We start from the raw sequence: 144179 nt of genomic DNA, 5'->3' as shown, positions 1-144179 counted from the left end.
CTGATAGTCTATACCGATAAACCAGATGACTCTGGGCTCTCGAATAACCAGTTCAGCTTCCGAAAGGGTCGATCGACGGCGGACGCTATTAGGGATGTAACCCAAACGGCCGAGATAACACTCCAAAAGTAGAAAACGGGAATCTGCTATTGCGCGGTCGTCACGCAGGACGTGAAAAATATTTCAACAGCGTCAGCTGGGCCGTCATTGAGTGCACCATACACCACCTAGGAGTTCCGGCTAGCCTATGTCGGATTTTGGAGAGATACTTCCACAATAGGGTGTTACTCTGTGACACCGAGGAAGGCGAGAGAAGCAGCAACATCATCGCGGGGTATTCCAGGGCTCCATCCTGGTCCCGGTACTATGGAACGTACCGTATGATGGCGTATTGAGGCTTAAACTTCTACCGGGCGTAAAGCTGGTCGGCGTCATGAATGATATTACCTTGTAAGTGACAGCACGCAATTAGCATAGTGAAGGACTGTATGAGGTCGAGGCAGTTGGCACTCACGCACCACAAAACGGAGGTGGTGGTGGTAAACATCCGCAAATCTGAACAACAGTCAGTGGAAGCATGATCAGTTCCAAGCGCTCACTGAAGCAATTGGAGATCATGATAGACGATAAGCTGAAATTCGAGAGCCACGTGCAAAGTAGCAAACATGGCGATAATGGAATTGTCAAAGAAAATATCAAATAGGTCGGCAATAGTCTCGAGTGAGCGTAAGCTGCTCGCGACAGTGGCGGTCTCTATACTACGGTATAGCGTCGTTGCATGGTCAAGTGCGCTAGTGGTGAACTGCAACGTGAAGCGGCTCGAGAGTACCCACAGGCTGATGTGACTGAGGGTAGTCAGCGCATACCGTACGGTCTCAAAGAACGCGGTAAAGTGTGCTGGCGGGTGTGATACCCATAGCACTAAATAGTAGTGGCAGAGAACGAAAATTATTATTATTATCTTTATTATCGAGACCAGAGAACGAAAAGTGCTTAGAGCGATGCGGCATAAAAGGAGCGAGACGGATCGCTAGAACTTCTTAAATGTGGCAGAGGGAATGGGATTCCTCCAGCAAGGAAAGATGGAGACAGCTGCATACCGAGCGTGTCTAAATGGACGAGCAAGCCCTATAGAGAGGTGTACTTTCACTTGATATAATTTCTGTCAGACCATGGGTGCTTTAGGTGATTTCTGCACAGATTCTAACACGTAGGCTCCTCCGCATGTCCGGAGTGTACAGACTGTGACGAGACCGCGGAGCATGTGCTCCTTGAATGCCCACGCTTTGTGGAGCAAAGGCAGAGTATGCAGCAGGTATGCGGTAGAGATATTACTTCTGACAACATTGTTGAAAGGATGTGTACGGGGGGCGGACAAGTGGGATTCCGTTAATTCCACGGTTTCTCGAACCGTTCTTGAACTACAGAGAAAATGACGGGCCGAGCAACAGCAAGTTGAGTTTGTGTAGTTATCAAAATATTCACCTCAAAAGTACTGTCCTACAAACAGGACGCTGTGCGATCGGGGTGTATGTCCTATAGATCTATAGGCAGAGATAGAAACACTCTTATCGTGAATCAACTCGCGAGTGTAAAAGCAACAAACGGTTTACTCACGGTGCCGAGAGTAAGCCGAGTGTGAGTTTATTCGCACCCGCTTGCTTCACGAGTATGAAGCAAAACAAAAACAAAAACACTCATGATTTTTTATTCGCGAAGAACAAGTGGAGATGCGGGAATTGCATTTTAGTGCGATTTTAATAGCAAAACAAGTAATTATCCATCAGATAGTAGTGTTTTGTGCTTTATTGTTCCTGAAAAGTTAATCTGTCGGCCGTGTAAATTCGTTTTTTCACAAAATTGAAAATTGTTCAGAGCTGCTTCGCGAATCAATCACGAGTGCGACCAGCTTCGTAAGCTCGCGAGTGAAGGAAGTGCGAATATATTCTGGTTTCTGTTGTTCACGAGTAGGATAGCTTTGCGTTTGTGTCTACTCAGCTGCATTCCTCATTGTTTTCCATCACTGTCTATAGGACGCTGGTTGGATGTGGGTTAATTGAACCTTCCCATTGGGCAATTGTTGCATTTGTACACCGTGGCACAGGCATAACGAAACTTTATGCCCGAGGATGTGATGTAAAACAAATCAATTACGGAGAGATCGTTGACGACAGGGACTCAAACATAAAATGTCAGCGCGATGTTGCTACACTAGAGCGTTTACCGCTTACGGGCGGCGCTTTGATCATCCTCAAGCGTCTCATGCTTTATATCAAAACTAACTTATGTTCTGGCAACACTGGTCGCTCGCGTATATTTCATCCTTCGAACCGGACAAACTCTTATTGTTTTCTTACTTTTTGCCACCGCACAACGTGTTTGTCCAAATATATTCGTCGTCGTCCACGAATAATGTGACGGGCCATCGAGAGAGCTGGAGGAGAGAAAAGCTTCAAATTTCGGACAGCGCAGCTGGTCGCTGTGGTGGATCTTTGGTTGTTCGCATCGTGATCGTGAACCGCGATGAAACGTATGGTGTGTGCACCGTGGGGCGGCGGGCGTGCGAAATGAGACAATCTCCGCGCCGCGTCAGGGTCTGATCACAGTAGTGGACTGGACTGATGAAAGACTTTGAGCTCCGCTCGAAGGTAATAGCATTTGATTCATCCGTTTTTCGGATGATGAGGCTGACGAAATCCTATTGCGGCATGTTAATGCATTCGACATTGGTGACATTTATCGGGTCTACCGTCAGAAGACTTTACCTTTAAGCTTAGTACTCAGATCGCAAGAAATGAGGTCAAGGAAAAAAGTGCATTTTTACCAAAGTAATTTTGACAGTCGATCTTGAGAGAGAAAAAAGAAAAAAAAAAATCGACGAAACTCTTTGTTTACCAATCTGACTGACTTGGAATGGAACCGGGACAATCGGCAAGAACAATCGAACTCCCCCTCCCAGGAGCAGGCATGAATCAACTGATCTGGACCACAGCAAACTGGAAGATTGACCAGCAATTCGAAGCGCTCCAGCACTATTTGACCGGTGATATTCTGAGCGGGCCAACTGGCTGTTTGCTGCAACCAGACACGATTTGTTTTAGAAAATATCCGGCTGCTGGAAAAATGTGATTTCGAATTCGAAAAGGAATTGCTTCGGGTATTCGGAAAATCCACCGGAGCCTCCTCCAGGGATTCCTCCAGGAATTCCGTAGAGGATTCTTCCCAGAAATTCCTTCGGTGATTCCTCCAGCAATTTGTGCAGATATAACTCCAGGAATTCCTCCGGGGATTCATCCTTAAAATCCTTCTAAACTTCCTCCAGGGCTTCTTCCGGGAATTCCTCCGAGGATTCTTTCAGAAATTCATCTGAAGACTCCTTCAGAAATTCCTCCAGGAATTTCATCGGTGATTCCTCCAGGAATTCCCCGGGGATTCATCCATGAAATCCTTCTAAGTCCTCCTGGGATTCTTCCGGGAATTCCTTCAGGAATTTCTCCAAGGATTCCTTCGGAGATTCCTCCAGGAATTCCTTCGGAGATTCATCTGTGAATTCCTTCGGAGATTCATCCGTGAATTCCTTCGGAGATTCATTCAGGAATTCCATCGAAGATTCCTCCGAGGTTTCTTCCAGAGATTCATCCATGGAAGCCTTCTAGGATTCCTCCAGGACTTTTTCCAGGGATTCCTTCAGAAATTGCTCCGGGGATGCCTTCAGAAATTCGTCCAGGGATCCCTTCAGAGATTCCTCCGAAAATTGCATCGAAGATTCTTCCGGGAATTCCATCGGAGATTCCTCCGCGGTTTCCTTTAGGAGTTCCTCCAGGAATTCCTCCGGGGATTTCTCTAGGAATTCCTCCGGGGATTCCTCCAGGAATTCCTCCGGGGATTCCTCCAGGAATTCCTCCGAGGATTCCTCCAGGAATTCTTCCGGGAATTCCTCCAGGAATTCCTCCGGGGATTCCTCCACGAATTCCTCCGGGGATTCCCCCAGGAATTCTTCCGGGGATTCCTCCAGGAATTCCTCCGGGGATTCCTCCGGGGATTCCTCCAGGAATTCCTCCGGGGATTCCTCCAGGGATTCCTCCAGGAATTCCTCCGGGGATTCCTCCAGGAATTCCTCCGGGGATTCCTCCAGGAATTCCTCCGGGGATTCCTCCAGGAATTCCTCCGGGGATTCCTCCAGGAATTCCTCCGGGGATTCCTCCAGGAATTCCTCCGGGGATTCCTCCAGGAATTCCTCCGGGGATTCCTCCAGGAATTCCTCCGGGGATTCCTCCAGGAATTCCTCCGGGGATTCCTCCAGGAATTCCTCCGGGGATTCCTCCAGGAATTCCTCCGGGGATTCCTCCAGGAATTCCTCCGGGGATTCCTCCAGGAATTCCTCCGGGGATTCCTCCAGGAATTCCTCCGGGGATTCCTCCAAGAATTCCTCCGGGGATTCCTCCAGGAATTCCTCCGGGGATTCCTCCAGGAATTCCTCCGGGGATTCCTCCAGGAATTCCTCCGGGGATTCCTCCAGGAATTCCTCCGGGGATTCCTCCAGGAATTCCTCCAGGAATTCCTTCGGGGTTTCCTCCAGGAATTCCTCCGGGGATTCCTCCAGGAATTCCTCCGGGGATTCCTCCAGGAATTCCTTCGGGGATTCCTCCAGGAATTCCTTCGGGGATTCCTCCAGGAATTCCTTCGGGGATTCCTCCAGGAATTCCTCCGGGGATTCCTCCAGGAATTCCTCCGGGGATTCCTCCAGGAATTCCTCCGGGGATTCCTCCAGGAATTCCTCCGGGGATTCCTCCAGGAATTCCTCCGGGGATTCGAATTCCTCCGGGGATTCCTCCAGGAATTCCTCCGGGGATTCCTCCAGGAATTCCTCCGGGGATTCCCCCAGGAATTCTTCCAGGAATTCTTCCAGGAATTCCTCCAGGAATTCTTCCAGGAATTCCTCCAGGAATTCTTCCGGGAATTCCTCCAGGAATTCCTCCGGGGATTCCTCCACGAATTCCTCCGGGGATTCCCCCAGGAATTCTTCCAGGAATTCTTCCAGGAATTCTTCCAGGAATTCTTTCAGGAATTCCTCCAGGAATTCTTCCAGGAATTCCTCCAGGAATTCTTCCAGGAATTCCTCCATGAGTTCTTCCAGGAATTCCTCCATGAGTTCTTCCAGGAATTCCTCCATGAGTTCTTCCAGGAATTCCTCCATGAGTTCTTCCAGGAATTCCTCCAGGAATTCTTCCAGGAATTCCTCCAGGAATTCTTCCAGGAATTCCTCCAGGAATTCTTCCAGGAATTCTTCCAGGAATTCTTCCAGGAATTCTTCCAGGAATTCTTCCAGGAATTCTTCCAGGAATTCTTCCAGGAATTCTTCCAGGAATTCCTCCAGGAATTCTTCCAGGAATTCCTCCAGGAATTCTTCCAGGAATTCCTCCAGGAATTCTTCCAGGAATTCCTCCAGGAATTCTTCCAGGAATTCCTCCAGGAATTCTTCCAGGAATTCCTCCAGGAATTCTTCCAGGAATTCCTCCAGGAATTCTTCCAGGAATTCCTCCTGGGATTCCTCCAGGGATTCTCCCAGGAATTTCTCGAGGGATTCCTCCAGGAATTCCTCCAGGGATTCCTCCAGGGATTCCTCCAGGAATTCCTCCAGGGATTCCTCCAGGAATTCCTCCAGGGATTCCTCCAGGAATTCCTTTAGGGATTCCTCCAAGGATTCCTTAGGTAGTTCCTCCATGAATTCCTTCAGGAATTTCACCACGATTTCTTCCGGTAATTTCTCCAGGAATTCCTTCGAGAATTCCTCCAGGGATCCGTCCATGAATTCCTACAGAGTTTCTCCCAAGAATTTATTCGGGGATTCCTCCAAGTAATTCCTCCATGAATTCATTCGGGAATTTCACCAGGAATTCTTTCGGGAATTTCTCCAGGAATTCCTCCAGAGATTCCTCCAGGAGTTCCTCCAGAAATTTCTCCAGGAATTCCTCCTGGGATTCTTCCGGGAATTTCTTCAGGAATTTCTCCAAGGATTCCTTCGGAGATTCCTCCAGGAATTCCTTCGGAGATTCATCTGTGAATTCCTTCGGAGATTCATCCGTGAATTCCTTCGGAGATTCATTCAGGAATTCCATCGAAGATTCCTCCGAGGTTTCTTCCAGAGATTCATCCATGGAAGCCTTCTAGGATTCCTCCAGGACTTTTTCCAGGGATTCCTTCAGAAATTGCTCCGGGGATGCCTTCAGAAATTCGTCCAGGGATCCCTTCAGAGATTCCTCCGAAAATTGCATCGAAGATTCTTCCGGGAATTCCATCGGAGATTCCTCCGCGGTTTCCTTTAGGAGTTCCTCCAGGAATTCCTCCGGGGATTTCTCTAGGAATTCCTCCGGGGATTCCTCCAGGAATTCCTCCGGGGATTCCTCCAGGAATTCCTCCGAGGATTCCTCCAGGAATTCTTCCGGGAATTCCTCCAGGAATTCCTCCGGGGATTCCTCCACGAATTCCTCCGGGGATTCCCCCAGGAATTCTTCCGGGGATTCCTCCAGGAATTCCTCCGGGGATTCCTCCGGGGATTCCTCCAGGAATTCCTCCGGGGATTCCTCCAGGAATTCCTCCGGGGATTCCTCCAGGAATTCCTCCGGGGATTCCTCCAGGAATTCCTCCAGGAATTCCTCCGGGGATTCCTCCAGGAATTCCTCCGGGGATTCCTCCAGGAATTCCTCCGGGGATTCCTCCAGGAATTCCTCCGGGGATTCCTCCAGGAATTCCTCCGGGGATTCCTCCAGGAATTCCTTCGGGGATTCCTCCAGGAATTCCTTCGGGGATTCCTCCAGGAATTCCTCCGGGGATTCCTCCAGGAATTCCTCCGGGGATTCCTCCAGGAATTCCTCCGGGGATTCCTCCAGGAATTCCTCCGGGGATTCCTCCAGGAATTCCTCCGGGGATTCCTCCAGGAATTCCTCCGGGGATTCCTCCAGGAATTCCTCCGGGGATTCCTCCAGGAATTCCTCCGGGGATTCCTCCAGGAATTCCTCCGGGGATTCCTCCAGGAATTCCTCCGGGGATTCCTCCAGGAATTCCTCCGGGGATTCCTCCGGGGATTCCTCCAGGAATTCCTCCGGGGATTCCTCCAGGAATTCCTCCGGGGATTCCTCCAGGAATTCCTCCGGGGATTCCTCCAGGAATTCCTCCGGGGATTCCTCCAGGAATTCCTCCGGGGATTCCTCCAGGAATTCCTCCGGGGATTCCTCCGGGGATTCCTCCAGGAATTCCTCCGGGGATTCCTCCAGGAATTCCTCCGGGGATTCCTCCAGGAATTCCTCCGGAGATTCCTCCAGGAATTCCTCCGGAGATTCCTCCAGGAATTCCTCCGGAGATTCCTCCAGGAATTCCTCCGGAGATTCCTCCAGGAATTCCTCCGGAGATTCCTCCAGGAATTCCTCCGGAGATTCCTCCAGGAATTCCTCCGGAGATTCCTCCAGGAATTCCTCCGGAGATTCCTCCAGGAATTCCTCCGGGGATTCCTCCAGGAATTCCTCCAGAGATTCCTCCAGGAATTCCTCCGGAGATTCCTCCAGGAATTCCTCCGGAGATTCCTCCAGGAATTCCTCCGGAGATTCCTCCAGGAATTCCTCCGGAGATTCCTCCAGGAATTCCTCCGGAGATTCCTCCAGGAATTCCTCCGGAGATTCCTCCAGGAATTCCTCCGGAGATTCCTCCAGGAATTCCTCCGGAGATTCCTCCAGGAATTCCTCCGGAGATTCCTCCAGGAATTCCTCCGGAGATTCCTCCAGGATTTCCTCCGGAGATTCCTCCAGGAATTCCTCTGGAGATTCCTCCGGAGATTCCCCCAGGAATTCCTCCAGGTATTCCTCCGGAGATTCCTCCAGGAATTCCTCCGGAAATTCCTCCGGGGATTCCTCCAGGAATTCCTCCGGGGATTCCTCCAGGAATTCCTCCGGGGATTCCTCCAGGAATTCCTCCGGGGATTCCTCCAGGAATTCCTCCGGGGATTCGTCCAGGAATTCCTCCGGGGATTCCTCCAGGAATTCCTCCGGGGATTCCTCCAGGTATTCCTCCGGAGATTCCTCCAGGAATTCCTCCGGAGATTCCTCCAGGATTTCCTCCGGAAATTCCTCCGGGGATTCCTCCAGGAATTCCTCCGGGGATTCCTCCAGGAATTCCTCCAGGAATTCCTCCGGGGATTCCTCCAGGAATTCCTCCGGGGATTCCTCCAGGAATTCCTCCGGGGATTCCTCCAGGAATTCCTCCGGGGATTCCTCCAGGAATTCCTCCGGGGATTCCTCCAGGAATTCCTCCGGGGATTCCTCCAGGAATTCCTCCGGGGATTCCTCCAGGAATTCCTCCGGGGATTCCTCCAGGAATTCCTCCGGGGATTCCTCCAGGAATTCCTCCGGGGATTCCTCCAGGAATTCCTCCGGGGATTCCTCCAGGAATTCCTCCGGGGATTCCTCCAGGAATTCCTCCGGGGATTCCTCCGGGAATTCCTCCGGGGATTCCTCCAGGAATTCCTCCGGGGATTCCTCCAGGAATTCCTCCGGGGATTCCTCCAGGAATTCCTCCGGGGATTCCTCCAGGAATTCCTCCGGGGATTCCTCCAGGAATTCCTCCGGGGATTCCTCCAGGAATTCCTCCGGGGATTCCTCCAGGAATTCCTCCGGGGATTCCTCCAGGAATTCCTCCGGGGATTCCTCCAGGAATTCCTCCGGGGATTCCTCCAGGAATTCCTCCGGGGATTCCTCCAGGAATTCCTCCGGGGATTCCTCCAGGAATTCCTCCGGGGATTCCTCCAGGAATTCCTCCGGGGATTCCTCCAGGAATTCCTCCAGGGATTCCTCCAGGAATTCCTCCGGGGATTCCTCCAGGAATTCCTCCGGGGATTCCTCCAGGAATTCCTCCGGGGATTCCTCCAGGAATTCCTCCGGGGATTCCTCCAGGAATTCCTCCGGGGATTCCTCCAGGAATTCCTCCGGGGATTCCTCCAGGAATTCCTCCGGGGATTCCTCCAGGAATTCCTCCGGGGATTCCTCCAGGAATTCCTCCGGGGATTCCTCCAGGAATTCCTCCGGGGATTCCTCCAGGAATTCCTCCGGGGATTCCTCCAGGAATTCCTCCGGGGATTCCTCCAGGAATTCCTCCGGGGATTCCTCCAGGAATTCCTCCGGGGATTCCTCCAGGAATTCCTCCGGGGATTCCTCCAGGAATTCCTCCGGGGATTCCTCCAGGAATTCCTCCGGGGATTCCTCCAGGAATTCCTCCGGGGATTCCTCCAGGAATTCCTCCGGGGATTCCTCCAGGAATTCCTCCGGGGATTCCTCCAGGAATTCCTCCGGGGATTCCTCCAGGAATTCCTCCGGGGATTCCTCCAGGAATTCCTCCAGGAATTCCTTCGGGGTTTCCTCCAGGAATTCCTCCGGGGATTCCTCCAGGAATTCCTCCGGGGATTCCTCCAGGAATTCCTTCGGGGATTCCTCCAGGAATTCCTTCGGGGATTCCTCCAGGAATTCCTTCGGGGATTCCTCCAGGAATTCCTCCGGGGATTCCTCCAGGAATTCCTCCGGGGATTCCTCCAGGAATTCCTCCGGGGATTCCTCCAGGAATTCCTCCGGGGATTCGAATTCCTCCGGGGATTCCTCCAGGAATTCCTCCGGGGATTCCTCCAGGAATTCCTCCGGGGATTCCTCCAGGAATTCCTCCGGGGATTCCTCCAGGAATTCCTCCGGGGATTCCTCCAGGAATTCCTCCGGGGATTCCTCCAGGAATTCCTCCGGGGATTCCTCCAGGAATTCCTCCGGGGATTCCTCCAGGAATTCCTCCGGGGATTCCTCCAGGAATTCCTCCGGGGATTCCTCCAGGAATTCCTCCGGGGATTCCTCCAGGAATTCCTCCGGGGATTCCTCCAGGAATTCCTCCGGGGATTCCTCCAGGAATTCCTCCGGGGATTCCTCCAGGAATTCCTCCAGGAATTCCTCCGGGGATTCCTCCAGGAATTCCTCCGGGGATTCCTCCAGGAATTCCTCCGGGGATTCCTCCAGGAATTCCTCCGGGGATTCCTCCAGGAATTCTTCCAGGAATTCCTCCAGGAATTCTTCCAGGAATTCCTCCAGGAATTCTTCCAGGAATTCCTCCAGGAATTCTTCCAGGAATTCCTCCAGGAATTCTTCCAGGAATTCCTCCAGGAATTCTTCCGGGAATTCCTCCAGGAATTCCTCCGGGGATTCCTCCACGAATTCCTCCGGGGATTCCCCCAGGAATTCTTCCAGGAATTCTTCCAGGAATTCTTCCAGGAATTCTTTCAGGAATTCCTCCAGGAATTCTTCCAGGAATTCCTCCAGGAATTCTTCCAGGAATTCCTCCATGAGTTCTTCCAGGAATTCCTCCATGAGTTCTTCCAGGAATTCCTCCAGGAATTCTTCCAGGAATTCCTCCAGGAATTCTTCCAGGAATTCCTCCAGGAATTCTTCCAGGAATTCTTCCAGGAATTCTTCCAGGAATTCTTCCAGGAATTCTTCCAGGAATTCTTCCAGGAATTCTTCCAGGAATTCTTCCAGGAATTCCTCCAGGAATTCTTCCAGGAATTCCTCCAGGAATTCTTCCAGGAATTCCTCCAGGAATTCTTCCAGGAATTCCTCCAGGAATTCTTCCAGGAATTCCTCCAGGAATTCTTCCAGGAATTCCTCCAGGAATTCTTCCAGGAATTCCTCCAGGAATTCTTCCAGGAATTCCTCCAGGAATTCTTCCAGGAATTCCTCCTGGGATTCCTCCAGGGATTCTCCCAGGAATTTCTCGAGGGATTCCTCCAGGAATTCCTCCAGGGATTCCTCCAGGGATTCCTCCAGGAATTCCTCCAGGGATTCCTCCAGGAATTCCTCCAGGGATTCCTCCAGGAATTCCTTTAGGGATTCCTCCAAGGATTCCTTAGGTAGTTCCTCCATGAATTCCTTCAGGAATTTCACCACGATTTCTACCGGTAATTTCTCCAGGAATTCCTTCGAGAATTCCTCCAGGGATCCGTCCATGAATTCCTACAGAGTTTCTCCCAAGAATTTATTCGGGGATTCCTCCAAGTAATTCCTCCATGCATTCATTCGGGAATTTCACCAGGAATTCTTTCGGGAATTTCTCCAGGAATTCCTCCAGAGATTCCTCCAGGAGTTCCTCCAGAAATTTCTCCAGGAATTCCTCCTGGGATTTCCCCCAGGATTCCTCCCGGAATTCCTCCAGAGATTCTTCCAAGAATTCCTCCAAGTATTCCTCCAGGGATTTTTCCAGGATTTCCTTTAGAGATTTCTCTAGGAATTCTTCTAGGGATTTCTCCAGGAATTTCTCTAGGGATTTCTCCAGGAATTCTTCTAGAGATTTCTCCAGGAATTCCTCTACAGATTTCTCCAGGAATTCCTCTAGAGATTTCTCCAGGAATTTCTTTTAGGATTTCTCCAGGAATTCCTCTAGGGATTTCTTCAGGAATTCCTCTAGAGATTTCTCCAGGAATTCCTGAAGAAATCCCTCATGGAATTCCTCGAGGAAGTCTTCCAGAAATTCCTTCCGGAATTTCTCCAGGGAATCCTCCCTTAATTCTTCCAGGGATTTGTCAAGGAATTCCTCTAGGGATTCTTCAAAAGATTCCTCCAGGTATTCCATAAGAAATCCCTCATGGGATTCTTTCAGGAAGTCCTCAAGGGATTCCTCCCGGAATTCCTCCAGGGATTCCTCCCTCAATTCCTCCAGGGATTCCTTAGGAATTTCTCCAGGGATTCTCAAGGGAATACCTCCAAGGATTTTTCCAGGATAATTCCTCCAGAGATTCCTTAAAGAATCCTTAATGGGATTCTCTCGGGAAGTTTTCCAGGGAATTCTCCAGAAATTCATCAAGGGAATCATCTATCAATTCCTTCAGGAATTTATTCTGGTATTTCTCTTGGGATTCCTCAGGGCTGGATCTAAGGGGGCCGGGCCCCACATCCGGGCCTTCACATCCGCTCTGGCCCCGGACCCCCACAATCCTTAATCCTGGCCTGAATTCTACCAAGACTTCTGCCTGATATTCCTCCATGATTTCTGCGTGGAATTTTTCCAGTATGTCATCCTGGCATTCCAAACTATTTGTAAAATTCACCGATGGAAATCCTTGAAGAAATTTTTGAAGAAATCCCGAAAGGAGTACCTAAAGAAATCCAGAAAGAAATTTCTTTAAAACGCCAGAAGCAATTTCTGGAGAAATCCCAGAAGCAATTTCTGCAGAAATCCCAAAAGGAATTCCAGAAAACATCCTGAAAGAGATTTCTGGAAGAATCCCCGAAGGAATTTCTGGAACAATCCCCGCAGGAATTCCTGGAGGATTCGCAGAAGGAATTTCTGGAGGATTCCCAGAAGAAATTACTTGAGATACTTCCGATGGAATTCCCTAAACAACTGAAGAATTATTTGAGGCGTCTCCAAAGAAATTCAGTGTGAAATCCCGAAAGGAATTCCTGGAGGAATACCCGAAGGAATTCCTGGACGAATCTCCGAAGAAATTGGATTTTGAGAAATTCGTTGAGAAATCCCTAAAGGAATTCCTGGGGGAATACTCGAAGAAATTCCTGGAGGAGTCTTTGGAGGAATTCCTGGAGGAAACAGGATCCTGGAAGAATTTCTGAAGGCATCCCCGGAAGAATTTCTGAAGGAATCCCCGGAAGAAGTCCTGGAGGAATCCTAGAAGGTTTCTATAGATAAATCTCTGGAAGAAACCCCGGAGGAATCTCCGATGGAATTCCTGGAGGAATCCCCGGAGAAATACCTGGAGGAATCCCCGGAGGAATTCCTGGAAGAATTCCTGGAGGAACTCCTGGAAGAATTCCTTGAGGAATTCCTGGAGGAATTGCTGGATAAATTCCTGGAGGATTTGCTGGAAGAATTCCTGGATGAATTCCTGAACGAATTCCCGGAGGAATCCCCGAAAGGAATTCCTGAAGGAAACCCCGAAGGAATTCCTGGAGGAATTTCTGGAGGAATCCCCTAAGGAATTCCTGGAGGAATTTCTGGAAGAATTCCTGGAAGAATTCCTGGAAAAATTCCTGGAGGAACTCCTGGAAGAATTCCTAGAAGAATTCCTTGAGGAATTCCTGGATGAATTCCTGGAGGAATTGCTGTATGAATTCCTGGAGGAATTGCTGGAAGAATTCCTGGATGAATTCCTGGAAGAACTCCTGGAGGAATTCTTGGAAGAATTCCTGGAAGAATTCCTGGAGGAACTCCGGGAAGAATTCCTGGAGGAACTCCTGGAAGAATTTCTGGAGAAACTCCTGGAAGAATTCCTGGAGGAACTCCTGAAAGAATTCCTGGAGGAACTCCTGGAAGAATTCCTGGAGGGATTCCTAGAGGAATTCCTGGATGAATTCCTGGAAGAATTGCTGGATGAATTCCTGGAGGAATTGCTGGAAGAATTCCTGGAGGAATTCCTAAACGAATTCCCGGAGGAATCCCCGAAGGAATTCCTGAAGGAACCCCCGAAGGAATTCCTGGAGGAATCCCCGAAGGAATTCCTGGAGGAATCCCCGAAGGAATTCCTGGAGGAATCCCCGAAGGAATTCCTGGAGGAATCCCCGAAGGAATTCCTGGAGGAATCCCCGAAGGAATTCCTGGAGGAATCCCCGAAGGAATTCCTGGAGGAATCCCCGAAGGAATTCCTGGAGGAATCCCCGAAGGAATTCCTGGAGGAATCCCCGAAGGAATTCCTGGAGGAATCCCCGAAGGAATTCCTGGAGGAATCCCCGAAGGAATTCCTGGAGGAATCCCCGAAGGAATTCCTGGAGGAATCCCCGAAGGAATTCCTGGAGGAATCCCCGAAGGAATTCCTGGAGGAATCCCCGAAGGAATTCCTGGAGGAATCCCCGAAGGAATTCCTGGAGGAATCCCCGAAGGAATTCCTAGAGGAACCCCCGAAGGAATTCCTGGAGGAATCCCCGAAGGAATTCCTGAAGGAACCCCCGAAGGAATTCCTGGAGGAACCCCCGAAGGAATTCCTGGAGGAATCTCCGAAGGAATTCCTGGAGGAATCTCCGAAGGAATTCCTGGAGGAATTCCTGGAAGAATTCGTGGAGAAATTCCTGGAAGAATTCCTGGATGAATTCCTGGAAGAACTCCAGGAGGAATTCTTGGAAGAATTCCTGGAAGAATTCCTGGAGGAACTCCGGGAAGAATTCCTGGAGGAACTCCTGGAAGAATTTCTGGAGAAACTCCAAGAGAAACTCCTGGAAGAATTCCTGGAGGAACTCCTGAAAGAATTCCTGGAGGAATTCCTGAAAGAATTCCTGGAGAAATTCCTGGAAGAATTCCTGGAGGAATTCCTGGAAGAATTCCTGGAAGAATTCCTGGAGGAATTCCTGTAAGAATTCCTGGAGGAATTCCTGTAAGAATTCCTGGAGGAATTCCTGGAAGAATTCCTGGAGGAATTCCTGGAAGAATTCCTGGAGGAATTCCTGGAAGAATTCCTGGAGGAATTCCTGGAAGAATTCCTGGAGGAATTCCTGGAAGAATTCCTGGAGGAATTCCTGGAAGAATTCCTGGAGGAATTCCTGGAAGAATTCCTGGAGGAATTCCTGGAAGAATTCCTGGAGGAGTTCCTGGAAGAATTCCTGGAGGAATTCCTGGAAGAATTCCTGGAGGAATTCCTGGAAGAATTCCTGGAGGAATTCCTGGAAGAATTCCTGGAGGAATTCCTGGAAGAATTCCTGGAGGAATTCCTGGAAGAATTCCTGGAGGAATTCCTGGAAGAATTCCTGGAGGAATTCCTGGAAGAATTCCTGGAGGAATTCCTGGAAGAATTCCTGGAGGAATTCCTGGAAGAATTCCTGGAGGAATTCCTGGAAGAATTCCTGGAGGAATTCCTGGAAGAATTCCTGGAGGAATTCCTGGAGGAATTCCTGGAAGAATTCCTGGAGGGATTCCTGGAAGAATTCCTGGAGGAATTCCTGGAAGAATTCCTGGAGGAATTCCTGGAAGGATTCCTGGAGGAATTCCTGGAAGAATTCCTGGAGGAATTCCTGGAAGAATTCCTGGAAGAATTCCTGGAGGAATTCCTGGAAGAATTCCTGGAGGAATTCCTGGAAGAATTCCTGGAGGAATTCCTGGAAGAATTCCTGGAGGAATTCCTGGAAGAATTCCTGGAGGAATTCCTGGAAGAATTCCTGGAAGAATTCCTGGAAGAATTCCTGGAGGAATTCCTGGATGAATTCCTGGAGGAATTCCTGGAAGAATTCCTGGAGGAATTCCTGGAAGAATTCCTGGAGGAATTCCTGGAAGAATTCCTGGAGGAATTCCTAGAAGAATTCCTGGAGGAATTCCTGGAAGAATTCCTGGAGGAATTTCTGGAAGAATTCCTGGAAGAATTCCTGGAGGAATTTCTGGAAGAATTCCTGGAGGAATTTCTGGAAGAATTCCTGGAGGAATTTCTGGAAGAATTCCTGGAGGAATTTCTGGAAGAATTCCTGGAGGAATTCCTGGAAGAATTCCTGGAGGAATTCCTGGAAGCATTCCTGGAGGAATTCCTGGAAGCATTCCTGGAGGAATTCCTGGAAGAATTCCTGGAGGAATTCCTGGAAGAATTCCTGGAGGAATTCCTGGAAGAATTCCTGGAGGAATTCCTGGAGGAATTCCTGGAAGAATTCCTGGAGGAATTCCTGGAGGAATTCCTGGAGGAATTCCTGGAAGAATTCCTGGAGGAATTCCTGGAAGAATTCCTGGAGGAATTCCTGGAAGAATTCCTGGAGGAATTCCTGGAAGAATTCCTGGAGGCATTCCTGGAAGAATTCCTGGAGGAATTCCTGGAAGAATTCCTGGAGGAATTCCTGGAAGAATTCCTGGAGGAATCCCCGAAGGAATTCCTGAAGGAACCCCCGAAGGAATTCCTGAAGGAACCCCCGAAGGAATTCCTGAAGGAACCATCGAAGGAATTCCTGGAGGAATTCCTGGAAGAATTCCTGGAGGAATTCCTGGAAGCATTCCTGGAGGAATATCTGGAAGAATTCCTGGAGGAATTCCTGGAAGAATTCCTGGAGGAATTCCTGGAAGAATTCCTGGAGGAATTCCTGGAGGAATTCCTGGAAGAATTCCTGGAGGAATTCCTGGAGGAATTCCTGGAGGAATTCCTGGAAGAATTCCTGGAGGAATTCCTGGAAGAATTCCTGGAGGAATTCCTGGAAGAATTCCTGGAGGAATTCCTGGAAGAATTCCTGGAGGAATCCCCGAAGGAATTCCTGAAGGAACCCCCGAAGGAATTCCTGAAGGAACCCCCGAAGGAATTCCTGAAGGAACCCCCGAAGGAATTCCTGAAGGAACCATCGAAGGAATTCCTGGAGGAATTCCTGGAAGAATTCCTGGAGGAATTCCTGGAAGAATTCCTGGAGGAATCCCCGAAGGAATTCCTGAAGGAACCCCCGAAGGAATTCCTGAAGGAACCCCCGAAGGAATTCCTGGAGGAATCTCCGAAGGAATTCCTGGAGGAATTCCTGGAAGAATTCCTGGAGAAATTCCTGGAAGAATTCCTGGATGAATTCCTGGAAGAACTCCTGGAGGAATTCTTGGAAGAATTCCTGGAGGAACTCCGGGAAGAATTCCTGGAGGAACTCCTGGAAGAATTTCTGGAGAAACTCCTGGAAGAATTCCTGGAGGAACTCCTGAAAGAATTCCTGGAGGAACTCCTGGAAGAATTCCTGGAGGGATTCCTAGAGGAATTCCTGGATGAATTCCTGGAAGAATTGCTGGATGAATTCCTGGAGGAATTGCTGGAGGAATTCCTGGAGGAATTCCTAAACGAATTCCCGGAGGAATCCCCGAAGGAACCTCCGAAGGAATTCCTGGAGGAATCTCCGAAGGAATTCCTGGAGGAATCCCCGAAGGAATTCCTGGAGGAATCCCCGAAGGAATTCCTGGAGGAATCCCCGAAGGAATTCCTGGAGGAATCCCCGAAGGAATTCCTGGAGGAATCCCCGAAGGAATTCCTGGAGGAATCCCCGAAGGAATTCCTGGAGGAATCCCCGAAGGAATTCCTGGAGGAATCCCCGAAGGAATTCCTGGAGGAATCCCCGAAGGAATTCCTGGAGGAATCCCCGAAGGAATTCCTGGAGGAATCCCCGAAGGAATTCCTGGAGGAATCCCCGAAGGAATTCCTGGAGGAATCCCCGAAGGAATTCCTGGAGGAATCCCCGAAGGAATTCCTGGAGGAATCACCGATGGAATTCCTGGAGAAATCCCCGAAGGAATTCCTGGAGGAGTCACGAAGGAATTCCTGGAGGAATCCCCGAAGGAATTCCTGGAGGAATCTCCGAAGGAATTCCTGGAGAAACCCACATGGGAACTTCTACAGGAATCCCCGAAAGGAATTCCTGGAGATATCTCTGAAGGAATTTCAGTAGGGATCCCCGAGGAATTCCCCGGAGGCATTCTTGGAAGAATGCCCGGAGGAATCTTAGGAGAAATTATTATAAGAATACCCAGAGGAATTCTTGGAAGAATTTTCAGAGGAATTCCTGTAGGAATCTATGGATGAATTCCTGGAGGAATTCCCGGAGGAACCCCTGGAGGAATCCCTGGAGAAATTCTTAGAAGAATCCCTGGAGGAATTCCTGGTGGAATCCCTGGAGGAATTATTGAAGCAATCTCTGGAGGAGTTCGTGGAGGAATTCCAGAAAGAATCTCCGGAGGCATTCCTGAAAGAATGCCCGGAGGAATTCTAGGATGATTTTTTTGAGGATTTACTGGTGCAATCCTCGGATGAATTCCTGGAGTAATCCCTGGAGGAATTCCTGGAGGAATTTCTGGAGGAATTCCTGGAAGAATCTCTGGAGGAATCCCTGATGGAATCCTCTCAAGAATTCGTGGTGAAATGGAATTTCAGGAGGAATTCCCTGAGGTTTTTTTTGGGGAATCACAGATAGAAATCTTAGAAAAATCACAAACTCAAATACTGGTTTTGAAATCCTAGAAGAAAAATTAGGACGAAATCTCAGAAAGAACTTTTAGGCGAATTCCAAAACTGCTGGAAATATTTGAAGGAATTGCTAAGAATTCACAACAGCTTCCGGAAAAAAATCAGGAAGAATCCCAGAAAGAAACTCCGGAGGAACTCTTGGAGGTTTGCCAGAAAGAGCTCCCGGAGGAATTCCCGTACTAATCACTAATCAACACCACTTCATTTTGAAAATAGTTGCTCCCCACACTCAATTTGTATGATTTGTAACAAGTTCCGGCATCTCATCCAGTGGTCCATTCTAGCAACAGCTAACCGCAGTGTTCCGGTGATGGTTCCATAGAAATGTAGGCATTAGAATCCGGCAGAAACATCATCTAAATTCACACCAGCAGCAGCCGCTCTTTGTTGTTTACATCTCGCACTTCGCACAAAATCCGAACAGCGCGAGAAACGTCACTTTTCCTTGCGGAATAATTGGTCAGGCTATTTTTCCCAAAAGAAAAATTGACAGCTGGCTTGATCGACACAACCATCACCACCCTTGTCACCATCATCATTGATCATCAAGTTCGTCGATTTTTCCGTTTCAGCTGAGTACCGCTCAAGAAATTTCGACAGAAAATCGTTTCTTGACCGTTTCTTGGCCTATCTTTTTACACAGTACTTACGATGTGAGTATCACCCCTTATGGGGTAAAATTCCCCGCGCTCTGCGGGTAAAGATCCTTGGAATTGTCGTTTGCATTAGGTTCGATAGATCTCGTTTTTTCTTAATTTATACATCGCACGGTGGTCACAAATTGCGACCGTCGTGTGATGTATAAATTATGGCTCTTTCCCGCCTTTTTTGGCGTGTGAATTTTTTTCCCATATTTTGTTCACGGTGAATGACCTTTATTTAGTGTCATTAATAATACTGAACGCGCTTTGCGTGCAGAAAATTATTGTACTGAAATCAGCTCTATTTCCTCTCATTTTCAAAGCATCTTTTACTCCATGACACCAGGCACGTATTAGTGGTAATGATAGAAAGCTAGGTCGCCAACAATTCGATCTCGAAAACGCTTGTGCTAGATAGGCTCAAGTACCGACAGCTTCGTTTTGAAGTTTCATCTCTTCAACGATGCGCAGCGGTTGTTCTCTCACCTACCTGTACCTGTGTATATGCTGCACTTCGCAACCACTACTGAAGGGGAAGCGGGAAAGGTAAAAGCCTGTACGACATTCAATTTCGCAACCATTTCCGCCATTTTCCATCCGCAATCGAAAGAAATGGCATCGACCCGCTCAATTAAAGTCAATTACATAGAAGCCAGCCAGCCAGCCAGCCACGGCGATGTGGTACAGCACCAAGATCCAGTCAGTGTATCGCATCTGTTATGTTGGTTGTAATGCAATTTATGCAAATCATGCATTGATGGCTGGCTCAGCATCAATTTTTACCTGCTCAAGAGTGTTTTCCGGATCGATGCCTGAATGATTATTGCGTAAGGGATTTTGAAGGATTGATATTGAAGTTTGTGGTGCATTACATATCTCCAGTAGAGTGGGTCATCGTTTATATGGAAAAATGAAAAATTCAATGGTATCCCATCAGATCAAAGCTCTTTTGATCCCATTTCAGGACCCAAATAGGTGTGCAAAATTTGGGCAGGATCAATTATGTCTACGTTTTGCGCATCGCGTTTGAAGTTTGTATGGAGTTTTACACGGGAAAATACACTTTTGTTTTGCATTTCTCTCATAACAAGCTCGTATTTTTCTGAAACCATGCAACCGATAAAAGGAAAACATAGCCTAGGGTGTCCTGAAAAACTTTGTCGAAGACCGCGAAGTGATCTGATGCTTATGAAAAAAGTTATATCGTTGGCATTGCTTGGCGAAACAGCATGATTTTGTTGCTATTGTTATTCCTTTACATGTTAAAACATAAACACATGCATGCGGTTCGTTGGTTATAACTATTTTCACAAGAATCGGATCGCTTTGCGGTCTTCAACAAAGTTTTTCAGAATATCCTAGGCTATCATTTTACAGTATCGGTTAAAAAGTTTCAGACAAAATTTTTCAACTTATGACAAAAATGCAAAAAAAGTATGTTTTCAAAATTATTCGAAAAAGTTCTGTAATAGCTATTGATATAAATAAATAAATATGATTGGCAATAAAAATGCACCAAGACATGAAGTTCAATAGCAAAAAATGGTTACGTCATATCATTATGATGTCTTCGGCAAATATGTTTTTTGTGTGATGACGAATAAATTTGCTGAAAGGACCAACATTATTTGACTTCAGCAGTTTTAGCTATAAGATTTTTTGTCTTGATGCATTTTTATTGTCAAAATACAACCGTCTGTAACTATTACATCAATAGCTATCAAAGAACTTTTTCAATAGTTTTTAAAAATTGAAATGTTTTGTAGCTCGTCACAGAAAAATGAAATCAGTCGCTTGAGAAATAACTGAGATTTGGCAATCTGAAGTTGACTGGTTTGTATTGGAAAACGGCTTTGGTGCATTTTTATTGTCCAATATAGAGGTTCCATTTCCCGACCATTTTGGTTGTCCGGGACTCGGGATAAAATTTGTTGCTTGTCCCGGGAAATCCCCGGATCCCGGGAAATTTTTAAATCTGCCTAAAAACACATTTTTGCGATCAGAAATATGTTATATTCATCATATCAAATAAATAAATGGTTCACATCAAGCAACTGGTCAATTTGAATTCGTTCTCTGAAAATACGACTTTAAGAAGCAAATGTTTTTGATGATTTCATCGAACAGTGATGGTCGCTTTTTAGAACGGATATATCCAGAGTTCGATTTTAAGATTCGGGTCAACTTATCATGTAACTCAAAAAGTGACAACTCTTTCGCAATTACCTTCGAAAATTCAAGCATTTCCGAATCAGTCTAAGACGGGTTGCCTTATTACTTTTTAGCCGGTTCCAGTTCTTCGCGCATGCTCGATGGTGTTATGCATACAAGACAATCCAGCATTCAACTCGGCAGCATCATTATCGGTCTGTCTTTGTCAGTCTCGCAATCATCGAACTCCCAGTTTCTTGACGAACTTTGCGTTTTCGATGAGCTTTTCAGTTCTGCAGGCACTTGCGTTGACGACGGAAGACCTTGAAGGAACTTTAGCGCTGTTATTATTTCCTTTTGGCGCCGATTGTTGATTCTTTTCATATTTGCATGGAAGAGGTCGGAAATTCCAACATTGGAGTTACTTTCTGTAAGCTCCGAATACAAGAAACTCAAGCTGCCTTCCGTAGACAATAATATAGCATCTCGTCTTCCCAATGCTTCCGAAGCGAGTCTGATTGTCTGAAGAGCTTCCTGATGATTTTTTGGAGCTTCAAAATCATTGTCCATGTCCAACATAAGTCTAGAAAGGCCTATTTTGAAAAATTTCTCTTTGATGCTATCAAAACCGTAAATGAAGTGCTCCAGCATTGTTTCATTCGAGTTTCAACAAGTTTTGATGTCCACACACAGTTGAAATGGTTTATGTAACATTTTCGTAATTTTTTTTTAAAGGCGATTTTTGAAAAAAAAAAAAATCACGGCTCTTCGAATACGTTTCAGAGATTCTCCAAATTCAAATCAAAGCGAAAAATATGTGTAAGAAATGTGCGTCCCGGGAATCCCGGGATTTTCGGGACGGTGAAAAATGTTATCCCGGGATTCGGGAAATCCCGAATTTTTCAAGATCCCGGGATTTTTTGTCCCGGGATATCCCGGGTAGGAACCTCCCGATAATATTTGTAGTATGCATCCTAAAATCGTTCCGACAGAGGGTTTGAACTTATTTTTGGAAGATGATCGATTATAAGGCAAAACAAATGAAAAATGAATGAAGAAACATTTTGAAACATTTTTTCCCCATACTCGTGTCCTTTTACAGTTTTTGGGAGTATTATGTAGTTCTCCTTTTTTGGGCTTTGAAAGACCTTAGGCTTTGAAAGACCTTCCTGAACATAATAAAACATAATAATAAAGATTTAAACTATTCTGCATTTTCATAATAATTAAGTAATAATTTATATGAATATTACCATTTACCCTATATTTGAAAAAAATCTCTTATGATACACATTTTAGGGATTCCATCTGAAACTTATCCGAATAATATAAATTTTCCAGGGTTTTCAGAAACTCGTTTTGCGAGGTCCTCCAGGAATTCCTTCACATGTATTCTTTTTAAAAAAGCATCAAGAACCATTTATAAATTTTCTTCGGAATTTCCACCAGATATTCTTGCAAACATTTCTCAAAAATTAATTTTAGAAAATCTTGCAGGATTACTTTAGAATTTCCTCCATGAATGTCATCAGAAATCCTTAAAGAATATCTTCAGAAATACTTCGAGATTCCTCCACAAATTACCCGCAAGTTTCATTCAGAAAATTATTCACAGATTTCTTCAACAATTCCTTGAAGCCTTCCTTGAAATCTTTAGTAATTCAACCAGGTGATCCTTTTAAAATACCTGTGAGAATTCCTTCAAGAATTCTTCCAGGGATTTGCTTAGGATATCCATAGATTCATATATGTTTTTTTTCGTAAGTTCGTTTAAGATTCATCCAGAAACTGAAGAACTTTATGATAAATCCTCCCATGGATTCCTTCCAAAATTGTTCCATGGATTCCTTTAGATAATCCACTATGAATTGCTACAGAAATTCCTCCAGAGTTCCATGAGATTCCTTAGAAAATGCCCCATAAGTTCTTTCAGAAAACATATCCTGAGATTCTTTCGAAAAATCATCCAAAAATACATTGAAAAATCCAGCAATTTCTTCCAGAATTTCAAAATTCCTTCACAAAATTCTCAAAGAGTTTCTTAAGCATATCTTTCAAAGTATTTTTTCACGAATTCCTTCAGAAGTTCTTAAAGATAATCCTTAAAGGGATTCCTTAAGATAATTTCATGAAAAAATCCACAAAGATTTTTTCAATTCTTTCAGGGATTTCTTTAGAAATGTCTCATTTTGAAAATCTTCTATGGATTCCTTTTGAAATTACACTACGGATATTTTTCTTAAATTTCTCCAGGAATACATTCGTAAAATCTTCCAAGGATTCAGAAACTCTTCCAGGGAATCTTTAATACATTAATACAGGGTTTCCTTCAGATGTGCCATAAAGATTTTTTTCAGAAATTTCTGCAAGAATTCGTTTTGGAACTTTGCCTGGGACTGCTTCAGAAATTCTTCTAGAGCTTCCTCTAGGAAATCCTTCTGAAGGAATCAGACTTTTCTCTTGATGTTTTATATGTATGTCTATTAAGGTGGCCCACACTTATCTCTCTCTCTCTCTTCTTGGCGTAACGTCCTCACTAGGAAAAAGCCAGCTTCTCAGCTTAGTGTTCTATGAGCACTTCCACAGTTATTAACTGAGAGCTTCCTCTGCCAATGACCATTTTGCATGTGTATATCGTGTGGCAGGCACGAAGATACTCTATGCCCAAGGAAGTCAAGGAAATTTCCTTTACGAAAAGATCCTGGACCGACCGGGAATCGAACCCGTCACCCTCAGCATGGTCATGCTGAATGGTTCAAAATTTGAGCAAAATCGGTTGAGCCTAAGGGGGCGCTCAAAACGCTTGAAGTTTGTATGGGAAAACTTGGCCAAATGTATGCAGAAATTTTAAGTTTTCGAATTTTGTCGCTGAGTGGCGCTGTAAGCGTTCAATAATCAAACCTTTTGGTATAATTGTAGGTGACTATATGCCAAACAACTTTGTCGAAGACCGCAAAGTGATCTAACGGCTGTGAAAAAAGTTATACCCTAGGTTTTTGAGCGCCCCCTTAGGCTCAATCGATTTTGATCAAATTTTGAACTTAGCTTCTGGGAGTCCAAAACAACTGATTTAGGAGAAAGACTTGGCATTTTTCAAAATTTTTGTTTTTCATATAAGTGTGGGCCACCCTTATGTCTATGTTGAGATTATCTCAGCTCAATGCTGGTTCATCTCTGCATTCAGAGATTCTTTTAAATATTGTTTCAAATATTCTTTCGGCAGCGTTTTTGTCTGAAAATATTCGTTCAGGAATTTGAAGAGCTATTTTTTCACGAACTCCTCCAGAGATTTCCGCGGGATTTTTTTTGAGGATTTCATAGAAAATATTCGCAGAAATGTCTCCAGGATTTTTTAATAACTTCATCCAGAAAATCCAGCAAAAAATCTCTAGAGATTGCATTATTACTTTCAGTGATTTTAGCAGCAATTTCTCCACTTACATTTCCCCAGAAATTCCTCCAGCATTTCCTCTAAGGACCTCTAGGAATTTTTCTATGGATTGCAAAGTTGCAATGGGATTTCTTGATGTTTCACCTTAAAAATATATGGAATTTCAAAAATGTATGATTATCGTTATCGTAAGCTCTACAACAGCATGTATCGAGATTTTTTGGATGAACTAGTCTTGCCTTGGTTTAAAAATTTCGTCAAACTAGATGAAAGCCCTTAACTGTTATGAATTATATTCTTGGAGCAGTGATGTGCTATTTCAGTGAGCTTAATATGCCTACAAAAACAGCTAAAACAAAGCGATTCTCTGCATACGGTAGCCAGCAATCCATCAGTTATTCAATCAACTACTTCTTTTTCTCCCAACAACCATTTCATACTGGTCACGACCCTTAAAAAGGTCTAGCCTGTCAATTGGCTGCAGCTTGTCACTATTGTATGCCAATGCTACTCGTGGCGTTACATAGCCTCATAAAAATGGACATATCTCGGAGGGGCTCCTCGTTTTTTGTATATGTGTTTGGCTGTTTAGTCTCAACGAAACCGACGACGACGACGACGCTGAAGTCCAAGTGAAAGTAATCCATCGACTAGTTGAATTTACATTATCAATAGTATATGGACGTGTGTAGTAGCGGCGCGGCGGCGGCAGCAGCACTAGCAACAATCACGTCCATGCTGGCTAGTGCCTATAGATGAGGGCAAATACATACGTGCCGTTGAGGACCTGCTCGATGGCGACCGGCGGCGCGGTAGTAGCTACTTTTGCTCGGTCTTCCTACGAGACCAGAGTTCCATTCCGATATTTGCGAACGTTGGAATCTGTCGTTTGCTTGCACAGATTGGCATGTGTGAAGGACGTCAACGATTGGACGATGGCGTGAATATTGTTGATGCCGATGTCGGTCGATCATCTCTCGAAAACTTGAAACTAAAATTGAAAATGAGCAGCATTGCTCGGCGTAACCAGTCCCGGCCTTAGATCTTGATTTTGACTGATAATCTGGTTTTACTTTGCTATTTGGAAGGCCGCCCCAGCGCAAAACAAGTTTTGCCATAGATTTACAGGGAGAGACTTGTATATTCGTACATGGTATAACTACTAAAAAAATTAAAATGCATCTGAAAATAACTGAATAATTAGTTTGATGTTTATTTCAAAAATAATTTATGTTGTTATTCTTATCATTCCAGGTATGTTCGGCCAATCTATTTTGAAAGATGTTATGGGAGAGGTAAGCATAATGTTTTAACAGGTTTCTGAACCATATCGTCTGTCAGAAACATCGCAAATGCACGTTACTTAGGCTAACCAAGCCAACTGGAATTATCATGTTGAGACGCTTTATTGTCCATGTACGTACACAACGCCCGATTGATCACTTGATCTGTTGGGAAGCGAACCCCCGGTTCTTCGTTTCCAGATGGGCACTTCTTTACCTCCAAGCTACGAAGTTTTCCTTGACGTAGAACTGAATCTAACTTCCGCGCTTTTCGCTAAATAAATCTCCCTTAGATGGGATAAGAGATGCAATGTTTGTCAGTTCATCTGAAATTTAAACACTAAATTCCGATGATATCGATATTCAAAACCTAGGAACAAACGCGATCGTTTGACAATGGTACCGCTCCTTGGCACGACAGCTCTCCTGATGATTCCTTCAAAAGCAATGTTGAACAACGAATTCGAATGCCTTTCATTCTGATACGCCCTATGTCGTGGAGCAGAATACGAGGCATATTTTTGTATGTACCTTGAATTGAGGAGTGCTACTCCTCGCTATTTGCCACACTCCAGACTGTGTCCTTTTTTTTATAAAAAGGACAAATGAGGTTATCCACCAAGATTGCAGGTGTATAGTTCTTCTCCCAAATCTTCCACAAAGTTTGGTGAAGTATGTTGTGCAGCTGCTCACTATCTTGTTTGAAAGGTTCAGCCGAGAGTTCGTCCTTTCCAGCAGCCTTACTGTTATTCAGCTCTTTGATAGCCTTTTTTGCCTCATCTAGTATTTTCAAGACTTTGTTAAATGGAGATTACCGTGTGCAAACATAACATTAAGTCACTGTTGCACCCATGCAAAGATCACGCTCGGATCGTGCATCCAAATTCATCAAATCAGATTAACAGTTCACAAAGCACATAGCTCCCCAAAGACGAAGATAAACCTCGCGAAAATAAAAACATGTTTCGATTGGCCCAGTTTCGTTTCAGTAGGAAGTTTTCACGAAAAGTAAAGTGTTATGTAAAATGGCATGAAATTACATGGCGAATGCGCGGTTAACTCAGGTCAGCTGGCAAACGAGCCGAAAAAAAATCGACTGCACGTTGCAAACACACATAGTTCAATTCATGTGTGGCTTCAGAGGGAGATATCTCTGGCACTCGCAGAGCCAGCAACAGAGAGTGAAAGCCACCGCAGATCTTACACCGAAAGGTACAAAACACGAAGAAGCCAGTTAAAGTGTATGAAAATTGAATGCTGGAAATTTATTGTTTTATTTACGGATTGTTTTCGGCCACCGAGATGCGGCACAGTGGCTGCGTTGTCTTTTTTGTTTTCTGTCGAAATGAAAGTTGATGCAACGACCGACCGCATGGGTTTGTTATGTCAAGTACCTTTATCTAGTTAAGAGGGAGGAAAAAACGTTCCAAAATACACTGACCTTGCCATACGCTTGCGACAGGTGCGGTGCGGTTTTTTGGCTCTCGTTGCTCAACCGCAAGGTACATGCACTTTCCAAATAAGAAAAAAAAAAGATCCACTGATCAATGACCGTCGTCGTCGTCGCCGATGACGCTCGTGATGGCACGTCTCGGGTGATTGTTTTCGTGGGTAATTGTCCAATTGTACAATTATCGACAAATGTGAACAGTTGTTTGTTCAACGAGATTTGGCATCGACTCACGCATCGCGTTGCAGCGGTTCCGTTCCTCTGGGCTTTGAAACCCGAACAGGGTTCGTGTGGTCCCTGGCATTGAAGTTCTTCGTTTGATTTGCATATATTGTACAACATACACACTCTGCTGTTGACCAGATCAACAATCAGTTGAATATTTATTTTAACCGTGCATTTATATCGTCGGTACTGCTTAGATGGGAAGATATATCTTATTTTTGCATAGTTGGTTCACAATTACCTAAAAAAGTATTAAAATAATTATTTTAATATCATTTTCATTCTGCATCCATGATTCATCCGTACACTGGTATAATTCCTCCTCTAAGACCAAGCCCACTCGTGGGCTTCATACTACACACGCAACAGCACGTCGTTATCGATTTTTAATTTCGTTATCCACCCATTTTCGCACCGGTCGTTCGTTTCCATGTGAGTAAAATAATGATCGGTCGCCTTTGCGCACCGGTGGTCTCTATTCTATCCGTACCATCGGTTTTTTGCACTTCTGTAAATCATCGCAATATTTTGTGTATTTCTATGGTGTTATTGCAAATCTTATTCAGTATAACAATCTGTGCTCATATTTTGAAAGAAGGGGTTTTGGATAAGACTGAAAACAGTTAGTAAAAATTGAACTCAAATAAATAATTCCCTTGGAGATTTGTACCAGTTGTGGTGCGTTTAAAGATATTATTTTCTCAATAATGTGTGATTGTATTTAATCTCGGAATTCAAGCAATCTTTTTAAATTATGTGTTTGTTGCTTACTGTATGACTTGTAGGTTGATTTTTTATCTAAAATAATATCCATCTCTTCGATATCCATGTTGCCTCTCTCGCAAAAAAAATATTTGAATTTGAGATTTTGAGCATCTTTTTAATGATTAGGTTTATTGAATAATTACATCCCTTGCATTTCCAACACACTTATAACGTAGTTGTCTTCTCTACAATTTCGCGTAGGTCAAGATTTTTGAATCCTGGTCATAGTAGAAGCTGCCTTCTAACAGTCTGCGATAAGTTTGCGTAACCTTTTTTCATTAACGTATATTTTATCTTCAGCTTATTCTATACTCAGTCACAACCTTTTAGTTACAAAGCATCAATCGGAAATCTTAATATATATTGCGATCCTTTGGATGCTGGTATATGAATATTTTGTTGGAAGCAGATTCTATGCGCTTGAAGTAGACTGCGTATTTGTCAATGAACATAATGAGCCCACTCTCCTTTTTGGCACTTCATACAACAATTGGCAGCTCGACTGTATTCATTTTTTAGATTATCATCGGTATGATTAAAGTTTTTTTTTACAAAAAAAAGTGTTTTCATGATATCTGAATTGAGTTAGGTACAGTCAAAGCATCTTTGAAAAATCGTAACTACTCTTATCTAATCTTATACATACGCAGCCAGTACGGAATCACCCTGGAATCACCCTGGAAAGCAATCGTGTTACTTTTCTTGTCAATATTGATGCTTGCAGCATATCATAGATATGACACATGCATCAGAGCGGCCAGGTCTACTGCGTTGTATTTACGCGCAAAGATGATTCTTCGAAATACTTGGAGTTCAGAATATTTTCTTTCGGCAACGTACTTCTCGAATTTACAGACGAAGAAGGATGCGTGGACATATTGTACCAAACGATCCAGATAACATGTTGATGAAAATGTTTTAAATATATGAAAATGTGGATAAAAGAGCTGTGAATAAATGTGTAATATTGGAAAGATCTCCCCAATTGTTGGGTTATTTTTATAGATCTAATGTCGAACCTCCTATTCTGTATGATCGGTGTTATTCGCATGGGGTCTTCGAAGATTTTTTTTCTGCTTTGCCTTATTGTTTCTACAAGGGTGAAGTCACCCATTTCCCGAGCAGAAGAAAATAACAAGAGAATAACATATCAAGGTATTTATCTTAAATACTACCATACCTTGATATGCCCTTCATTAGGTGATTATAAGAGGCAAAATAATAAAAATGAACATCAAAATTCTGTATTAATAACACCTAGAAAATAATAAGTCTTGTTATTTCAATAATGAATGCATACCTAGAATTCCAAAAGCTGTATTTGTTATCCCAACGTAATTGAATGACAAACTAATAACATTTCTTGTTATTAAATGTTTCATTTGTTCGATGACTTCATGAATGAATAGCAAATCTTGTTCTTCGGTTATTTCCACTGCTAAACCAACAAATACTACATCAATACCAAACTCTGCTCAAATATCTCCAACTGGTATTGTGATGTTCTCATAACATTTCATAGAAAAACGCAGCAATAACATTTTAAGATATTAGAGCACATGTTGCTCTTCGCATGGTATTTGTAAGGTATGCCCTTCTGCTCGGGTTCGCACACTTTCTTCCTAATATCTCGTTTATTTAATTTATATTTTTAAATTTATATTTAATAAACCACCCACTGACGACCACCATTTTCAAAAACAGTAATCAAACCAAAACTCCTTTCCCTTTTTCGAAATATTCACGACAAAACGAAAGGCGAGGCACAGCTCTTTCAAAGCGGGGGATCTCCGCCCGGAAAGTGAAGAAAGAAAACCTTGTGGTCACTTATTACCGTCAAATGGTATCTTTCCAGGTTAGAAAATACGCACATCTTCTCACCGGAATCTGCGACGGATGACGATAATTTTGGAACTTGTCGGAGCGAACTTCGCGAGTTATTTATTTGGACATTTTTCTAAATGTGTGAAACCAAACTTTACTTGCTGCGTAGCAACCCCGGCTCAAACATGTACGTGTTAAAATAGCAAAACTCACTGAATCACTATACATTTCTTCAAATAGGCCGAATCAAAAACTAAAGGTGTGATTAAGAACAATCGTAACTATTTTTATAAGAAAATCAATACATTTTCGTTATGCATGATCCTAAAATTGGCGAAGAAGGGAAAACTTTATTCATAACATACTTAAGCAAAGCTTGTCAATTTAAATCTATTATTTTTACGCTTTTGTATTGCCACTCTATCACAATTGTATGTCAGACAATTTGTTGTGTTATTCGTGTAACGATCTATGATATTGTTTGGTTGAAAATTTCAAAGCAAGTAAAAATTCCAAAAATTTGATGCTAACTAAAAAAATTCCTACACACTTAGAATAAATTACAGCATTCGGTGAAAAAACCCACCGAAACTGGTCTGTAAACAAGCAAACTACAGTATTACGGCGAAATCGATGAAATTGCAGGAGAAAATCGGTGAAATCTAAGAAATCACCGAAGAACCGGTGAAATCAGACAAATTTACAGGAGACCTGTGAATATTTTACCGAACAGATCGGTGATGGGACTATTTTACCGTACTACTGTAAAATGCGTTTGACAGTCACGCCGGCAGCTTCGAGCATCAGTTCTACAGTATTGTTCCGATTTTATCACGCCCCTTTTCGAAAATGTTTTTAAATATTCTACAAAATCTTTATGCATTTTCAATGTTTTTACCGTTGCAAATCGCGCCTTCAACATTAATCTTGAAGAAGAGGGGGAACACTTGCTCTCATATGTAACATCGAATTAATGAAACATGAAAGACTGACGCGCGGAGGGCGTGATAAAATCGGAACCTTACTGTATTAGAATTTGCGCATCATCTCCAAGCAAGACTCTCTTGTACAGTGGCAGCAAGTGTGGTTCCTGATCAGAAGGTCATGTATTCAATCCCATCATCGACGTTTTTTATGAAAATATTGCTTTTTTTGAGCTCGCTTAAAATCGCCGTAAATTTGTAAAATTTACCGTACGTTCAGTGATATTGAGAATTCATTTGTAAACAAACATACCGATCGTTCTGCGATTTTTACGGTAAATTTGTAAAAAGTACCGAACGTTCCGGTAATTTTGACAGATGCATTTTCCTGAGGTTCGCAGTACGTTCGGTGGTTTGAAAAATCACCGAACTTTTTACCGTACGTTCAGCTGTTGAGATTACGGTAAAATTTTACCGTAATCCGTCATTTTTTCTAAGTGTGTACCTATACAAAACAAGAAAATCATTCTCTAGAAACTATATACCTGGCAACAAATCCATACTCGTGTTCTTTCGTCTCCTCTTTACGCTACCCAGAGAGCTAAACGCGAGAGAGCGCACGAGCTTACGGATAGAGACCGTACTTTGCGTGTCTCTATATTCTAAGCCCTGCTACGAACCGTACGTAAACTTTTCGCTTTCGAGCCCTACTTAGCAGCGACCGGTGCGGTTCACTTCTTTGTTCGGGGCTCTACTTAACGTTAAAACGCTTGAATGAGCCCATGAGTGGGCTTGGTCTAACACCCCTGCAACTGCTCTAAAACCTCCTGTGGCCCCTCTCTAAAGCACCATGATCCCCCTACAAGCTTTAAAACCTACTGCAACCCCCTAGCTCTCCGGGAACATCTCTGAAACCCCCCATCTCTCTGTAATGCCTCTGAAACCCTATGAAAGCCTAAAACCTCTCCAAACCTGAAATGCCCCTCAAGTCTCTCTCTCACAAACTATGTATTTCAATGGAAGTTTTCATATTTACATGGTTGCTAAATGATTGTTGGAGTTGGTATCAATTCGAAGTTCTGAACTTCCAAGATGCTTTTTTGAGTTCTTATTGAACACTTTTGAACTATCGAAGTCAACGTCATGTGTCATTTTCAAAAGATTTGAAACACGAGATATAGTTCGTTTATTGAACTAAGACTCCATTATAGCCATACTTAGAATACCTGTTGTCTTTTTACCAGTCTTCATAACTCTTGGATATCTCGATATAATTGTCCGAATCCATCCTTACAGAACATGGGTGATCGAATTAAGGACTGTTTATTTTATAAAGAAGACACCTTGTTTGTGCGATATCTTTTTTTATTTTTCAATAAAAATCATTGTCAGTTTTTTGCATAACATTCAATGGTTATTCTACAATGTGGAAAAAATGTAACATTATACGAAATGTTCTTTATTATGTAACTGAATCGGTTTTCGTTAAACCTCAATGAAAACCCATTTCTCAAGATTCGACATAACTTTCCACATGCTTAACATCCCCATTTTAATGTATTGGAATCTAATACTATTCCACTAAGGACAGAGCTCAATAGTTGGTCAGTAATAGTTCACCAAGTAGCATCCAGCTTGATACAGAGACTTGCCTTCTTTTCATAGAAATTGATAAAAAAAAATATGTATTTAGGTGCTCTGATTGAATGAAGTCGTTTTGAACATAACTAGAAGGAAAAATGACTGAACAGATAGCTTAGTTAGTGTTCAAATGAATGAATTTAATTTTTGCAACACTGCGATCTAAGGACCGAAGGAGATGGTAATTTGCGAGGAAAGAACGTGGGGTGAGGTGGGCGTTGGATTCAGGCTGGATGTCTACTTAACAGAGTTGTTACTTGTTCTGTGGCGGAGTTGGTTAACGCGCTCTATCTAGCGAACTTGGGTAGACGTAGGTTCAAACCCCACCAGAACTACGTGGGTTTTTTAGCAATTTTTCCACTCAATTTGTCCATTTTTTTAAACCTATAGTGCCTATGAACTTTAGGCATTACGTATGTGTAGTTTGGTTTAATTATTAAATAAAAACATCAGAGAATACAAATATGGCTGCCACAATGGCCGACTTGGTCCCCTAGTCACGTTTTCAAGAGCACCAATATTGAATATTCGTAAATAAATGCTCTTGATTTGGAAAAGCTGCCTTATTTTGAAAGTGAGCAAAGCCAGGATCACTAGTGCGGCTTGGTTCGATGCTTCCGTTCGTCAGATTTGTGCCTCTAAAGTTTAACGGCTATTCGGGCTCGCTTGGAAGTTAACCATCAATGTTAACTTCTTATCCCGATTAGCCTAGATAGCTGTGTAGTGTCGGTAGCGGTTGTCTCAATTGGCTACGGACCGCCTGATCCAGTGGTAAGAGTCCACTAAACAGGGGACCCCTAATTCATGGTGTTATGCGGCTTTATGCTTACCGTGCCAAGGAATGAATGGTTAGGGGGGGTCTAATAAAAAACCTAACCACAAACGGAGCCTGTGGAGAATTAGGGCGTCCTCCACAGTATTACGCCCTTACTGCGCTAACCGGAGCAATGGTGCAGTGGACCTTGCGTTTCTCAGAGATAATCAGTTGCCCTTCTGAAGTCTCAAATTTGAGGTCAAATAAGGGCGGGATTATTCAAATGTTGTAAATTAGCTTACATTACCACCTTTATGGGTTCGCTTAAGGCGTTTTCGCCATTGACGTTTTTCAATTGACACCGATTTGGTTTGTCGTTGATGTTTCCTTTTTGTGCTGTGATTGTGAAGAGTGTAATCCTGTCTAGTTTGGGTAGTGGCTACTGCTAGGAAACCTCAGATTTTCAGCGTAAAAAGCGTGCGTAGCCCAAGTGGCTCTACTTCAAAAAGTTCATTTTCGTTGGGTAACTTTTGTATAGTTTACCTTGTGAACCCAGTTTTGCTTCTTTCATTATAAATGAAGTGTCGTGCCTCGAGCATGATGTATCTTAGTATGTTTCAACCTTTCCTTATGGATGCCTTCAAGCAAGCTCTTGTATTCAGCATCTTTTCGCTGATATTTGGCAGTATTGCTGCGATGGTTATATCATCTGAAATAGCTCAAACATTAATTTGAGATGCTTCAGTTTGATGGATTACATAGGTACATAGTACAGTTCATGGATAACTTAACATAGAATTACACCTAATCCAACTCTGCATGAGCAGAATTTGTCATGAGTTGACTGAATGGCATGTGTCAGATGAGGAGTCTCCATTTGACCTTCTTTGCACTTTTTAGTGTTCCTTCGCAAAATTTGCGTGCTCAGGCGTCCCTGCTCAATAAACTAGGGAAGCTGTACTAATTGGTTGCGACCACATTTTATAGATAACTCGCTTCCATTGCTACTCCAAGAGAGTTTCATTGTGGTTTTGTACCTACAACGCCCTCCATTGTGGTATACCATAACTATTGCTTTGAAAAAAGCTTGTCCTCTGTGGTCTGTGCGGACCGCAAGAGGTATTCCTGAATGGAACTCTGATCTGTTCAAGTTCAAAATATCTTCGGATAAACCAGTCTTTTGTATAGTTACGGATCTTTAGCTTCCGCCAGAGAATTATAGCTATATAATTGACTTAGTGAGCACTAAAACGCTCTGCTTACTTCAAGTCTCCAGGAGCGAATGGTGTTGTGTCCTATTTTTCTCCAGAGGGATTTGAGTATTTCAATCATGTTTTGAACTCTTGTAGTTTTCTATGGGATATTTTCATGGCGTGAAATTACTCCATAGCTTTATCCCGGAAGGGTGCGTGCGTTGAATAAAGAAGGAACGAGTTCCTGGCTACCTCGTTCTTTCTGAAATGCTTGAAACGCATTGTCGATTATCACACCTGTGATGTTCGTCTGGCTGACATGGCTATTCATGTGAACTAACATGCCTCCCAATTTGGGATGTCCACAGTGACTCTTTTACACAAAGTTGTATTCGTTTTCAAGAAAGTACTCGCTCAAACGTAGTTTTTGCTTGGGTAATTTCTTGAATATTGAGGATGCTTTCGATGCCGTGACGTTCAATGTCATATTGAAAGTCGCATGACGTCACAAGCTACCTCCAATGAGCTATAGGCTCTCATTACGCTTATGCGTTCTACAGTGTCCTTTTCAGGGCATTGATTAAACCTGTTGTGGTATGGGCTATCCCGGGTAGAGCTTAATGGCAAAAGAATGGCAAATTTTACCATTAAAACAGAATGTTTGAATGGTAAAATGTGTTATTTGTTTGTTTGAAATAAGAGTTAAAATAACAAAAATAATAACAAAATTTTGGTAGCAGAAAAACATAAAAATAACTTATTTTGCCATTGTAATAACAAAGTAATGGTAAAGCATTCGGATTAAATTGAAGAACAAAATAAGTTATTATTGAGATATTGATAACAAAATAAGATCCAAATTAACTGTTATCGGCGAGTAACAAAATATGACATACTTGAGTTATTGATAACAGAATAAGAAAAAATTTAGCTGTTTATATGGCGATCAAAATAATGGTAGGTTTAGTTGTTCAATTTCAATTTTAAAACAATGGTAGATTCAGTTATTATTTCAAAGTAGCAGAAGAAAGGTAAAATGAGCTATTTCTTTTTTTCTTCTACAATAAAATTTAAGTTCATCAATCAATGTAAAAACAGTTTTATTTTGTGGAAATTAAAAACTCAAAACGAAACGAACTTAAAAATCAAATTCACTTTGATGAACGTAGCCACCGTTATGCTTGAAATATACAATATAATAGATAATGGTATATTAAGAGTAAAATATGTTATGGTGCCTAATGTTTATAAATAATTTCTCACAATATCAAAATAATGACAAATTAAGCTAGGAATGTAAATTATGTTATTGTTTTGATATTTTATACAATTCATTATAAAAGGTGCTAAATTGCAAGTTTTACCATGGTAGTAAATTTTGTTATTGATGTGTTATTTAGCATTATTCATGAATAACATATCAATGACAAGATTTGCTATGATTGTATATTTTGCAATTGATTAGCCATTTTAAGTTTTTCATAATAACAGAAGAATGGCAAAACGAGATATGATGGCAAAACCAGTTATTATTTTGTCCTTTGTTTGCCATTAGCCTCTACCCGGGATGAGCTCTCGTTGCGCTTATGCGTTCATTCCCTCTTCTAGGGTACTCCTTCCTATTTCATCACCTTTCCCTTTCCCTTTCCCTTTCCTGAATCCCATCCCTTGTCCCATGCTCCCTCAGGTAAATGATGAAATAGGCTTATATGTATGGCGATGGCACAAATGTCCCAAATGGAGGATAACGTGCCTCTGAAGCCGGCCGTCTGATACCTGATTCGTCAGATTTGTGCCTCTAAAGTTTGTAATTGTAATTGAAATGTTTTTTTTTATGTTTAACCTTAAATAAATACAATAAAGAATTGAAAAATTGTCGAGCTACGAACAACACATTAAAAATAATGGAAGAGATCTTCTGGAATAGCGAATTTTACCACTATTTATATAATTCTTTCCAGTGATCTACCTAGTTGCAGTATTTAAATTAAACAAACGTGCTTCATCTGTCCTCCTCAGAATTTCTGTAATATCTCCACGAGATTTTTCATTATGATAATGAAAAAATTGTATCCAAACATGAAATGTTATTTTTAGCCAAATTATGAAAAATAGATTATTAAACATTTTTAGCTTACAATGGAAAATGTTCACGAATTTTTAATTTACTAACAAAAGAACGTCAGGTAATGTTACAATCACACGCGTCCAGTAGCTGTTTACCCGTGAACCGACATGGCTCTGGCTTAGTATGGCCTGATTTTTCGTCGAATTAAAGCTAAAATTTGTATTATTTTAACCATTTTGTCTTATGACCATTGCATTATCACAAATTCAATTTATTATTTTTTATTGTGTAGTGGTAGAATATAGACATTGACTGATACTTACCTTACCTTACCGGTCAGGCTAAGGCCGGGGTGGCCTCTGCTGTACATAGTAGCCGCCTCCATTCCACTCGGTCCATGGTTGCTTGTCTCCAGTTCCGCACTCTGCGTAGGGTCCGCAGATCGTCCTCCACTTGGTCGATCCACCTAGCTCGCTGCGCTCCACGTCTTCTTGTACCGGTCGGATGACTCTCGAGAACCATTTTAGTCGGGTTGCTATCCGACATCCTGATGACGTGACCCGCCCACCGTAGCCTCCCGATTTTCGCGGTATGGACGATGGTTGGTTCTCTCAGCAGCTGATGCAGCTCGTGGTTCATTCGCCTTCTCCAAGTCCCGTCTTCCATCTGCACTCCGCCGTAGATGGTACGCAACACCTTCCGTTCGAAAACTCCAAGGGCGCGTTGGTCCTCTGCACGTAGGGTCCATGTTTCGTGCCCATAGAGGACGACCGGTCTAATCAGCGTTTTGTAGATGGTTAACTTCGTGTTACGGCGAACTTTATTCGATCGTAGAGTTCTGCGGAGTCCAAAGTAAGAACGATTTCCTGCCACAATGCGCCTCTGAATTTCTCTGCTGGTGTCGTTGTCGGCGGTCACCAGTGAGCCCAAGTACACGAATTCTTCAACCGCCTCGATTTTATCACCGTCGATATGAATTCGGGGTGGCGGGCGCGGTGATTCCTCCCTGGAGCCCTTTGCCAGCATGTACTTTGTCTTCGACACATTAATGACTAGTCCGATTCGCCTGGCTTCACTCTTTAGTCGGATGTACGTTTCCGCCATCGTCTCAAATTTACGAGCAATAATATCAATATCATCGGCGAAACCAAGCAGCTGAACGGATTTCGTGATTGACTGATACACTATCATGAAAAAATAGTCATATATATCCCGCCTTGAAATTTTCGCATTTTTTCCGGTCGCACCCTGTAGCTCTAGCATTAAGAATCCTAGGTAACACACTTGAGCGCCGTCCACAAATTACGTTATGCTCTAGGGGGAGGGGGCAGTACGGACGAGCGTTACGGCCCATACAAAAAAAGGGTTTTCATACAAAAAAAAAACGTTACGTTGGGGGGAGGGGGTGGTCGAAAAATGCCGGTTTTTGCGTGCCATAATAAATGGATGCTATCTTGTTGAATAAAAGTCAGAGCAGCGCAGAAGTAACTGTGACTTTCTTCTAGCAAGTAAGTATTAACCTTCACGTACCCGACCCCCAACATCTCATTTTGAAAATGCATTTCGTCAATTTCCATCCAAATTTTTTGAAGTCACCCTCAATCGATCATAAATTGGTGCAAGTTTATTACACTCAAGTGACCATGCAATATCCGGAACCATTCCGGAGATATTCCGGAATGTGCTGGGGTCAGGGGAGTGCCGAAATGGCTAAAAGTGATTATTTCCTGTGTTATTGTGTGGTTGAATCATCGATTTTCAGCGGAGTTTTTATTGCGAACAATAAAACACAACTTCGATAACCAGATTTGAATAAGTTGGCCCATCCGGATCACCATGACAGGCTCCGCGCGGGCCTCATTGGGGACATTTCTGGTTTTCATCCAAAAAATGTCGTGCGACATATTAAACTTCATGATTTCGAATGATTTCGAAGTCAGAAACGATACCCTGAAGTCTGTATCAACTAATATGGCCACCCCGGAACATCTAGCACAGGTTCCACGGGGGTGTCATTGAGGATATTTCTGGTTTGCAACCAAAACATGCCGTGCGACGTATCAATCTTCATGATTTCGAGAGAATGGGGCAGAAAGAAAATTACTGAAGAATGTATCCACTGATGTGGCCGCTCCGGAACACTTGGAGCAGGTTCCGCGGGGGCTTCTCAAACAAAATAACACACGAAAAAATCACTTTTAGTCATTTGGCAAAACAGACATCTCCCCCACCCCTGACCCCAGTAAAATCCGGAATATCTTCGCAATGGTTCCGGATATTACATGGCCACTTGAGTGTAATAAACTATCACCAATTTATCATCGATTGAGGGCGGCTTCAAAAAAATCGGATGGAATTTGACGAAATGCCAGCATTTTGAAAATAAATTGTCGGGTTCGGGTACGTGAAGGTTAAATAGAAGTAAGTCACAGTGACTTCAGCGAAACAAAAACCTGCGCTGCCGTGACTCTTATGTAACAGGTGTGTTATTTGGGAAATGATATATTCTTCTACAATTTACCGAATACAAAGTTGTTTGATTTTTTTTTTGTTTTTTTGGTCATTGAGTATAATTTTATGGCAACTACTGTTTTAAATATTTACTGGTTAATTCCAAATCGAACATCGACTATTTATCTTGCTTAAATACTTTATACGCTAAACCGTGTCAATCGCTTCTGCTATGTAATATCCTAACCTTTCACGGTCCCATGCGGTTTCGCCAAGTGCAGCAGATGGATTTCAAAGTTCATAATTAAGCAACATTAAGGTTACATTTCGCCACGCCAAATGCATCTCTATGAGTAAGTTCAGTAGGTCTGTCCAGGGGCGTTGTAAGGGCGCAAGTCACAAATCATTACAATTATAATTCGACATGGTACATGAAAGCTTACTTATGTCTGAGCCAATACACCCTGCTGTCTTCAACCGTCGTCTCTCGTCGATGTTGATGCAAAAAGGAACTTTGTGAAATAAGAAGAATTGCCTCAGAGAGTAGATTGGATTACGCTTGAAGGAGTGCATCAGAAACCATGGAACCGCAAGACCGAGTGTATCTCCATCCAAAAGCAAACTTCATATGGAAGACCACTTTATGTAGGTAGTAGCAACCAGGCAGGCGGGCAAGCGAGCAATGTAATACTATGGCATTTCGATCAATTTGCTCGTTCAACAAATGAATGACGGCCTTGTTGTAGCGACCACACCACTTCGAGGGAGCATAAGGAAAAAAAGAACTACTAATGGTAAGCATTGACTGCACTAACAAGTGTAATTCTGTGTAATCTGTGCGCGCGCGCACTGCTGGAAGGCTCTCTCCGAGAAGAGCTTGAACGCGGTCAGTTTGGCTGACGAAATAAGCCAAATATTATTTACCGTTGAGTTGGGCGAACCAAGATGTTTTATATAAATTTGTCTTGTATATAAATTGCATAAAAATCATCTAAAACTGATATTGTCAACAAACTTTTTTTAGTACGTATATTTATGTCCTGCTCATGCAATTTGGGAATAAATATTATTAGTCGAATTTCTGTAATTAAACATATAAAAAGGACGAAAAAAATGTTAAAATTTAAAACATCTTTAAAAGGACCCAAGGCTCCCTATTCGCTAGCCGCGCTTCTATCCTTTATGCTATCGAAATTCTTGATAGGCGACGGAAATGAATTGAAAATCGTGAATTCAATTCCCATTAGAGCACGTGTGCGATTCATGGACGTCAACAATTCAAACAACATCCACTAGTATAAGGCTGTGCAATAAAAATGTACGATTTCAGCTCCATTAAACATTTTCAAAAACTCAAAATGTTAACGTGAAAGCGTAAAAAGTAGCCTCGTTTGACGGTGGCTCAACTTTGCACACGTTTGGCGGTCGCGGTATACAGACGATGCTTTGATAAGTCTTCGCCCAACGCCATAGCTTAGCTACTACTCCGACGCAATCCGCCGCTGCTGGGACCTCCTCCTAGAGCATCTTCGATCGTGTCAGTCAAGGAAACAAGATGAAACAGCTGGCTGGCTGGCTGGCGTGTGGCCTGTGGTGTGCAGTTTTCGTTGTCGTTGCTCGCTTCGATGTGCACATAATAAAACTTTGGCACCCATAATGCAGCAACCCGCACGTGGTCGAAGACTTTTCAGCGTTACGTCACCGACCGATGATGTGCTAATGGATCTCTGTGCGGTTCAATCTATCTACAAGTTGATCGCTAACTTTGGGACGATTATAATACATGTGTTTTTTGTTGTTTCTGCGCACCAAAATGTGCGTACCGTGGCCTGAATTGCCAATATTGCTTTAGACTTTTGCGCCATTGAATCCTACTGTAGCATCTGGGACGACTCCATCGTATCAGTAGTGTGTAATGCCACCCGATATCAGTAATTATAAAGCAATTGGTTTCATGTATAATTTAAGATACATTTTCTAGATTTTAATCTCGCCTTGAAACAAGAGCACACTTCGGCAGAGTTACACAAGTGGAGCCTCAACTTTGAAAAAAGTGTGCTAGCGGAATTTCAACGATTGTTGGTACATAGTGATAAGATATTGTTGTGCGCTAATTTCACTTGCGATTTGGTAATTTGCGACCGTTGATTCATTTTTTTACGTATTCGTTTATTTATTTATTTATTTTGAAAAGAAAATAAAAAAAATACAGTAAACATAAAACTGGTCTTTACGATATTTTACTAGGGTATCAAGTATCAGTAGGTCATCGGCTCCAGAGGCACGTTCTCCTCCTTTTTGAGAAATTTGTGCCATCACCATGAACACGAACGTATTTATCATCTATCTGAGGGTTAGAGAAAGCAATAAAGGATGGGATGGGAATAAGTACAGGTAGGGGAATAGGATCGTCACCCTAGAAGCGTACCAAGATGGGTTCAAAAAAGTGCCCTGAGAAGGGCACTGTAATAAGTCAGAACACCCTGAAGATTCAGGTTTCTGAAGTCAGTTTCACTTAGTAAGTGTTTATCGAGTACTCCGAAATGAAGTTTCGCATAGGCTGGACAGTTTCGTATCAAATGATACGAAGCTTCATAATTGATCTCCCAGCGATCACAGACAAATAAATCAGCCTGCTGAATATTGGCCATTTGATGGTTGATTCAACAGTGGCCAGTCAATGCTTTGACCAGCATGCTGCAATTCTGCTTTGACAGATTTGTTAGATGCTTGGACATCCCTGGAAATGGCTCTATACAATACAATTTTGTTTGACGACATAACTCCTAACTTTTCCAGTTTCTTTTGTTGAGTGGCAGCCCAGGTATGAATCTGAAGCTTAACCCTACACTTCGATATCGGAATAGCTGGCTCAGGGCCAATGAAGTCATGTGATGCTCCAGTACGAGCTAACTCATCAGCCATTTCATTTCCAGCGATCGAAGAATGACCAGGTACCCATATAAGGTGAACAGCGTTTGTTGAATTCAGCTCCTCGATTTGAGTTCGACAAGCGATAACTATCTTTGATCTTTGGCCGAAGTAAGTGCTTTAATAGCAGCCTAGCTATCTGAACCGAAGTATATTACTTTGCCCATTACGTGCTGCTGAAGTGCTGATTGCACCCCGCACATAAGAGCAAAGATTTCGGCCTGAAAAACGGTGCAGTATCTACCAACTGAATAAGACTGATGCAGCCTTAGCTCACGAGAATAAACACCAGCACCTGCTCGATCTTCGAGAAGGGAGCCATCAGTGTAACATACGATGCCGTCTGAAATACTTCTCTCCAGATAACCAGATGTCCACTCTTCCCGGGAAGGGAATTCCGTGGAAAATGTCCTATATGGAAAATTACAAGCAATTGTAAGATCACTTGGAGCAAGGACAACTTTGTCCCAATTCACCAAAAGTGGAAACAACGAGGTGTGTGTTGATTTGCGGTTCACAGGAGTTTCCTCTAGTAAACCGAGTACCCATAGACGGTAAGTGCAAGAAAGCGCTTCTTGTTTGAGATGAATGTGTAGTGTGGCAACGTCAAAGAGAACTTCGAGCGCTGTCGTAGGAGTTGAAGAGAATGCTCCAGACATCACCATTAGGCACATCCTTTGGAGATGGCCTAATTTTGATTGGACCGTTCTCACTTCGCCCTTTTGCCACCACACAAGACATCCATAAGCCAATATTGGACGAACAACAGTTGTGTAGATCCATTTGATGATATACTTAGGTTTTAGACCCCAAGTTATACCAAAGGTTCGCCGGCATTGCCCGAAGGCCATACAAGCTTTCTTGATTCTGAACTCAATGTGAGGTGTCCAGGAAAGCTTTGAATCAAGGATGACTCCAACGTACTTTACTGGTTCAGTCACATCGATTTCAGAATCAAAGAGACGCAAAGGTCGAACGCCATTACGGTTTCGCCTTTCCGTAAAAAGAACAATAGATGTTTTACTCGGATTAACCGAAAGGCCATATTGGCGACACCAACCCTCAACTACCTGAAGAGCGTTTTGCATCAGGTCGAAAAGGGTGCTGATGCACATACCGACTAACAATGTTAGGTAGTCGTCGGTAAAACCTTAAGTAGGAAAACCGCTATTATTGAATTGCCTCAATAGCGTATCTGCTACGAGATTCCTCAAAAGTGGTGATAAGACTCCCCTTGGGGGCATCCACAAACACTCAATTTCGTAATCGCCGCTTGACGCAATGTCGAGAAGAGATGTCGGTTTCTGAGCATTTGGTGAATCCAATTGGAAATCATTGGAGATATATCATGATCCCGTGCGGCTTCCAATATGGCATCGAAAGGCACGTTGTCAAAGGCACCCTCGATATCTAAGAGAACACCCAAGCAGGATTGCTTTTGAGCGAATGCCTTCTCGATATCGTAAACAACTTTGTGTAAAAGAGTCACAGTCAGTGAACTTAGTAGATCTGTTAGCATGTTGGTTCACATGAAGAGGCACGTTGGCCAGATGAACATCACGGATGTGATGATCCACAATGCGTTCTGAGCATTTCAGAAGAAAGGAGGTCAAACTGATAGGTCAGAAACTCTTTGTATCTTCATACGATGCACGACCCACTTTCGGAATAAACTTTACAGTAATATCCTGCCAAGATTTGGGAATATACCCTGTAGCAAAACTGTAAACAAGTAGTTTTTTTCAACATACGTTTGAAATGATCAAATCCTTTCTGAAGCAGAATAGGATAAATCCCATATACCCCAAGAGATTTGAAACTATTTAGTGCCCATGCAATAGATTCTATAGTTGCCATACGCCGTAGAATCGTAACTACAAGAAAATACATCAGGTTCATCCGAAGATGTAATATCCACACATCCGGGGAAGTGTGTGCTGACCTTAAGCATTCCAGAACTTCCTTATCAGATGAAGTAAAATCTCCATATGGCAAACGAAGTTCGTTCACTTGAAAATCCTTAGATTTCGCAAAGATTTTGTTTAACCTACTGACGTCACTCAAACTGAAAACATTTGTAAAAAGTTCCGAATCGTCAAGCCTAAGGGGGCCGCTCAACAAGCTTGCAGTTTGTTTGGGAAACTTGGCTAAATGTATGCAGAAATCTTAAGTTCTCGATTTTTGCCGCTAGATGGCGCTGCAAGCGTTTAATGATTAGGCCCTTTGGTATTCTTGTAGATGTCTATATACCAAACAACTTTGTCGAAGACCACAAAGTGATCCGAAAATTTTGTTTTTCATATAAGTGGGGGCCACCTTAATCAACAGCATCATTCAAATCACTTGGAGTGTCAATGAATGGTGAGTATACATACAATTATACCGCAACCAAATCAGTAGAGAAATCCCAATTGGTGGACCGGAGATTTCTGAAACGCACAATTTTCGAAGTAACATTCAAGTGTTCAAAAAAGTAGCGATGGTCGGATAAAGATCCTCATCTGTGTTAAGTAATCCATGATCTGTACTACTTAAATACTCCATCGAACTGAAGCCTCTCAAGTTAATGTCTGGGATGCCCCAGATGATATGGTGAGCATTAGCATCACTGCCAACAATTAGCGGAAGGCCTTGTGAAGTGCAGTACGCGATGACTTGCTTAACCGTTATGTGTCCGACAAACTTTTTGATTTTTTCTACACCGTGCTTTTCAAATGGCCGCTGGGTACCCGGGTACCCTGTCGGCCACATAAGGGTTAAAAGCACCCGTAGGAGATTTTTCATCATGCGATAAAAAAAAAACCGAACAATAGACTTATTTCCTGTTGAGGTTTCCAACAGATACATCAATTGTGACAGCACATACACCTCTGGTGATTAGTTTAAAGATGAGTGTAGAAACAATTGCGTTGTTGCCAATCATACAGGCTCGAGGCATGACAAGCGAGTTCGCCATTAAATTCATACAGAAAGTAGCAAACACCTGGTTCACGAGGTTTTCTTGATAGAAATTCCCCTTACGCAAGTGAGTTTCTTGGACTAACACCATTTGGGCTGTTCGATTTTGCATAAGTCTGCAAAGATTGCTATTCTGTTCTTTTATGTTGAAGATTAATCTGAGCTATCCTAACCGTAGCCACTGCTCAAACTGCTCAAATTAGGCAACATTGAGCTCTTCACATTCACACCCAAATAAAGAACAGCAGCAATAAAATCAGACCGATAACGATTCGAAAACACCAAAGGCGAGGATACACAGAATACACTGTGTAAATCGCATAATGCGAAACCATATAGGTGAGAACCAATCAACAACATCTTCATAATCCCGCCCTTATTGAGCCTCAAGTTTAAGACTAAAGAAAGGCAGCTGATTGTCTCGGAGAAACACAAGGTCCACTGCACCATTGCTCCGGTTAGCGCAGTAAGGGCATCATACTGTGGAGGGCGCCCTGGTACTCCACTGCAGGGATGTCATATATATATATATAGATTTATTTGTATTATACAGATTTTTGAGCTTCCATACAGATTTAGTTTTATATGAAATACAGGTTTTTGACCTAGAGGGGCCATTTTTTTTTATGGGATACAGATTTTTCTCCCAAATTTTGTATGGGATATAGATTTTTGAGAAGAGTAATACAGATTTTTTCAAAAAATCATCTGGCATCCCTGCTCTACAGGCTCCGTTAGTGGCTAGGTTTTCATTAGAACCCCCCTAGCCTAGGTAGGGGAGACCATTTAGCCTAGGTAGGGGAAAGTGGGGTAAGACGCCATTTTTCAAACTTTCATCGTTTTCGAGGATATAGCCTCATTTGTTAGGCTTTTAAAGTGGTAACAGAAACTAGACAATATTTCAAGCCTAACTTTACCAAACACCGTATGTAACATATGTAAACACAAAAGAGATTTTCACATGAAGTGCTGAATTTCGTTAAGGACTACTTGTATCACTCACTACCAATCATCCCCTAATGATTTGTGAAAAAAATAATCGGATTTTTTACGTTTCTTAAATGCTCAATGTAGGGTTTCGAACTACTAGGGTACCCGCGTCAATTCCCGGCACCTCACAGCAAAACAAATCAAAATATCACGTGCCGCATATTTTCCAAACACACTTCCGTAGGTTATCATCTCCCTCAATATTTCCGCAACGAGATCCACAGTCAATAAGCTACACGATCACGCTGAAGCCGCACAAGTGCTCAAAACAACTTTTACATGCAGACGCGTGCACTTCGTCAGCATAAAAATGGGTGCCGAAGTGATTTCCCATTTGATTTTGTTGGGAGTTCGGCACTGGTGCCGATAAATTAGTGCTGGACTTGGTGCAGTAATCTCGTTCAAAATCAACTTTCCGGTAGAAAATCTTCACAACAATCACTGTTAACAACAAGTTCATGCAATAAGGTATCTGATTCAAATGGAATAAGTGGACAATAACGGTCATTTCGTTGTGAATTTAGGAATTGAAAAATTTTGTTTACATGTAGTGCCGGGAATGGGGTCAAAAACCCTATGAGTTGCTATGGGAACAGCGAACTTCCCCTTCGATTTTCTCCGTTTTTGGATTTTGTTAGATACGGTGTTTCGTAAAGTTAGGATTGATTTGCTTAATACTTCAGCAAAAATATTCACTAAACTATTGCATTTTCATCGATTTTCAGCGATTTTTAAAAACTGGTTCGTAAAACGGAAGTGGTGCAAAAAAGCCATCTGCCATGGAGAAAGATGCCACTTCATGAAAACATTCAAAAATTACGTCCATCAGATTTCGGGCATTTCCGACTCCCTTCCACACACCTTCCTCCCTTCCCATGAGTAGCTTTTTTCGTATACTCAATACATGGGGTGTCACCTCTTCCCCGCTAAACGATGGTCGTCATATTTGAATGACCCCTAACATGGATAGCGTAGACATCAACAACCGTGCGTCTCCATGTGTGCCTCAATCTCCTTGGAGACACATGGCTGGTAATAAAATCACCCGAAAACCTTTATTGCAAGCACGAAAAACCGGAAGTTGTTAATTTTCATTGGGAAATCAAAAGATTTTCCGTGGGTTTGGTGGCCTAGCTTCTAGAAGAATGTTTAATGCAAACAGATCTTGACACCACTTACCTATACCTATAGTAATGATCAAGTCCCATTCAGGTATGATTTCATGAGTTGGGCCATTTTACCTCATCTTGGCATTTTGGGCTCTGTTCACCTAAGCATATAGCTGCATCAATCCATGAATAAGGGGTCACCTTTTTAGTGGACTCTTACCACCGGACCATGCCGGACCGTAGTGTTATTCTATGCCAACTAAGACAACCGCTACCGTCACTACACAGCTATCTAGGCTGATCGATTAAAGAAGTTATGATTGATGATCGATCAACATCAAACGGGCTCGAAAAGCCAATATCAGTAATGGGAGGGAGATGAACATCCCTACAGTTTTTCTTGCAAACACACTCGGGATCGATCTGGTGATTCGTTATTGAAATTTATAATAAATTCTGGGAGAGTTATCCCTCTGGTCCGGATAAATTATAAGCGGGGTGATACTATTTAATCCGACGTTTCGACCCTTGGTTTGGGTCTTCTTCAGGGAGGTTATAGGGATACCGGTACATTTGTATCGCCGGTTGCTTGGCGTAGGGCTGTCGGGTTTGGTGAATTTAAGCTTGTGTTGGCTTTACATTTACCACCGAAATTTTCAACACAAGTTAAACATAGCTTGTTTCCTCATTTTAGTAGCGAGTGATGAAAGCATTCTATTTTTTGTAAATGTACGTGATTTCAAACGCTAATCACACTAAATTTTCTATTTCAATACACGAATTAAAAAAATGTAATTGCCTGACTTATCTTAGCGGGGAACTACCTAGTGGCAGCTAACGAGCAACAATTACAGGATGGTCAAAAAGTATTTGGACCGTATACAAAGAATGTTTTATCCATACATTTTGCAGCATATAAGGAACCACGATATACTTTCATGTTTTGTCAAATACGATATTATTGCTAAATAAATTATAGTTCAACTAACCGACATTCTGCTGGGATATGAATCATGAAGTTCAGTATATTTATTGAAACACATACTAAAATTGTAACGTTACAATTTTCTGTACATTGCACTTGCAAACTCCTCGATACTACCGTGCTAAACTCGTTTCCCCGCACTGTAGCTTTTTGTTTTTTCCTCGCTAAAGCGTTCCAAAACTGCCCATCGCCACATTTGCCAAATCGTGCTAGAAAACACGCCCAATCCATTGGTTCCATCACTATCAATCCTCGGAATAGAAAAAAAATCCACCTTCATCATTGGGGCCACACCAATTGGAGCTATTTGTTCTGCATTTTTATGTTGCAATCTCCGGTGAGAAAACACGATGTTAATCGCTTATTACTACGCATTGCTCTTGCACCTTGGCCGCTCTGGAGGCGCAATCAGCTTCTGGAAGGTTTTTGTTTTCCTCTCACCCACCGCCCACATCGACGCTCTAACTGCAACCGCACTCACTCTGGTGGCCCTGACTCCGGTGGTGGTGCTGACTAGGTGTTAAACGATAGCTTTTTCTTTGCATGCAGTTTAACGCAAATAACGTGTGTGTGAGAGAATCAATTAGATAATATGCACATTTTTCTCCTTCATGCTCAAGTTGAATGTCTAGGTCGTTTCTTTTACCAGCGGAGATTGTATCACAGTGCACATTGTGTGCGAAATGAAGTTTTCCGCTTCATGGCAATTAAATCATGCAAGGAAAAATGCAATCTTCCAACCGTAGCGTGATGGGTTGGAATAGCTCCCACGTGTATCCGATGGCAGGTGTCAAACGGTAAGTGTTTTAGATTGGATTAAACGTAGAGTCTGGCACCATTTGGGCAAGGGCACTTTGGGCACTATCCTCTATAACTCAGTTGATTTCAAAACAATTGACTTGAATTTTTGTACATGACTAGATAATGTACGTATCTCATCGTTAACAATCAAGTCATTTGGCTCAACATTGACTGAGTTATAGCAGGAAGTGCCCAAAACAGTTTCACCTGCTTAATTGGTGTCAGACCCTTTTTTTTAGAATTTCCTAGTATTTGCTTTTAGAGTATCTTCATACATGCACATGATATACTAACTTAATTGGTGGGTTACAGTTAAGTGGGTTTGTCGCTGAATAAATTTTTGATCTTAGCCCCTACGAAAACCGGCTCGGTATTCGTCGACGAAGGACTCCTACTACTAGAAGGCACTATGTTCCCTACATAACCCTAAATCGTACCCATTACCGCCAAGCCGTTCTCCCAGGGACCACCATCAGGTCCAGTGGCTAGTGTAGTTCCTCTCTTCGAGGTTAACTGATTTGTTTGCGGCCAGCACCACGCTAATGCTGAATTCAAAAACCGAGATTTGTTCTACCTGTTGTACAAAATACAAAAGCGCGATCGCTCGAGGGTTAAGGAACTATTCAACTCACGCTGTCATCGAGTAGGCAGCAGCAACTACGCCTCTTCGATCGATTCACCGTAGACCGTATCGTCATATCGTTAACGAAGTTGAAGCCCATCCATTTCGAGCATCTTTATTGGTATATATGTCGACGGGTCACCGGGTGGTTTTCCCGCCTTTAATAGACCTGTTTCTGTCTCCTACAAATCTCCGTATAGACTTCCTCGCCCAGACATTTCTACGTAGCAAATCTGAACATCTCTGCTTTGAAGGCCAGGGCCTGGTTCAGAATTCCAAGAGCTTGAGTCTACCAGTACGCCGGTTGTTACCCATTCCTAGGTTGAGCTTTCCTAGTCATCGCATGTACGCGAGAACACCGCTTCCAAAAATCACCGCTTAGATATAGGTAGTAAGTTTCAGTCACTGCAGAGCTCATCGTTGTAATACATTGTCTTCCAGATGCGAGGCTTGTTCAGCCTATCCTTCGCGCGCTGCTGCCTTCTATTATTGTAGTCGATATTGTAGCGAACCGCCAGGATGTCGCTGTAAGTGTAGGCATAGTCTACCCTCCATATCGCACTACCGGGCGGGTCAACCCCGCCCGCGCCCAACTGCATAGCAGACATCAAGAACTGAAGCCCACGTGCAACCCGATCTGACCTGCCCGCAAAGGAAGGGTATCATTACCCTTTAGGCCCTATCAGATGCACCCGAAGGTTGCAGACAGCAGGGTCTCATCTGCACGGCCCTTGCCGGGACCCCTCTCCAACCGCGGGCTCGGATCCAACCCAGTAGACGGACGCCACGACAGCACCGCTACCGGGACTTCCTCTCCGCGGCTACTTAATCGCTGTAAGGGTCGATCTCGACCGCAGGCCACCGGTATGGCCTACGAAGCCGACTCCGAACCCCTGGACCAGCTCTTGTACCGCATCTGGTCTAGCCTTTCTCTGAGTCCACGCACCACCTCCTCTGTAGCTCCCAGCCGATATGGGTGATAGCCGTTGAAACGGCGTTCCAGCTAACCTCATTCCTACACATCCTCTGGACCAAATTGTCCGGAGTTGTGTCCTCCCCGCATGTGGCAAGTATGCGGTCACGCATTGTGCGAAAACACGGGCACACGAACAAAACGTGTTCCGCCGTTTCCTCTAAACCATTGGACATTGGGCATTCGGGAGAATCCGCATGCCCGAAACGGTGTAGATACTGTCGAAAGCAACCATGACCTGAAGGGACCTGTGTCAGGTGGAATGTAACTTCCCCATGGGGCCTATTAATCCAAATATCTACCCTCGGTATCAACCTATGGGTCAACCTTCCTTTAGTGGAACTGTTCCACGCGCGCTGCCATTTGACAATGGAGGTCATCTTGGCAGTCTGGGTATGCCTCTTGTGCCGCGCATTTCAAAGCACTCTATATCCTCCCTGATAAGGATGTCGATAGGCACCATACCAGTGATGACGCAGAGCGCGTCATGTGACACGATACGGTACGCGCTCGCAACCATCAGCACACTTTCCATACTTTCCAGCTTCCGTCGGTAGCATTTAGTACTTAGTACTACGCAGTGTCCGGGCCGCCATACCATAGTATGGACGTCGCGACACTAGTCAGAAGCATGTGCTTACTGGCGTACAGCGCAGGGCTATTGGACATCATCCGGGACAGTGCCACTATAGCCGTGGAGGATCTTTTACAGGCGTAACCAACGTGGCTTCCGACCGAAGGTAAGCTTATCGTCGATCATTACACCCAAGTGTTTGACGGAGCGCTTCGACGTGATAGTGCAATCGCCTACATACTGATCATCGCTTGCTGCTCCGACTTCCGGTTGTTCACAACCATCACTTCAGTTTTGTGGTGAGTCAACTCCAGTTTGCTGGACCTTATCCACGCCTCCACAACCTTGATCGAGTAGGTAGTAGACAACTCCACTACTTTGATCGACTCACCGTAGACTTCGAGCGTAATATCGTCAGCAAAGCCGAATCTCCACTCCCACCGGGAACTCTAATCTCAACACCTCGTCATACATGGCATTCCATAACACCAAACCCAAGATGGAACCTTGCGGGACTCCTGAGGTTATGTGAAGGCACTTCCGACCCACCTCTGTGTCCTCCACTCAGAAACTGCCGGGCAAAGCAGCGTCAGCCAAGCGTCACAGTGATTAAGGTTTAGCTGCGTAACCTGCACTATGATTTGTTCACTAAGGGCTTTTTTGTAGGCCGGGCACCTTCGAACACCCGTTGGGTGCCTGTTGTACACGGATTTCCCGGAACAAATCAAACACATGGATGGACTCGTGCAGCCTTGTGCCTTACGACCTTCGGTGCCGCATTTTCTGCACAGCTTGCCTCTGTTAGGGCCTCTGTTCCGTACCGGAAGATGTTTATCACGCTGCAGTAATCATTTTCAAATCGAATTTGTAAAACACTATTTTGTATTAAGACCTTTTCGTATGTCACGCTTGGTTTAGGTCTTCTTTGTATGTTATTCTGTATGTTTCTAGAACGCGCGCATCTTTCTACTCGCTTACTCACATGTAGCAATGTAAATAATGAGTGAGAACGCTAAACCCCAGTCTGACGGTTTGACAACTAGGACAGTTAGCACCAAATTGACAGTAGGCGACAGGTAAGCACTAACCACGAAAGCTCCTGAATGTTCTGGATGCACGCTAACTGGAAGATACCCGATAGTTCGAGAAGTACCCCAAATGGGTAGGGGGGACTGGGGAGACTTGATCCCTTTTTCTTAATTTGCCTGTAACATTAAGAAAAAAAAAAACACAAAACTAGATCCATTTTTCGTACAGAATGACAGGTAAACATCTATTGCAAGTTTATACACAACAGAAGGACTTTAAATTATTGTTAAAGTTTTCAAAACTGTGTTTTTATGGAGGCATGTCTAATTATGTATTTTTCAAAAATGGGTCACAATTGATCCCCTTTTGAGCACATGTTTAATTTGAAGGGAAAATAAATCCAGAAGCTTCCTGTTCATTTTCTTTTCAAGTTTTCTTACATTTTTGATGAATATGGTGTATTTGAAATTATAACATTTCCTTTAATTGTTAAGGATATGGCGTATTTTGAAAATGGGGAGACTTGATCCCCCTTTTAATGATGTGTAATAAAATAATAATTATCTGACACGTTTTATCATTGAATATACTAGAATTCCGAGTAAATAGAGGCTTCCAAATAGAATTTTATTTTTCACATGTATAATGTGTGGGTGTAATCCTCGAGGGATCAAGTCTCCCCATGTCACTGTTGTATACACTAAGCTACATTAATTGAAATATTTATATAACAACCTTATTTGGCTAAAAACCTTTGATAGTATTTTATTTATACTATGTGCTGAGAAATTTCGTCACGATTTGGTTCAATTTTCACAAAGTTATTGAGATTTTTCGGAATCGCCTAAAAGATTTCTGAAGGACTAAAAACAAACCATCAGCCATTAAATAATAATGCAATACACAATTAAAATCAATTGTAGCCAAAACATTGTCGTCTGTCCAGATGTTGTTTTGGAAAAAATATGCTAGAAGAAAACTGTTTTTGATTCCGAGAAAATATGGGGGGAACAAGTCTCCCCAGGGATCAAGTCTTCTCAGTCTCCCCTATAAATAGCGCAGTGCAACCAGACCGGAGTCAGTTTCATTCCAACCGCGAATATAATCGTATCAAAGTGTAAAAGTGAACAGAAAGTGAAAATAAAGAGAAAGTACCGAAGTGTAAAGTGAAGTAGTGTTTCTATTCCAAGTCCAAGTGCTAAGACCAAGTGAAGTGTTCAACCCGGATAAAAAATTACCATTCATTACATGGGAAGTGCTCTCCAGTAAGGAAAAAGTCCCACACGTTCAAGAAGTATTTCCAACCCAACGGTTTCCTTACATCCCAAGTTCGAACCATACACTCCACTGCCAAGAAGGAAGTCGTCCACCAAGTCTACGAAGTCTTTCCCATTCCAACGATTTCCCTTCTCCGATTTCACCAGTCAGTGTGGAACAGCCTCTATAGTCCCTTGATTTGTGTCCTGGTTCCAGACACCTGAAGCAAACCTCCGGTGGATCATGAAACATCGGTTGCCATACAGACCAGCCTTTAGCTTCCCTACTTTAACGGACTTATTTGTGTCCGCCTCAGGTACAAAGGCTAACTGTGACCCTGGCGGGCCCTTCCGTAGCCTACCGGTTTCAGTGTCCACCTGCACTTCGCACTGTTGCCGCAGTACCGTGACGATCTCTTCCGCTTCGGTGATCTCGTCTAAGTTCTTCACCTTCAGGGTCGCCTCTTGTGTGAGAGCCCTTACCTCTATCCCTTCGCCAAGAACGCTGTCGAAGTCGATGAGGCCAAGCAGGAGCACGCGGTCGCGGTGCTGGCTGTGGCAGCGGCGGAACCCGCAAAGGAGAAAGCGTCTAAGTTTACGCAAACGGAGGCCTTCTCTTTCGCGGGTAGTCCGAAGAGTGTGGAAGCGAATGCTCGTGACAAACGTGACAAGCATTCGCAGAAGCGGGCGAGGCAGCCGTCAGGTGAGGAGCTGTCTGGCGGTGCCCGCAAGGCCAGGCGCATAATAACCCCGAAAGCCGGTGGTTATGCCGGAAAGTCGGACCCCAGCCAGGGTTCCCGGAAAACTGGGAAGGGTGGGCCTGAAAAGGCCGGCCCGTCCCGGATTGATGGGAACAAGGGGTTGCGACCAATGGTGGGCCCTCAGCAGCCACAGAGCAGGGCGGTCCAAGGAGAAGACCCTCCTTGGACAAAGGTAGAGCGGAAGAAGAAGAAGAAGGTGAATCCGCAGGTAGAAGTGAAGGACGCCAAGCCAAGGCGTAGGAAGGCAGGTGCCAGGCGCGAAAAAGGTGACGCTATCGTCATCAAGACCGAACAGTCGAAATACTCGGACGTCTTGAAGGCGATGAGGTGCGACGCCAAGCTCGAGGGTCTTGGAGCCGACGTACGCAGTATCAGACGTACTCGTACGGGCGAAATGATCCTGGAGCTTAAGCGCCAGAAGGATCACAAGGGCGCCGCCTACAAGAGGCTGGCAGAAGAGGTCCTTGGAGATGGAGTGGAGGTGAGGGCTCTTACGCATGAGGCGACTCTGAAGGTCAAAGACCTAGACGAGATCACCGAAGCGGAAGAGCTCGTCACGGCACTGCGGCAACAGTGCGATGTTCAGGTGGCCGCCACAGCCGTCAGGCTGCGGAAGGGGCCAGCAGGGACACAGATAGCTCTGGTTCAGCTACCTGTGGCGGATGTTAAAAAATCCGTTAAAGTAGGGAGTATTAAGGTGGGCTGGTGTGTTTGTCACCTGACATTCCACGAGCCACCTGAGGTTTGCTTCAGGTGTCTGGAACCAGGACACAAGTCGTGGGACTGCAAAGGCCCCGACAGGCGCAAACTGTGTAGGCGATGCGGCGCTGAAGGTCATAAGGCCCAAAGCTGCACGAGTCCGCCCATCTGCATGATCTGTACCGGGAAAACCTCGAAAAACAGACATGCAATGGGTGGTCCAGGGTGCCCGGCCTTTAAGAAAGCCGCAGTGAGCAACAAATCACAGTGCAGGTAACGCAGCTGAACCTGAACCACTGTGATGCGGCTCAGCAACTGCTTTGTCAGGCGGTTTCTGAGTGGGAGACGGATATCGCCATCATTTCGGACCCATACCGAGTACCCGCCGGCAACGGCAACTGGGCCTCGGATGGGACCAGGAAAATGGCGGCGATATGGACGACGGGTAAATACCCCGTGCAGGAGTTGGTGTCTACTACCTATGAAGGCTTCGTGGTCGCCAAAGTAAACGGGGTCTTCTTCTGTAGCTGTTATGCGCCTCCGCGGTGGCCGATCGAGCGGTTCACGCAAATGCTGGACCGCTTAACGACCGTGCTAACAGGGCGAAGGCCGGTGGTAATAGCGGGTGACTTTAATGCCTGGGCTGTGGAATGGGGAAGCCGTTTCACGAACCAGCGGGGTCAGATCCTGCTAGAAACACTGGCCATCTTAGATGTCGACTTGGCTAACGTCGGTACCAAGAGTACCTATAGTCGAAATGGAGCGGAGTCAATTATTGACGTGACCTTTTGTAGTCCTGGCCTAACAAGTAGTTCGAACTGGAGAGTAGATGATGGCTACACTCACAGCGACCACCTGGCGGTTCGCTACAGTATCGACTACAACAACAGCAGACAGCGGATAGAAGAAGAGGCGGCTAGGCCAAGGCCAAGCCCTCGTAGGTGGAAGACATCATACTTCGACGAAGAGGTATTTAGGGAAGCGCTCCGCCGTGAGCGAAACTTACTCGGTTTAGACGGCGACGAGCTGGTAGCGGTGCTCTCACGTGCGTGTGATGCGACCATGCCTAGGAGAGTCCACCCTAGAAATGGGAGGCCACCGGCTTACTGGTGGACCGACGCGATTGCGGACCTGCGCCGCGCCTGCCTACGGGCTAGGCGGCGGATGCAGCGAGCACGATCAGAGGAAGAGCGAAACGAACGGCGGGTGGTGTTCGCCGCTGCAAAAGCCGCGCTCAAGACCGAGATAAGAGCAAGCAAGAAGGCCTGCTTTGAGGGTCTCTGTCAGAGTGCCAATACGACCCCGTGGGGTGATGCCTACAGGATCGTTATGGCCAAGACGAGAGGTGTGATGGCTCCTACAGAGCAATCTCCAGAGATGTTGGAGGGGATCATTGGAGGACTTTTTCCGCGTCATGATCCTAGTCCTTGGCCTCCTTTCGTAGGACAGCCGGGGACTGGGGCTGGCGATGAGGAAAGGGTCACCGATGTGGAACTTGCGGGGATAGCTAAGTCCCTTAGCGTAGGTAAGGCCCCAGGTCCGGACGGAGTTCCGAACCTGGCCTTAAAAGTAGCTATTGCAGAAGCTCCCGAGATGTTCAGGTCTGCTATGCAGAAATGCCTGGACGAGGGAGTTTTCCCAGAAGCTTGGAAGAGGCAGAGCCTGGTACAATTGCCAAAGGCGGGGAAACCACCCGGAGACCCGTCGGCATATAGACCAATATGCTTGATTGACACGGCGGGGAAGGTGCTCGAAAAGATCATCCTCAATCGAATGTTGAAGTTCACTGAGGGCGTAAATGGTCTCTCGAGCAACCAGTATGGCTTCCGGAAGGGGAGGTCCACCGTAGACGCTATCTTGTCGGTTACAAAAACCGCCGAGAAAGCACTCGAGCCTAAGAGGAGGGGAATTCGCTTTTGCGGGGTAGTGACTCTGGATGTAAGGAATGCATTTAATAGCGCCAGTTGGGCTGCTATTGCTGATGCGCTCTTGCGTCTGGGGATACCGGAGTACTTGTACAAGATTCTCGGAAGTTACTTCCAGAATCGCGTACTAGTATACGACACGGAGGTGGGTCGGAAGTGCTTTCACATAACCTCAGGAGTCCCGCAAGGTTCCATCCTGGGTCTGGTGTTATGGAATGTCATGTACGACGAGGTGTTGAGGTTAGAGTACCCAGTGGGAGTGGTGATTGTCGGATTTGCTGACGATATTACGCTCGAAGTCTACGGTGAAACGATCGAGGAGGTGAAGTTGACTACCGACCACTCGATCAAGGTTGTGGAGGCGTGGATGCGGTCCAGAAAACTGGAGCTGGCTCACCACAAGACAGAGGTGACGGTTGTGAACAACATGCAGTCGGCGCAGCAGACGGAGATCAGTGTAGGAGAGTGCACTATCCTGTCGAAGCGCTCTGTCAAGCACTTGGGCGTGATGATCGACGACAAGCTTACCTTCGGTAGCCACGTCGATTATGCCTGTAAAAGAGCCTCCACAGCTATTGCGGCACTGTCCCGGATGATGTCCAATAGCTCAGCGGTGTACGCCAGTAAGCGCAAGCTTCTGGCTAGTGTTGCTACGTCCATACTTAGGTATGGCGGCCCGGCGTGGGGTACCGCGCTAAGTACTGAATGCTACCGACGGAAGCTGGAAAGTACTTACAGGCTTATGTGTCTGAGGGTTGCAAGCGCGTACCGTACCGTGTCACACGACGCTCTCTGTGTCATTACTGGTATGGTGCCCATCAGCATTCTTATCAGTGAGGATATGGAGTGCTTCGAAATGCGCGGCACAAGAGGCATACGCAAGACTGTCAGGATGGCCTCTATGGTCAAATGGCAGCGCGCGTGGGACAGTTCCACCAAAGGAAGGTGGACCCATAGGTTGATACCGAGGGTAGATAGTTGGATTAATAGGCGCCATGGGGAAGTTTCATTCCACCTGACACAGGTCCTTACAGGTCATGGTTGCTTCCGACAGTATCTACACCGTTTCGGGCATGCGGATTCTCCCGAATGCCCAGTGTGCAATGGTTTAGAGGAAACGGCGGAACACGTTTTGTTCGTGTGCCCGCGTTTTCGCACAATGCGTGACCGCATGCTTGCCACATGCGGGGAGGACACAACTCCGGACAACTTGGTCCAGAGAATGTGTAGGGATGAGATTAGCTGGAATGCCGTTTCAACGGCTATCACCCATATCGTCTGGGAGCTACAAAGGAGGTGGCGCGTGGACTCGGAGAATGGCTAGTCCAGATGCAGTACAAGAGGTGGTCCAGGGGTTCGAAGTCGGCTTCGTAGGTCATACCGGTGCCCTGCGGTCGAGATCGACCCTTACAGCGATTAAGTGGCCGCGGAGAGGAAGTCCCGGTAGCGGTGCTGTCGTGGCGTCGGTCTACTGGGTTGGATCTGAGCCCGTGGTTGGAAAGGGGTCCCCGGCAAGGGTCGGGGTAGGTGAGACCCTGCTGTCTGCAACCTACGGATGCAGCTGATAAGGCCTGAAGGGTAGTGATACCCTTGCCTTCAGCAGGTCAGATCGGGTTGCATGTGGGCATCAGTTCTTGATGTCCGCTCAGCAGTAGGGCGCGGGCGGGGTTGACCCTGCCCGCCTTCCGTGGACAAAGGGAGTGGCGAGGACCACTCGGGAAACTGGCTAAGCGCCAGCATGCTATCGTGATGGACTCTCCAGTGCGAGTCATCGATGTTCGTTGCTGCTAGGCTACGGCAGCTAACCTTGAGGGTGCGATATGCACTAGCCCCTCTCTGAAGCAATACCTTCTTGGTGGTTCCGGAGAGACGTAGGGTTTGGCGACCATAGGAATGTGTTTTAGTGGGTCGAGGAGAGAGTAGTCCTGGCTTCTACCGGCATTGTAGAAGACGGCCTCATCCCCACACTACCCTAACCTTCCTGTTAGGGTGTCTGATGAGCAGATTTATCCCCCTATGGTTTAGAAGGAAAAAAAAAAAAAAAAAGAACGCTGGCGCTCCTTATCGTGCTTTAGCTCCGAGTACTTCGACAGTTCGGTTTTGATGACGAGCGCGTCGCCTTTCTCGCGATTGGCACCTACTCTTCTACGCCTTGGTTTGGCGTCCCTAGCTTCTTCTACCTACGGCTTTGTCTTCTTCTTCTTCCGCTCGACCTTTGTCCAAGAGGGGTCCTCCCCCTCGGCCGCCATACTTTATGATTGCTGAGGGCCTAACAACGATCACAGTTCCCTGTCCCCTTCCAACTAATACGGGCCAGCGTTTTCAGGCCCACCCTTCCCAGCTTTCTGGGACGCCTTGCTGGGGTCCGACTTGCCGGCATTACTGCCGGCCTTCGGGGTTAGTAATCGCCCAGCATTGCGGGCACCGTCAGGCAGTTCCTTACCTGACGGCTGCCTCACTTGCTTTTGCGAGTGCTTATCACGAGCAATCGCATTCATCTACAAGCGAAAGCGGAGGCCTCCGTCTAGGTAGACTTCGTGACCTTTTCTTTCACAGATTCCGCCGCTGCTGCAGTCTTCACGAGTCCCACGTGATCCTGCTTAGCATCAGCCATCGACTTACGAAGTCGCAATCCTCTCATCCCCTGAAAGTCCTGGCTAGTACCATAGACTACTCATTGAACTCAAGCTCTTGGAGGGGGTTGACCGGTGAGTTGCGCTGCTGGTCGGTCCGCCATTTTCTCTGTAGCTCAATTACGATTCGAGAGACCGTGGATGTTACGGAATCCCATTTGTCCACCCTCGTACACATCCTTTCAATCGACAATAACTACCCAACGGGCACTTTTGATCTATGTTATTGTAGATAGTAGCAAAATCTGGAATGGCAATGAATATACTCATCAACTTCATCCACGGTTTGTGCTAGTAGTCATGCTAAGCAATGTTGTGTTACGTCTAGCAGTTTATCTTAATTGAAGTCCAGTAAAGTCTCATAAGAGTAGGTTAATAATAGTTCTAATGCTTTAGCTCACGAAAGCAAGTCAATCAAATATTTTCACAATCAAAATTTCCACTAATGCATTTTCTCCATAAAACCATTAACCCCGTAATGATTTGTTTAGCGCTTTAATCTCTGTTCGGTTGCGCCAGCCAGCACCCGGGCTGAGTTCGATGAAAGTGAGAAAATTTTCTACAAACCAACGCAACGCAATGCCAACTCCGTCTGAGATGGTGGTGATACGATTAGCAATACGCTGCGCTGTTTGGTGGTTTTTTGCATCTGCCAAAAGCCGACTAGGAGAAAAACTGACGGAATCGTTTTGAATCCAATTGCGTCGGGCTCTTTGGTTCCAAAAGTCGTTGATCTGAGTGTTTGGGGGGTAAGACGGTTGCGCGGTGGGTATCGAGCTGTATTTTATTTGATATTTGTTTGACTAGTAAGACAGAAAATCACCGAAACCAATGATTCAAATACTCGATTGTAACGAATTTCACTCCTAAAAATTATTACATATAAAAATCTTTATCAGGACAAGTTCAACTCTGAATAGATTCTTCTTCTACACTTCAAACTATTTTTTTCGAAGAACACTCAACTAAACCCACGGCGTCGCGAGTAATTAAATCACACTTAAATAGTTGCAAAGTGAGAAAAAAAATCGGAAGTTTCTCGCCTCGGTACAATTGGGAAGGCCAGTTTCTCCCAGTTGAATGGAATTAAATGCACCGCACCGGGCGGCTGGTATGAACCTTGGTGCAGTGCAGATGTGCCTACGAGAAAAATCATGCAATAATAGCTTAATAGGCGCGTTAAAAGATATCTCCTCCACCTCCTCCTCCTCCTCCTCCTCCTCCTGCGAGGAGTGTTATGAATGATCCTGCAGTGCCAACCGAGAGGACGCATTACGCACCGATGTGCGCGCATTTGGAGAAATCTATCCGCCCAATAATCAACATCCATTCATCTTTCATCAATCGCCATAAGGCAATTGAACCTTCTTCTGCCTTTTTTCGGTCACTGGCTCCATGAGTCCGACTTTTTTTTCGGTCTCCAATGGCGAAAGTTTCCTACGTACCTACCTCTATCTTAGATTTAGTGGCTCGTGCTGTATTCCATCATAGTTTGCGCCGCTTGAGGACCGAACCTCTGCCGAAAGGTTGCGTAACATTTTGAAGGTCTACGGATCAATGCGTGATGTGCTTGATTGCCACCTTGGGTGATACGAGTCGTTGAAAACTGTTTTAAATTCCGGAGTGTGCGGCGATCATCACTATTCTTTGAAGAGGTTCAACATGGAATTGTATCAATTGTATCTCATTGGTTTTTTTTTCTTTTCGCTGTTGTAGAAATTCATCTGGTTTAAATCGTGTGCAGAGCACTCTTACTTTCAAATGCGTGTTTGGTATTTGAATTACAAATGTAAGTTTTTTCAGTTTACATTTATGTTTTGTTTCATTATCTTGCGTAACTTGGGGTCACTTGCCCTAAAGTCGCCAATTATGTAATATTTTCAAAATATATTAGCCAGCGCAGATTCTCAGAATCATCATGGGACAAAACAAAGCTTGCTTCTGTACCTAATGTTCTACGAGCTCATCCACATTTATTTATCAATTCCTATACCATGTGTTAGAAGCTAAGTTAATCTATGTTGATTAAGACAAGGAAATTTCCCAACTCAGGGAATTTCAAGGAAGTCTTAAGTGTTGGCCAAGTGAACGAAGCATCATTCAAAATAATCTATCAGTCCATAATCTAAATGTCAAAAACTCCATGAACTTTGCTATTTAGAACATTTCACTATATTCCAATAAATTTATGCTAAGGCCACTACTGTCCAAGTTCGATGTCCGAAGAAAGGCCACAGCCTTGTGGCAGCTTCCCATTCTGTTTGATTTGAGCATAAAACGTCGTCACCAGAATATAAAATGCATATCAGCCTCGATCTTTGAATTTGGACCAAACTAGTTTTGCACAGCTGCTGGAAAGAGTAGCCAATTTCTACAGTCCTCATCTTTGATGTATTCATACCTGCGATTTGACTATGAGATACAAACAACACGAACTGGTTTCAAACGCTATTCGTTGGAAAGATTTCTCATTAAGATAAATGGTCGATCTTCAATTCGTCGATGGTTCAATGCCAGCAGAGTTGCGTTCACCATCGAACGCCAATGTCAATGGGCGTTCACCTGCTGTAGTACATTTCGAAAGTTCACATTCAAATGGAAGTTGCATGAACTCGAAACTGCATCTCCTTCGTTTTTCCTGAAATCCAATGAGGAGATTATGAAACCCCGTTCTACAACACTTTGAATTGCAAAAAGAAGCAAACCATGTGGGATAGTGGAAGCTAGGGTAATTGATCCGATCATGGAGGTTAAGCATTGAGTTCAGGCTTAACCCTTTGAAGCCGGATTTTTCCAAGCGTTATTATGGAGTTTCATCTACGTATTTCTGTAGTTTTGGTGCTCAATAGTATAAAAAAGGTAGAATATTATGCAGAATATTTTTTCCGGACATCCTAGGTCATCCAAACCGTTCTTGAGTTTAGATCCTAAAGTCTACGGGTGTAACGGTAACTTCTTTCATTATACAAAGCTTCAATTTGTAATCTATCATGTCCAGTAAGTCTTCAGAAAGTTCAACAGAGAGTATTACATCAGTCGGGTTATCCTAGGTCATCCAAACTGTTCTTGAGTTTAGTCCCTAAAGTCTACGAGTGTAACGGTAACTTCTGTCATTATATAAAGTTTTCATTTGTAATCTATCATGTCCAGTCAGTCTTCTGAAAGTTCAATAGAGAGTATTACATCAGTCGGGATACCTAGGTTATCCAAACTGTTCTTGACTTAAGACCCTATAGTCTACGGGCGTAACGGTAGCTTCTTTCATTATACAAAGCTTTGGTTTGTAATCTATCATGTCCAGTAAGTCTTCTGGAAGTTCGATAGACAGTTTCAGATCAGTCGGGATATCCTAGGTCATCCAAACTGTTCTTTAGTTTAGATCCTATAGTATAGCGGTGTAACGGTAACTGCTTTCATTATACAAAGCTCCGCTTTGTAATCTATCATGTCCAGTAAGTCTTCTGAAAGCTCAATAGACATTAAGAAATCAGCTGGGGCCATCCAAACTAGTTTGGTGTTTATTATCTAGCATCTACAGCAATTGAAGCTTCTGTTTTGGCTAAAAAAAATTATGTTGTATAATCTATTATACTTCCTGGAGCTCACAGAATATAACCAGAGACTATGACATAGTGGTTCCGTCACATTCGCCCGAAAACCATTCGCCCGAATTCCAAATGCCCGAATGACAAACGCCCGAATGTAACAAACGCCCGAAAGTCATTCACCCGAAAAGACCATTCGCCCGATAAAAACCATTCGCCCGGAAGAACATTCGCCCGAAAACCATAATAATCTTGAAACACTTTTCTGAAATCAATTTAGGCATCATCCTTGCATATGGCTGAACGCCAATATCAACTAAAAGTATTTGCAATTATTTTCGTTAGAGGTTTTTGCTTTCTTTGAACACAGTCTGATTTAAACTTAAACTGTTACAAACATTTTTGGCAATATAGTTGTGGAAACATTTATTGGAATTGTGCCTTCTTTTGTCAATAGGCCTTTCTTTCTAGCTTCACCTTCATGGGCATTGAATTCAATTTGATGTCATTTTTTACCATTTACCCTTCTTTCAATCATGGACTGTTCTGTTAGGTGGGACCTTGACGTTTTACATTTATACAACTAATGGATTCCAAACATGGATTCAAAAGAACAGCTTGTTCAAATATAAATGCTGAATTCTCGCGATTTTCTTGTTTTTTTCTGAATCCGTAAGCTCACACGTTTTAATTGCTATCAATTATTGTTCATTTTAACGAAACGTATTTATTCCGAGTAGATCAGTCGTGACCACTATTAACTTAAAGTGTGCCAAAGTTTTGTCTTTATTCTTTCGATCAACAATGCTATAACAATTAATAACCTATTATGTAATATTTTCACAGGCAATTGGACCTTCTTCAAAACATACAGGGATAGACAAAATGATCGGGACAGGCAAAATTACCATTTTTCAAAAAATGTTCAACTAGCTGTAACTTTTCGAAAAGTGCATCGAATATTCTCAATTTTATACTGTAAGTTCACCAACTAGTTGTGTATCAGTGGTCCAAATTTGGGAAAGATCGGCCCATTTTCTACGAAGTTATAAAAACTCGTAAAAAATGTAAAATTATCCGATAGCCAACTTTGAGCTGCAACATCTCCGGATTCAATGAACCGATTGTAATGAAATTTTGACCATTTATGACTTATATAATGAACTCTGAAAAACATTTAAAATTATAGCGATTTTATTTTTTTCACGATTTTTTAGCAAATTGGTCTATTTTTAATATGTATTCCATTACTTTTTTTTCAGGTGTAAAGTGTCGTAAATACATTAACAAACATAACAACATTACTTTTTCAATTTATTGACGGCTATGTTGTTACTTTCCTTCAAAACACAATCATATACAGGGTGTTAGGTTCATGAGTGCAAACTTTTTAAAGGGTGATAGAGGACCATAAATGGTGAATAAAATTGTTCTACGCATATGGTCAAATCTCAACCGTTACGTAGTTATTGAACTCCCCATGTTTTTGACTCTTATTGCCTTAGCTGGCTATAACTTTAAAATGGTCAAACTTATCGCTGTTTTTTACCCTTATTCGAAAGATTATTGAATTTTCTATCAAATGGCATCTTTCAACCGATTGGATTAGCTGAATAACTAAGCACGCGATAAAGCGTGCATCAGATGCTTTAATTGTTCTTTGATACAAGCACGGTGTGAGGCGTCGGCATCATGCCACTGCAAGAACAAGGCTATCTTGGATTATTCGTATCCTGTATCATTTATCGCTTGAAGTGATTTTCTGCCATCCTTGGGACTAGCCATTCTCCGAGTCCACGCGCCAGGTCTCTGTAGCTCCCAGATGATATGGGTGATAGCCGTTGAAACGGCGTTCCAGCCAAACTCATCCCTATACATCCTCTGGACCAAATTGTCCGGGTTTGTGTCCTCCCCGCATGTGGCAAGCACGCGGTTACACATTGTGCGAAAACGCGGGCAGTGTACCGCCGTTTCCTCTAAACCATTGCACACTTGGCATTCGGGAGAATCCGCATGCCCGAAACGGTGTAGATACTGTCGGAAGCAACCATAACCTGTATAAGGACCTGTGTCAAGTGGAATGTAACTTCCCCATGGCGCCTATAATCCAACTATCTACCCTCGGTATCAACCTATGGGTCCAACTTCCATTGGTGGAACTGTCCCACGCGCGCTGCCATTTGACCATAAAGCCTGTATCCGCAATAATCGGGACTCAGAAGTACGGCTGTAGCTCTGTAATGAATCGTTAAAATTGGTCAAATAATTGACTGAGAACTCTTTGGTGAATGTTTATTATTTGTGCCAAATTTCATAAAAATCGGTGCATTACTTTTAACTGTGGATGCAAAACAAACAGACGAGGTTTTAAGCATTTTGTACAGTCGTGACCAATTTTCATTCGCATAATAGAAGGTTCTTTTGCGCTACAGTTCAAAGTTCTGTGATGATGATTATGAAATTTTGTTAGCAGTTATGATACTTATAGAGACACTTTCTTGCAGAATTTCATCAACTTTGATCAATTGGTTTGAAAGCTACTGGTGTTGATAGGGGTGAGTGATTGTGAAAATTTTTCGTATTTTTCATGTGCGATGTTTGCCTACTCATAACTATTGGATTTCTCTGCCAATTTTCATGAAATTTTCACAGAAGGTAGTCTATTATGTGTATATTATACCTGCGCCATTTGATGGTTATTGGTATAGTACTTTCAATAGTACAGTCGAAACAATAAAGAGTGCTGACTAATTGCTGTCTGAGGGGCTAAAATCGCGTTTAGTCCCAATACATGTTTCGACTATAAAATTGTTGATAGTGCATCGATTTTTTTGAAATTTTGCCTATGCAACTAATGTAGATTGAGATGTTTGTATTCAAAGTTTCAGCCATTTTCTTTGCCAAATTCAAAAGTTACAGCGCTGACAAGCAAAACTAGGGGCTGTACAAAATTCAATGGCGCACGTTCTACTCTTTCATTGCTACATTAAAAAGTATTGCACCGATTCACATGAAATTTTGTAGGTGTAATCAACACATCTTAATATGTTATTCGGCCAAATTTGAGTTATTTTAATGTATATATTACAGAGTAACAGCTGTATTTCTTTGTCCCGATTATTGCGGATTCGGGCTTTATAGGCCATCCTGGCAGTCCTGCCTCTTATGCCGCACATTTCGAAGCACTCCATGTCCTCACTGATAAGAATGCATTTTCCCATAGTTTTCATAGGGGTGTGCTAGAACAAATCGTTTTATCGCTCTTTTTTTGTTATGCTTTGTTAGCTTTCAAAAACACACATTTTCGTGCGCGGAGAATGTTACTACGTCATTCCGTTCAATAGTTATTTATGTAATGAGTTGCAAAAAGTTGATTTTTTCAGCACGAGTCGTACATTTATCCAACGAGGCTTGCCGAGTTGGATAAATACGAAGAGTGCTGAAAAAATCGAGTTTTGCAACGAGTTCCATACAAAATTTTATGCAATGATTTTTTCATAATGCAACCCATTTGAGTTGCATAATATTCATAATGCAACTCAAATGAGTTGCATTATGAACATTATACAACTATTTTTTCATTATGCAACTCATTTCAGTTACATAATGAACCAGTTCGGAAAAATTGGTCATTATTTTACCAAAATGAGTTATAAAAAATTTAAATTATGATTCTGAATTGCATAAAAGATATTTATGATTTTCTGAATAAAATTGACACAAAAATTGAGTAACAGAAATAACACCTCTCTATTTTTTTATATGTTTTAAAATAATATCAGGCCAAAAATGTTCAAAGGTCCTATCTGCAGAAGAGAGGCTCTCTTTGGTTTCCCTCTCTTTCGTTAATATCTTAGCTGTTTATTTGTATTATGATTGTCTCCTTGCATTGAACGATGGTAAAAACCATCGTCTTTTGATATGTACTGCAAAAATAGTTGAAAAGTGTACCATTACATTGCAATAATTGAAAGAGAAAGTGAACAAAGAGAGCCTCCCAAATGCAGATAGGACCTATTGAAATGTTTGGCCTGATATATCTTCTTTTGAATGCTGAAAACTGATAGATCTAAATGAAAAACGAAATACTCAAACGAATTCCTAATTGAGAAGTTGAATCGTTTCAAAGTACGTGAAATCATAAAATGTAAAAGAAGTGCAGTTGTAATTTTATATCGTTTGACGTGACCTACTCGCGTACTGTTATATCTGTATCATTGTTAAACGCATTGCATTTCCATTCAAAGAAAACACCGCTCGATTGAACGGCCTTTGTGATGCAACATGTATGAGCATTGAACTTGTCTTTGCGCTCCGTCGTCGTTCGTCGTTCAGCATAAGTCAAGAAGGAAGTGCATGCAGTGCAATATAGGCGGCGGCAAGCATACTACTTGTCCTGTTAATCACAGCACGTCCATGTGCCAACGTCGCCGCCACCGCTGCCATTTCTTCATTACCGTCATATACGTTTCGCTGCAGGTAGTTACACTTCCGTGCATTTTCCCACAGTTATCCGTGCAGTTTGTGTACCAAACCAACCTATTTGCTGTGCTGTTTCGTTCGACTTGCAGTCGTTCGCGCGACTGGCATAGTGCCACTCAATTGGCAGTTTTTTTTTATTTCCACCTAAACGCCGTGCGGTACATTTCACTTCACTTTACGAGCAAGCTACTACTGACCACTAGGCACTACTAGGGGCTGTATGCTAATCGAGTATTACATGGGCATACGGTTTGCGGCTTAAAATTGGTAATTAGTGGCATTATTAGGCTCAGAAGCTAAAAGCTAGTAGCCCGAGGACCTGGTACCATGAATGAAAGCAGCTTAAGAAGTTTGAACAACAACTTTCTTCTTGTTAAGTGCGATATATTGTTATAGTAATCACAAATATTTCTGCACGTTTCCGCAAAAACTGGTACAATAGGTACGCTGCGCTAGCTGTTACGAGTGCTATATCTAAGAATACCTCTATCTCTTTTTTATTAGTTCATAGATATATTTATAGTTACGGTACTGTTACTTACCAGAAACAGCATGTGTTGTTGTTGTAGAAGTCCTTTAGGCATTGCGGTGTTAAGATATCTAATCCCCGGGGAAAATAATTCTCCCTCGAATTCTGTTTTCGTCTAGACCACGTCTATCTCAGGCACAACCTGAATTCAATTTCCGGCACACCTTCTACGTGACACTATGGTACATAGGATGGTCAAAAATCCTGATTTGACCGTAGGTGTTTATTTTAAAATTCGGCCAAATTCTTCGCAATCCAAATCAAATCATGTGTTCAAAGTACTTTTGAACAGAAAGCTTTTGAAATGAGATGAATGTAGCTTTAATATAACGACCAAAATATTTCAATTATTAGATTTGCTCACCAGATCATGATGGTATTACAGTGCAACGAAGAAATCTTTCTCTATGGTTGTGAAAAACGATGTTTCGTATGCAGAAAATCCACGCACACATTTCCTTGCATCCTTCCTAGACAAAGACGAAGATTTGTTGAACAGTCTGCTGATAACAGGGCTACAAATCGAATAAATTATCCGGGATAATGACTTAATAAAACAAACTTTGTATAAAAAGATAACTGTAGTGAATATTATGGCTGCAAAATGGCAAGTCGACAATCTGGAAAGCTCGTCCAACATAATTCTGGCCCTCACAAGTTCCTACTTCATGCTTCCAAGGGACAGTCGATGACAAAGACCGCAAGCTAAGAGTTGTGTGCTTAGCTATAAGGGCAGCCTGTGTTTCATTGTCCCGAACAACCAACTCCAAGCAAGGAATCTTCGAAATCTATTTGCATACAAGCTCACTATTTAGGGTCTGGGACCATTTGGGCAGGAGCACCTATTTTGGGCACTTGCTGCTATAACTCAGTCTTTTTCAAACGGATTGACTTGAATTTTTTTACATGACTAGATGTTGTGCGGATCTGATCGTGTCTCAAAAATCAAGTCAATCGGTTTAAAATTGACTGAGTTATAGCAGCAAGTGCCCAAAATAGGTGCTCCTGCCCAAATGGTCCCAGACCCTACGTTTCGAACTGTACAATAAATTTCAAGAAAGGAATCTCTTACTAATGTAGCCGCGCATATGCTCACTTTTTACTTTTCGCGCCGAACAACAAATTCTCGGCAAAGAATCTTTCGAATCTAGCCACGAACACGCTTATTGTTTACTTTTCGCGAAGACACGGGTACACAGTCAAGGATAATGAAAATATCCATAAATGAGGGGTCCAGATGCAAAGGGGCGTAAGTGACTATTTTTTCCCATTTTGGGCTGATCATATAAAAAAAAAGTCTTCAGATTTCAAGCTTTTAAGATTTTTTTTATGATTTTTCATACGATGATTAGAAAAATTACAGTAATCGGAGAAAATTGAGTCGATTTTGGAACTTCATACACGTTATATGGGACGAAAAATTAGTGAAAACTTCATTCACTTGAAAGTGGGTTTTTGATACATTCAGGGGATCAGAGTTTAAAATTTTCATTTTCAATGAATGAAATTCAACGTGAATTTTGAAAATTTTCAACTGAGGGATCAAAATAAAATTCATTTTGATGAATGAATTTTTTCACCTATTCATTCATTTTTCTGTCACTGACAATTTTCACTGAGAAATTAAACTGGACCGTAACTCCCGATTATATTTCAAATCACCTCAAAACTTGTGTATAGTAGTTAATTAGAACATTATTTATGTTCTCTATTTGTCCATTAAGTCGGATTGTGCGTCTGTTATCAGAAATTGGGCATTTTACGACGTGCGAAAAAATATTCGTGACAGAGAATTGAATGAAAAAAGAGAGGCATTCAGCTGACAATGAATGTGGCCAAACACGAATGAAAAAATGAGAATGTCAATCTTCGCTTTCAATCTTCGAATTTTTTACTCTCTGCAAAAAACTTTCAAGTAGCTGCAACTTTTCGAAAAGTGCATCAAATATTCTCAATTTTTACTGTAAATTGATCATTTAGTTGTGTATTAGTGGTCAAATTTTGAAGAAGATCGGGCTTTTCTGTACGAAGTTATAAAAATTTTAAGAAAAGGTATATTTATCCGATAGCCAACTTTGAGTTGTTATATTTCCGGATTCAATGAACCGAATGAAATGAAATTTTGACCAATTATGACTTACATAATGAGCTATGAAAAACTTTTGACTTAACTTAAAATTCTTAACATGAAAGAAAATTACAACGGTTAGATTATTTTCCTAATAAAACACCAAATTATCCAAAACTTCAACATCGTTTCAATATTCAAGATGCAAATTATAGTTCATTTAAATTTCTTCTAAATGACTTATATATAAATGTGTTTTGAAGGAAAGTAACAACATAGCCGACAATAAATTGAGAAAGTAATGGGATGCATATTAAAAATAGTTCAAATTACGAAAAAATCGTGAAATAAATTAAATCGCTAGAACTTTTTCTCTTGTTAAAAATTTCAAGTTAAGTCAAACGTTTTTAGAGTTCATTATATGAGTCATGAATGGTCAAAAATTCATTGAAATCAGTTTATTGAATTCGGAGATATAACAGCTCAAAGATGGCTATCGGATAATTTTACCTTTTTCAAGAATCTTTATAACTTCGTGGAGAATAGCCCGATCTTTTTCAAATTTGGACCACTGATACACAACTAGTTGATGAACTTACAATTTGAGAATATTCGATGCACTTTTCGAAAAGTTACAGCTAGTTGAACATTTTTTGAAGATGAAAATTTTGCCTGTCCCGATTGTTTTGTCTATCTCCTGTACACCCCTTTGCTTTCGACCCCCTCAAATATAATTTTCAAGAGCGTTTACTTTGTCATTTTAAATGTTGCCTGAACACCAAATAGCAGGTCTGTTACCAGAAAAAAAGCTATTAAAAATTATTACAAATAATGAAAAATGTGGAATTGTTACTTGAACACGCTTTATGATTAATATATAGAAGTCATTGCTATATTTTGATATTTCTAATTATTTGTAATTCTATTTTCAATAACGTAGGAATGTTTATTGAGCAGTGAAGAGAATTGTCAGACAAAAGAGGCACAAATCAAGCTACAAAGAAGACGCGGCGATTACTCTTTATCCTAACTGGTAACAGATAATGACATGATCTCGAAAATTTTTGTTGCAGACAAAACGGAACCTGAATTTGTTGCGTACTTTTCAACTCGTAAATAGTCAATTATTACCTACCCAAAATCGATTTTTTTTTTTGATAATACATCTTCAGCAGCGTTGCAGTGTTTACCGACTCGAAGTTACCGCTCGAAAATCACAATGCAAGCTTTTAAAATCTCTAAACTCGTTGTGCACGATCTTTGTCCTATTCTGTTCAAGTTGGGACAAACCTATGTTGCATTGGGTAGAATGTCGCAACAAATTCAGGTTGCGACATTGTCGTTATTGTTGCGCAATGGTTGAATTTTGATTCACTGTTATTGAGGGCTTTCATAAGCCTTTTATAAGGAGATTTTGAAAATTAGATCCTTACAAATCTTATTTCCAAAAATTAAAATAAAAAAAAACACCAAAATCGGTTCAGGTTGCACAATCTTATATTCGATTCTAGTCTTGCGATTTGTGTGATGTCAAGTTCACACGCGTCCATTGTCAATGCTGATAGAATCTTACCTATTTACATTTCTATTTCACATTCATGGCCCAACTAATTTGTTATTCATTTTTTCTTTCTCTATCTTGCAGGTGAGCTATCTCGATATTGTGGACAACGGCTGATGAACCGGATATTGCCTCTTTTTGCTTTACGAGACAGATAAAATCGTATGATTTGCGTAGGTTTCAATGTCGAAGATTGATTGATACAAGATACTTTCAAGGTTGAACAGTGTGCATTCGATTACTGAAAAGCAATATTTTCTTATGACTACACAAGTAATCATTAATTATCGTGTGATTTATTGATTACACTAGTTTACAGCATTTTTGAACTCGATAAGCTGATGATCATTTTTGGTGTAGAATCATGCCCTGAGTTCGAAAACGCGAAAGAAAAAAAATACAGTAGAGCGGAAATTTTCTCGACTTTCCATACAAGGTTGATGATTTGAAATCGATTTTTGTTCTATTTTTAAGCAAAGTCGCTCACTTCAAAAATTTCGTTCTCCGTAATCAATACTCCGATTGAGCTGAATTTTTTACTGTAACTCGCCTACATATGATACGTCAAATAAACGTCGAGAAAGAGTTTTTACGTTGGTTTTTTCTTATTGAAAAAAATACATTTCTACAAAAAAATTTGAGAATTTTGCTAAAATTTAAGAAGATCGTCCCTAAAACTCGCCAATATCTTGAATTTCATCAATCTGACGCAAAACCTGAATTCAGATGATCAAATGGTATTGTAGTCAGCTTTCAATTTATGGAAAAAGATTTAAAATTGGTTGAACAAAACGCAATATATTTGAATTTTAGTAAATTACATATTTTGAAAAGATGTAAAACTCGATATTGAGCTAAAACTCAAAAACTGCTCTACTTAAAATTTTTTGAAGGTCGGTTTCGAAATCAGCACTAAATTGTGCTTCAAAAATTTTGGTCGTTGACACAAGTTCACGACTTTCGTTTTATTTTGTAAACTTGTGTTATCTGCAAGTTTATATGTATCTGTTCATGGTAAATATGTATTAAAATAATTTAAAAAGGTAAAAAAAGAGGTCCATGCAGCCACTGAACACCATATAATTTCTATTGCAATTCCAACATACATTTTATATTTTGATCTAAATATAGTTTTCGTCATATGAACTCGATTTGAACATGTTTTGAATGCCGATAGTTTCTTATTCGCGATTTTTATTTTCAAGCATCCGATCCCTACATTTTTAGATTTTTCTTGAACACCTTTTTACATACCGATTTGAAGATAAAAACAATTTGAGCTTTTATAGTTTTTATTTATCTATTTATTTTTATTTAAATTTTTTTAAATATTTTTATTTGTAATTTTTTTAAATATTTTTATTTATAGCTTTAGAAAGATATTTTTTCGTTTAATTTAAGGAAAATAATTTTCGAAAGCATTTAAGTGAAACAAACTATTTTTCTATGACGGAATGCTCAGGGGGATATTTAAAATATGTTTGTTGTTGCGAATCAATACATCTGAAAGGTGACCAAAATATCAACGTTTCAACGTTTTTATTTTGAATGTATATTCTCTTTGAAAGCACCAAAAACTATTGTGGGATATGCAAAACAGTCCAAAATATCAGCCAAAAATATAAAAGTTTTGTTTTCCCAGGAAATAAAATACAAAACGGCTTACCCTAACCTTAGGGTAGGGTTTTAGTGGGTTTAGCGGATGTATTTCTTATTGATTCTTGTTTGGTAAGAACAATGGCAACAGCTTTTGGTAATGCGTCAAAGCCAAATGAGCAGTTCACTAAGCTTCTAGGAGAAGTTTTAAAAATTCAGGCCTTCGGTATAATCTGATCTAAAACAGGCCTCAAATAATGTTCAGCGTAACAATAATCAAAATTTGTTAAAGATATTTTACAATTGATAAATTAAATTCAGCATTCTAATTATCTTTGGTACTAATACGCAAATAAACAGCAATGTGAACACATTAACTACCAAAAAGAGTGAATCAACTGAAATAAATTCAATTAAGGACAAGGTATTTGAAGTACATAGCTCAAAATTTCTAGAGCACCGTTTTTTAGAACCGTTGAACGGATTTGGATGAAAATGCATCACGCTAATTGTTCAGTGGTTGTCAACAGCGTGATGAATTTTAATCCAAATCCGTTCAACGGTTCTAAAAAACGGTGCTCTAGAAATTTTGAGCAATGTACTCCAAATACCTTGTCCTTAAACATCAACACAAAAATTACAATTCTTACCTTCCATTTGAATCTTCCATACGGAAAAGTGTACTATCTCCTCATCTGAAGACGCTGTCTAACAACCTGACACATAGGCGGAGCTAGTGATCAGTGTGAAACTTTCGACTGCATCTTCACCTCTCTTTGGTAAACCGGGCGAACTTTCCAACGAAACAGCAGGCGAAGAAAAGACGGTGTAAAACCGACCTGTGTGGTGTAAAGCTCACACAGATAAAAACACTTTAACCGTGGTGAACTTGTTATTCCTTTTCCATCATAATTCGTCGATTTAATTAGTTGAACGAACTGATAAACATCATAAAAACAAACAATCATTAGCTACAATTCGGTCGGGTAATTTGAATTATTTCATTCATTTTTTATGTTTGTGTTTTCTGTCAGTCCATTACTGATAGATTATCGTAAAAACAGTTTATCTTTTTCTCGAGACAGCTCATTATTTCCTTTCTCGTTGTAGTGATTGGCCTACCATATTTAATAGTCCTGTGTTTTGTTGATTGTAGGTTGTTTTTTTATTCAATTATTTTAAACTCGTCGTACAAGCTTGAAAAGAATATTTTCACAATATGTTCTTCTTAAATACCATGATCGCAGTAGTCGATGCGCGCGCGCGGACGTTTCGAATTTTCGCGCTGTCATTTTTTTCGCGTCTGAAAATTTTAAATTTTGGAAGATTTTGGTGATTTTTCATATTTTGAATTAGGTCCCGCTGCTTTTGTCGCGTTGGTTTGATTTTGTTGTGTGCGTCGTCGTTTTTCAGTGTGGATGATGGATTGCCCTCAGTGAATTCCGCGTTTATGAGACGTTCTGAAGTGGTGCGGCAATTTTGAGGTGTTCTGGCTTGAGGAATAAGATTTTATGTCTTCAAGAGACAAATTTGGTGAGATCTATCTAATTTTTCTTTTCGTGGTAACCAGGTAAATGATTAAATCATGACAATTTCTCATACGCTTTTTCGCCAAGGAAAGCACCCCATTAAACCCTATCCAATTTCCAACTCCAGATATCTATGAAGTGGGCCAAGTTCTTGGACATATTGTGAGTAGATATCTAATCAACATTTCCTCCCCATCCCCGCTGATCGTAAGGACCTGGCCAGGTGTCGAGAGTTCGTTAAATGAAAGGTTTGTCAAGTCCCAGGCAACTTTTCTGGCGCATTAAACGTCTCTATCGACAGCCACCCCAGGATGTGTACGGTCGGCTATGCTATGCTATGCTATGCTATGCTAACATGTTCTTCTTAAATACCACATAAATCATGTTACATATGTTCAACGATTGTAGACTGACGGTGATAGCATTGATTCCCGGTAGGTCTAGGATCTTTCTTGACTGAACATTGGCTTTAATCATTATTTTGTAACAAGATAATTGTAGTTACAAAACAAATACGACGTAATTATCCGGTATGTCACGTATCACTGTGCCACAAGATCAAAAAACATAACTGAACGATGCGTTTTATTATCTCACGGCAGTCAATCGAAGGGATAGTTGGCGAACTGCTGAGTAGCAGAAAAACATAGATCGGACTGATATGTGGAGGTTTTATTCAACTATCGAAGGTGCGCTACAGAAGCTCGCGCCAGTGCCCGTGGTACACGATGACCAACAGCAACAAATAACAAATGGTCGTCCAACGGATACAAAAATGTTTTCACTAGCTGTTTCGGTAAAGTCACATATCTCCCTTGATAGAAGAGTTGAGTATATCATAATGTATTTTTATAGTTTTTTTCAGTGAATTGGAGATAAAATAACAAGCGTGCGTCGGTATAAATTGAATTTAGGGAATTGGAATAGAAAAATAGGTCGCTTCTTCGAGTTATTCTGTCGTCACAGGATTTTTAATTGTCAGAAAGACCTCCTTTGAAGATCTTTTAATATATAAAAGAGATCGACGTAACGTTTTATTTTTAATCCATGCATTATTCATACTGACGCAAAAAACAACATATTAGTGCTGCACGTACCAAACCCTCATACTCACACTCATACTTTAGACAGGGTTTAGTTTAATGTTTTTTTCTATCCTTTCATCTGTTATATTTTAGCTGTAATCTGTATATCTCAAAATTGTTTTTAGTGTTTTAAAACGTACATATTTACATTTAAAAAATATCATTGAGAAAATGTTTTTGTGATCACCTTTCAGATGTCATTGTTTCTTTAGTATTGAATCGCAACAATTAACATATTTTATTTTTTTTTTTTAATTAAAAGGGAAGTAAGGGGAGTTGAATACACTCTAAAATTATCTTCCTTAAAATTACGCGGAAAATATTTTTCATGAATAAAAATAAAAATAGGGTATGAATGCCATAATTAATCTCACGCTCTCAAATTCATCCTATTCGAAAACAAGCGATTACGGCACCGATCGGTTCCATTTTTTGTTTTGTATTTATGTATGCTCACTTCTAGTCTAGTCTAGTCTAGTCTACACATACACAGCCATTCATTGAAAGAATCTTGGAAAATGATAGGATCGACTACTCCCATTATTTTTCTTGTAATTTAGTTGGAGTGCATCATAAATGCATTTTACAAACAAAAAGCGGCCAGGCCTACTGTGCAGCGTTGTTATTGTTATTGAAGAAAGTGAACGAGGACATCTCGTACCAACCGTTCCGTGAAAAGCGAGAATAATGTACCGCTTCGTTGAAAGTGACTTTGCCAAGAATGTTAATGTCACTCCATGTCCTCTTGAATCCTGGTTTGAGACAACGTTATTTACCCCGTATGCCCTGGCTCTCAAGCCTTACAGCGCCTTTACTCGCTCTCTGAAACGAGATCGAGAGTTATGGTGGCCAGCCCTTCTCAAATAAACATTAGGCCGTCCCTTATTTTGCAAAAAATGGAAATGTTATAAGTTCGTTAGTGGAACATGATCGTTTTAGCTAAGAAATGATCGTGTCAAAATTTGAAGTCCGTATCTCAAGGCTAAGTGGTCCCTCAAGGGGCCTAAAGTTGTCAAAAATTGTATGGGACCAAAAAACATGAAATTTTTTTCGACAAAAAAAATACGCTATTCTATTCCTCTCTCCTCTTCTTGGCGTAACGTCCTCCTGGGACAAAGCCTGCTTCTCAGCTTAGTGTTCTATGAGCACTTCCACAGTTATTAACTGTGCTTCCTCTGCCAATGACCATTTTGCATGTGTATATCGTGTGGCAGGCACGAAGATACTCTATGCCCAAGGAAGTCAAGGAAATTTCCTTTACGAAAAGATCCTGGATCGACCGGGAATCGAACCCGTCACCCTCAGCATGGTCATGCTGAATACCCGTGCGTTTACCGCCTCGGCTATATAGGCCCTACGCTATTCTATTAAAACCGGTGATTTTAGGACCCTAAAGGGCCAAAAATGTACTTAGATTTGCGATATCTCTACTTGTTTTTGAGTTATTGAACAAAATAGGGTAAGTTTCCTTCGGAATCTAAAAAATGGTCAAAAATGCTGATTTTTCAGTTTTTTTTTTGTCAATATCTTGGAAACGAGTGGAGATATCGCAAATCTAAGCACATTTTTGGCCTTTAAGGTCCTAAAATCACCGGTTTTAGTGGAATAGCGTATTTGTTTTGTCGAAAAAAAAATCATGTTTTTTTGGTCCCATACAATTTTTGACAACTTTAGGCCCCTTGAGGGACCACTTAGCCATGAAATACGGACTTCAAATTTTGACACGATCATTTTTTAGCTAAAACGATCATTTTCCACTAACGAACTTATAACATTTCTAAATTTTGCAAAATAAGGGACGGCCTAATAAACATTTACCCTTAATATTTGGATGTACCAATATAAATGTGCGGAGCTTCAAAAAAGCCATCATAAAATTTCAATAAAACCAGTTGGAATATGATTTCAAGTGAGCACCAAATTCAGAAAACGATGAACCCCGTTACGGCTTTGATAAAAATCAAATCAGCTGCTTAGTAGACTGAGTCAACCAGGTCGACTTTTTGGAACAAAGTTTTTTCGACTATGTTTAGTATGTTTTGGTTAATGCCAAAATTGCAATTGAAAGCGTCCCCATATTCCGTATTGCTATTGAAATTTGTATATGACTCAGTATGGAGAAACGTATTATTTATTTATATGTATTAACGAGATTTTTATCCCTAGGCTAGTTCATCTCGGGACCCACGCTTTACTTCTCTTCCGAAGGAAGAACTCACATTTTGTGAGTTTGTCGGGAGTGGGATTCGATCCCAGGTCCTCGACGTGATAGTCAAGTGTTCTAACCATCACACCAGATCCGCTCCACAAAGGAGAAACGTACTTTTTTGTACATTTTTCTAAGCAGATCTTTTTTGCTTCAACTCATGTAAAAGAATGGCCTAGGATATTAGCATTAACCCTCTAATACCCAAATTTTTGATTTTGATCTATATATCATTTTTCGTCATCTAAAATCGATTTAAACATGTTTTGGAAGATGATTCTTTTTAATTCTCGATTTCGTGAATTTCGGTATTTAATTTTTCTAATTTTTATTTTTGAACATCCCCACACTTTTATATTTTTCCTGGAAGCCTCTTTGGGGTACGGATTTTTTGAGACGGAATCATTTTGAGATTTTATGATTATTGTTGAAACATTTCAATTTTAAATTTTTTTCATGGGAAATTTTGTTTTCCGTGTAATTTTAAGGAAAATAATTTTACAGTGTATTCGACTCCCTTAAACTATTAAACTAGGATAGAATGATTTGAGAAAAATTTAAAATATGTTTATTGTAGCGAATCAATACAAAATAAACATTAACTTCTGAAAGGTGACTAAAACATCATTTTTTCAATGATTTTTAAAAGTGTAAATACGTTTTAAAATACACCAAAAATCATTTGGAGATATACAGAACAGTCCTAAATATCAGGCAAAAATATAAAAGGTTTGATTTTCCACGAAACAAAAATTACAAAAATGCTCCAACTATACCCCGTCTAAAGGCGGGGTTGGGTATTAGAGGGTTAAGCAAGTCGCACAAATTCGAGGTGGTACAGCCTTGGATCGCTGTTATGAGGATTGCATCCTTCCTGTCCGTTACCAAAGAACAAAGATTTGAGACTAATCTCTGACTGTTAGACAAGATTGACGCAAATCTCCAACGATCGAGTGCTGTCCTGGCCACGTCCATGCGATAGCTGAGGGAAGGGAAAGCAAGATTAGTTGGACACCAATGAAAGTATATAGAGACCTCTACATTCTTTCAGGAAGTATGGCCTAGGATATGTCGAAATTTTTTGTCTCAGACCGCACAGCGATCCGGTGTAAGGTAAATTGTTGCATGGCTTAAAAACTCGCCAAGTGTTGCACACTCCATGCTTTTCTTATAAGATGTGCAACAAAAAACGAGCTTTAAATCCGTACAATAACACTGCGCAACATTTTTTTTTGTCTCAAGAGCAAACTTATGTGTCTCTGACAGATTTTGGACCGCTAAATCCGAATCCGGGTTCAGATTTGCTCCAGCACGTTACAATTTTGAGCTTTACCCCAATTTATTGGGCAAAATATGCCATTTTGGGCTTTTCTGATTGCCAGCCATTAAGCAAAGAAATATTTTTTTTAAGTAATCAAAAGGTAAATTGGTCAATCAACATCTAAATTAATGACTCATGCAAAATAAATCATTTTACCAAATCAAATTTGATAGTTTTAAGCGATTTATGTTATGTACGGTATTTCCCATACAAGTCACTTTCCAAAAGTTGCATGCAAGTTTACTTACTAACATAAATCGATTCAAACTATCAAATTTGATTTGCTAAAACAAAATATTTTGCATTGAGTCGTTAATTTAGAGGTTAATTGACCAATTAACTTTTTGCTTATAAAAAATATATCCAGCTTAATGGCTGGCTCTCAAAATAGCCCAAAATAGCATATTTTGCCCTATAAATTGGGGTATATCTCAAAATTGTGACGTGCTGGAGCAAATCTGAGCCCGGTTCGCATTCAGCAGCCCAAAATCTGTCAGAGACACATAAGTTTGCTCTTGAGACAGACGTTACGCTGTGTAATTGCTGACTTATCCTACGTGTTAGGTCAAAAATTATAATTTTATTATTGATATTATTCCTTTACAATTGTTTACAATTACTCTGCACAATTGTGTAAAGTGTCGATAATAAACAAACAAACAAAACAAACATTCCTTTTTACATGTTAAATGTTCAGTATCAGTCGATCAGACGATGTGTATGTTATAACTCTGGTCACAAGTGTCGGATCGCTTTATGGTCCTCGACAAAGTTTTTCGGTTTATTCAAGGCTTTATTTGAACATTATCGATTACAAATTTAAGCTGCCTGTGAGAAAAATTCGAAAGAGTGAATATTTTCTACACTAAATCTCATACAAATTTCAATCGCAATGCGGAATACGGTGACGCAACCAATCGCACCCATATTTTGCGCAGTTATTTGGGCGCTAATATAGGGTTTCCAGTTAGTCTAGTGATTAAGGCTATGGATCGCCAATCCGGAGACGGCGGGTTCGATTCCCGTTCTGGTCGGAAAAAATTTCTCGACTCCCTGGACAATAGTGTATCATTTTACTTGCCTCACAATATACCAATTCATGCAATGGCAGGCAAGGAAACCCCTTCAATTAATAACTGTGGATATGCTCAAGGAATACTAAGTTGAAGCGAGGCAGGTCAAGACTCAGTGGTAACGTAGAGCCATAAAGAAGAAGAAGAAGATGAACCGAAAAAGCTTTGTACGGGATTTATGCGATTAAATTTCTATTTTCCTATACAATGTTGATCAAGTCCACTGTTTAAATGTCATCTAGTATTGCTCGGTCAAACATGTTGTATGAATTGTCATCGGAATTAATTTGACTTTCTTTTCTTCTATTCTTAATTCAAAATTTACTTCACACCTCGATTCCTACCTAAGTCATTACATGTTACGTACATCTACTAACTTAAATAGTCAGTCATTTCATTGTGATTCTTGTTGGACAGCCTACACAATTCTACTACATTACGCACAACTGCGCGGTGAACACGACACGTTAAATCTAGCGGCATCATAAAGATTATTTACAAAAAAAATAATAAAGCGTTTGTAGAGCAAGTACTGGTAACGGGATTCGCCTACCGCGCGAAAAGTTTACTAAATAAGCATCTATGAGTTTGTGAAATGGACAAGAGACTTTCTCTTCAGGTTGAGTTTTGGCTTGACCCCAGTATTAGAGGAAATTTATTAGTGTTTATCTAAATTCTTTGAGTTCGTACTTGCTCCTAGCTAGCTGTCGTTACGTTCGCACTCGATTCGGTAGTGGTGGTGACATTCGAAAGTGGATCGCGTTCCCGCTTTCCTCTCCTGCTATAATACCCTCTCTGAATCCAGAGTTCTTTGATTAGATCTGCGCCCTTTTCGCCGATCATGACGACTGGTGCGTTGATGTTGCCACTTGTTATCCGTGGCATTATACTGGCATCGATGACACGTAAGCCCTTGATTCCGTGGACTCGGAGTTTGTTGTCTACCACTGCATATGGATCTTCCCGTGGACCCATTTTGGTTGTTCCTGACATGTGGTAGATTGTCATGGTGTACTGCCGGATAGCACAGTCCCAGTATTCGTCTGTGAATTCTGGTAGGTGATTGCAGTTGGGTACTTGTTTACTGTGGAATCTGGCACCGAAACGCTTCATGGCTTGTGTTTCACCAAAGGCAATGGCCGCTTTCACTCCTTCTCGAAGGACGCCTACATCATCTGGGTGGGTGAGGTAATTGTGGTAAAGCAGGGGATAGCGAAGTGGGTTCTTTGATTGTAATCGGATGAAACCTCTACTCTTTGGCCGCAACATCATAGGAAAAACTCCGAAAACATCCTGATTGTTGATTTCGCTGAACATATGCTCGTAGAACTCATCTTTCAGTCCGTGAGCTTTCTTGATTTGATCTCCTCCGTCGGACGGCGTAGATGCACTGGTCAACATGAACTCTATATCCGGCCAGTCATCGGTTTGATTAGCGTACTTCGTATTGATGAAACCCACTGCTTCTAAGCCAATGCTACTGGTCAAAGGACCATCCTCAGTAACAGCGTAGCGAATAGCAGAATTCAGATTCACCAACCGGTTCATAATAACTGAAATGGGTTGATCTACTCGGAACACCAGTCCTCCGACTGCTATATGATCCTGCAGATTCTGTCCCACCCCTGGTAAATCATGTATCACCGGAACTCCGACCTGTTCCAAGTTCTCCCTGGGTCCAATTCCAGACACCATCAATATATGTGGTGATCCGATAGCTCCAGCAGACAAAATAACCTCCCTAGTAGCATAGACTTCATGCTTCTTTCCGTCACGAACGAATTCCACTCCCAAAGCACGTTTATTTTCCGGATCCATGATAACTTTCGTAACGTGACAAAACAATCCTACATGTAGATTCTTCCGGTTCCGAACAGGTCTCAAAAACGCCTTGGAAGAACTGCATCTCGTGCCACGTCGCATCGTAAATTGGAAGAACGCAAATCCGGTTTGCTGCTCTCCGTTCACGTCCACGATGTCGTAACCCATTTCTTCACCAGCCTGCAGAAACGACACACCCAGCGGCGTCAAATACGGAGCATCTTGAACCTGCATGAGACCACCTGAAAGAATCGAACAAAATAAATAATGCAATCAAACCAACGCAAACTCAAACACCGAAACCCCAGCCACGCCAACCTGTTGCATGTTGTCTCTTGTTGCGCGCCAGGTAGGGGTTGCGCTGGTCTTCTGATTTCCTAAAGTAGGGCAGCACTTCCTCGTAGCTCCAGCCGGGGTTTCCTAGCGCGTGCCACAGGTCAAAGTCACGCTTGTTGCCGCGAATATAGAGCATGGTGTTGAGCACCGACGAGCCGCCCAACACTTTTCCACGCGTCCAGCAGCAGCGGTTGTCCTTCATCGCTTGGCATGCGGTTTTCTGCGGTTGGGTTCTGCAAAGTGGAGATAATTAAAAATAGATTGTGTTAATCCAATTTTCGGCGAGATTGTATAACGTTTTGGGTTGAGAATTGTTGTGGTGTTGCATTGAAATCAATCATTTTCTATGCATTCGCAAAGTAACGGACAAAGCATTAAGGGTTGTCCAAGATCAAATTTGCATTTCTGTGTTTCTTTCTCTTTTATAACTTGGTTAGCATTGATGATGATTAACCTGGGCTTGTTAGGGGAATATCTGTAAATAAAAAGAAAATCGGATTAAGTACGGTTCCTTTGAATTCCACTAAGAATTTGCATCCTTTGACAGATACGTATTTCGACCTCAACTGTAAGGTCGTCTTCAGTGTCTTGTAGTCGAGTCAAGTACAAGACACTGAAGACGACCTTACAGTTGAGGTCGAAATACGTATCTGTCAAAGGATGCAAATTCTTAGTGGAATTCAAAGGAACCGTACTTAATCCGATTTTCTTTTTATTTGGTTAGCATTGTCGGGTCAATCACTTTGAATCCCTAACCAACTTTGACCATCCCTCAGCAGTCGCAAGGACGTGGCCAGGACAGTTCTCGACCATTGGAGGATTGCGTCAGCATTGTCTAAGAGTTAGAGATCAGTCCCAAATCTATGTGCTAGTTCACACGGGAAGGAGGTAACTCTCATAACAGCGATCTAGGACTGCATCACCTACGAATTTGCACGACTTGCTTTGCTAATGCTAATCACTATAAAGCCCTTTTTTTCATATTTCAACTAAAGACAATTTTGTCTGTTCACTAAGGTAAGGTGGCCCACAATTACATGAAAAACAAAAATTTCGAGAAATGTCAAGTCTTACCTCCTAAATCAGTTGTTTTGGACTCCCAGAAGCTACGTTCAAAATTTGAGCAAAATCGGTTGAGTCTAAGGGGGCGCTCAAAACGCTTGAAGTTTGTATGGTATGCTAGCTGGGATCTGGGTTGCGATACGCGTTGCACTTCTACTCCGTAGATTGTTCCGGTGAATATTCCCTGAACCGGCCCTCGGTTCACGACAGCTGGGCGGGATGGCGTGTTGAAGTCCTGAAGCTGGATTCACAGCTGTATTTAGTACTTGATACACAGGAATCCCATGTTTGTCACAAAATGAATAATTTTCCTCCGTATCCTGAATCGCAACGCGCAAAGCTGCAATTTGACATTTCGTCATAGCGTAGAACAAGTTTCTGTCTCCGTTCATGTAAAATTACGCCGTTTGGAGCTGAATAATGAATCAAGCGTTTTAATTTCAATTTTTGCCCATTAAAAACTGGTCAATGTGCTTGAAATCTCAGATTTTTTCAATCAATTCACGTTTAAGTCATTTGTGGCTGAAAAAGAAGTAGCATTTTATTCTACGTCACCACGTATTACGTCTAATTATTCGTTTGCGTCTACTTTGAAATTGAGAGTTTCTTAGTGTGAGATGACTATATGCCAAATAACTTTGTCGAAGACCGCAAAGTGATCCAACGTCTGAGAACAAAGTTATACCCTAGGTAAATTGAGGATAAACTTTATTGTCGTTTTTCCAATACATGTAAAGGAGTAATATCAATAATGAAATCTCAATACTTTGCCTCACTTTGCCTAGGGTATAACTTTTCTCACAGCCGTCAGATCACTACGCGGTATTCGACAAAGTTCTTTGGCATATAGTCACCTACAATAATACCAAAGGGTTTGATTATTGAACTCTTACAGCGCCAACTAGCGGCAAAATCCGAAAACTTAAAATTTCTGCATACATTTGGCCCAGTTTTCCCATACAAACTTCAAGCGTTTTGAGCGCCCCCTTAGGCTCAACCGATTTTGCTCAAATTTTGAATGTAGCTTCTGGGAGTCCAAAACAACTGATTTAGGAGGTAAGACTTGACATTTTTCGAAATTTTTGCTTTTCATTTAACTGTGGGCCACCCTACTGTTCACTATTTTCAACTATTATAACCCTCAAGCAGTCGCGTTTTCGACTACCCTCAGCGACACCAACCACGCGCACGCTGCGTCGTACCACAAGCGTGTTTTTTTTGCGGTGCGTGTACACACAGTACACGACGCGACCGTTCCCTGGTTAATCATCTTTCACTAACTTTTATTACGAACTAATCAACTAATAAAAGAATTGTTGTGAGATGAAAAAATGAAAATGTTTGCAATACATATTTACTTTGGTATTAATAGAGTCATTTGCGCCCAGCGATCTATTTATAGATCAGATGCCTCGATCCCCCAGTGATCTATTTATAGATCAGTAACTTCTTCGATTCCCGTGAAGAAATGAGGCATGTTGGAATACTAGTGTCTTCAGCAAAGTTGTTGAGGAGATCGGGGTCTCTAAGATAGCACGTAATTTAGTATATATTTATTCCAGTAGGCTTTCATAGGTGTTGTGTCAACAGTTATTGTCACCGTCGCGCTCGTGTTGAGAACATCAAGCGTGGTTTTGAAATGCGTAGTGTACATGGCGCAAGTTGAAACCATGCTTGGGTTAAGTGCGGAGGCTTCGGCAAATTTGATCAGGGCATCAAGAACTATCCGATAGTGAACTCGTTGATTCTAGGTTTACCCGCTAAGTGGCGCTAGTGAGTAAGAAATTTTAAATTTTTGAATCTCGAGCACCAGACGACTTAGAAGAATTTTGTCTTCGGCAAAGTTGATCGTGACATCAAGAGCTGTCCAATACTGAACTAGTTGATTCTAGGTTTATCTGATAGGTTGCACTAGTGAGTCTAAGAAATTCCAAACCGCTGTATCTCGAGTGTTCTGTATAATGAAGGGAATGAGACGAGACCGCACTGCTAACTTACCGATGTACTTTGAAAAAAGAGGCTTATTCTAGGTGATGCAAGCTATTTATATCTATACAGCTGGCAATCAATAGGTAGATAGACAATAGGCAATATAATTATTCACAATCAAGATAGAAAGCTACTTCTCTTGACATCTTTTGCTAATTCAACAATGCCATAATTATAGCTATAAAAGTAGGTAGTTTAATATATTACATCGAGAACCAGAACACTAAGATAAAAAATCGTCCTCGGCAAAGTTGATCAAGACGCTCTGAGCCATCCGATAATGCACTCGTTGATTCTAGGTTTAACCGGTAGGTGGCACTTGTGAGCCTTAGATATTGCAAACTTTTGTATCGCGAGAATTAGACCACTTAGGAGGATTTCGTCTTCGACAAACTTGATCAAGACATTAAGAGCTTTCCGATAATGAAGTAATTGATAATAGGTTTATCCGCTAGTTGGTGCTAGTCTTAGAAATTTTGAATAGCTGTATCTTGGAAAGCCGACCACATATAACAATTTCGTATCCAGAAAAGTTGATCAGGTCCGTTGATAATCTTGTTGAACCTGGATATATCCGCTAGCTGGCGCTGATGAGTCTTGGAAGTTCTAAACTTTTGTATCTCGAGAATCAGACTACATGGAAAAATGTCTACTTCGGCAAAGTTGATCAGGCTTTTTGGGGGAAGGGGTCTGGCCAAAATCTACGCTCCTTACATTTTTTTAAATATTTGTATGGACAAAAGTCTACGAGGCGGAGGGGGCTGAGATGACTAACGTGGCCATCAACGTGGTATATAAATAATCCTTAAATACATTCGCCAGGTGGCACTTGCGAGAAATTCTAAACTACTGTATCTTGAGATCGGACCACATAGAAGAATTTCGGTTTCGACAAAGTTTACTAGGATATCAAGAGCTACTTAATGATAAGTTGATGCATTCTTCGTTTATCCGCTTGGTGGCATTAAAAGGTCTTTGAAATTTTACTTAGAATGTCGTTTTCGGCAAAGCTAATCAGGACATCTGAAGCAGTTCATTAACTAATTCGATATGTGGCACTTTTCAGTATTAGAAATTGAAAACTTATGTATCACGAGCATCGGATCACATAGAAGAATTTCATCTCTGGCAAAGTTGATCAAGAGTTCCAGTTGATGAACTTATTTATTTTGAATTATCATATATCAACTGCAATTTGAAAAGTATTTCTCAAATTGAGCTTGTTTTATCGCTTTATCTTTCTGTTTCAAATTTCTCAGCAAAAATATTAAAGAACCACTTTTAGATCTTAAAAAACGCAAATTTTGTGTGAAGTTTTGTGCTATGTAACTCCGTTCAAAAAATATTTGATTTTCTAAAACAAGCCACATTTCAACTAACATTTCCTTGAGTTCCAAAAATAACACGTCTCTATTGTTTTATAGGTTTTGGAATGATATTTCAAATGCTGATATTTTGTTTTTGCCGTAAACTTTAATATCAACTTTTCAATGATTTGTACCTGTAACTCTTGAAACAGAAGGGAATTGTAATGAGAAATTAGATTTGAAAGAAAAATAGTCAGAAACCTATTTTTTCTTTAACCAGCCTAAGCTAATTCAGAAAAATTGTTCTGAGTCGGTCAATTTTAAAGCTACATATAGGGTTAAGAGCTCTTATCTTCTAACGTAACATATTTGTAGAATTTGTACCGCGAATTGGGTTCTTTGGGGGTATCCGGATTATTTTATAATCGGACTCTCCGCCCAAAAATTGATCGAAATCCAAAATTTCATAATTTTTAGAGTCCGCGATCTTTTTTAAAAATGCATTTAAAGTTTGTATGAGAATTTTTTTGTTCGGGTCGAACTATCATTTTATCGATTGAACTGTCATTCTATTTACGAAAAAAAAAACTGTTTTGTTAATTTAACCTTCAAGACAAAGGTATTGGAATCCAATAAAATCACGTTGTATTCAGAAAAATGAGCTCTTTCGATTAGGCTATAGAAGATAACAATATTTTATTCACTAAACAACCCAATTGTGACGGATTTTTTAGATTTTCTGATGAATTTCTATCGAGAATCCTACAGATTTTCTTAAGAATTCCTTGGTAAAATTCATAAAGGAATTGCTGGAAGATAAAGTTTAGTGCCTGAAAGTTATACTGTTTAGGTTCATATAATTAGTTGGGAACTTGGCTGTTAAAGACGCTATCAAGCTGAAGCTAAATCGCAATACATATTAGATTGTCAAGCAACTGTGACGATATGCGACAGTTCAACTCCCTGATAATTTGAAAAGATAATGTCTTCGGAAAAGTTGTTGGGCCAAGGTCCTACAGATGATGAACTGCAAGTTTCATAATTCTTCCATTAGTTGGCGCTAGTGAATATGCATTTTTTTAAATCTCTGTATGTTCGCACTGTATGAACTCACCCGCACCACCCTGTGTACCAGCTGGTTGTCTATTGTAGTTTTATCTGAATCAGCAGGTGCAGAAACTGTGATCACAGCACATGTCACAATCAATCTGAGGCGCACGTGAACTCTTGACAAGTTCATTTCGACAGTTGCGTATGGGGGGCAATCTCGAGCGGGAATTGAAAGCCAAAGATAGTTGCGCGAGAAATTGGTTGTCCTCCATTGTTGACACGGCTCACGACGACGCGACAGATTATTTGGTGAATGGGCTAATGATTTTGTTTGACGAACGATTGACGGACAGCGGGTTTTTGGAACGATACCCGTAGGAAACGTCAAGTCAAGGTCGGCGAACGACGCGGATTGTTGGTTTATAGTTTTATAGTCGGTCAAGTGGTTGCATGCAAAATCTATCTGAACTCATGGTCAAAAGTTTAGCCTAGTCATGATGAAATAAATATGGAAAAAATGACTTTGACTTTCGTTCGGCCTAATTTAAACTATCTAAGGTTTTGTATCGCATAATGCAGCAGAATGACACACGAGAAACGGCGAACGGTTTAGCAACGTGGTTAGTTGCGTACGGCCGGGTATACTTGAACCATGATCGCCGCTACCAGCTCGTCGCCGGCGCTGGCAATTCATTTCGGTGCAGTAGATTAAAACGAGTTAATAAGCGGCCGTACGCATGTTTACACTTGTATGAGCTAACTTGGAAAAACATCTACACAATGTGGAGTGCCTGTCGATACGTATCTTTCATACGAAATTTCATTTGGTTTTGCTTGCCCTTTATTTACTTACACTGCTGTTGGCGCTTTGTATCTATTCAAAGCAGTAGCATTGAACTAATTGTAATGAAGCAAACATGCATAAATCACTTGTATCATCTCTCTTATGCTGTTTGAAAGAGTGTACTCATTATTGTACACGATAGTAATAAAAACGAAATTGATACACACATCGTTCAGTGCGTAGTGAAATAGGAATTAGGTGGACTAGGTAGACAGGTTTATTGTTTTTGGCAAAAACACGATGAAGATTGTTCAACAATTATTTCTTTTTTATTATCATATGACGATTTCTGATTTTTTAGGTGTTCTTTGCGAATATCGTGAGCTTTAGGATTGATAAATGTATACTTTGACGTTGCTACTTCGTGATTGACCAGATCTAGTGGAATTGCACAGAGAATCAATAGCCCAAGCAGCACACATGTCACAAAGGAGTGTCGACAGCGCAGGTTTTTGGTTGAACACGAGTCATTCTCAAGTTATTCTGCCTTTGGGTTTGAGATACATTGACGTAGGTCCTGTATAATCAAAAACCTACGCTGCACAACGGTCCAAATTTGATAAAACCTGGCAGAAACTCAATTTTTGAACACGTCTTTAATGGGTTAAAGTATATCGAGCATTCATCTATATTATCAGGAGCAATGACTAGCTTTCCAAGAATTTGGAATTATTGAATTTGTACCTTGTTAGAGCACTACTAGCTGCTGATGGAAAAAATCATGAATTTTTGATAAAAAAAAACACAAACGAGTTCAACCACTACAAAAGTATGGTAATATAATAAATTCAATTTCTTTCAAATGCTTATTTGAAAGTTCTTGAGTATGTCTAACATATTCAATGGAGCAATAGATCAAAATAACGCTGTTGGCTTCAAAATTTACATTATATGTCATTAGTATGAGAAATTCTTACACATCTACTTGAAATTGTCTCACAAATCGCTCCCCGCTACTCCCCGCGGAAATATTCCGTTCAAATGCTTGTTCAAGTATGCAGAATTGATTAAAAAAAGTTGCAGCTGCCAAGAGCTGCCAAAACATTAACGTGTATATAGCCAAAATGTATGAAAAACAGCCATTTTGCTCGGATGTCGTTCGAAGAAACCGACAAATAATGAAAATGCCATAAATATGAAATTGAGAGCTAAAGAATGTTCCAATACATTCGTTTAAGCTATAACTATCAGACTACTATGATTTGGAAATTATTGCCAGGTATTTTCAAATCTGGACTACTGTGCGCTGTCGACACTTCTTTGTAACATGCGTGCTGCTTGGTAGATGGGTCCAGGGATTAGTATACCGTGTTTAAAAACACGTTCCGAGAGTTCAAACTTTATTCGATCAATAACGGCGCCAACCGTGAACTTTGAGTGTTAATGTTTGGCCAGTTCGCTATTTTAGTTAGCTGTTGCGACCTGTTGCGATCAGAATCGAAATGAAATAATTTTTGATTAGTAGATCTTGATGTTGAAAAACTCCATGAATTTTTTTTTTCAAAGATTCGCAGACAATGTTTTTACTTAAAAAATCAACAAATCAATATATCAATTTTGGCCACGGTGCTTAGTTTTTGGCCACTCCCATAATAAATACACAAGAAAAAGGCCAAACTATTGGCATGAGTCCGTTAGAAGTTATTACAAGCCAACTAAGTCATGTACCATCAAACAAAAAAAAACAGGACAGTTACAATTAGACGAAACATATGACCAAAAACGACCAAATTAGTTTCCCCCTGAAGAAGACATCAAACCCGTGTCGAAACGTTGAGCAAGTAATAAACATCGTTTGTTAGTTCAAGACTGAATAGCCGGTTTTAATTAATTGTTGGAACCATACAGTCAAACCTCCAGCAGAAAGGGTGCTTCTTTCGTTACAGAAACTTAATATTTGATCAGTTGAGGGGGTGAGAAGCAAAGGGATGTAAGTGACAAAAACAACTTTCGAGTAAAAGAGGTTTAAAGTTTTTCACCAATTTTTCATACCATACAAAATGTATGGAGTTTCAAAATGGACTCAATCTTTCACGATTTATTGAAGTTTTTCTAATCATCGTAAAAAATAATCCTTAAAAAAATTCCTAAAAGCTTGAAATCTGAATATTTTTTTTTTGATATACTGAGCTCAAAATCGACAAAATGGTTACTTACACCTCTTTGCATTTGGGTTCAGTTTTATTTCGCTTTCTCACTTTTTGTTAATTTCACTAATCTTCACTGACATCTTCCTGTTCGATTCGGCGACACTGGTTTGGTTCCGTTAAAGATGTTTCTTCACGATAGCGACATTCTTGAGTTTAGACTAGGCAGTGCTAGGTTGAACGGCAAAAATTTTCTTTCCTGAAAAATAATTCCTTTGACTCATTACAAGTGGTGCTCAACTTATTCGCTATATTTTTCCTGATTTTTCTGTCAAAAAACTGTCTTTGGTCAATTTCCTCTACAGAGCCACCATTCGACGAACCGGCTGACACGGTTCTTCATATCGCCACAGTAGCCCAGTTTTTAATTTTATGTCTATTTGTCTGGTAGTCTCCTCCAGTATTTCCAACGCCCGCTTATCGTCTTCTCATTGTGGAGTTCGATTGATGGTTGTTTCTTCCTCAATTACCAAGAACTGTTCGTGCATGACTGGTTCGTGCGTGGGACTCCCAGAGGTTCCTTCAAAATTAACTCCAGCAATTTCTTCAGATGTTCCTCCAGGAAATAAATTGTTCGTTTTAGATAAAGATCTTCTTTCACGATTTCTAGTTGAGTGGTTATTTTTTTTTCTGAAAACTAATCCTTTTGACTCACTAAAACCGATGCTCAACGTCTTCCGCTATATCTTTCCTGACTTTTCTGTAAAAAACTGTCTTTGGCCAATTTCCTCTAAAGAGCCATTATTCGACGAACCGGCTGACACAGTTCTTCATATCGTCACAGCAGCCCAGTTTCTTCAAAGATTCATCCTTCTGGGAATTTCAAAAGTGATTTCTTCCGTAATCCACTCATTCCTTTTATGATTATGATTCCATGATTTTTTCTTGGATTACTCAAGGAGTTCCTTCTGGGATTTCTCAAGAAGTTCCTTCTGAGATGTCTCCAAGTGTTCATTCAGGGATTGATCCAGGAGATCTTTCCTGTATGCTACCAAGATTTTCTTGCAGGGTTTTCCATTCGCTATCGGGATTACTCCAGGAACTCCTTCAAGAATTCATTTATGAATTTCTTCCATACTTTCTTAGGCGCCATCCACAAATTACGTTACGGCCCATACAAACAAGTTCTGGTTTTCATACAAAAGAGCGTTACGGAGAGAGGTAAAAAATTGTCGATTTTTGCGTTACGTAATAAATGGATGCTGCCTTATGGAATTTCTTCAGGATTTTCTCTTTAGATTACACCACAAAGTGTCTTGTATGATCCTTTCAGGATATTTCCCTGCATAAAATCCAGGATTCCTCCAGAAGTTTACAAGTTCCTTCCAAGCATTCTTTCAGTAATCCCAAGAATTCGTCCAGGATAAACTTTTCAGGGGATTACCTGGACACCTGGAAATTATTCCGGAATTACTTTGGGATCACATCCTGGCGTTCTTCCTCCATTCCCCAAAATTGTTTTATGGAATATCTCCAGCATTTTGGATAAATTCTTCTAGTTGTTCGTTCTGGGTTTGCTTAAAAAGCTCTTTCTGAGATTCTTAGAATCTCGATAAATGTACTTCTGAAGACATTGCAAAAGGAATCCCATTCCCTGAAGGGACCTTTATAGAAATCTCAGAAGGAATTGGGATTCCTCCCAAAAATAACTCCTGGAGGATTCCTGGTGCTCCTGGATGCATGCCTCTTTAGAAATTTCGAAAAAAAAAACTCCTGGAAGAATCACATAGGGAACTTCTGAAGTAATCCTGGATAGACACCTCGGAAAATAACAATTGAATCACGTTTGGGGTTTCCAGATGCACATTGGAATTTCCCCGGAATCTCAAGAAACTTCTTGAAAAATCCCAGATGACTCTTGAAGAAATCTTAGAAGAAAGAAGTGAATTGTGGAAGGAACTTTTGGAGAAATACCGGAAGAAATTACGGTTGAAATTCTCAGAAACAGGAATCTTTGAACAAACGCTTGGATAAATCCCAGGGAGGAATTCCAGAAAGTATCTGTAAAAGAACACCTGAGGGAATCCTCGAATGAGCTTCTGGAGGACCAAAAACAACCCCAAGAAACTCCTTGAGGAATCTCAAGAAGAACTCCTTGAAAAATCACAGAAGAAACTTTTAGAGAATTGCCAGATGGAACTGCTGGAGTAATTTCAGCAGCAACTCCTGGAGGTCCCTCAAAGGAACCTCTGGAGAAATGTTAGAAATACACTGAGGTCTTGTTTACACGTTTTTTTACACGGTTTTTTTTTTCACATGGCATTTTTACACGGTTATTTTTTACACGGATTGGCGAATTAACACGTGTTTTTCAACTTTCTCGCGCTAATTGTCTAGAAGGGAACTCTTACTAAAAGAAAGAAAGGGGATTTATGGGAAAGGGTTGCAAGGGAGTTGAAAAGTGGTATGAGGTGGAGGCGCATAATGATGTCTGAAAGGCATGTGTGGAGGGGGGGGGGGGGGTCTGTTTGTTGCAGGGGCGGAGGAGTTAATATATGGGGAACTAGGAGGGGTTAAATGGGGGTTTTCCTAAAGGTGATTTCTGGAGTATGGTTCAGCGTCCTACAGGTCCATGGAGCATAGTTCTGAAGAGAAGTAATTTTCAAGGATATTCTAGGGCATCCTAGAACTTCCGAGAATAAAGGCCTTAAGATCTACAAGCGTAATCGATGGATTGTAGTCACATTACTGATACGGTGCAACACCTACAGGGTCCTTAGAGCATAGTTCTGTAGAGACGTAGTTTTCAAAGATATTCTAGGACCTCCAAGAACTTCCGTGAGTACAGGCCTGAAGATCTACGAGCGTAATCAATTAATTGTTGCTATGTTATTGATGCGGTGTAACATCCTACAGATCCATGGAGCATGGTTCTGTAGAAAACTACTTCCTAAATATGCTCTAGGTCATCCAAGAATGTCCGCGAATAAAGAATTCAAGATCTACAAGCGTAACAAATGGATTTTTGTTACATTACTGATACGGTGTAACATCCTACAGGTCCATGGGGCATAGTTCTGAAGAGATGTTATTTTCAAGGATATTCTTGAGCATCCAAGAACTTCCGCGAGCAGTGGCCGTAAGATCTACAAGCGTAATCGATGGATTGTAGTCACATTACTGATACGATGCAACATCCTACAGGTCCTTACAGCATAGTTCACATTTTTTGACAAATTGTAATCCAAAAATGTGTAAACAAAGCAAAAACAAAAACAAACTATTTTCGTCGGATAATCGAGCCATTTTTGCCGGATAATCGAGCCCCGGGTGATCGGGCCTCCAGTTAATTTAACCCCCGGATAATCGAGTCCGACCTGTATGAATAACACAGCGCAACATTTTTTTGTCTCAAGAGTAAACTTATGTGTCTCCGAAGGATTGTGTGCCGCTAAATCCGAATCCGGGCTCAGATTTGCTCTAACACGTCACAATTTTGAACTATACCTCAATTTATAGGGCGAAATATGCGATTTTGGGCTTTTTTGACTGCAAGCCATTAATCAAGGAAATATTTTTTTTAAGCTATTAAAGGATAAATTGGTCAATTAACATCTAAATTAACGACTCGAATGCAAAATATTTCGTTTTACCTAATCAAATTTGATAGTTTTAAGCATTTTATGTTAGTATGAAAACTTGCATGCAACTTTTGGAGGATGACTTGTATGGGAAATATCGTACCTAACATAAATCGCTTAGTTTTACAAATTCGATTTGGTAAAACGAAATATTTTGCTGAGTCGTTAATTTAGATGTAAATTGACCAATTTATCCTTTAATAGTTTGAAAAAAATATTTCCTTGATTAATGGCTTGCAGTCAAAAAAGCCCAAATTCGCATATTTCGCCCTATAAATTGAGGTATAGCTCAAAATTGTGACGTGTTAGAGCAAATCTGAGCCCGGATTCGGCTTCAGCGGCCCACAATCCTTCGGAGGCACATAAGTTTACTCTTGAGACAGATGAAAAGTTAATTTTTGTTACGTTGTGTAATCGATAAAACTAACTTATCAGTCAGTAACATTTATGTTTCGTAGCGACCAAACCTAAACAGAAATTACCCTATCATCTCTCTTTTACCAATGCGAGAACTAAAAATAATTCCGAAGTTGACCAAAGTTCATAGCTATCGCAGTCGCAGTTGACAACCGGTAAACCTCAAGGATGTTGCATCGCATCAGTAATGAAACAACAATTGATTGATTGTGCTTAGGGCCGATTTCTTCACCTCGGCTTAACTGGTAAGCCAGGCTTACCCATATAGTTAAACCTGGTTTAACGCTTAAGCCAGAATGAAGAAATCTCCCCTTAGAGATCCTAAGGGTTTTTTCACGGAAGTTCTTGGGAAACATAGAACATCTTTGGAAATTAGTTCATTACACAACAATTCTCCATGGACCTGTAGGATGTTGCACAGCTTCAATAATATAATGAAAATCCATATATTGCCCTTGTAGATCTTAAGGCCTCTACTCGTGGAAGCTCTTGGAGGACCTAGAATATTTTTGGAGATTCGTTCTATTCAGCTCAATGCTCCATGGTCTTGTATGATCTTGCACCGTATAAGTAGTATAACAACATTCCATTGATTATGCTTGTAGATCTTAAGGCTTTTACTCATGGAAGTTCTTGGAGTACCTAGAAGCTATTTGGCAAATATTGCTCAACAGAACTATGCTCCCTGGACCTTCAGGACGCTATACTGTATCAATAATGTGACAACAAACCATTGACAACGCTTGTAGATCTTCAGGTCTATACTCGCGGAAATTCTTGGGAACTTCCATTTATTGCGCTTATATATCTTAAGGCCTTTACTTGTGGAAGTTCTTGGAGGTCCTAGATCATCTTTGGAAATTATTTATCTACAGAACTATGCTCCCTGGACCTGTACGACGCTACACTGTATTAGAAATGTGACAACAAACCATTGATAACGCTTGTAGATATTCAGGTCTTTACTCATGGAAGTTCTTGGAGGTCCTAGACCATCTTTGGACATTATTTCTCTACAGAACTATGCTCCCTGGACCTGTAGGACGCTACACTGTATCAGTAGTGTGGCAACAAACCATTGATAACGGTTGTAGATCTTCAGGTCTTTACTCGTGGGAGTTCTGGGAGGACCTAGAATATCTATGGAAATTAGATCCTTACAGAAAAAATGTTCATGGACCTGAAGCATGTTACAACGTATAAGAAATGTAACAACAATTTTTTTACACGGTTTTTTTTTACACGGGACGTATACCCCGTGTAAAAAAAACCTTAGTGTACCTCTTACTTAGATCAATCTCTGAAGGCGCTCATGGATGAATTCCAGGATAAGCTCCTAAATGAATTTTAGAAAGAATTTTAGGAGGAATCTGAGCAGAACTTCCGTGAGGAATATCAGATGTTATTCATGGAGGAATTCAAATGGAACTTCGAAAAAATGCCTGAAGCAATTCTTGAAAGATTATCACTCTGCAGAAGGCAAATTTGAAAATATAAAAATAAATAAAATAAACGCCTTTTTTAAAGTGGTGGAGACGCATGGTTAATGGTCATTCCATACGTATATGAGCACAAAACTTGAAATTAAAAAAAAAAATCAGCCCAAGGGGCTGTCCATTAATTACGTAAGGGTTTATGGGGGGAGGGGGGGTTTGGAAAATCTTACGCGCCATACAAAAATATTTAGAGCTTCATACAAAAAATCTTACAAGGGGGGGTGGGGGTGTCGAAAAATCCGAAAAATTGCCTTACGTAATAAATGGACAGCCCCCAAAACGTTTCTTATTTTTTGATATGTTATGTAATAAAAGCTAAACTTAAATTTCGTTAAACATATAAGAAAGTGTAGTCGTTGTGGTCTAATATTGTGAAAATCATAAAAAAAACGATATTTTGATATTTTTTGCATATTTAAGTTTAAAATTTTTTACGCGATATCTTTTTTCTTAAATCTGGGACTCATAAAACTTTTCATTCGTGAAAAATATTGAAAATCGGTCAAATGGTCCAAAAGTTATTTAATTATCGGACCAATTAAAAAAAAATGAGAAATGTCGTTTTAGGACCACTCTATTTTCAAAATGTCCACCCTAATGGCGAAACAACAAAATACGGGTCTAATTTATTTTTGGTAACGATCATTCCTACCGAATTTGAGTAATATCGGAGCACTTTTATTTTTGAGTCTATTATTTTTTCATGGCATTCCTTTCCTGTTTTACATCTCAAAAGGACTGAAGCTACTCCTCAGTTTTCGGTTTAATATCAATTGTGATTAGGTTCTTAAAATCAAATAACTTCATTATCCACTAACGTCCAAATAAAGTGCGTAGCTTAAACCAATATTGAACAGTCCGGTGCCGGTGACGGTTGCCGCTACAAATATCAACCAAATCTGGAAGCAAACCAACAGCTTTCAATTAACCAACCGCCGCCACACCCACAAGGTTAGGTACACCTTGCTTGCAGAATAAATTGCTCCATCTTTCTCTCTTCGTCGGTCAGATGCTCGTCGTAAACGATCGGGTAATTTTGTTTGTTGAAGCGTATATCGATACGATCGTCGCCGGTCGGTATCCAGCTTCACCGTCATACTGATCTCGAGTGGTTGGCTGAGCCACTCTCTGGGTGACTTGACTGCCGACGAACAGTAGTACAGGTGAAGGTGCTCATGTCGGCAAATGGAGTAAAGCTATGCTACCGGAGACAAGTAATTGTCGTATTGCTGCGCGCGGTTGGTCACAAAGTCAATGCAGCATGAAAAATCGGTGAAGGTTAATTTTGTTTTTCGACACTATTTTTCCATTTAAGAATTCGATATGGTTTGTGGTTTTTGCAAATATTACGTAATACTATTTATCGAAACAGTTAATCCTAATAAAGTGAGGAAGTGGAGCCTTACAATTATGAGAAAATTTGATTTATCACGCCGGCTAAGGTTAGATTCGAAATCGCCCACCTAATGTTTCGGTCAGCTTACTTTTTGTGAATGAATCACGAAACGACCGCACTTGACTTTATTTACAGCTTCAAGGCCATTGTTTAATGCTGTCATCCTCAAAGGATAGAGCTCCTAGGTCACACCGTACGTACAGACAGGGAATGTCATCAAATATTAGCCTAAAGTCATAGACAAAAAAACACTTTAAGTGTCATTTCATTCTCATTCGTGCAGAAACGATCCACCACTGTCTGGCGTTTTCGTCGCCGGTATGGTAATTATCACTTTTATGACTTACTTATGTCATAGGGTTCAGTGTGAGAAAATCGAAACGTCACGAGTAGGCTTCTTACCGCGAGCACTTTTATAACAAATTAAAGTTAATTTAATCAGAGCCTCGTAGCTACAGCAAAATCGATTGAATCAACTCAAAATTGGTTCATAGTTATCTTTCACTTCACAGTACACTGTGCAGTGCGCTCGCTCAACAGCAATATGTTGCGGGTCAAAATTTTTGCATCAAACCACCTTCGAGTTAACTGTAAATCGAGTTTAGTTTCTGCTTACCAAAGTTAAGACTCGGTCAGAGATGGTTGGTATAAGAAGTGAAAGTAATGCTTGTGGCTGATGATTGTGTTGCATGGGGTAATTTTTGGTGTGCCTTTCATCGGTCGGTGTACCCGTGCAGATACAATTGCTATTCAAGCGCCAGCAAACAACCACTTGTGGTGCGTAATTATCACAGTTTCTGATCTATTGGTCGGGTAACAGCGGTAACGGGATACTTACGCAAAATGAACCGCCGGAGAAGGGAAAGGAAGTTCGAAAAAATGAGAGATGTACCAGACAGACACGGATGGAGTTCTTGAGACGAACAAGGAAGGTGAACAATTTGACCTATTTTTGGCGTGGTCACTTTCTACGGAAAGTTTTTTTAGCAGATGGTGTGCAATGCTTTTCAAATGATTATAGGAGGCAGGCAGTTACCCTCACTTTTATCCACTCTTCTGCTAAACATAAGATCGATAGTGTACGAATCAAAGGGACGTGGGAGAGGTGAAACTGGATTTTAGGATTCGTTCAAGTGACGTCAGTAAATTTTATGATTTGGAAGTGTGGCTTGAGATGCGTTGTGATAAATAGAAATTGTCGGAAAATGGAAAAGTTTTGTCCTTCAGCTTGTAGTTGGTTCTCTTAACAGATTAAGCAGTTCGAAGACTCGAAGTTCTCTGCACCATAGCTTATAAAGGACTACTAGTTAGCGTTTAGTAGATGATTAACTTCGTGCGTTGGCGAACTTTGTTCAATTATAGAGTTATACGTAGTCCAAAATATGCTCGATTTCCTACCAAAATGCGTCTTTTAATTTCCCTGCTGGTGCCGTTGTTGTCGTGAGCCCAAGTACACGAATTCTTCAACCGCCTCTATTTCATTCGGAGTGGTGGGTGCATTGAGTCCTCTCTGGAACCAAAAAGCTCCAGAATAATAGAGTACGATACCATTAGGTCCAATTTTGTACCAATTGACTTGAATATTTCTACCCGACCAAATACTGTACGAAGCAAAAATTCCTGTAGATTAATTTATCTACTGTTTTAGCCCGATACTTCTTTTCTCGATCAGCCAAGATAGCTGTGAAGCATCGGTAGCGGTTGTCTCAATTGGCTATGAATAACACTACGGACCGCCTGCTAAGAGTTCACTAAACAGGTGAAACCCAATTCATGGTACGATGCGCTATATGCTTGCCATGCCTAAGAATGAATGGCTCTTGGGGTCTAATAATAAACTAACCGCTAACGGAGCCTATGAAGTACCAGGGCGCCCTCCACAGTAGTTTATCCTTACTGTGCTAACCGGAGCAATGGTGCAGCTGACCTTGTGTTTCGTTGAGATAATCGGCTAACCTTCTTAAGTCCCAAACTCGATGCTTTTTTATGGTTGGGATCTTGGTTGGGATTATGAAGATGTTGTTTATAACTTTAATTTTCTTATGCGTTTACACAATGTGCTCTGTGTATTTTGGCCTCTGGTCTCTGGTTTTATCGCAGCTGTTCTGTTTTGTGCTGTGGTTGTAAAGAGTCTGATCGTGCCTGGTTCGAGTTGTGGCTACGGTTAGAGTAATTCAGATCAATTCTTCTTGGCGTAACGTCCTTTTCACTGGGACAAAGCCTGCTTCTCAGCTTAGTGCTCTATGAGCACTTCCACAGTTATCAACTGAGAGCTTCCTCTGCCAATTACCATTTTGCATGTGTATATCGTGTGGCAGGCACGAAGATACTCTATGCCCAAGGAAGTCAAGGAAATTTCCTTTAGAAAAAGATCCTGGACCGACCGGGAATCGAACCCGTCACCCTCAGCATGGTCATGCTGAATACCCGTGCGTTTACCGCCTCGGCTATATGGGCCCAATTCAGATCAATCTTCAGCATAAAAGAACAGCAACGATCACACTTTGCAGACTTATGCAAAATGGTACATCCCAAGTGGCCTTAGGGAAATTTCTATCTAGGAAACCTTGTAAACCTTTCAGTAAAAATGAGCTTGAGCTTGAACTTGAGCTTGATTGACCGCCCGTAAATGCTACTCCAGTATCACCAGACCAGCTACACTCACACAAGGAACCAATGAGATTTCTGCCGGGGACTAGCAGGCATCTTCAGTGTGTGAGCGTTGATGATCCTCTATTTTTGGGCGACAATGGCGCCTGCCACGTCAGGTTGCAGGTCAATGTGGGGAAGGGTAAGGAAGTGATGATTGCAATCGTTTGTATCCACATCTAACCGAATATACCTCTGCGCCAGCACAAATTCATGCGGATGGTGGAGTGTTGGTGGGAATTGGTTGGCAGAAGGTTCACACATTGGTGTGTAGATACCAGGGTAAGGTGATAGAATTGTGTGTTTTTATTATTTTGAAGATGTGCGGCACAGTTCGCTTGATTGCATAACTTGTAGGCGTTTGAGGCACTGTGCTGTGAAGGTTTGGAAGGAAGGGAAACGGCTTTTTCAACCCGTTTCTGTTCTAGCGATGGCTATGAACATCTGAATATACATGAGTTGTATATGTAGAGAGCAGAGAGAAAGTATATAGAAAGATACAAAGTAGGAGGAAAGGGACGGGCCAGGGATTGAACCCAGGAACTTCTGCATATAAATCAGAAGCGATAGCCACTAGACCACCAAGCCCGTCCTTGTAGACCTTTCAGTAAAAATGAAATGGAAAACTCGCAACACATCGCGAGCATGTGTGCTTGTCAACAATGCAATCGTTGCTACACTCATCTTTGAACTAACCAGCAGAGGAGTATGTGCTGTTACATTTGATGTATCTGTTGGAATCCTCAACAGGAAAAACGTCTATTGTTCGGTTTATTTACCGAAGGATGAACCATCCCCTACGTATGCTTTCAAACAAGTCATAGCACACTGCACTTCTAAAGGCCTTTCGCTATTTGTTGGCAGTGATATCATCTGGGGCAGCTCAGACATTAACTTGAGAGGCACCAGTTTGATGGACATAGACAATCGCCCAACCTTCATGGTATCTGCTAGAGAGGAAATGTTTGTCATAACGCTTTGCTATAGTAGAGATATTCACGAGCTGATCAATTGGCATGTGTCAAACGAAGAATCTTTATCTGACCATCGCTACACCTTTTTTGAACATTTGAATGTTACTTCGCAAACTTTGCGTTTTGTCCAACCAACTGAGATCTCTTTAGTGATTGGGTTGCAGCCAAATTTCATAGATCCTCACCATCCATTGACACTTTAAGTGATTGAGATGATGCCGTTGATACTACGGTCGACCTTCATCATGGTAGCTTTTGAAGAAACTTGCCCTCTACGGTCTGTGAAGACTACAAGAGGAACCCCTTGGTAGAACTCTGATCTGGAGAAGCTCAGGAATCAGGAAACAATGTAGAGAGTTGGAAAGAGGCTTCGGCTACTTCGGAGGCTTTCAGGCCGGCTCGTAAGGTCAACAAGAAAGCTCTTTGGTCTGCTGACCGATCCGGCTGTAAAAAACCTATGTACAAATGTTTCCAGTTTGAGTGAAGTTGATCGGTAGAACTTTCCGAATGCACAATTTTCGAATGAACAAACTTTGCTTTCCAAATGGCGATTCCTTTGATAATCAGATGAGGAAGTTCCTGAATGCTTTTTTTGATTCCTGTTCGGGTTTGTCACTGCGACCAGTTTTTAGATCTATTGCGACATTACCCGTATCCTCAGCCGGGGCCCGTGGCGTAGTTGGTCACACGTTCGCTTCATATGCGGATGGTCATGGGTTTGATTCCCAGCCCCGGCACATGCAATTTTTCGTCAGTTGTTTTTCCCCCGAAAGCAACTGACACTGACCCACTTCTGAGCCCAATGGCTCAAACGGACCCGGATACTTGGACATCGGCGAACTGCTACTCATAATGGACCCCCAATCGGACTGGAAAGGAACAAAGGCCATCCATCATCATCCTTGTGCTCATCATTCTACTAGGTATGAAGTAGAAAAGTGAAAGCAGCAGAAAGGTAACCAGTTCGATAAAGTAGAATAGAATCTAGGCGCTGTACAAAATGTAAGTGCAGCTGTCAATTGAAATTGCTCACGTAGTGCCCCAGTGGACATTAGAGCTGTAAATTAGGTTAAGTGATTAAGAATAAAAAATTACCCGTATCCTTAGTGTAGTGTATGTCGCATTACTCAATTTGCCATTGAGGGGCAATAAAGTATCGATTTTGATACTCCCCTGAATGCTTATTTAGTACACACTTTCTTGTAGTTATGATTCTCTGGCTTCGGCATGGAGTATTATATCTTTTAAGTGAGCATTTAACAGATTTGCTTCTATCTAATCTCCTGGGGCAGATGGGATTAATCCTATTTTGCTTCAGAAAAGATTTGATTATTTCAAACATGTTTTGAAAAAACTACTTGTTTGCAGTTTTGGAAGAAAGTATATTCCCAATTCGTTGTGGGATATTACTATTAAGTTTATTCCGAAAGTGGGTCATGCAGTGTATAAAGAAGCAAAGAGTTTGAAACCTTTTAGTTTGTCCTCTCTTCTTCTGAAATACTTAGAACGCATTGTGAATTATCACATCCGTGATGTTCATCTGACCAACGTGCCTCTTCATGTGAACCAACATGCTTACAAATCTGGAAAGTCCACTGTAACTCATATATACGAGGTTGGATCAGATCCCGAAAAGGTGGAAATATCTAATGAGTAGTTATTCAGTTTTTACTGAATGAATTAATGAAGGCCAAAAACTGTTATTGGTTTGATTGTGATAAGAGTCTTGTACCGACTTTTCGAACCCTCTAAGCAGAATACCCTCTTCGAATGAGTGTAATCAGTTTCATACCTTTTAATTCCGCCCTATTTTGCTTATCCTTTGACAGATACGCGTACTTCGACTACCACTTGTAATCTTCCTCAGTGTGTCAGTTATCCACTGAGATAAGAGTTTAAAGATCAGAAATAGAAGCAAAATCTAGTATGGAGGAATGCTCGATAACAGCTCGTTAAGATATTACAAGATCAAAACAATAGCAGACAAGATTTGTCGACATTTCTCTTGCAAAAATATAAAAAAATGCCAACATCCAGCATCGAACCTATGACCTTAGGATTCACAGGCGGTGATGCTTACCACTAAACTGTCGGCTCACTGTTGTGAATATCATGGGAATAAGAGCATGAGGTTCTTCGTTTCCACTGCTCAGAAAGAGGCACATGGCATTTCACTAATATTGAGCCATCTCTATGGGTGTATGTGTTCCATTTCGTGCAGAAGAGCTACATTTGTTCTTATGTAGAAATTTTCTAATATTTCGATAAAATAATTATATCATATCACTTTGAGTTATTCGTGCGATATTCTTAATTTTGTTTTACAACACATCAAAGTCACATTGAGCTATGACAGCAAAATTGGTTCGATTTAAGATATGGTTTAGATATTCTCGTCTGCCCGGGATACAATATTCAGGCAACTCTTTAATAGCGGTTTCCCTACCATTCTGCCGACGATAACCACATTTTGTTAGTTGGTATGTGTATTAGCACCTTTTTTGACCTGATGTACAGCGCACTTCAAGTAGTTGAGGGTTGGTGTCGCCAATATGGCCTTTCGATAAATACGATTAAAACATCTACTGTCCTTTTCATGGAAAGACGAAATCATAATGGCGTTTGACCATTGCGTCTCTTTGACGCTGAAATCGATGTGACAGAACAATTAAACGTACGTTGGAGTCATTCTTGATTCCGATCTTTCCTGGACACCACACATTGAGTTCAGAATCATGAAAACTTGTATGGCATTCGGGCAATGCCGACGAACCTTTGGTACGGGGTCTGAAACCCAAGTATATCAAATGGATTTACACAACTGTTGTTCGACCAACACTGTTTCATGGATGTCTTGTGTGGTGGCAGAATCAAAATTAGGCCATCTCCAAAAGATTTGCTTGATGGCGATGTCTAGAGTGTTCCCGTCAACTCCCATGGCAGTGCTCGAAACTATTTTTGACGTTGCCTCACTATACATTTCTGGGACAAAGTTGTCCTTGCTCCAAGTGATCTTACAATTGCTTGTAATTTTCCATATAGGACATTTTCACGAAATTCACGGCATCGTATAGAGAGCACTGATGGCTCTCCCTTCTCGTAGGTCGAACAGGCGATGCTGTCCATTCTCGTAAGCTAAGGCTACATCAGTCTTACTCACTTGGTAGACACTGTACCGTTTTTCAGGCCGAAATCTATGCTCTTATGTGTGGAGTACAAAAAGCACTTCGTGTTGCTGAATGGACAAAGTCATATACTTCTGTTCAAATAGCCAGGCTTTTATTAAAGCACTTATGTCGGCTCACTCTAGGTAGAAGTTAGTTATCGTCTGTCGAACTCAAATCGAGGAACTGAATTCAGCAAATGCTGTTCAACTTGTATTGTTCCCTGGCCGTTTTTCCATCGCTGGGAATGGAATGGCTCATGAGTTAGCTCGCACTGGAGCTTGACATGACTTCATTGACCCTGAGCCAGCTATTTCGTTATCGAAGTGTTGGGTAAAGCTTCCGGTTGACACCTGAGCTGTCACTCAACACAAACTATACTGGAATAGTTTGTAGTCATGTCATAAAACAAAATTGTATTGTACTGAGCCATCTTCAAGAGTGGCGGAATATCTTTCAAATCTGTCAAAGCAGGATTGCAGCATGCTGGTCAACACACCAAATATTTTGAAAAGCTTCCAGCACAAAAAAAATCAGCAAAACAAATTGCTGAATTTCAGCAAATTTTTTGCTGAATTTCAGCACAACGTTGCTGATCAACTGTCAAAATTACTGGATGGTTCAGCAAGTTGAAAAATAATTGCTGATATTCAGTAAATTCGCATTGCTGAATGAAATCAGCACAAAAAAAATCAGCAAAGTTTGCTGAATACCAGTAAACAAAATTTGGAGTGAAAGCATTGACTGCCCACTGCCGACTAATCTATCACATGGCAAATATTCAGCAAGCTGATTCGATTCATTTGCATGTGACCACTGTAAATCCGATTATGGAAGGCGGAAGCTTATTGGAAAACCTTCTTACTAAATGTACCCGACAAACTTTGTCTTGCCTACTGCATTTTTTGAGGTTTTAAATTTCTAGTCAAGACCAAGTCCCCGGTTAAAATGTATGGAAAATCAATTTTCAAAAACTTTTAATTTTTCCATGTTTTGGACTCATAAACCTTCCTTGGGTGAATACTAACAGAACAAAACTAAGACGACCAAAATCAGACCTTCCGTTCGCAAGTTATGCGTGGTCCCACGTATGCCACTGCATTTTAAATATACCAGTCTTAGGCTAAAAATTTCATGGAAAAGGGAAGAAGATCAATCAATCAAAATGGATGAATTGTAGTCAATCCCGTGAATTTAAGCGCTATGCTGTTAACTTTTGACCCACATGATATAGTGTGATAGAAACCATTATCCCGCAAATAACACAATCTTAACAGTGTGTTTCATATGCCAAAAATTTCCCGTAAGCTGTATTTGGACGTCACCCATGACCAGGCTTGACAGAAACTCCCTCGCGAGAAAATGAGTAAGCGATTTCGGCGATTTTCTGAGGAGGTAAAATAAAACTCAGAAATCACAACGCAAATCCTCAACAGCATCGAGCGTGAGCTTGCCGCGCAGCGAGGAGTTCGTCCAACACTCATAATTGTTTGTTGTGTTTCTCACGTCCACTCACACTCAAAAAGCTCTCGCGAGTTCCACTCCCATACAAAGAAAGACTCTCGAGGCGAAAATCGCACTCAAAAACCCGAAAATTTCATCAGCTCTTTTTTCGTTCCCCTCTTCCTCGCTCAGTTTTTTTTGCCTCTCTGTTTGGGGTTCGTTCGCTCCCTCGCGACGAGGCAAAAGCAAAACACTGCTCTAGAGCATGTTGCAAAACTCTTTTGATTTCGAGGAGGATTATCAAGCCTGCCCATGACTGTCGAAAACGTGTTAAACGGATCTAGCAAGAACACACAATTATCAATTTATGAAAAATGTGAAAAAAAAGTGCGACTTAACTGTACTGCGGTACTGCCCTAAAACAGGAGCACTAAGATAGTTCTAAAATTCAATCATCGTCCGATTGTAATTGCTATAAACCATATGCTGCACTACTGTACATCATATTGTTCTACAGAGAAAAAAAAATGCTAAAAACTTTGCCTCGCGCAACAATGTACCTGTCATGTCCGCAACCAGCCCAAATTTAAATTCTATTAAATCATCGTGTTGCGCATCCAATCTTCAGACGGGTTGCCCCAACCATCATCGCATCGCAGTTTGCTTGGCAAAATTGGGCAAAAACCTTGCCAACTGTATTCTGGTAAACGGATAACGAACGAATCGAATAATCGAGCAATCAATACAGTTCGGCTTTAAATGCTGTTACCTACGCTTTCAGGTGTTGTGTTTCTACATACATATAACGGGTCACCACAGCCGGCAGCAACGATAACAACAATAACCCGGCATTATTCTGTTGGGGTCTTGCTGTGTACTTCGACATATCTGGCATGCGTGTTTGATAAAAGGAAAATCATACAAAACATTCAATGTCGGAATCGGTCGGGTTCGGGTGTAGGGCGTACATTTTCTATTAGTGAATGATGCGTGATGTTGGTTTGTTTGTTTAAATAAATGCACAAAAATGCATTTACATTATCTGCAATCCGACGCGTCACGATGTCACGACGTTTTGACGACATAGATCTTCAGAGAAAAATAAATGTTATCGTTATCGTTAACATGACTTTGAATACACTATAGTTTCAGTACAGTTCACGTTTCACCTGAAATTTTGTATTTTCGATGTTCTATTATAGTTGTAAAAAACAAAAATAAGAATCTTAGAAAAATGTTGCTTGCGACGTTTAAAGCGACAAAAAAAAGATGATGAGAAAGACCAATTAGCTGTTAGATCACATGTTGACTGACCTAGTGTTCACGATTGTTAGAAATCCGAAGTACATTCACATGCATCGTGTACATCTTTTTCATGCACATACCGTAGCTTTCCTGTAATAGGGATACAACAAAAATGTAAATATTCAGAACAAATAAGCGTTTGAAAATTGAGAATCCGAAATTCACAAGTTTACTTATTCGACTCATCATTTGACAAAAATAAGCGACGAGAACAGCTTTCCCAGGAGGCTGACTAGACTGATAAGAGCAACGATGGACGGTGTGCAGAACAGCGTAAGGATTTCGGGTGAACTATCCAGTTCATTCGAATCTCGACGGAGACTACGACAAGGTGATGGACTTTCCTGCCTACTATTCAACATCGCCCTGGAAGGTGTTATGCGACGAGCCGGGCTCAACAGCCGGGGTACGATCTTCACGAAATCCAGCCAATTTGTCTGTTTTGCGGATGAAATGGATATTATTGCTAGAACATTTGGAACGGTGGCAGAACAGTACACCCGCCTGAAACGTGAAGCAGCAAAGGTCGGACTGGTGGTGAATGCGGCTAAGACAAAGTACATGCTGGTAGGTGGGACTGAGCGAGACAGGACAAGCCTTGGCAGCAATGTTACGATAGACGGGGATACTTTCGAGGTGGTAGAAGAATTCGTCAACCTCGGTTCCTTGCTAACGGCGGACAATAACGTGAGCCGTGAAATACGAAGGCGCATCATCAGTGGAAGTCGTGCCTACTATGGGCTCCAGAAGAAACTGCGGTCAAAAAAGATTTACCCCCGCACCAAATGTACCATGTACAAGACGTTAATAAGACCGGTGGTTCTCTACGGACACGAGACATGGACGATGCTCGAGGAGGACCTGCAAGCACTCGGAGTTTTCGAGCGACGGGTGCTAAGGACGATCTTCGGCGGCGTACAGGAGAACGGTGTGTGGCGGAGAAGGATGAACCACGAGCTCGCTGCACTTTACGGCGAACCCAGCATCCAGAAAGTGGCCAAAGCCGGAAGGATACGATGGGCAGGGCATGTTGCAAGAATGCCGGACAACAACCCTGCAAAGCTGGTGTTTGCTAACCATCCGGTTGGTACAAGAAGGCGTGGAGCACAGAGAGCACGATGGGCGGACCAGGTGGAGCGTGATCTGGCGAGTGTTGGGCGTGACCGACGTTGGAGAGCTGCAGCTGCAAATCGAGTATTATGGCGGCAAATTGTTGATTCAGTGTTATCATGAATTTGATGTTAACTAAATAAATGAAATGATGAAGCGAATTTTGATTGGGGAGGGAGGGCCTGAAAAACTATTCGTTTTATGAGTTTTGGATTACTATTTTTCAACGACTATTGGAAAAGTTGACAAATTTTGAGTTGTGTAGGAACATCGTAGTTGTGAGGAACATGTAGGAGTTGTGTGTCACATCGAAACGCTATTTCTGTTCAAATGTTATCCTCTTTCAATTTTATTAGATTTGACCCATCGATGATGCCTTCTTTCGATTATGTAATTTGGATCACTACGCTTCGACGACCTGCTTGCATGTCTGATTTATTAACCCGCTAGAGAAGGTGGACGCCTAGCGATATCCAATCTCTGCGGTAACTCTGAATCTACGCAGCGAGAAGTTTTTTTTCTATTTTTTCGTGTGTGTTAGCGTTTATCTTATATGCAAATTGTGGATCCATGACGGGCGGCGCATCATCGCAATGCAACGATCAACCGGTTGGCTGGGTAGCTTTCGCAGCATAGCTTTTACAGGTGTTTAGCCGACCATTCCGACCATTCCGACACGGTTCAACCCGTGGTGAGTCGTGAATTGTGTGAGCGCCGTCATAACCATTGTGATGAAATATCGGCGAATGAGAAGTGCAATTATTGTGAATCGTTGAGCACGGGTGTAAAATTGTGTCTAAATTAACTCGGTTTTTTTCTGGGGGTGCAATTCCGATTCTCTAATATGGTGCTCATACATTTGCCCAAATTTTGCGCTTTCTATAGGAACCAATTCACAGAGTTAGCAATGCTTTCACGGAAATATATTTAGCTTTGTTACCAAATGTCTGTTTTGGATAATAAAGCTGACAAAGACGGTCTTGGTGAAAGCGGTAATCTTTGATTGGTATGAAGGTCCTAGGCTCAAATAGCTGGCCCATCTTTTTTTTTTTTCAAAAATCATCGGTTGAATACGCCGTGTTCCTGCTTTCCAACTTCACAGTACAGTTTCAGGAGTATATCGTAAATTATATGAGAATGTTCACAACAATCTCAGTTTTTTTATTTTAACATTTTTTATTTGTGGACACCTAACATTTAAGAAAAAGGAATGGCAGTTCTAATTTTCTAAAAATAATAATTTAATATGGACTTTTTTCAAAGATTGAATACAGTTTAACTCACTCGAAGTGTACATTTTCGGTATAATCAAACCGTGTGGTCAATTATGTTTTTTCTTTCAAATAATTTTAAAATGTTTAATTGCAAAACTGTGTAAAAATATTCAAAAATTTTTCTTTTTTTTGTGCAAATTTATTTTTTCTAAAATCCTTATGATATAGGGTAATTTTCCAATTGTTGCACGACTAAAAATTCGCCAATTGTTGCACACCTCATAAGAATAACATGGAGTGTGCAACAATAGGCGAGTTTTTAGCCGTGCAACAATTGGAAAATTACCGTACGTAAGTTTATTTTTTTTTCAAGAAAAATTTCCACCGCATTTTATTTAGAGCGATTTTTGAAAATGAAATAGCCAATTTTGAGAAACCCCTTTTTTGAGCACGACTACGAAAATAATAAATATGTACATAAATATTAAATAACCGTTCTTTTTTTAATTCGGAATGTTTTCATATTTATTGACTAGGTAGTTGTACCAGAGAACGGTTTTTATAACCTTTGAAGATATTTAAAACGGAACATCAAAGTTCGGCACATCTTTAAAATTTGTTATCCAAACATCGCCACAATGAAAAAGGTGTAGCAAATCGATCAGCGCAACTTTTAAGCGCAGTTTTGGCCATGATGAAAATAACACGTAGGTATTCAAGACAGTATCCACATAAAAGGTTAGATTGTTTCACCTTTCTTTCTTTTTAACACGTTCTCGTTCCTATACGCTTGACGGTGGTCTTCGAATGTATTTCCAAGTTTATATGCTGCCGTCACCAATATAATCGTATTTCAACTTTGTTAGAGGTAAATAAGCTGTCGTTCGAAACGATCTATTATTGTATATTGAAACTACTAAAGTTCTATTTGATCTAACAAACTGTCAAATATTTGGACAAAAAAAATGGTATTATCTAACAATGCAACCATTCAATTGACACTAGAAATTATTTTGGCGCTATAGTAAACTAAAATAATCGGTTGATTGGAACTATGTAGAGTTTAAATGTGTTTACTATTTTTTTCTCTGCGTTATTAAACTTAAAAGTCCACATAATAGCTGCCATCTTAAATTGTGAACCGCCATCTTGGATTCCCTGGTCACCATTTTTTTATTCTGGACGTGGACACACATTTAGCATGGTTTTCGAGCAAGAATTCCCATATTCAAGGTCGTTTTCAGCAGTCGCGGTCTATTCCAAATTTTGACGTTTGAGTATTTGGACCTAATAGACATTTCACGCTTCTACCGGTACGTTTTTGTTCAATATCCAAATCCAAATCCGGTGTATTTTTGTTCAATATCCAAATTGTATTTTTGTTCAATATTCTAGAAGTAACACCAGGGGAAATTACTCTTGAAGTTCTTCCGAGGATTTCTCTAGAAGTTCCTCTAGTAGTTCTCGTGGAGATTTTTTCAATAATTTCTCCTGGGATAGCTATCCAGAGATTGCTCTAGAACTGCTTCCAGCATTTTCAATAGAAGTTTCTGCGATTATCATCCGGGGCTTCCTCCTGAAGTTGCTCCGGGATCTCCTCCAGTGAATGCTCTAAATGAATGATCCTCTGTGTTCTATACCAAGATTTTTTTTGGAATTTCTCCAAGAATTTATTTTAAGGGCTTTTATGAAAATTCCTCCGGGAAATTCTTTCTGATATTCAACTGGGAATTTCTCCCGTCGACCTTCTAAGAACTCTTCTGGTGTTTCTCCTGAAGTTTCTTCCGCAGTCTTTTGAGAATTATTTCGTAGTATCTTCGAAAATATCCAAAGTACCTTCGAAGACTTTCTTTTAAAGATCCATTCGCCAATTTCTTCCAGAGTAAATTTTCCAAGTGTTCCTCCTGGCGCTCCGTCCGTAGTTCGTGCAGAAATTCGTCTTGGGCTACTTTAACCCTCTTCGTGCATTAGGGTCATTATGACCCCTAAACGTGCACTAGATCAGCGAGGTGCGCGCAAGGTAATGCACGAAGAAGGTTAAGAACTCTTAACGAAGTTATTCTGGGAATTATGTAGAAATATCCTGGAGGATATTCCGATGTTACATAAGGTACACCGGGGCAAGTTGAAACGGGTGGGGCAAGATGAAATAGCGGGTTAACATGATGTTTTCTAATGATGATAAACAGTTTGATCGCCATAACGCATAGTTTTTGATTCAAACAATCTTTTAACGAAAGATAAATTACCAAATTGTATTGAAATCTGTATAAAAACTTCGTGTTTCATCTTGCCCCACTCGTTTCAACTAGCCCCGGTGTACCTTACACATTTTCTCCAGGAATCCAGCGGAAAATGTTTTTGAAGTTTCTTTCCACGTCTTTCGGGAGCTTCTACGAAAATCATTTCTGGAATTTTCGTTTTTTTTTTAGTAATTTCCGGTGATCTTCAGAGAATCTCTTCAAAATTCCTTCAGAAACTTCTCTGGAAAACCTCCGGCAATTTCTTTTTAAAAATGTATCCGGAGAACCTACAGGATTCCCAATTTACGATTCCCATGAAATGCTTTCCGGAGTTTCTCCGGCAATGTTTCCCAGCGTTACTCTGAGATTGCTTTCCTGAGTGCCATGGAAAGTTCTTTAGGACTCTTTTGGAAATTACTTACAGATTCAATCGATTTTTTCCCCATCGATCTTAGGCTTAGGCTAATAATAGCACTACGGACCCCGGTTCCGGGGGTAAAAGTCAACTAGGATCATTGGTGAATCAAGCCTTTTCTTTTTTCTTGCTCATTCTCCTAAACAAACACGAGAAAGAGAAGAATGGAAAGGGGTACCCCTTTGCATCCCGCTCTCTCTCGTTTAGGAGAGTGAGCAAGAAAAAAGAAAAAGCTAGGTTCGCCAATGACAAAGATTTTCTCTTGGAATTTCTGCAATTATCATCTGGGGCTTCCTTCTGGAGTTCCTCTAGAGTCTAGGATTTCCTCCAGAGAATTCCCTATATGAATGTATGCCTATGTATTCGATCCAGCGACGGAATATCTATAAAATTCTTTCTGGTGTTTCTTCGGGAATTTCTTCCACTGTTGCTTCAGGATTTCATTTTGGAATTCGATTTTTTTTTTCTAGGGCTTTTACGAAAATTTCTTCACGATATACACGAATTACTTCACGATATTCTTTATAAAATTCAACTGATTTTTTTTCCGACGATCTTCCGGAAACCCTTCAGGTGCTCCTTCTACAATTGGTTTCAGTGTATCCCCGGAACTGTACCCTTAGTTCCTTCGGAAAACCGTACAGGATTTCTTCCAGAGTTTCAAAGACCCTTCAGGAATTTGTTCCCGAGTTTCATCGAAAATTGTCTGTAGATCTATTCCGGAAATTTTCCTCTGAGTTTCTGCCAGAGTTCTTTCGATGAATTCTTTAGATAAATCTACTGGTGCTCCCTCCTTAGTTCTTGTGGAAATTCTGCTCGGAGTATGTCAGGAATTATTTACGAAGTTCGCCAGGGAATTACTTCAAAATGTCCCTTGATAATTTCTTCCGATGTTACGCCCACAATTCCTTCGGGAATCCTTACTGGAGTCGCTTTTGCAATTCTTCAGATAACTGCTTCCACAGATCATCAAGATTTTTCTTTTGGAGTTCCAGAGGGAAATCTCTTCTAGATTCTATGAACGTCATTCGGTGATTTCAATGGGAATTCCTTCCACTTTTTCGATTTTTTTCGATTTTTTTCCGGAGTTCCTTTTGAAATCGTTGCCGGTGATTCTCAGCGAAACTTTTCCGTATGATTTTCGGGAATTCTATACTGCAATCCCCAGGAATTTCCTTCCGAAATTTCTCCCAAGGATGGCTTGCGATAGTAGTTGCATCGAAAATTCGCTGGGGAGTTTTTCAAGTGTTCCTCTTAGAGTTTAGAATTTTCATCCGGAACTTTTTGTGTAATTTCTCCGGAAATCCTTCCTGACTTATTTCCAATGTAATTGATTCCGAAGTTACTTTTTGCCATTCGGTGTTGCAACGGAAATTTACTGTAAGGGCCTGTCCATAAACTACGTAGACTCTTAGGGGGGACGGGGGGGGGGGGGTGGTGTCTGGCCAAAGTCTACGCTCCATACAAATTTCGAAAATTGTGTATGAACAAAAGTCTACGAGGGGGGAGGGGGGGTCTGATATGGCCGAAAAAAAGTCTACGTAGTTTATGGACAGCGCCTAAGGCTCCTTCGGAAATTTTCTTCGCAGTTTATTTGGAAATTACTTCAGAGTCCCCCAAAGAAAATCAAATTCTTATGTGTATTTTGGAGTTCAGCCGAAGATCCTCTGAGGATTTATTCCAAAGATTCTCTCTTGAAATTCATCTCAAAGTTCTTCCGAGAATTCTTCTGGAATAATTTCAATAAATCTTTATTTTTTCTAATTTATAATATTCAGCGTATGAACAAACCCCCATTGAAATTGGAGAATATCGAGTCAAAATTACATTTTTTTTATCGTGTTTTGGATTGGAAACGCTCTACGGAAAGATTTTTTCTGGAGTTTTTTTAGGAATTATTTTCGGAGCTCATTTCGAAGCTTTTTCGGAATTCTTCCGGAAGCTCCTTACGAAGATCTTTCTAATTTTCTTTCCGAAGCTCTTTCGACAACTCCAGAGTTCCTTCAATAATTCTTTGCGGGATCTTCCGGAAATCCCAACCAGCGAACCCTGTGAAATTCTTTCCAGAGTTTTTCTGAAAAATGTTTCTAGAGTTCTTCCAGAACGTATCTCATAAGTTCCAGCGGTATTTCCCCCTTGAGCCTCTCCGAGAGTTCTTTCCGAATTTCCTGCATCGTCAAGATTTTTCTATATCAAATGGAGTACCCTCGAAAATGTATCGGGTGCTCCTAGCACAATTATTCTGCTGGTCCTATGGAAATCTCTTCCGTTAATCCTTAAAGAATCCTTCCAGAGTTCTTTCGGGAACCTTTCCATTTTTTCTATGGAAGTTCCTAACGAAGTTCATTCATATTTTCCTTCAAATTCCTTTGAAAATTCTTTCTGGGCAGGCTCTGAATATTCCATAGAGCGATCGATTGGAATTCTTTCGGAGGTTTTCCTGAAATTCCTTCCAGAGTGTTTCCTTAGTTTATTTGCGTAGGTCTAGGTCTACCGGAAATGCTTGCGTAGGATTTCTTCGAAAATACCTTATACCCAGTGCTGAAAAATTCATTTCGTCATATCTAAATTCAACCACCTACAGCTCATTTTAGAAGCTGAACCTGAGAATATGATATATGACAAACTTGTACGGCCAAACCAGTTCTGCAAGAAAGTCACGGAAAAAACGACATTTTTCGAATATTTAAGGTAAATGTCACGGACTTCCTTCGAAAAATGCAAATGATATTCACGGTGAATATCATTTGGTATTTTTTAAAGGTAGTCCGTGACATTTACCTTAAATACTAAAAAAAACGGTTTTTCCGTGACTTTCTTGCAGAACTACTCTAGCCGCACAAGTTTTTCATATATCATATTCTCAGGTTCAGCTTCTAAACTGAGCTGTAGGTGATTGAATTTAGATATGACGAAATGAAATTTTCAGCACTGCTTATACCGATTTTCATTGAATTTTCCAAAAAAAAAAATACTTTCGCAATTTCCTTCAGAAAATGTTTTCGTGGTTCTTCTGGGGTTTCTCCAGGAATTCTTTCAGGAGTTTCTCCGTGAATTTCATCGGAAGTTTCTATAAGAATTCCTTCTAAAGTTTGACTCAAAACCTGTCATAGTATTAAAGTAAACTATTTTTATTGCCAGGATAAACAACCAACACCTGGTCATTGTATGATACCTGAATTAGTATGAAGAAGTAAAGAAGACCCAAACTCCTGTAAAGCTTATCAATCGGATTGGGATTCAAATCTTCTCATCTATAAATATTGCTTCACTCATGTACATTTAAGCATCGATTATGCTAAGGTATATTTCATTAACTACTGAATATGTGCATTAAGTCATCTTTTAAATGTTATGATACGCTCTTTCTCCATAAAAATATGGTCATAAATGTTTTATCGACGAATCTCTCACGTGTTGAAATTCCGAGCATAATTTAATCAAATTTTATGCATTATACGCCCCACGTTTTAACCATTCATCACGCATATATTGGCATCAACCTTTCTGGGCAAGCTTGCATCCAAAAACCCGTTCCTCTGTCATCTTGTGAACTTGACCCATAGCGGTACATAAAAACGTGGTAAAACACATATTCAAATCCAGACGATGCACAGTGGAGCACCTAGTACATCAAAACTGATCAAAATTATTTTGACGCATTTTCGCAACCCAAATGCAACCCAAATTAGTAATGAAACGTATTTCATAGTTTTCGTATTTTTTTATTTCGTCATTAGGGTGACCAATTTGATGATTGTAAAAGTCAAGATTTTTCGAAACTAAAATTTTTCAAAAAATCACAACTTTTGAACCAGTTGACCGATTTTAAACTTCTTTTTTTTGCTTGAAAGCTGTTGATTTTTAGTTTTCAGAAAAAATACGTTCAGAGGGCCAAATAGTGTTTTAAGGCAAATAATATCATATAATATTATAATTATCACGATTTTTTCAAAATGTTGCAACTTTTGAAATCGGAAACATCCGGAAGGTTTTCTTTCTGCATTTGAAAGAGGAACAATAGTTTTATCATACACTGAACGCAGATTTTCCGGAAACAGCCGGAAAATCAACTTATTTCATTTTGAATGTACGGTAGAGGATTCCATCAAATATTTTTTTCAATATTTTCATATATTGTATGTAAATTCAACGTCAATTTGTTTGGGTTTCAAATTAACAGAATAACAACATTAACCTTCATTAACAAACTGCATCGTTGAATTGATTGACTATCAATTTCATTCACTTTGTACGGTCAAAACTAGCACGCGCTGTGAGTTATATCAAAGAAAACGGCTAAACTTCAGCTTCACTTAACCTCTTCTGATAAACGTAAACAAAACATTTGGACACTGCTTAGCTGTCATACGATTACACGATAACTACACTTAGCAAAAACACAACGGAAAACCCAATTACTTCATTTTGAGTTTTTCCACTTATGATCAGGTTTTGATGTGATTTACTCCAATGTGCGATGATGCGATGGCTCAGGTGTGACTGACTGACTGGCCGACTGACTGTTGCGCTTCGCCCCAATCGAACGATTTCAATCAACAACCGGTCCGTCTCACGACTGATTTGATGCAACTAGGAAAACACTGATTTCACTCTCGCCTGGCGCTGGCACACAGAGGCACGCCTTCCTCGAGCTTTCTTGACGGGTTACCTAATCGGAAGTGTGCAGCGGCGATGGGTATGTGCATCGCGCACGTGTTTCATTCCGAAAGAACCGTTTGCATCTATAGCAGCTATGGTCGGCGGTATGTTGTGTGCATCGCGCCAGCCTAGCCACTCCGGTGTCGATTTGACCGATAAGCCACCAGCCAGCCAGTAGACGCATCGAAAAACCGACTTTTTTGAATGTCTTACGTGAAGCCGCCGCAGCGTTCCGCCAGTCAAATGCTCACGCAAGGAACCTACGCCAACACGCCGACCGGACCGCGGAAAGTGGGTGATGGATGGCGGCACCCGTAACCGAATGTATAACAAAATATCAATAACGAAGACTGCGCCGCGGGCAGGCAGACGATGTGATAACTGACCAAAGAACATTCCGCATTATAGGCCAGGAAGTGTTGGTGATATGCAATTGGCAATTGACGTGCTTTCAATGGGGAACAAAGAAAAGCAACAAATGTGTTGAATGTACGTGTTTGGTTGAATTCGTAAAATAAGGAGGAATGTTAGATTAACATTAACATTTCAAAAGAGCATTTTGAAACAAAACCCTCTTTTACATATGCGGATCGTATTTTATTACTCACATGCAATCTACCTCAGTTATCGGAAAGAGAAGCAGTTTCTATATTTGTGTTTCTAATATTTGTGAATTACGACGGAAATATTAAATATGATCCACAACTTTGAAAGAAGCTAATGTATCCAAAAGCAGTTACACCCTTTTAAAATGTTAGTGCCGTTTTGTTGGCTGTATAATCAAATGGAACTCCTTCGTCACAACTAATCAAGCACTCTGGTTATACCTCCAATGAAGTTTCAACGATTAGATGTCGAAGCCAAAGGATCCTAAAGTGTGGTGGAACTAACGCAAAGAAGTTTACGGCGAAATTCATTGAGAAAATTTTCTGTAAAACTTGTTGAGCATGGACTCATTTTTTAATAAATTCAATGAAGAGATATCTTTCTGCATGATATTTTTGCTTAAATCATGGAAAGAAAACTGGCAAGATTCTATTAGGAACTCTGAAAGGAACTCCAGATGGACGTACAAACTTGAAGTATTTTAGTCAAAGTACGTTTAATTCACAAATTGAAAGATAAATTTGTGAAAAAATACAACTTATTTTTGCCTTATTCGAACTCACGACTCCGTATCGATAGTCCGGCGTTTTATCTAACTAAGCCACAAAACAAGTTACGATTCTGCGGAAAGAAAGTCAAACTGGATTCGAAGCACCACTTCAACCAGGTCCGTCTTTAACAAATTTATCTCTCCTTCGTCCCTTATATGTCTGTAACTTAATTGGTTTTTTATTTATTTTTTTTTCACAAATTTATCTCAATTTATCAGTTACTTTGCCATCCTTGCGCTTATGGTGGGTACACTTCAATCATCATCATCATCATTTATCAGTTACTTTAACCTTAAGAAACTTCAAGTATTTGCGTCTATTTCAGACATACTGGCCGACTGGTGTAGCCGAAAAAAACACAATAAATTCATTGTTGAACTCCAGATGCTCTATGATTTTTTTTTAATTTTCATCAATTCATGCATCAATTGGGAAATGAAATTCAAGTTCATTGGTCATTGAAAAAATGTTGCTTAATTTTTGATCGTCACTGCTAATATCGGCACCAACATTTCAAAAGTGCGTAACTGCTTTTGCAATCAATGCCTTCTCACAGAGCTGTGGGTCGTATTTCATTCATCTCACGCAATTGACATCCATCAATCGAAAGAGGAGGATTTTATCACGGGGGTGAATCTTCGTCACGAAAAGCACCGCTCGTTTGATAGTTCAACACTAGCGAACCTGGCGGTGGAAGTCAAGCTTTTTCCTACAGCGAGCATAGGGAGACGACGTAGCACGCTTTTATGATTTTTTATTTTCCCATGGAAATTCATTCCAATCTAGTTCTCCAAATGACAATTTCACGACTTCCACCTCGAAACTTCAAATTTGTTCGAAGATACTACACATCTGTTCTGTGATTTTATCTTTCTATTTGTGCTAGTGAATTGCTCGAGAGGGATGGGATACGCTCCACAGCTTTGTGAGAAGGCATTGGTTGTAAATGCAGTTACGCCCTTTTGAAATGTTGGTGCCGATATCCTGTAGAAAGAAGACAATAGTTCAGATCACACGCTTCTGTGGAAAACTGGTTGTGCAGGAGTAAACTCAGTTATTGCACGATTCTGTCGAGCGATGCCAATAAGTGGCAAATGTCGCCTAACGCCTCTCTATTTTATTTACTGGTGGATGCAAAATGACAAAATAACAATAGGTGAGCTCATTTTATTTATTGATTTTCTAGCAATTTCGACTTTTAGTGTAAGTTTAACAACAAATTGCATTGGATAACTAATTTCTTATCATCATCGATGTTTCGGTCCGGCTAGTGAATCATCTTCACGACTGAATGATTGTATTGTAATGAATTTGGCACATATTAAACATGACACAAACTCACTCGATACAAAAATCAACAAGTTGAACTATTTTTGCTTGTTTTGAAATAGTCGGGTTATAAAGAGTTACGTCATTTGATAATTTTTGGACCATTCGTTCCGGTTTAGTTTCCCTAGCTAGTGTACGGATACTACCTGCTGGTCGTTACAGTATTAGCTGTCAGCGTGGTTTTGTGTTGCACGTCTGTACATCTGTTTTCTCTCCGGAGATCGTCTACCGAACCGATACGACGTAGACGCGAGATATCGCTCTTGTCTTCCGTATCGGTACGACGATTCACTGTTTCTGAAGTGGAGAAATGTGGCACATTTTTAAAACAGCAAGAGCCTGTGTTCTGAAACAGCAGTTGTTTATTTCTGGGTATGCTACGTTGAATCTGTGTTGCTGTTGTACACAGTGCTCCATCAATGCAGTCTTCTGTGATAGTAGCGGTACCGATACAAAAGATCTCTTAATAACCGTATGAGAGTCCTGCTGAGGGCTTCGATTCCAACGTGTACACTCGTCAATGGGGGGGGGGGATCAGAAATAATAAATGTATTTGATTAAAAATTACCCAAACAATTAGGCAAAATCATCAAACTCGTTGGATTTGTTAAGAAATTTTCTCGGCAACTCTAATGTCACTTCAAATTTTAAAATTTTTTGAATAATTTATTTGTGTTTCCTCTCAAAAAATTCGCATTACACCATAATTTTCGCGGGGGGGGGGGGTTACATAAGAGAAAATCGAAATTTGTGTCAGCCTTATTCGGGCGCCACATGGGCATAACTGAGCCGAAATCTTTTATTTATACATTGATTACACACGTTTTACAATTTATTACTGCTGTAATACTAGGTTACTTTGAGCAGAAGTACTCGCGGCTTTTTCGAAGTTAAGGGTTGAAAACAAAATGAAATAAAAAAAAAATGGGAAGTAGGGATTTATGGGTTAAAAAGTTATTTGCTAACTTATTCTAAAAACATTGATGGGACAAATTGTCCATATCTCTAACGGAACCAAAAAGAAATGACTTTATCGGTAGACAACAACAAACGGAAGGGGGCGACGACAGAGAGGGGCGAACAACAAAACCAAAAGGAGGACAACGAAAACAAGGAACGTACTACATCAAACTCTGACATCAACACGTTTCAAAAACTGGTAAATCAGGTTCATGTATTCCAAATCAAGTCCTGTTAACACTTCTCAAACGGGTTTCTGCTGTTTTCCTCGAACCGGGAGAATTTCGTGCAGCTCAGATCTGACCTCACGATACTCATTGCATCCCCACACGACATGTTCGATATCCTGATAAGCCACGCCACAGACACGAAAATTGTTTTCTGAGCGCCCAATACGGAAGGTATGTGCGTTCAACAAATAGTGGTTGGACATCAGCCGACACATTACACGAATAGAAATCTTGGCCTAAATTCAACCCTTTGAACCATCGCTTCTTCGACACCTGTGGAATGATGGAGTGCAACCATCTGACCATCTCTCCATTTGTGTTGCCAGCTGATCAAGGTCTCCTGACGGGCCAATGCAAAAAAAAATCCTCCAAGGCGATTTGACGCTCGTAAATATCGCCTTCGCTAGCGCCCATCTTAGCCTGTGAGTCCGCTTTCTCATTGCCCGGAATCGAGCAATGTGACGAGACCCAAGCTATGGTGACGGTCAGAGATGCCAGATGTACAGATTTTTTTGTATTATACAGATTTTTGACCTTCCATACAGACAAGATACAGAGTACAGAAAAATACAGATTTTTAAAATGTGATACAAATTTCTCCAGAAAGCATAAAATTTGAAATTTTTTTCAATAAATTTAATGAAAACTTGATAAATTTCCGCTCAAACTAAAAATAATTCTTGAACATTTGTTCATTTTCACACATGTTTAGAAAAATAAATACCAATAAAAATTTAAAACCTTCAAAAAATAGTACATTTTTTTCTGTTTCTATTGAAATCTAGGACTATCGGTGTCTGCTTTACCCTTAATACGGCGATACATAAAAATCTGTATTTATACAGATTTTTGATGAAAATAATCTGGCATCTCTGGTGACGGTGTATGAGCGTTTGGACAAAGCACTCAAGACTTGGCGTATTCCATTCAGGAAGTACGCTGAGTTCTTCATCAGTTTTATTGACCGAACAGCCTCCAGAGAGCTTAGACTGTCTGTAAAAATGAAGTAGTGCTCAGGTGGAAGAGTTAAGGTGTAGTATATAGCCGCTAGCTCAGCAACGTATACCGAACAGGGCTTTTGAAGCATGAAGGCGGCGCTATGATAATCGTTGTAGACACCAAAATCAGTCGAATCATTTGTCTTTGAACCATCTGTGAAGAACTGTCTGTCCCCGCCTATATGGCAAAACTTGCTTGCAAAGATTTGTGGAATACACATGGAACGAAAAGATTCTGGTATTTCATGGACCTCATCCTTCATGGACAGATCAAAACCCACAGAGGAACTGTCGAAATCTGAGAAGTTGTCACGATTAGTGTTAACCGGAGATGGGCTTACCTCCAGCGTTATGTACCAGTAGTACACACTCATAAAACGAGTTTGAGGATTCTGTTCGAGCAGCTTTTCGAAATTTTCTAAGATCAATGGATTCACAACCTCGCATTGGGTGAGGAACCGGAACGATAACTCCGCAAAGCGGTCTGTCAGAGGCTGTACACCAGCAAGTACCTTTAAGGTGAATATATGACGAAGCCACACCTCGAATTTTCAAGAGCACAAATCTGAAGAACCGAATGTCGTCATATATTCACCTTAAACTCATTGTGTGAGTCGAGTTCATGCAACCTAACGCGATCCGTTGCCTTCGGTACTGAACCCTTTGAATCTTCAGCAAGTGTGTTTTCGCCGCGGATTGAAAACAAAAACAACCGTATTCTAAAACCGACTGAATGGTTGTTTGGTACAGCCTGATAAGATCTTCTGGGAGCGCCCCCACCATGTTCCAGTAATAGTTCGCATAAAATTGATTCGCTTTTGGCATTTCTGTATCAGATACACAATGTGCTTCCCCCAGGTGCATTTGGAGTCGAACCAGACGCCGAGATATTGAGAAGACATGCTATGAGTGATTAGGGCCCATATAGCCGAGGCGGTAAACGCACGGGTATTCAGCATGACCATGCTGAGGGTGACGGGTTCGATTCCCGGTCGGTCCAGGATCTTTTCGTAAAGGAAATTTCCTTGACTTCCTTGGGCATAGAGTATCTTCGTGCCTGCCACACGATATACACATGCAAAATGGTCATTGGCAGAGGAAGCTCTCAGTTAATAACTGTGGAAGTGCTCATAGAACACTAAGCTGAGAAGCAGGCTTTGTCCCAGTGAGGACGTTACGCCAAGAAGAGGAGGAGGAGCTATGAGTGATTGTCTTACCCATTAGATGGAGCGGAAACTTAGCCGGTTTGTGTTTTTTAGAAAAGACAACCATCTCAGTTTTCTCCGGAGAGAATTCGATACCCAGCTTGAGAGCCTAAGTAGACAAATTGTTCAAAGTATCCTGTAGTGGTCCTTGCAGATCAACTGCTATTGATCCCGTTACAGAAACAACATATTCATCCGCAGGCTGTCTTAACGTGCAATTTTCCATGAGTTAAATATCTATATCTCTGACATAAAAAATGTAAAGAAGGGGTCTTATTCATGAACCCTGGGGGAGACCCATGTAGCTAATTTGTCTGCCTCTCAAACAACAAATTGTACAAAAAGCTGTTCATAATTGGTGAAAGGCCACTTTCGTGGAGTTTGTCGGAAAGAACATCGACACAAACTGAATCAAAAGCCCTCTTAATATCCAAAAACACTGAGCCCATTTGCTGCTTTTTGAACAAAGGCAACCTGAATTTCTGAAGTAAGCAACGCAAGACAGTCGTTCGTCTCTTTGCCTCTGCAGAAACCAAATTGTGTATCTGACAACATGCCATTCGATTCAACCCATTTGTCCAGTCGAAAGAGAACCATCTTCTCCAACAACTTCCGTAGGCAAGACAACATCGCGATTGGATGGTACGAGTTATGATCTGACGCGGGTTTCCCGGGTTTTTGAATAGCTATCACTCACATAGCAACGTAGGGGAGGTTTTTAAGCAAGTTGAACTTAATTCAATCCATCCTGGAGCGTAATTGTTACATGAAAGAAGAGCAAGTGAGAATTGAACCATCGAAAACGGCCTATCCATGTCGTCTCTGTCTTCGGAAACATCCCGAATTACTCGCTCCACAGGTACGGAATCTCTCTTTTTTTTTAGCAACGTTAGATGATCATTCATTCTTGTTCGCAGCTGGAACTGTTCTTCTGATACTAATTTAGCAACCAGAGAAATCCTTGCATGTTATTTTATAGACGACATTAGACTTCTGCATTTACGGAACGGGATCATTTGCTATTTTCTACGCTTGTTTCAAGTGAAACTTAACACTTATTGTGAGAACTGTTATTGACCGAAGACCATTGCATGTTCTACTGAGTTTCCCATTCACAGACAATCAAATATTCGCAAAACAAAAAATGATATTTTTTTTTTCAATCTTTGAATTCCAAAAGTTACTTTCACTTTTTTGTGAAAATTTCTTCGACCAAGAAATCGGTCTACAGCGTTTTCTTCGGATATTAAAACGGTTAATTCTGATGAATTCCTTTCAGAAATTTTGTTTGAGATTTCTCCGGCAATTTCACTGAAATTACGCTTAATAATATCTACGGAAATTTCCTTGAAAATAGTTTCGGCAATTAAATTGATCATTGTTAATTCTATCGAAAATTCCTTCAACATTTTTCCGGTAACTTCTTCAAAATTCTTTCAGTTATGCATTTATTTCTTGAATATCTTAAAATAGGGGGATTCACTTAACAGCGTAAACTGATTAAACTGATTCAACGTCGCGATCACTAAGGCAATGCATGATTATTTCATTCGCAACATCATGGAACATTACAAATAAGCAGAAAATCATGGCTTGCGCAGCAATTTAATCTGTTCAGTTAGTACCCCAAATATCCTTGGATAATTTCCTTATGAATATCGTTGTTGAATCCTTTGAAAATTGTTCGCCAATTCCTATTGGGATTCCTTGGATCTTTTTTTTACCAATTTTTTCGGAAATTCCTTCGGTAAATTATTCAAAAATTTAAAAAAATGTGTATTTCTTTTGGGATTTTTACTAAATTATATCAATATTTCTTGTATGTATTAGGGTATTGTATTTTCCAATTTCAGAGAATGAGTTAAGGCGCTTAAGCCTAACGGGTGGCCACTAAATAACGGGAATGCTTTTAGCAGCTGATTAAAAACAATAGAAGCGTCCATAGAGTAAACATTTTTTAGACGAAACCATCGTCTATCTATCCACAGCGTATTTTTTATTTTGTGTCAACTTATTCTGTTCTGCAGAAAACGACATTGAAATAGGAAGCACTACCAAAACGCCTTGGACGGCTCTACTGATTGCTCAAAACAACCGTAAAAAAAGTTAATAGTAAACCATTATAAAACTAGAACCCGCCCGGTTTTGAATGAATTCCACATTTCGGCATCCCAAGAAACAGATCCTGAAGGAAATAGAGGAAAACTAGCAAAGCCAATAAGCATGATATCATTTCACATAATAAAATCTTCTTTTGTGACATGGGCTGGATAAATCAATAGAATGCCTTGTTAAATAACAAATATTTACATCAAATCACATTTACACATTGAACAACATGTAAATGGTTCGTTATAAAAAAATAGCACAAAAAAAGTTCAACAATGAACCGCAGTGCACAAATTACATCGACACGTTTTGGTGATACAGAAAAATAACATTTTTTGGAAATTTCTAAATGTCATTTACGGGAAAAGGCTACAACCAAAGCAAAAAAAAAACAAGTCAGTATCCCCATTTTTTCTTATTACTGTTTGAGTGTGTAGATGCTAAAGGTAGCTGAGAAACCATTTATTTTGACCAACTATTTCACAGACGCAGAAAATGCGTGAAAGTACACTCTGAAAAGTCGTACAAAGCAGTTGCTCCAACATCACTGCGAAAAAATACTGTACAAATTACTACGTTCAACTTTCTTAAATTTTATATTTTCCATGGACGTACATTGTTAAACCTTTATGATAGTTAAATTCAGATTGCCATTTTTAAAGATCATATATTTTTAAGAGCACATTCAAAGCATTCCCGTTATTTAGTGACCACCCGTTAGGCTTTCGAGCCAGAACATAAGGATTAAATACCTATGTACCATCCAAGGAAGAAGAGCATCGATAGAGTGCTTAGCCAAGTCACTCCCAACGTATTTATTTCCACATTATTTTACATAATATGCTGAGCAGTTAGAACGTGATGTCATCTTTCTATAGCTTTATTGTGGCATCAATATCCACACCAAAACGCTGGACGCCTTGCTGCTTGAGTTCTTTTACTTCATCTCCGATGCGCTGCAAGCATTGATAATGAAGTAGTCGATTCTATCGTTTTCCAGGATTCTTTCAATGAATGGCTGTGTATGTGAAGACTAGACTAAACTAGACTAGACTTTTTGTAGGGAACTTTTTTGGCCTTTTAGGAATTCCTTCCACAATTCTTTCAACGTATTCCTCCAAAATTCCATCGACAGTCTCTTTGTGAATTCCTTTGACCATTCGTTTGAAAATTCCTCTGACGATTTAATTTATACAAAATAAGAATTCCCAAACGATATTACTAAGGTACACCGGGGCAAGTTGAAACGGGTGGGGCAAGATGAAACAGCAGGTTAACATGATGTTTTCTAATGATGATAAACAGTTTTATCGCCATAACACATAGTTTTTGATTCAAACCATCTTTTAGCGAAGAATAAATTTAAAAATTGTATTGAAATCTATTTCAAAACTTCGTGTTTCATCTTGCCCCACCCGTTTCAACTTGCCCCGGTGTACCTTACATAAATTTGCAATAAATTACAAAATAAATTGTTCATTTGCAAGAAATAAATGTCGAAGGGTTTTCGAAATGGAGTTGACAAAAATATTTCTAAGGGATTTTTCAAAGGAATTGAAAAAATCTGCCTGAATATTCCTTAAAGGGCTTGTTTAGGACATTTCAGATGACATTTCTCAAGAAATTGCAATAAAATATCTTAAACTGTTTGCCAAAGTTATTTCTAAGCTTATTTGGAAGGTATCAATCAAATCTAGTATCAAAAAAATATCAAGGAACTTTCCGAAGGGGCTTTTGAAGCAGTTTTCACAGGAATTATCAATTGACAGTATTTCAAAAAAAAATAAAGGCCAGAGATATCGAAGAATTCATCAAAGAAATTCTAAGAGTATTTCATTATTGAATCAATTTTCAAACGAAATATCGATAAATATTCCATAAAAGTTGTTGAAAAAAACTATAGAAATTTGCGTAGCAATTCACAATTAATTTTCCTAAAGATTTTTCAAAAAAATTACCGTAGGAATTGTTGAAGGAATTCTCAAAAGGATTGCAGAGGCACATATCCAAATCAACTTCCTAAGGAGTTGCCGAAGGAATTCTTCAAACAAATTTCCGAAAACATTCCAAAGATATTTGGCTAAGGAATTGTCTTTAAATTTTCGTAAAAATAATGCAGCAATTTATAACTGGAAAAGTTCCCAGAGGAATAACCGAAAATGTTTCCGAGAAAACCGAAATAACCGAGAATGTAACAGGAAAATCTGGCGAAACATTTTCTTTATTCTTTACAAATTTACCGAAAAATTTTCAAAAGGATTCGAGGAAGACATTCTCATAGAATCTGCGGAGGGAACTTAAAGAATAAATCCTGAGAAATTTCTAAAGTTATGGGTGAAGTCATGCATCAAGAACTTTTTGAATAAATTGCTGCAGGAATTCCTACAAGGGATAGACAAAATGATCGGTACAGGCAAAATTTCCACTTTTCAACACATGGTCAAATAGCTGTAACTTTTTGAAAAATGCATCAAAAAATCTGAAATTTTCACTGTTAGTTGATCAAAGATTGGGATATTCTACATCTACATGAAGTTAGAAAGATTCTAGAAAAAGGCATAATTTGATAAACTTTTGATTTAACTTAACATTGTTGACACGGAAAATAATTATGGCGATTTTCTAATATAACACCAAATTAGTCAAAATTCCAATACCGATACGAAATTGGATATGGTTATTATAGTTTGTTAAAATTCCCTCTAATTGACTTTGATACAAATGTTTTGCGAAAGGATGTAGCAAAATAACCGGCAATTATTGAAAAAGTTTTTGGATGCATATTTAAAATATACAAACTTACTAGAATAATCGAATCACTTTAACTTTTTTTTTCTTATAAAATTGTTCAAGGAAAACCAAACGTTTTTTAAAGCTCATTAGATAAGTCATGAACTGCCAGAATTTCATTGCATTCGGTTCATTGAATCCAGAGATGTAACAGTTCAAAGTTGGCTATCGATCAATTTTGCCTTTTTCCAGAATCTTTCTTACTTCAGTAGAATAGCCCAAATCTTTCCCAAATTCGGACCATTGATGCAAACCTACAACTTACAGTGAAAATTTGAGATTTGTTGATGAGTTTTTCGAAAAGTTACAGTTTAAGAAATGTGAAAATTTTACCAGTCCCGATGATTTTGTCTACCCCCTGTAAAAGATTACTGAATACTTATCCCTCGAGCGATCGCGTTGTTGTATTTTGTACAACACGTTGAAAAAACCTCGCTTTTTGTGTTCAGCACGAGCGTGGTGCTGACGGTGGTGGCCCACCGCGCGAGTTACGAAAGGTTAAAGGAATCACAAAAATAATTCACAAAAGCATTCCTGAAGATCCTTTTAAAGAGATTGTCGAAGGATTCTACACAGAAGAAATGGCTAAACGAAATCACTGAAGGAATTTCCAAATAAACTGCCGAGGAAGTTTCTAAAGCAATAACCGATAGAAAATTCTAAGTTTAGGAATTTCCAATGGTATTGCTGATGTAGCTTCCAAAGAAAATAAAAAAAATACCTAGAGGAAAGAATTGAAAATGGAATTTACTAGAAAAAAAAAAGGAAAAACCTTGTAATGGAACTTATGTTAATTGCAATTTTTGTTTTGCCAATTCATATTCAAATTTTCTGAGATCTGATAAATTTATCTTTAATCAAAATAACCTAAACTTAACATTGCCTAGGTATATTCAAATCGCAACATTGAAACGCAGATACTAAGGTCAAGATCGTTCGTTTTCGCTTTCCATTCAATTCGCAGTGGTCTAACCTTCGATTCATTCCATCGTTTTTTTTTTCTATCCATTTTCACCACGCTGCTTATGCGGTAGTAATCAATCACGCAGAAAATTAATCCGTGACTATACTTGCTTCAACCGGCAAGGTGTTGATCGATTTTTGCGACATGTCTTTTCAAGCGCCCGCCGAATGGACATCGAAGCCGAGCCAAAGCGTCAAGATTGTCTGAAGCATGCTTTTTTTCGGATTGACTAATCACTAGATTGATGTGTGAGTATCATCGTTTCTCATCAAATCTTAATATCTTAGACAGAGGCTTGGCATGACGCGGCGTCGAAGACCTACATTTGATCAGATTTATGTTTATTGTATGTGAACTGAACCTAACATCAGTCAGTCGGTATGCGCTGCGTTGGTTGCAGCAGCGCGTTGAGAGAAATCACCATGATTAGTATCGGCAGGCAGCTTCGGGTACGGCCCACCATTTACCTAGTGCGATGCGATGGGGGAAGGTAAATAACGAAAGTGTGAATTCGGTGGTTACACGTCAAATTAGGTTGAATGGCGCACATGAACAAACCCGAATGCATGTATCCTATTATGGGTGGTGAGGGTGAAATCAAATTAATCGTAAAATTTCTACCAAATAAGCCCGTTTGTTTAACTAGCGACAAATGTGTTTAGTGGATTTCCATGTTTAAGTTATTTGGGAAATTGCAGGTAATAATGATGAAAATTATTAGCAGATCCGGAATTAAGGAGAGGCTAATGCCGCGGGTGCCTCAGTAGTAAAGGAAGCCCCTTGATGCCCGTGTAGCTGCCGGCTCAGAATAGCACTACGGACCACCTGTTCCGGGGGTAAAAGTCCACCAAACAGGGGACCCCAATCCAAGGTGTCAGGCGACCCGTGCTGAGGGGGTTTAAAAGATCACCTTTTTTTCTCTGTATTAACGAGATTTTTAGCTCTAGCCTAGTTCATCTCGGGACCCACGCTTTACTTCCCTTCTGAAGGAAGAACTCAAATTTTGCGAGTTTATCGCAGAGCATTCATGATTAACAAAAATTTTAATCATGATTAATCATTGATGATTAAAATTCCAATTTTGGTGATTATTGATTATGATTAATGATTAATTTGATTTTTAGGATGATTAAAGATTATGATTAATGATTAAAATTGGTTTTATCTGTGATTATTGATTATGATTAATGATTAAAAATGGCTCATTGATTAAAAATCATGATTAATCATGATTAATCAATCACAAAAAACTGGAATGATTAAAATATTTTTATTGTTTAACTGTTTTTAAAGTTTCAAAAGTAAAAAGTAACTCTGTCCGGGAGATTTTTGAAAAACGAATCATAAATTCTATTATTTAGAACAGCATTTGAACCAATTTAAATTGGATAATAAATTTTATATGATGAATCATTTCTGGTGATGAATGATTAATGATTGATTAATATTTTTTCTTATGATTATGATTACTGATTAATGATTAGATTGTAAAAACAGTGTGATTAAGATTAATGATTAATGATTAAATGAGATTTTTTTGTGATTATGATTAATGATTTTGATTAATCTTAATCATTAATCATTAATCATGATTAAATTTATGATTAATCATTAACGCTCTGGTTTATCGGGAGTGGGATTCGATCCCAGGTCCTCGGCGTGATAGTCAAGTGTTCTAACTATCACACCAGGTCCGCTCCCAAAAAAAGATCACCTTTTTGGGTTGCGTTACGGAATAAGATTTACAAAACCGAAACCTAGTTTCGTCCTATTTTTCAATTTTGGAATATGGGTTCTGGTAATTCAAGGAATCAGTATTTACTTACAGGTGGCTTGGTGACTTACAGTCTCTGAATAAAAACTAAGTTTACCAACTTTACTTTGCAAATAATTTAAAATCTCCCCATCCGAGGCTAAACTTAATGCAAAGGAAATGAAATTGGGTTAGGGATCTATGTATGTACTAATTCTTCAAAGACTGATAAGTGCTGGTTTGCAAGGAACATACTAGAATCCTTATTACTGAGCAAATGTTCCATTATTGGAATGATATTGCTTTTTTTTTCTCTTCTTGCTGGAATGATATTGCTACTAATGTTAAAACCCGGGTCCTAAACTTCCTACTGGGGAGAATTTAACAGTAAAACAAGGGTGATGCTAGATTTCCGATGCATGGCCAATTATCAGTGCTCTTGTTTTGTTTTCGAAGAAAACAAAACAAAAAATGTATCAAAATCGATACTTTATTGCCTTTCAATGGCAATGAAGTAATGCGACATGCACTACACTAAGGATACGGGTAATGTCACAATAGATCTAAAAACTGCTCGCAGTGTCAAACCCGAACAGGAATAAAAAAAAAACTAGAAATTCAGTAAATCATGTTATTAGAGGGTAATCAACTATAGAAGTTAACCCTCGAGTAGTCGCGCCTTCAACTCTCTCACTCGACTAGCTCACGTTGTGTACCACAAGCGTGAATTTTTCATAGTGCGTGTACTCAGTACACGACGCGACCGTTCCCGGGTTAAACTTGTTTTCAATACTAATTTATTGAATAATTCCACAATTTTATTCAAATAAGATTCTAAAATCTTCAACTAATTACCATGCTCTGACCAACTAAATAATGGGAAATATATACTTGATTGACTAGAACTAACGAAATTGCACAATGATCAAACTAACGGAGATTGGAAGTAGTTTACCGTTCTCCGTGTGCACCTTCGACAATTCCAAACTTTGTTAAGTCATTAGCGACACGGCCCCCTCCTAACGGTCATCGAAGAAAGAAAATAATGTTAGTGTGACGCGCGTTGCTACTAGAGACCGAGATAACCTCTATTTCTCCACGACTATCACGGGAAGGAGTTTTTGTTAGTGCAGAGGGGGCAAGTTACATGATCTGATTTCACTTTGACAAGTGATGTGATTCATGCAACTTCTATTGGAATCAAAAAACTTATTTTCATTTTGACTGAAATATAAAACAAATGTAAACATTCAAGAAGACGAATCCTCCAATTAATTAGTAAATGCAAATATGAAAAAAAAAACATTTATTATTACAAAAAAGTACCGCAGGAACTAGGTACATACACAATACAATACTAACATGGAACGAGTACATGAATTTATAAATGTATCTGTTCTGTATTGAAAGAGCCTCGTAGCCGTGCGATGAGGATCACCATGCTTCTAATCGCACCATGTTATGGGGTTGAGGGTTCGATTCCCGCTCCAGACGCTGAAACTTTTCGTGAGAATAGTTTCTTCTCTGTATTTACTGGTGCATGCTTCGTGTGTCCCTTGTCTACTGTTAATTCAGGCTGTACAGCTCTGGCTGAAGAGGGTGTCCGCGTCTTTTTTAACCAAATCTAATCGAACGCCGGAAAGCACGCTGGCTAATAAAAAAAAAACTTCACACCGAATAGGTAAGAGAATGGCGCATCGTTGTCACTAGCCCAGCACTTGATGTTAAACATATGGGAATCGAGAAAAAAAATGTCCATCCCACTGGCGAATACGAGAGGAAATGAATCCCACTTGCCCGAGTCTCTTCTTAGCACTCTGCATGTATTATCAAGGATCGTCCAATACAATAATAATTATAAATTTTGCGTCAACGCCAGCATGAAAGTTAATCTACCACAGCGCGCAGCGGTGGAGATTTTCAAAACATATTTTTTTATTGATCCCTTGCAGTTTTTCGTCAGTTGCTCTTTCCCCCGAGATCAACTGACACCTGACCCTCTTCTGAGCATACGCTCTATCGGACCCGGAAACATGGATATCGGCTTACGGCAACTCATAATGGACCCCCAAGCGGACTGGAAAAGGAACAAAAGCCACACATCAACATCCTCGTGGAGCGGACCTGGTGTGGTGGTTAGAACACTTGACTATCACGCCGAGGACCTGGGATCGAATCCCACTCCCGACATACTCACAAAAATGTGGGTTCTTCCTTCGGAAGGGAAGTATTGTGCATCCTAGCATAATCACTCAGATCCTGCTGATCTGAGTCAGCCGCCATAAGATTGCGCCCGTTTGATTTGTACACGGCGGCTGACAGCTCCACTCGGCGGCTGCAAAACAGTTTTAGCCAAGGTACACACCGTGTACAAATCATACGTGCGCGGTCTGGCGCGATCTGAGGCTGCGCGTTTCGAACGCAGCTTGCTGAGAATCTAAGATAAGCGCGACAATAAAAACGTGGGCCCCGAGATGAACTAGCCTAGGGTTAAAAATCTCGTTAATACAGACAAAAAAAACATCCTCGTACTCATCATTCTACCATGGATAGGGTAGAAAATTGACAGCAGCGCAAAGGCAACCAGTTCGATATAGTATAATTAGAATAGAATACATTTAGGCGCTGCACAAGCAGCTGCCAATTGGCATTGTTCACGCAGTACCCCAGTGGACAAAGGAGCTGTTAATTAGGTTAAGTGGTCGAATAAAATCCCACTCAGAATCTCTGACAAAAAGATAAAATGGCCTAAGAAGATTTCTTCGAAATAAAAAGGCAAACTCCTACTGATATATATTATAGCTTAGGGGTAATTGTAAACCAATTCACTTCTAAAAGGTGTTAATAACTGTGATATTTAAAATCAAGATGATTCAATTTTTGCTTTATGATGGTCTTTATAACCTCCTCGAATCTACTTGGCTTAATGATGTTACTTGGGTCCCCATATCCTGTTAGATTATTAACTTCTAAGAATTTCCGATTCCTTTTAAGATGTCCCAAGTACTAAAAAATCGACGGTTTATAGTTTGTTCAGATGAGTCATTCTTCCTCGTAACATTTTCTTTTGCAATTGCTAATGAAGATATACGCATTTGCATTTATTTGGTTTTGAGAAAAGAATTTATTAGGATGTCAATTCCAATCAATAGTTGAAAATATGAAGGCCTTAGATGGAGCTCGATTTCTGCGTATATTTGACATTCAAAGCTGTAGTCAACATAATTTTGAATACTGGTTTGACATTTTCCTTCAAATTTGCAAGTTTTGGCTTGTTGCATAGCTAGATGATATAATGTTAGTTTGAATAATGAACTGGGGTTTTTTTTTCTTGGAAGGCCGCTTCTGAACATTTGCATCGATGCCACTTGTGGGTGAGTGTATTGATTATGACGTTTCTCTGCCTACTGTAATTGAACAAAATATGTAGTTAATCTGTACATGTGAAACATGTAAAAAACTACGCATGTCTTTGGAAGGAAAGTGTAGACCCTTTTGTTGAAGATAAAAAAAATTTTAGCAGCTAACTTGGATTGAAACGACATTTTGAATTTTGTCATTAAATCGTGATTTAAGCTGTGTTCGTAATCACCCATTTCAATTCTGAAATAACCATTAGAAAGCTGAAAGTTTAAGCCTAAGTGATTCAGCACATTAAAATATTTAGGTGAGCATTGACCGCAACGATGAGGGGGGGGGATGATTTTGCTTCGCAAAACACTAATTTATGATTTTTACCAACGTTTCGGTTCGTATGGGACCTTTTTCAAGGGTTCAATCGGTCAAGGTTTCCTAGTCAAGATGGCTTCTCTAAACTCAAAATTGTCATGCAGAAGTTTCGGTATAGATTGAGTCCGTCCGCTTGTGGTTCAACCGTCGTGATGCGGACAATCTACCTTTTGAGTGGTCTAGAATTCGGTCCCTGTTTTTGAAATCTTCCATCATTGCTTTTCGCATGGGGTAACTCTCGCTGAGACCGTCCCACTATTTACACCATGTCTTCAAAAATGTTTAAGGTGACGATTTTCTGAAAGTTCTCACCAAACAAGTAAGGAAAATGCATTTGGTTAATCAAATTGATGGACCGCCCCCCCCCCCCCCCCCTTAGTTAGAGCCACAACCATTTTGGCGGACCCCTCAATTTTTGTCAAATGTTGGCTCATTTAAACCGTTATAACTCGAAAGTTTTGCCAGCAACCTCTTCAAAACAAAATGTTGTTGAAAAGAGAAAAGATAGAGGTAGTCTTTGCAATTATAAAACGTTTGGTCAGTCATATTGATTTCGGTTGCCATCTTGAATTTACATACCAAAACTTCTTTTCACCTAGCGGCGAAATCATCCACTAATTGTTGAATGACCAAACTACTCTTGACCTCATGAAGAACTTTGCCTCTTCTATCTGCTCTGGATTCCGAGCTAAAGAAGTTCAATATTTTACTTTACGACTAGCGCCAGCTATCGGCAAAATTACCTCCTAATTGTTGATTCATCAGATACCTCTTGACTTACTGAAGAACTTTTCCGAAGACGACACTTTTCTATCTGCTCTGGATCTCCAGATAGAGAAGTTTAAAGCTTTACTTGATTGTTCAATCACCAGATTGTTTTTGACCTGCTGAACAAGTTTGCCGAAGACAGCATTGTTCCAAATAAAGTAGATCTTGAGATATCGCATGTGATAACTTATGAGTGCTTCTACTGGTGAGTGTACATAGCAACCATTTATAAATTTCCAACTAATTGGATGATAGTTGGCATTGTGTGGTAGATCTATTCTAGTACTACAACTTTGCCAATGAAAGAATGGTGCTATTTTGTAATGCGCCTGAGATATTCGCTCACACCCTCAATTAGGCGAAATCCCATAAGCTCTGTGATTCCCACAATACGGACTGCCGTGTAATAGGAATCCGTGTAATAGGTAACCGTGTAGATGGAAGCCGTGTAGTAGGAGTCTAGACTGTAGTAAGGTAAGAAATGCGAGGTGTTGATCAAAAATGGAAGTAGAAATAACATAAATAAGATTCCTATTATTAAGAATTGTCAAAAATTCCTAACTATTTACAGTTTTGAATATTTTTGTGGAATAAAATTGAAAAATGTATAAGACAGGCTTGGTGGTTTAGTGGCTACCGCTTCTGATTCGTATGTAGAAGGTCCTGGTTTCAATCCCTGACCCGTCCCTTTCCTCCTACTTTGTATCTTTCTATGTACTCTTTGGGAGCATCCATTAAGTACGTCACGCAAAAATTGAGAATTTTCAACCCCCTCCCCCATTCGTACGGATTTTTCCGATACCTAATACATTGCTTGTCACACTTTCACAAACACCCCCCTCCCCCTCTAAGCGTGACGTACTTAATGGATGCCCCCTTTTCCTCCATTCTGCATATACAACGCATATACAACGCATATACATTCATATGTTCGTTCATAGCCATCGCTAGAACCAGAAACGGGTTGAAAAAAAAAAAGAATCCGTTTCTCTTCCTTCCAGTTCCAACTTTCACTGCACAGTATCTATCAGATAATGCCTACGAATTTATTATGCAATCATGCAAACTGTGCCGCACATCTTCAGAATAATAAAACACACTATTATGTCACCTTACGCCTGGCATTCACGCACCAATATGTGAGCCCTCTGCTAACTATATTCCACAAATACTCCGACATTCGCATGCAGACGCAGAGGTATATTCGGTCTGATGTGGATACAAAAGATTGCAATCATCACTTCCTTTCCCTTCCCCACATTGATCTGCAACCAGACGTGGCAGGCGCCATTGTCGCTTAAAATAAGAAGATCACCAGCGCTCACACACTGAAGATGCCTGCTAATCCACGGCAGATATATCATTGGTTCCTTGTGTGAGTATAGCTGGTCTGGCAATACTGGAGTAGCATCTACGGACGGTCAATCCAGCTCAAGCTCATAAAATTGAAAAATGTATGAATGTTTTGTAAAATTTGTTGTATATCCTGGAATATTGAAACCTTAGAAAGTCTGGGAAGTTTTCAAAAAACTACTATAGCACTTAGTGGATTCCAGAGAAAATTCACACTTATAAGAAGATAAACAAAACTCAGTATTTTGAGGGCTTATTAATTCATTTTTAACTACACTATTTCATAAAAGTTTTGTAGTTTAGTAATTTTGTAGGAATATTCTAAACTAGAGTATGTGTGCCATCAGTAATCTTACGCTCCCATTTTCATCCTATTCGAAAACAAGCGATTACGGCACCGATTGAATCCGTTCTTTTTGCTTTCATGGGTGCTCACTGCTAACAAAAATACAAAAATAAGAAACAAAACAAACAGCGCTTCAATCCCTTGTTTTTCGTAGGATGAAAATGGAAGCCACATGCTTAATAAGGGAACCAATACCCTATAATGAATAATTTTTATATTCTCCGATTGAAAATCGCCCTAATAAAGGAAATATATAAATGTTTGGCAGAATGACAAACAATGTAATGACACTTTGTGAATTTTCTTGAGTCTCTTTCCATGCAGACAAAACGCGAAGCAACAAAAATGCCAATTTCTATTAATAGTTTGATGTGTGAAGGATTTATGTGCAACTTGATTTGTTCGTGTTTCTTGGCATTTGAAACCGACCTGATTTTGAATACTGGTTCGATATATTTTTTTATTCTTCCATTCGCAGCCCTTGTCTCGTTGCATAACTAGTTGGCATATTGTTAGTTTGAAGGATGAACTACTGTTTCGTGCTGGTTATTTTTCTTATATCTGTTGTTGTTGAGAATGTAGGTTTTGTCAATATTTGATTTAAAATCATCATTGACAGTTATTCCAAGGAATTTAAAAATTTCCATGAAGTTTCTTTAGTTTAAAAACGCGTTTCTGTGCACCAAGAACGGGATTAATACATATGGTAACCATATTCATCCTGTTTGAAAACGGACAACTAGGAGATTGCTTTTTACGGTTCGTTTAATTATTATCATCATCATATTTTTTTACCCATAAAGAAAACACAAACAATGAAACAAACCAAATAGCACTTAAATCTTTTGATGCGAGTAGGATGAAAATAGGAACACTGTGTTCATAAAAAATGTATACTCTACTTCTCAAAAGAAACAACACAAAATCTGATAGCAAAATTTTGGCATAGCTCTGAGTCAGTTGTAATACATGGCATTTGTCGACGCGACCTCGCTGATGACGACGATACATCGCGATGGCGAGATTTGATGTAAGTAACAAGCCAAAAGAATTTCGATAATTAATTTATATTGTCCCAAGTTCTGCTCTTCCGTTCTGTACTTCAGTGTTTGTATATATCATAATAATTACCGAAGTATTTTCAACTATTAGGGCATAATATTATTTCTTTAATCCAAGGCTGGTTTATCTATGCACTGACAATGTATTTGCGTGCCGAACTTAATCAAACTTTATAGAAAGGAAGTAACGTATCTTCGGCTGTTTTGCTCTCTTCATCAGTGGGAGGGGGGCGGCGGGGGTTGGCTTGGTGGTTAAACCTTTTCAACTCAAATTTGGCCTCAAATCTTACCCAACTAGGCTGAATTATACGACCAAGTTTCAAGCAAGTTGGGCCACAAAAACCCCTCATGACGAAAAGAATAAAGCTGCCGATAATACCGACACAACCCACCCTATTTCAATTTTAAAATACCAGTTATACTGAACAACATTCTCGTACGCGCGACACAGATTTCAAATGTAATTGTAATTTGTTTCATGAAACTTAGTTTTCAGTCAACCAAAGTTGATGAAGTCACGAATTTAGGTATAATGCCAAAAATCTAACCTGTACTTCCAATCCAGCTTGCTTTTGTGCAAATACAGCGACAAAATTGGCACATCCGAAATCTCCGTCTCGTGGCCTCCCGCTTCCAGCAGCAGCACCTTCCAGTCGCCAATCTCCGACAGCCTCGACGCCACGACGGCCCCGGCTGAGCCAGCTCCCACGACGATGAAATCATATTCACGATCCACCTCTTTCACATTGAAAGGTCGATTCTCCGGATCAAACAGATCGTAGTTGTAGTACGCCAGCGATGCAATCAGTATCGGTATGATCGCCAGTTTCCCCACCCCAATGATCGTGGTAGCAGTCTTGATAGCCGCTGCAACCGTTGCCGTAACTGCCGTCACGGCCGGGGCAGCCTTCAACGCAGATCCGCCCAGCAGGGGGACCAGTTTGACGAACGGAATTCCCGGTATAACCATGATGGGCTTCTTCGCACGGTTCCGTGCACTATGAAAGATTGGGACTTATCGAAGATTAGTTAACACTGACCCAAAACCGCCTGCTTTCCAGTAATCCGTTCCACTCACAACAGCAAACTCACTACAATCATTTCCATTCCATTGCTAATCTATCTGGATCTCAAAAAAACAAAAAAAAAATGCTGCAAGGAACCGCGGCCGAAAGCCTGTCGGAGCTCGAACAGTGATAAACACGCAATCGATCAAAAAATCAAGAAATAACACAGTTTGCTCCAAAGGCCACTTCAGCGAATCATCTACCGTGCTGCAGCAGTCAAGCGTGGATCTTTGCCAAAGATCACCACCGTGGCGCGAAAATTATGCAACCGATTCACTACACTACACGCGGCCGTTTCGAGGGCCCCACATGTGCACGCGCGCGCACCGATCGCGAGAGTTCGTCCAATCGTACGTATTAACAACACGACGTTCGGAATATGAATGAAGTTGCAAGCAAGAAGCTCCAATCCTAGATCCGAAGCGAAGCGCGCCGCCGCCAGTTGTTAACACTTTTCTGCACTCCGCAGCCGAGCTGCAGCAGCCACCAACAGGCAAACGAACGGACGGTGGAGAGCGCACCTAGCTTGAGCAAAACGAGCCGAGGAGAGCAGATTGGGGTATTGATTTTTTACCGCATATTTTTATGCTTTGGGAGAGACTTGTGCAGTGCATTAGTACTATTTTGTTCTCAGAGAAAACTGGTAAAACTGCGTTGAAAAATCAGGTGTAGTTTGACGGGAAAATCCATTCTGACTGTATTTATGTTGGGTAAACTAAGCATGAAATTCTACACGCCACCGTACCAGTGGGTGATGTCTACTCTATATGATGGTCAAAACTAATTTTTCATTAAAAAAAATGGTAAAAATGACAACGAAAGTTAAAACCAGAGGATCTGGAGTGTAAAACCATCACAATTACATACATTAATTTACGATATACTAAAAGCAAAATTAAACTTTGCTTTTTGGAAGCCCTCATTCAACTCTCATTCATTTTCATTTATTTAGTTAACATCAAATTCATGATAATACTGAATCAACAATTTGCCGCCATAATACTCGATTTGCAGCTGCAGCTCTCCAACGTCGGTCACGCCCAACACTCGCCAGATCACGCTCCACCTGGTCCGCCCATCGTGCTCTCTGCGCTCCACGCCTTCTTGTACCAACCGGATGGTTAGCAAATACCAACTTTGCAGGGTTGTTGTCCGGCATTCTTGCAACATGCCCTGCCCATCGTATCCTTCCGGCTTTGGCCACTTTCTGGATGCTGGGTTCGCCGTAAAGTGCAGCGAGCTCGTGGTTCATCCTTCTCCGCCACACACCGTTCTCCTGCACGCCGCCAAAGATCGTCCTTAGCACCCGTCGCTCGAAAACTCCGAGTGCTTGCAGGTCCTCCTCGGGCATCGTCCATGTCTCGTGTCCGTAGAGAACCACCGGTCTTATTAACGTCTTGTACATGGTACATTTGGTGCGGGGGTGAATCTTTTTTGACCGCAGTTTCTTCTGGAGCCCATAGTAGGCACGACTTCCACTGATGATGCACCTTCGTAATTCACGGCTCACGTTATTGTCAGCCGTTAGCAAGGAACCGAGGTAGACGAATTCTTCTACCACCTCGAAAGTATCCCCGTCTATCGTAACATTGCTGCCAAGGCTTGTCCTGTCTCGCTCAGTCCCACCTACCAGCATGTACTTTGTCTTAGCCGCATTCACCACCAGTCCGACCTTTGCTGCTTCGCGTTTCAGGCGGGTGTACAGTTCTGCCACCGTTCCAAATGTTCTAGCAATAATATCCATGTCATCCGCAAAACAGACTAATTGGCTGGATTTCATGAAGATCGTACCCCGGCTGTTGAGCCCGGCTCGTCGCATAACACCTTCCAGGGCGATGTTGAATAGTAGGCAGGAAAGTCCATCACCTTGTCGTAGTCCCCGTCGAGATTCAAATGAACTGGATAGTTCACCCGAAATCCTTACGCTGTTCTGCACACCGTCCATCGTTGCTCTTATCAGTCTAGTCAGCTTCCCGGGAAAGCTGTTCTCGTCCATAATTTTCCATAGCTCTGTGCGGTCGATACTGTCGTATGCCGCTTTGAAGTCGATGAACAGGTGATGCGTTGGGACCTGGTATTCACGGCATTTCTGGAGGATTTGCCGTACGGTGAAGATCTGGTCCGTTGTCGACCGGCCGTCGATGAAACCGGCTTGGTAACTTCCCACGAACTCATTTACTTTAGGTGAAAGACGACGGAAGATGATCTGGGATAGCACTTTGTAGGCGGCATTCAAAATGGTGATCGCTCGAAAGTTCTCACATATTAACTTGTCGCCTTTCTTGTCGATGGGACAGATTATCCCTTCCTTCCACTCCTCCGGTAGCTGTTCGGTTTCCCAGATCTTGACTACTAACTGGTGCAGACAGGTGGCCAACTTTTCAGGGCCCATCTTGATGAGTTCTGCTGCGATACCGTCCTTACCAGCCGCTTTGTTGTTTTTGAGCTGGTGGATGGCATCCTTAACTTCCCTCAGCGTGGGAGTTGGTTCGATTCCGTCCTCTGCTGCACCAACATAGTCATTTCCTCCGCTGCCTTGGTCCTCCGTGCCTACATTCTCTTCGCCATTCAGGTGCTCATCGAAGTGCTGCTTCCACCTTTCGATCACCTCACGTTTGTCCGTCAGGAGGCTCCCGTCCTTATCCCTGCAGATTTCAGCTTGCGGCACGTAGCCTTTGCGGGATGCGTTGAGCTTCTGGTAGAACTTGCGTGTTTCCTGTGAACGGCACAGCAGTTCCATTTCCTCGCACTCCGCTTCTTCCAGGCGGCGCTTTTTCTCCCGGAAGAGACGGGTCTGCTGCTTCCGCTTCTGTCTGTATCGCTCCACATTCTGTCTCAACTCTAAATATACTAACTAATATCGAAATCCTACTTTCTTGGACTTCGCAATATGAAGTCCTGAGGCCATTTCCTGAATTAGAATTATCCCTCTACGGTGTATTTCATTCGACGGTTCGACCCTGTGTTTGGGCCTTCTTCATAACGGTAATTTGTACCATTTCTAAAATGTTATGCTTTACCAAATTGTAAGAAAAATCACCTGCTCCATACCTGGGAAATATTGCAGAATAAAAAGTCTGTGATATTGAGACTTCTTGCAGCGATTACTTCTAATAAAAAAATATCTATGGATGCTTTTAGAAATTTGACCCTATACTTGAATGTTCAAGTATCACCCCACAAATTCCCCCAGAAATCTCTCTACGAGCTCTTCCTATCAATAGTGCATTCGGAAATTTCTCCAGGGTTTTCCATGAATTTCTTCAGAATTTTATTATTGATTCCTTCAGAAATTATTTGAGAACTTTCTTGTAAAAAATATTTAAACATTCATTTCGAAAATCATCAAAGGATATCTTCAGAAATTTCTCCAGTGATTCCTTCAAAAACTCTAGAAATTTGTTCAGGAATACCTCGGAGATTTCTCTGAGAAATTCCTTCTCAATATTCTTTCTGAAATCTATACTAGAATTTTTCAGGATGTCATCCATGGATTCTGTCAGAAATGCTTTCAGCTATTCCTTCAGAAAATCAAATGTTCAGAATTCTTCCAAAAAATTCTTAAGAAAATATTCCACATACTTCTTTGGAGATTATTCCATAGTTTTCTTATGGTAAAAACGGGCTTGGTGGTCTAGTGGCTACCGCTTCAGATTCTAATGCAGAAGGTCCTGGCTTCAATCCCTGGTTCGTCCCTTTCCTTCTATCTTTGTATATTTCTATCCAGTTTCTCTATACTCTCCTCGCTATATATACAACTCATGTATATCCATATGTTCATAGCCATCGCTAGAACCAGAAACGGTTGAAAAGCCGTTTCCCTTGCTTCCAACTTTCACAGCACAGTGTCAATCTATCAGATAACGCCAACAAGATATGCAATCAAGCGAACTGCGTCGCTTTAGCGTCATAGTAATAAATGCACTTGTCTATCGCCTTGTGCTGGCATCCACGCACCAATGTGTGAACTCTCTGTCAATCATATCCCACCAACACTCCGACATCCGCATAAGATTGTGCAGATGCAGAGGTATATTCGGTCTGATGTGGATACAAACGATTGCAATCAACACTTCCTTCCCCTTCCCCACATTGACCTGCGACCTGACGTGGCAGGTGCCATTGTCGCCCAAAAAATAGAAAATCACCAACGCTCACACACTGAAGATGCCTGCTAGTCCCTGGCAGATAATCTCATTGGTTACTTGTGTGAGTGTAGCTGGTCTGGCGATACTGGAGTAGCATCTATGGGCGGTCAATCAAGCTCAAGCTCAAGCTTATCATTCCAAAGTTTTCTTATGACCCAGGGATTTCTTTATAAATGTTCACGTTCTTTACGCGATTTCTCCAAAAACTTGTTCAAGGATTAATTAAAAAATTCTTCCATGAATTCCTTCCAAAACTTTTCCATGAATTTCTTCAGAAATTACTCCAAGAATTCGGTCTTATATCTACTAAGATTTATTGCGGAAATTATTCCAGTGATTTTTTTTAATCTTCCGGGGATTTTTCTGAAACTATTCTAAAAATTCTTTTAGGGATCCTTTGGAGATCTAAGAATTTCTCAACGGATTCTTCAAGAAATTTATTCTACAATATTGCCTACGATATTCTACAGAAATATCTCATTTTTTTAGGGATCTTTAGATCTAGAAGTTTCTAGATGTTTCTCGTACAGGCATTTTTTTCAGAAAAACGTCCACAGATTGCTACAGAAATACTTTGAGAAAATCCTCCAAGAACTTTATTAGAGAATTTCTTCAGGAATTTTCCCTAAAATTCGTTAAAAGGTTTCCCGTAGTCGTCAGGAAGTTCTTAAGTTATTCCTCCAGGGATTCCCCCAACAATTTCCTTGAGATTTCGCCAGATATTCCTCTAAAGATTCATTCAACAATAGGATAAGAAATCAAAATTTGAACTAGTCAAAATGTAATTTGAACTATTTTGAAATTCATCGAAATGACGTACTTTTTGGGCAAATATTGTCCCGAAAAAGATGTTAAACAGTTTTCCGTAATATTATCTGATAACATAAGCTTTCGGAGCACTGAAAAAAGCGTTTTTGCCATCGAAAAAAAGCAATTGAAAAATCACTGTGATTTCACCTATTTCTCCTCAGAGAAAGCCCATTTTCGGTGCACCCATACAGCTCATGCATTGCATCACACGCAATAAGTGAATACGTCAAATGAAAGCTTATTTATCGTAGAATCGACCAACCGAATAATATTCCGCGATATTTGTCATAAAATTATCAAATTTAAGTGATTCCTACTTGGAGAATGTTATCTCAAGTTGAACCATTTGTAATCTAATTTTGAACTAGTAAACGGGGGTGAGCTTCTAGTGTTGGCCTGTAGATTACGCTAGTGGTTGCTTTGTTTATTCTTGGGGGATGAAAAATTCCAAATTTAGTTTCAAATTCCTAAAGAATTTCGAACATTCTGAGTTGAGAATCCACTGCCTAATGAAAAATAGGTATGAGAATTAGCAGATTCATGTGATTTTTAATTGTTTAGCATGGATTTGACTGTTTTGTGAGTTGCTCGAGCTGCTGCCGCCACTAATTCAAATTAAGATTAAAATTGGTTCAAATTATGATTACGATGGTTCAAATGAAGATTAAAATCATTGTTGATGAAAAATCGAATATTTCAATGAAATTAGGTGCAAATACAAACTTTTAACCATTTAACAGAAACCTTATACCCGTGGCTTTCATGTACATACTATTTTGCCGTAGTAAATTATTCCCAAATG

The 144179-nt window shown here is 41.0% G+C and overlaps 1 protein-coding gene across 1 annotated transcript; it reads right to left on the bottom strand.

Moving 5' to 3' along the window:
- Positions 1–71252: 71252 nt before the first annotated feature.
- On the bottom strand, positions 71253–138887 carry LOC109403276 (glucose dehydrogenase [FAD, quinone]). Its single transcript, XM_029878286.2, has 3 exons — positions 137901–138887; positions 82115–82365; positions 71253–82038 (listed from the first exon to the last, which is right to left on the bottom strand). Exons 1-3 carry the CDS (start codon positions 138320–138322, stop codon positions 80672–80674), a joined length of 2040 nt encoding a protein of 679 aa, XP_029734146.1. The 5' UTR covers positions 138323–138887; the 3' UTR covers positions 71253–80671.
- Positions 138888–144179: the final 5292 nt, after the last annotated feature.

The sequence above is a fragment of the Aedes albopictus genome, chromosome 3, assembly GCF_035046485.1.
Source record: "Aedes albopictus strain Foshan chromosome 3, AalbF5, whole genome shotgun sequence".
Classification (NCBI taxonomy): Eukaryota; Metazoa; Arthropoda; class Insecta; order Diptera; family Culicidae; genus Aedes; species Aedes albopictus.
The sequence above is the reverse complement of the archived record's forward strand: the minus strand, read 5'-3'. Positions and strand labels throughout refer to the sequence as shown.

Bases quoted from the DNA above. Each gene is read 5' to 3' on its own strand.
- LOC109403276 (XM_029878286.2), bottom strand. From the start codon at position 138,322: ATGGTTATACCGGGAATTCCGTTCGTCAAACTGGTCCCCCTGCTGGGC. The intron at 82,366-137,900 runs GTTAGATTTTTG...TCCACTTTGCAG, and splicing joins AAGCTGGATTGGAAGTACAG to AACCCAACCGCAGAAAACCG. The intron at 82,039-82,114 runs GTTGGCGTGGCT...CGATTCTTTCAG, and splicing joins CAAGAGACAACATGCAACAG to GTGGTCTCATGCAGGTTCAA.